Source organism: Mytilus galloprovincialis, chromosome 10 (genome assembly GCF_965363235.1).
Source record: "Mytilus galloprovincialis chromosome 10, xbMytGall1.hap1.1, whole genome shotgun sequence".
Lineage (NCBI taxonomy): Eukaryota > Metazoa > Mollusca > Bivalvia > Mytilida > Mytilidae > Mytilus > Mytilus galloprovincialis.
The window spans coordinates 50,789,702-50,914,515 of record NC_134847.1 but is presented as its reverse complement, the minus strand read 5'-3'; the positions used below and the strand labels follow the sequence as shown (position 1 = coordinate 50,914,515).

The window sequence follows — 124,814 nt, the reverse complement described above, 5'->3', positions numbered from 1 at the left end:
TTCGATTTGACCTTTTTCTAGTCCTTGTAGAATTTTTTTTCTCAATTTAACAGAAGGAATACAGTGTGTCTCTGGAATGCATTTTAATTTTAGGGAGCTACTATTTGATTTTTATGGGGTGGGGTGGGGGACAAATGAGAAAAAAAGGCAATATGAACTATTAAAATAGTAGATTTTAATTAAAAAAATAATGCAAGACAGAATTATTCATCCTACCCCCTCCCCCCATTAAAACCAAAGGGTATCTATCTCCCTTAGGGGATTGAAGATGAGACATATGATATTTGATAATGTATCAATTGACTAGAAGTTTTGAAATAAAGGTGTGTGTGTGATTGTGTGCGTGGAGGGGGCAACAAGACAACGTCTTGGGTATTACTTGAAAAAAGTCTATTAATTAACCTTATGTTTAGCTCAGATCTCCCCCTTTTTATCCGCCTATGACTACTGGTTTTCATCGGACCAAGATTAAGGACATATATCTGTCAACACTAAACAAAGAAAATTGGAGGCTTTTATTAATTTAATCGACTTTCCAACTAAATATGCATTACAAAACGCACCGGCATTTCGATCTTTCTCGCTTTGTATTGATACACTTTTCCCCTGTCATATGTTGTGTCTCAAAAGAAAAGTACTTGCTGTCATAGTCTTGTGCTTGTTAGCAAATGTCAAGTAAAACATGTCCAACATATCCTTATTATTCAGGGCATTCAATTGTTTTCGCCCTTTTTTCCAGTACTCCTATACCTCTGCATTATTGCGAAAGAAGTTGTTAGGTTGAGATTTTTATGCCCCATTTATGGCCATTATGTTTTCTGGTCTGTGCGTCCGTCCGTCCGTCCATTCGTTCATTCGTTCGTTCGTCCGTCCGTTCGTCCCGTTTCAGGTTAAAGTTTTGGTTAAAGTTTTTGGTCGAGGTAGTTTTTGATGAAGTTGAAGTCCCATCAACTTGAAACTTAGTAAACATTTCCCTATAATATGATCTTTCTAATTTTAATGCCAAATTAGAGATTTTATCCCATTTTCACGGTCCACTGAACATAGAAAATGAGTGTGGATGGGGCATCCGTGTACTGGGGACACATTCTTGTTTATAAGAGAAATACATCACTCATTGATTCATTTATAACAATAATATCTTCTTTTAAAGTAGATGAAAATATATGTACCAACGTGTAATGTTGCTTTTAATCAATATCAATAATATATTTTCATGCAAGCTGTTCAACACTCAACACTGATTTAATCATAAAAAGTTTCTGACAAAATTTTAAATCCATAGGTAAACTACAAATGATTTCTTTCGTAATGTATATGTTGGAAGGTTAATCGCAGTAATTTCGAGAGCAGTCGTAGTCAATTTTATTAATAATATGACAATGATCAGCGCAACCAGCCTATTGTATTGAAAACAAAGTAGAATGTTAATCACATCTAGGTCAGATTGGTTGATTAACCATGTTAGCACCCAGTAGAGATTGTTTTATGCATATTCAGAACGAGAACATTTTAACCATTATTATGAAGTGTAGGCCCTGTAAGGTGGGTCTACCTCGATGAAGGGTTGGAAACTTCAAATGACATCGGAAATCAAAGGCGTGTTGAGTAAGGGCCGAAATCTTGTTTTACTATGAGCCACCTATTGATTCAGTAAATACTTGTAGGAGCCCCCTTGAAGCAAGAGATTTTTAGTGTATAGGTAGCGTTATAACCGAGCCTTCTACATGAGGCAAAATATTTTTACTTCTCTATTCATTCGGATCAGTGTTTTCCATTCAAACACTAACAGACTATCAAACAGCCATAAATATGTAAAGAAAAACGAAACCCATATCTGTTCATATATTATACAAAAAATCATATACCTATTATAAGCTCAATTCATATCAAGAGGTGTCTACGTGACTGGAAGCTGGATTATTCAATTGTTTAAGATAAGGGAGAAGGTTTGGTACCATTAAAATGTTTAATCCTGCTGCAATTGTGTGCACCTGTCCTAACTTGACTCCGACTCCAAAGTCAGGAATTTGATGTTCAGTAGTTGTCGTTTGTTTATATGGTTCATAAGTGTTTCTCGTTTTTTATATAGATTAAACCATTGGTTTTCCTGTTTGAATGGTTTTACACTAGTAATTTTTTGGGGCCCTTTATAACTTGCTGTTCGGTGTAAGCCAAGGCTCTGTGTTGAAGACCGTACCTTGACTTTTATAAATTGTGACTTGGATGGAGAGTTGTCTCATTGGCACTCATACCACATCTTCTTATATCTATCTTACCGTAGTCTTATGGTGCTCATTTTGCTAAACTAGTACGATGTCAAATATTTTCACTCTATCTTAATACAAATATAGATCTATACAAAAAATGCCATATTTTAAATACAGCAACTCTTTGAAGTAGCATCATCTTTAAAGATGCATTCCAAGAACATGCTTCTTATATTTGAAATGACAAAGTCAATGTGACAATTGTCAAGATTTATTGGAACAGTGGGCTTCGAGTGTGGCATGTTAAAAGTCAAAGCATTCTTTTATTGGTCATATTTGCTTTTACAGTTTCTGTCTTTCTTTTTTAATTTTCAAAGTATTAGGCAAAATATCTAAAACAAGCTATTTAGGGGCAATAACTTCAACCAGGAGTTTAATTTAGCAAACTCAAATAGATTAATCTTAAATACAATCCATTTAGATTCAAAAGTCATAACAAACCTTTTCTATAGGTGTTTACAGTTGTGCAACTAAAACGGAATTAGGCAGAAAACTTGACAATTGTTGACCCTGCAAATGCCGGGAAAAGCAACATCCATGTCTCACCTTCTAAGACTTGTTGCAGAGGAGACAATAAAACCAAGTTAAATCAGGACTCCCCAAATGTAGACATAAAAGTAAATTTATAATCTACAGTTTCAATCTCTCCTACCAAATTAGTTTTATAGAAAAGCATAAAGATCATTAAAGGGATAATTCGCGATTTTTCACTTTTCATCTTATTATGTTCATAATACCATAAAAAACATATTCACAAAGTTTTATTTTGATATGAAATCTAATAAAGGAGAAAATTGGGAATTATTAATTTTATTTCTTGAAACTTCCTGACTTATGTGACGTAGTTTAAGTCTTTGATGCATGCCGGGAGTGAAAATATCTCATTTAAGTCTTTTTCGTTAACCATCTAATAACGCGATTTAAAGCGCATCGACGACTTTTGGTGTAGCTATTAACCAACGAAAAATAAGTGATAGCCATGCAACTTTTAAAATTAGATCGTGTGGATATTTTAAAACGAATTTTATTAATAAAATTAATTCATACAATAGAACATTTTTATGATTTTTTTCTACAAATACTTTAAACAAACATATGAAATTGACATGATCAGTAGTGTAATAAAAATACACGTTTGTGTTCTGACCTTTTTGCTTCATTCCAGCAAACGTTTTCACTAGCTTGTACCCGAGACATATATACACAGAGATTGTGTATATATGTCTCTGCTTGTACGGTGGAAATAGTATGTGTATTGTTTTGTGACACCTAAAGAATGTTGAGTGCGTCGGTTAACTCAAGGTAATTAAAGGATTATCATTATGTAATTCTAATCCTTTGATCCTCATTCAGTGAAATCTAGGCGTCACGGTTTACTGGCTTGAAGGTGTGAACAACATTTCGTATGAATTGAAAACGGGAGTCAGTCAAAGTTTTAGACACAGAAATCAAGGACTTATATAGACGTCCCTGCAGAAATGTAAAAAAAAAAAAAAATAATTAACGGGAATAATAAGGTCGCACAATAACTGGATAGCTGTTGTATATTTTTATATTTTGCATAAGCATGATAAGATCACTTTTAAATGAATTATTACTTTTGATTAATTCAGTAACGATAAAATACTTAATTATTTTAATTGAAGTATAAATTCATAAATAAAAATAGCCTTCTAATTACGAGTGTATGAACTAAAAATTGTACTATCTTAGATTAGGATCGGCCTTAAATATTTCAAACAGATCATTAACAATTGCAATTATATAATTTAGTCCATCCAAAGTTATCTTTAATTACCTATTTAGGAATTAATGTTTTCATCAAAATATTTCAAATCTCACAACGCACGAATACTTCAAATATTTGATAAATTAAAAAAAAAAAATTGACAGAAAATTTAAGAATCTTTTTGGAATGGAATCGAAATTTACGAACATATATGCTTTTGAAGTGTGAAAAACATCATCAAAATTTATACATAATCGGGAATGTCCTTAACAAAATAGTCTTCGTCTCACACCGTAACTATATCGGGCCCAGCGGCAACTATATATAATACTTTTGCTATTTGACCAACAATGTATAAAAAAAAACCAGAACGAATTTAATGTCATTTTTCCCTATTGTTTAATGTTATAAGTCTGTTTCAACTGACAAGAATACCCATAAAGCAGACAAGCAGTTTGTTCTTTAAATTGCTGTCATTGAATATCAAGAAAGAAAATAAATCCCGAAATTGATTTGAAACTTTGATACTCTAATAGATTTCCTGGAAAATATTCACATCCCTTAGGGATTATTAGTGTACGTCCAGTTGCGTACATATAACATGCATGTCGGAACAATTGCGATGATGACGAATTTCTTCCTTTATTCGAGAACAATCTAATTGATATATAAATGTCCATAACTTCGATGAGCCAAAGAAAGTTATATATCGACCAGTATTTAAATCTCTTCTTCTACTTCTTTTGGTATACAATAGTCTTTCGACATTTGATGATTACATACTGTTGGCTGGGGCGTAGCTGGGTCCCTTTGAAGTGCACGCCAACCAGGGGGGGTTGGAAGCCCCCCCCCCCCCCGAGATTTTTATTTTGGCTAGACGCAAAATGGTGCGTTCTGACGGCCTAAAATTGGTTTGATTAGCAAATTATTAAGACTGTATTTGATCATTTTTTATTGAGAAACATCCTGAATATTTTTCAAAAATCTGCCCTTTGGATTTTTAGCTGCAACAAAAACGTCCATGGCCTTGTCTAAATTGACCTCAAAATCACGGTGGAACCCACAGCCGATAATCTGTCATTCCTCATTGTGGAACGGATGTACGTTTTCAAACTTTTCAGTACGCTAAACGACCTTTCAGCTGTAGCACTAGCAAAGGGCATTTTTAGGAGAACACATAGTTTTGGGTAATTGGTCATTAGTTATTTGTTCGACCACACACGGAAGAAGATATTGTGCATGAAAACGTTTTTTTTTTTAATTTAGAAGTCGAGAATCAAGTTCTGTGAGCATATGATCCAGAAACGGATAGTAGTTCATGTTTTATACGCTGCTTTTTACGTCGAGTACCAGAGGAAAATTCTCGCAAATAAATTAAAAACGATTTCGGTCAGGGTTGATTTTACAGACGGAAATATTATTGTGACGTTATTAAAATAGTTATACTGTATCGTTTTCTACTTTGCTTGGTTAAGTTAGATTTAATATTTTTTACTCGTTTGTATTTTTATTTTATTTTTCGGCGTAAATTATGTTTTTAGACCCCGCGATGTGCACGCCATGGCGTGACAGCGTATATGGAGCTACGCCCCAGGTTGGCATACGTGGACTAGTCTACTAACAAAACTTTTACCCCAATTTACACAAAATGCATGTTTCTTTCTTATGTACAATGTATACATGTATATATTTGAATTTTCGCTATAGTTCCGTTACTTTTAATCCTGGCGTATATACGAATGGTCGACAAGTGCGTACATTTTTTTAAATCAAAATTTCTGGTATGGTCCGATCTGTCCTTCACCATTGACAAAAAATATGTATATAGATTTTTATTTCATCAAATCTGTAGTTTATTTTTAGGTATTATCTATATTTTTATAAATAATTTTCTTTACATCAGAAATGTTATTCACAAACAAGCGTACGAGTTTAGCAATGACTAGTATATAATATCACATTCGGACACGCAAGATAGAGATGCATATTATGCACCTAATAGTTTAAAATGGAAAGTTATAAGTTATCGGCCGTGTACACTGACCAATACCCTAAGAAGTGAAACGATGCATGAATTTGCAAGCTCGACAGGAAATCGCTTGAATACCTGGACGTGTCACACACCCTGCAATACCTTTGGGAGTAATACCTTTAGCCATGCAGGTGATCAGTGGAGCGAAGATACTAATTTATTTGAATAAAGTTTATTACATAAAAGAATTATGAACTAATTAGATTTCCGAAAACAATTCAAGTTTCACGGAACACTTATTTATGATTTGAAATTTTTACTTTTTAACTAATTCCAATATTATCATTATTGTTAAAAATAACAGATCATGGTTATTAAAAAAAAAAGATAAGAAAATTTTCCGTATCAACTTAGTTATAGTTAACTAGTCGGATAAAACAACCGTAAGATTGACAAGATATCGACACGCAATTCCGACTACATCGGGTTACTGTAGTTTTGGTCCTTAGAAATATCTTGGGTGCAAATCGGAGAAGGTAACAAAATGGCTGACCGGAGAGAATTGATACTCTAAATTTAAAATCGATGGTGATCTCTTATCTAGCAGAATAAAACTTTAATATTCATGAATTTGAGCATTTTTATACAGAATGAACATAATATCAATTTTTGATTTTTTTGCGAAGTTTCCCTTTAAAACACTTTTTTGTTTACTTTTGATTTCCTTAATGCATGAAATTGTATAGCACTCATGTAACTGTTTTCAGACTTTCTCAATGCATTATGAAGTTTCTTAGATTTCAATCATAAACATTGGGGTTTAAGACCACTTTAGGCAGATACCTATATCTGGTTACCAGTTGTTATTGGTGAAGGGAGCTGGAGTACTGAGAGAGAACCTAGAAATCCTCATCAATTAACATCAAAGTATTAATCATATTGCCAGGAGGAGGGTTTCAACTGTTGATTGACAGGCTAGTAATCAGTGAAGATAAACAACTGAGATCCCTTTGATTTCAGGAAAAGATGCAATCACAAACAATGATACTGTTAATTACTCAGCCCAAATTAAAGCCTCAAGCAGAACTGGACTTAAAAAATCAAATGGAATTATAATTTGATTAAGTACTAAATTAAAAATAATAAAAATATACATACATTTTTATTTCATTGATATAAATACATTAAAGTGACATTCTATATGATTTTACTAAGATTTATTTGATGACAATGTTATTAACTGAATACGTCTAGATTTCTGGTTTCCTGATGCTGATTTTATCGTAAGTCCTGTAGATGGAGCTGCAGGGGTTGTCTTATTTGCACTATTTTTGTCTGCCTCTGTTGATTTATTTTTGTCACCATTTTCACTTGCTGGTCTATCTGATTGGTCAGTTTTTGTTCCCTTAGTTACAGGACTTGCAGCCAACTGAACATCATCTGTGCTTGTTTCTAAAACCAGTTTCATATCTTCGCTGTCTGTATCCATGACAACTGGCTCCTCATTCTAAAAAGAGATAAAAAGATATCAGTAACTTTATCAAAGACAAAACAAAAAAGTTTTATAAATTTCTTAAAAATAAACATTATGTTATGCGGTTATATACTTTAATTTTCACTCTATAACATTGTAATGAATTTAAAGAACTTAGAAATACTACCTATACTTGAGACTTAAATATGTTTTCATATTCTTCATCCTCATTTGTGTGGACTATAAATCAAGGACTTGACTCTAAACAATTACCTGGACTGACTCAAAATGAGGTGTATGAATAATGCAATATCAACTGTCACATCTAAACTAAAAATATCTGGAAAACCGCTACCAAATGATGCAGAGAATAAGTGAATAAATAAAAAGGTCTATAGATACTAATTTTTTAAGACTCTTTAAATAAGATTGAGGTTGATACCAGGTGCATACATGTATGATATTTTTTATATTCTCCATTAATGTACTGAGAATTTTGTTTGAGTCATACTAGACTTTAATATCATACCAACATAATAATATTTCTACTTCATATAGTCTTCATTTCAGACAAAAGGTATCATCTATGATTTGTATTGTTTGGATCATCAGTTCATGATGAGGATCAGTTTGTATAAAATATCAAAATCATAAGTTACTCTTAATTCTGAATTTTCCTTTTGTCTTAAATAGAATTGTATGTTCAGTTTAATCATTAAATAATATAGACATTTAAACACATATTGAGTTTAGAACATAAAAAATAATTACCTTAGAACTTACAGAGGATGCTGAAGGACTACTTGTTTTCTCAACTTCTTCAAGAGGTTCAATATATGGGACACCAAGTTCTTCTTTGTCAAATGTTACTATGGTACAATATCCATCTGTAGAACTCACAATGAGAAACTGTCCATCTTGGGACCTGAAATGGTAAACAAATCATCTGTAGAACTCACAATTCTGGGGACCTGAAATGGTAAGCAAATCATCTGTAGAACTCACAATGAGAAACTGTCCATCTGGGGACCTGAAATGGTAAACAAATCATCTGTATAACTCACAATGAGAAACTGTCCATCTGGGGACCTGAAATGGTAAACAAATCATCTGTAGAACTCACAATGAGAAACTGTCCATCTGGGGACCTGAAATGGTAAACAAATCATCTGTAGAACTCACAATGAGAAACTGTCCATCTGGGGACCTGAAATCGTAAACAAATCATCTGTAGAACTTACAATGAGAAACTGTCCATCTGGGAACCTGAAATGGTAAACAAATCATCTATAGAACTTACAATGAGAAACTGTCCATCTGGGAACCTGAAATCGTAAACAAATCATCTGTAGAACTCACAATGAGAAACTGTCCATCTTGAAATCGTAAACAAATCATCTTCAGAAATTAGGAGCTGTTCATCGGACTGCCTTTAATTTTGCAAAATTAACCTCTCAGCCTACCCACAAGGCAATATCAGGATTTTCCTCTGAACAATACTGAAGGACTGCAAGCAAAGCTCCCAAAATAAACCATAAGTCCCAAAATATCCATTTGTTTGAGTGGGGGTTGTATCTCTTCCTATATAAAGGTACTGTAAATTCAGAAATTACTGTGTGCATTTTTTTATTGTGATTTTGTCATTCTAAACTAAAATGCGATTTTTATTTTTGCGATATTGAGAAAAATCCTGTTTAATTCATATACCTATAAAAATTTCAAAATGAGACTTTAAATTAATGCAATTATAATCCATACGCCAATTTTACCATTATTTCTGAATACACACAGAGGTGCTGCTGGTATTGGTTTCTCTTTTGGAATGTCAAATATATTAATGAGGTGTTATTTCACGTTAGTAATTTACCAATGGGTAGACGTTTATATGTTAATGGGTCATCTTCTAAAGATATGTCTGTCAAAATTGTGTTCTAATCTATTTATCAAATTATACATTCAATTCTGAAAAGTTACTATAAATCATAAAGAGAAGCTTCAAGGATACGAATATTAAACTATCTTACCATGCTAAATCACTTATTTGATGATAGTGTATATTAGTCACATGAGCAAATGGCATCTGTTGTTGTGTATCATAGAACAATACTGAGTCTTCTGTTCCTACAGCAAACACTGTTCTGTATGGCAAACTGTCAATTAAAAAACATGCATTAATTCCAGAAACTGAAAATGAGGCAACAATAAAGTTGAGAAAAGAAATGGGTAATATGTCAAAGAGACAACAACCTGACCAAAGAGCAGAAAACAGCCGAAGGCCACCAAGGGGCCTTTAACACAGTGAGGAAATCCAGCACCCTGAGGCATGGTTCAGATGGCTCCATAACAACTTAATTGACTTCTCCATAAACATCTGTTGTATATACCAGATATAATTGTAACTTTAGTAGCTTAGTTTAGGTACAAAATTTGGTATGGAACTCTTGTGTTCACATTTTACCACATGTGACCTCATCTATATTCTTTTCTTATCTCAGATCTACCCTGTCCTGTTTCTATATCTAAACTTCCATATGTTAGTTAATACAAATTAATAAAATGTTAACCACTGTAAACCAGAGTAGTTTTTTTTTATGTTAAAATGATTCAAGTTCAAGCAATAGAAGATAGAACTTCACTTGTTTTAAAAGAGTATCTGAGTAGATTTATGATTTTTGTTACAATGAAATGGCTGCTTTTTATACTGCTAGTTCTATGAAAATTTATCTGGACAATAAGATTCACTTTACTGCAAATCATTTCCTGAACATTTCTTAATTCTTATACTCTGCTTTAATTCTGTAAAATAAAATGTTTAAATTTTGTCAATGACATCCATCCATATTTTCTTTTATAAAGACTTGTGATTTTGTTCTGTATATGACACTTATTCAAATTTTGCAAGAACTACATTTACAAAGGCATTTTTTTCACTTAAATTACTGCATTTCTATTGCTTTAAACATCCTAGATTTGAAAAAGAACACCTCATAATTAGTATAAATTACCTAAACATTGTTGAATATTTCTCCCATTCCTTCAAATTATTATTGTTGGTCTGATCTGAAAGGAAAATCATTGAATTACCAAATTACTTCAAGCATTCAGTATGCTTTTAATTCATTTAATAAGCTTTTTAACACAAAACTAGAGGCTCTTAAGAGCCTGTGGCGCTCACCTTGGTCTATGTGCATATTAAACAAAGGACACAGATGGATTCATGACAATATGTGTGTTTTGGTGATGGTGATATGTTTGTAGAATTTACTTTCTGAACATTCTTGCTACTTACAATTTTTTCTTTATATAATAAACTTGGCTCTTTAGTTACAGAGGAAAATATTTTGTAAAAATTTACAAAAATTGAGTATAAAGGGCAATAACTCCTTAAGGGGTCAACTGACAATTTTGGTGATGTTGGCTTAGTTGTAGATCTTACTTTGCTGAACATTATTTCTGTTTACAGTTAACTCTATCTATAATAGTATTCAAGATAATAACCAAAAACGGCAAAAATTCTTTAAAAATTCACCAATTGGGCGGCAGCAACCCAACAACAAATTGTCCAATCTGAAAATTTCAGGGCAGATATAGATCTTGACTTGATTAAAATGATTAACAATTTTACTCCATGTCAGATTTGCTCTAAATGTTTTGGTTTCAGACTTATAATCCAAAATTTACATTTTATGTTCTATTCTTAGCCATGGCGGGCATCTTGGTTGGTGGCTGGGTCACCCCAATGATGATTGTGACCAAGTTTGCTTAAATTTGGCCCAGTAGTTTCAGAGGAGAAGATTTTTGTAAAAGTTAACGATGACAAGTTATATATATATCTAAAATACCTCCTGAATACAATTAAGTAACAGACATACTCACTGATTCACATAAATGAAAACCTTGCAAAATTTCTAAATTTGCAGTATCTATTTCAAACTAGTTATTAAGAGTAGCAAAATTTACATATCAATACCTTCTGATCCAGATTCTTGTCGACTTATCTTTTTCAACTCAAATTTCTGCGGACAACACCGGACACATACAGTTACTTTATTTGGACTAGGTAAATATACAGAAGGTCTGAAAGAAAACAAATAAATTCATTTCAGTATGCTTAACTTCTAATGCCTCAAATCTGTGATACTGCTTTAAATTTGAGGGTCCTATATAAATTTATAACACTAAGAATTTTTATGAACAACTTAAAGAGATTATCTTTCTTAGAAAAATAGCAAGCTCTTCTTACTAACTATCTTCCACACTATCTTATCATTCCAGCTTCATTTCATAATTAAACTATTCATGCTAATGCACTGATATGTATGTTTAATTAAAAATTGTAAAATTATAGTGACTGGAATTTTTGTGAAAATTGAAAAGCATGTATGAACAAGAATGTGTCCACAGTACACGAATGCCCCATCCCCCTATAATTTTCTATGTTCAATGGACCGTGAAAATGGGGTAAAATCTCTAATTTGGCATTAAAATTAGAAAGATCATATCATAGAGAACATGTGTATTAAGTTTCAAGTTGATTGGACTTCATCAAAAACTATCTCGACCTTAAACTTTAACCTGAAGCGTGAACGGACGGACGAACGGACAGACGGATGCACAGACCAGAAAACATAATGCCCATAAATGCCATAAATGGGGCATAAAAATTAAAACACAATTTTTATAATAAAACTTTTGATTATTACCTTATCAAAAAAGAAGTTTTGTGAACATACAACATATAGAATTCCTATTAAATGTCTATAATAGGAATAAGGAATACTTACTTGGTAAGCAATTGTCGTGAAAACATATATGTAGAATTAATCAATTTGTCACCACATTCAATGCATCCAGCTGGAACAATCAGAATTTCTCCATCTTGTGTAAAAGTCAAACGACGAAAGAATGATCTCATTGTATCATCGTGGAACATTTTGAAAGACTTTGGCTTAATTTCTGATGGGCTGTCTGAGGACTGTGTTGCTGGTTGAGGTAACGACATCTTTGAAACCGTATGTAAACACTTATCATTACTAAGATTAAAAATTCTCAAAGACCTGGAAAAAATGGAAAAGATTAACCATGAAGCTGCTTTTAGTGTATATCTTATCTATTTCACAGGAAAAATTACAATTCACAACACTTTTTTGGTTGTAGTTCTCAATTACAGAGTGGTCTCCTGTCCACCTGTTATTGCATGTACTTCTAAATTGAAGAGTTTTTACTGATTAAATGTTTTACCCGCATTTTGTCAACTTCATTTCTAACGGTACAAATCAACTTTGTTAAAATTCTAATGTGTAATCATGTTTACTGTTGAAGTAATCTCATGTTATTATTTTATCATATTATGTTTTTCACTATTTATATAATTTTTTACTGTATATAATCCATTATAAGGAATGACGCCTCCCTTTCAAAAATCCTGGATCAGCCCCTTGGGATAGTGTTGATTGGAGACATTAAACCCAACTTGTATGATAATTTTTTTTTTAAAAATAATCCAATAAAAACTGACAGATCTAAGGTGTTTGAGTGGTGGCCTTTGGCTGTTTTCTGCTTTGGTTGGGTTGTTGTCTCTTTGACACATTCCCTATTTCCATTCTAAATTTAATTCAACATGATTTCTTTACTTTTACCTTACCTATCTGTACTTAGTGTAGCGACAAATTCATTTGAAGGATCAAATGCTACTCCTTGTACAAAACTTTTATGATCATTAAACAATGCCATCTTTTCACCTGAAAGTAAAACATATAAAACATATATATTTAAAGCCTTCAAGGAAAACAATATTTGAATGTAACAAGGTGCTCCACAGGGTGCAGCTTTATACGACTGCAGAACCCTGAACAGTTGGGGCAAGTATGGACACAACATTCAAGCTTGATACAGCTCTGAATTTGGATTGCGATCATTTTTTTTTAACATAATATGAGTTTCTGACACAAAACAAATGTCAAGATCTTACAAAATTATTGTGCAATATAGTGCAATTAAGGATTTCTTCTTTCAACTTTTCAAAAATTTGGAATTTAAGAAATTTGAAAAAAAATATTGAAAACTACCACCATCCTTTTTTTGGCAATTAGTCCAAAGCCTGACATTTCTTTATACATAATATACAAGTAGTTAGTGTAAGGGAGGTAAATCCGAACATATCCAACATTGTATGTTAAATGTTTTAGAATTACCTCCCTTACACTGCTTATAAATTGTCTAAATTGTCCATTGACCAGAAATATCTAGCTTTTCCCCTTTTTTGCCCCTAATTCCCAAACATTTTGAGCCATAATCCCCCGTCAATAATCAATACTAACCATCCCTTCATGGTATGGAAACTTGTGGTGTAATTTCAGAGAGATTCATACACTTAAACATAAGTTATTGTTTGAAAACTACAAAAATGATTATTTTGGGCCCCCTTTTTGGCCCCTAATTCATAAACTATTGGGACCACAACCCCCAAAATCAATCTCATCTTTCCTTTAGTGGTATTGAACCTTCTTGTAAACATTTATAGAGATCCATACACTTAAACACAAGTTATTGTCTTGAAACTAGAAAATGCTTGTTTTGGCCCCTTTTTGGCCCTTAATTCCTAGACTGTTTGCCCAATAACCCCATTAAATAAATCCAAACCTTCTACTTATGGTATTAAACATTATGGTACAATTTCAGAACAATTGAAATACTAATAAACAACTTTTTTTCCTGAAACTAGATAAATGCTGTTTTTGGCCCCTTTGGGCCCCTAATTCCTTAACCTTTGGGACCATAACCCGCAAAATCAATCCAAAGCTTCCTTTTGTGGTTTTAAACATTGTGTTAAAATTTTATTGATTTCCTTTCACTTATTCAAAAGTTATTATCCAGAAACAATCCGTCTTCGGGCCACGCTGATGACGACATGATACCAATATACAACCAAAATTTTTTTAATTTTTCGGTCGTATAAAAAATTGGAGACATGGAAGGATTATAAGAAAAAAGATTTTTTTTGGAAAGAACAAGTGTATTCAGGTCTTTGCAAACACATCATCTTAATAAACAGTGGGTATAAGACAACAGTAGCTTTAGACCATTGCCATTCATCTCTCTGAAATAAGTTTGTTCTTCTCCAATGTGCTTTTAGAAAAATTTGCAGAATTATCTAAAACAAGGTTCTTGGTTGTAAGGATATTTCGAAAGTCATTTCCTACGCTCCCAAATACATTTAAATGGAATAGCCCTTAGTTTTGTATGTCTACTAACCTTTAACTATGTCCCACACTATAGCTGTATTATCAACAGAACCAGAGATCATTCTTTTTCCATCGGCTGACCAGCACAAATCATAAACATCCTCTAAGTGACCTCTGAAATATAAAACATAGACATAGCTTCAATTTTCTGACAGATATGCTAGATAATCTGCTAAGAGTGGAAGTATTTAATTATATGTAAACTATATAAACATTGAGAAATTTTTTCTTTTTATATTTTTGCCTCTAGACTCAAATAAAGGGTTTCGTCAAGGTTTTTTTGGGGTATGACAAAATGAAGAAAAGTCACATAATTTATTTTGATTTTGATTAACACAAAACATTCAGTATTCACATGTGCACCATATAAAATATTTTATTTTTAATATTCTGACAACGTTCACTTGATTTAAGTCCATCTTATTACAAACTTGTCTGAATAATCCAACAGAAATAGGATTTGTTGCCTACTCAATCATTTCTACAACACACCACTATTTCTTAAATAATTTTTGAAAGGTCAACAAATCTTAGAGTGGTGATCAATTTAAGGTTAGTCAGAGGACAGGAGACAGCCCTTATTTGTCTTATAATTTATTAATACCTTAACATTTTAAATGGTGTCCAATTTTCTTTGTTATCTTCTTCATCTTCATTAAAAATATTATTTTGTGGCACAGGGACGTCGCTTAACTTCCAAAACACAATTACACTGTCTGAAAAATAATGAACAAATAATATTTTAATTAGCATTATTGAAGTATCAACATACAGTGTTCTAGCTACAAAGTTTGAACAGGGCCCAGACCTGATGTTTTTTATTGACGCCTGTGCCTTTTTTCTGTCATTCCTCAGGCTCTCTGCCGTTTTTAATACCGAAAAATCAGCATTTTTCTGCCTTAAAATACCGGTAAAATCGTAATTGTTCCATGAACAAGAAATTCAGCTACCTGTGCAAGCTGTCAAATTATGTGTATGGCTTTACCTGATGGCTTTGGTGTCAAACACATTGTTAATTAACACCAATTACCTTAGCTTTAAGTCATAAATAGTTTGTGATTTTCAAAAAAGTTTGACAAACAATTTGATTACTTCCCCTTATTTATCACCTGTTCACAATATATATATTACCTAACTTTATGTTTCTTTTCGTAAAAAGATTGAATATAGAAAAATTGAATGCAAATCCATATTAGAATATTAATTTAAATTATTTTCACTTGAATACACTTCCAAAATAATTATTTTGAAAATTGTATTTTGCATCTTTACTTCCAAAATAATTATTTTGAAAATTGTATTTTGCATCTTTACTTCCATTAATTTAATTTATCTATCAAGTGCAATGAAGAATTCACAATATTGAAACCTGTTAATGGTCATACTGGTATGGTGACAGCATGGTAAAGACAGCCATGGCTATAAGGCCAAAAAAAAAAAAAATAGGTGTGTTTCCGGTCGCCCGACCGACCCTAATTTTTTGGCGCCGACCCTAACTTTTTTTCCCCGGAAAAAAAAAAAAAAAAAAAAAAAATCCGGATTTTTTTCGTTTTTTTCCGGAAACGGTTTTTGTTTAGTATAGCCTTTGAATGGCATCTTTTAAACGTTTGATTTCAAATAAAATTTTAATACAGTAAGCATTTGTGTGATACAGATTGAAGTCAAACAACGGCATGGCTTCTGCTATGGCCATCAGTCAAAGTGTGTTATCAATAACAATCGATGAGTGTCCACACAGGAACGAGAAAAAAAGTATAATAGCCCCATTTTCTAATTCTACCACCTTTATTGATATATTCAATCAGTATCATGACTTTGGATTAAAGAACAATGAATTTACTGTGTAATATTAATATTTGGTATTTGTAGAAAAGCTGGCATCAGTTCTGTGAACTAAATTGTCTGAAAGAAACTGATTATAAAACAGGTCTTTGCTGAGACAGACTTTGATGGGCTTTCTGTGTAAGACTATAGCCTGACCCATACAGATGGCATATCAGTTCTGAAAAGTTTGAAAATTTTATAAGCTGGAAGTCCTGGCCAAGTCTTCTGCAACTTTTGAACATGGACTATTCATATCTTGTATACTTTATACAATGAACTGATGAAAATAACCTGAAAGAATAACAAACTGATTATAAAAATACACAAAAAACAACCGAAGCAGGCCAGTAAAAAAAAAAAAAAATAAAAATAAAAAAAAAAAAAAAAAAAAAAATACCTACCTACCGACCCTAATTTTTTGGGGCATGCAACAGGAAACACACCTATTTTTTTTTTTGGCCCAAGTTGCATTTCTGTAAATATTGACAATGCAATTTCCCATAGGAACTCCTTTTATGGCTAAAACTGTCCCACTTTTACTATGAAGTTTAGAAAAAAATCTTATCCTAAAATTGAAAGTTCATATGCACCACAATTTTTTTCAAAGGTCAAAATATAGGGCTGTGCGGCATATTTTCAATGTTTATATGCCCTGAACTTCTCAGAGTTTAAACTTACACTAATTTTCTTAACTACTCCTACCTCGAATGAAAGGTTACCACAGATTTCAATGTAAACAATATGCACTTGTTTATTTACTGGAAACATTCCCAAGTTCTGTCTCTGCGATATGGAACACAGAGAGCATAACTGGGAACCAGTATGTAAACAAAATTAATTTTCTATGAATATTCAATTACTCCCCAAAAGAGGCGTGTTTTCAGAAACAGCTGTATTTACAAAGTGCAACCTATACAGACATTTATTCAAATAGAAAACTCTCTAAAATCAGTTTTTCTCACATTAATACTCATTTATCAGAATTAAAGTCTTAAAGAAATCACTGTGTATACTCTAAGTTTTTCTTTACTATACATTTTATACCCCCTCCCCTGTTTCAATTTTTTAAAGAATTTGAAAACAAGACTTTAATTATTGCCAGCTTACCCTATTTGCATATTTTCTGATAAAAAAATGCCTAGAACCTGGTAAAACTGTTTTGATAACATATTGAAAGCATATCAGAATATCATAAATGTAATGTTTAGCAGTCAATCATTACAACATTCAAGATTATATAAAGTATCCAATCCAGCCTCTATCTCCAGTCCACATCTTACTGTATGCCTATTTGTCAATTAAAGAACACATTTTCTGCCTCAAATGGTCAATTTAGAATTCTTGTCACAACAGTATCATCTGTAACCATATATCTGACACAATTTAGCTACTATATATACTAGAAGTGTTCAAACAAAGCCATATTTGCAATAGTTGTATGTATGCAGATACCAGTCTGAGATATAAATTCACTTAAAATGTTGTAGAGATGACTGCTAACATCTGATTTTTGCATAACTGCCAAGCATAGTTATTGTTTTCTATATCAAGAACTTTAAAATCATAAAATCATAGCATTTACAAGTTAAATTATTTGTTTTATGACTCAAGGGGTAGGCAATTTCCTATGTTTTTTGCCCCTGGGGCCTCAAATTTCCTAAATCATTTTGCTGTTTCTAGCAATCTGGAATATTTAGTACATATTCAGGATAGAACACACTATTGTAAGTTTTCTTGAGATATTTTTGTTTTTCTAGCTTGTATTTATTATGCCGTGGTGACAAAAAAGCAGATTTAGGTGTTGCGGCTTACTTTTGGGTTATCGAAAGGACACAAATACCCCATAAATAATATTCAGGAAGGATCTATGAGTTTCAATGACTGTGAAGAGTAAATATAAGCACGTCTTAACAATTTAACTTACAAATATAAAAATATTATGATTTAATTTTGTATCCAGGCCTTTAAGTAAACTATGCAAACTTTGAATTTATGCTGAGTCATCATATTTAAGGCCCAGGATTCTATTAATCTTCATTAAATATTTATAAAACTTCTTATTTGAGTTAATGTCTTTAAAATCTGTGAAATAAACCAAATTTTGTTAAATTCTGAATGTTCCCCTTTTTCACCCTATATAGGTTGCATTTCTGTAAATATTGACAATGCAATTTCCCATAGGAACTCCTTTTACGGCTAAAACTGTACCACTTTTACTATGAAGTTTTGAAAAAAATCTTATCCTAGAATTGAAAGTTCATATGCACCACAATTTTTTTCAAAGGTCAAAATATAGGGCTGCATATTTTCAACGTTTATATGCCCTGAACTTCTCAGAGTTTAAACTTACACTAATTTTCTTAACTACTCCTACCTCGAATGAAAGGTTACCACAGATTTCAATGTAAACAATATGCACTTGTTTATTTACTGGTAACATTCCCAAGTTCTGTCTCTGCGATATGGAACACAGAGAGCATAACTGGGAACCAGTATGTAAACAAAATTAATTTTCTATGAATATTCAATTACTCCCCAAAAGAGGCGTGTTTTGAGAAACAGCTGTATTTACAAAGTGCAACCTATAATATATATGGTGACATCAACTACAAGAAAGCTTAAGGATGTACTTAGGTGAGGATTTGGAATTCGTGTCAAATGTTCAAACTCCTTGGTGTTTTACCATACAATACAAGGTAGAATATTTTGCCCCATAACACCCATTTATTTTTTCATATAAGACTTTTATCCTTAACGAATGCTCTACCGGCTTATAGTATCAATTTTAATTTCTTGATTTATCAATTTTCACCTAACCTCACCTAAGTACATCCTTAATGTAAATTATAAGACAAATGTTTCCCAAAGAGGGTATCGGCATCATGACCATAGACTTATGAAGTCAACTACTGTGGATTCATTTATTTTCGTGGGTATCAATTTTCGTGGATAGAGAAAAAAAGACGTTTCGTGGTATACATAAATTCGTGGATCGCAGATTACAACAACAAAAAATAGATACGTAATTCGTGGATTTCTTTTTGATTTAGGAGATCATTTAACCTCCTTGGTTTGATCAATAATAAAACAAAACAAAAAAGAAGAAATTCATTGAAAAAGCTCGCTTGGTCATTCTAGGCTAAAGTGTTCATTGATAACTTCGATTACAATAATGGACAGAGACAACTAATTATTTGTTTGTTTTACAATTTATACATTCTTGTCTGAATTCTATAAGGCATTCAAAACTTTATGATTGAAAGCTCATTTCCCTAATCCCGATATAATAAACAGTGATATAAGTATAAGGTGTGAAAATAAATGTTCATGTCATAATCAATATTGCCTACGGGCAATATCCCCGTACTTAATCCTATTGATGTTTAATCACTGGTAAACCAAACTATGACACGGTAATTAACAACTTGCAGTTATTTTCCATGAACAGTTTTAATCAATTTTAAAAAGTAAATTATCACTGATATTAGATATATTTATTATAGATTTAATTAAAATACTTGTATTTTCTTTCAATAAAAAAAACACGTGTTATGTTACAATGTTTATCGCTAGTCAACAATTTACTTGAACTGCATAACATAACCGGAAATAAACATCCGACTCAATACACATTCCTCGGGATTATTCTTCGTTGAATTCTTAAATTCGTGGTTCGCTGTTACCCACGAAATCCACGAAAATTGGTATACCACGAATAAAAATGAATCCACAGTATAAAAAAAAGTGTGCCAAAAGACATAAATTTCATAACTCCATTTTAACTGAAACTTGATGTTTCAATAATGCGAGATAAAAATTATGTGCTAATTAATTATGACGCTAAAATAAATTTACATGTAAAATTGCCCTTTTTTCAATGACATTCATGCACAAAATTGCCCTTTTTCTGACTAGCAACCTGCCCTTTTCAAATCCTGGCTAGTACACTGACATAAATACATGAGAAAATGTCCCAGGATTCATATTTATTCAAATTTTCTGCCAAATCTGCTTTGATGTTGACTCGAACTTCCAAAATGAGAAGTCAACTCTACGTTAAATTGAAATTTAAAATACAGGCTGCTCAGTGATGACAATATTTCAGTTTTTCTACGACAACGTAAAATCTAGTTTCAAAATCAATAAAAAATCCTAATTTTTCAAATAACTTTTTGTGGTTTATTTCAAAGGAACAATTATGAAACAATACATATACATGTATGAGGATTAGCATATTTTGTTTACTTTTTTCTCAATCAAATGTACAACCTTTACTACTAATAACAGTAGAATATACATGTAAGTACTATTAAAATCTACCTACCATCTCCTGCTGTGGCCAGCACTTCTCCTGTAACAGAACAAGTTAATAGTATCTAATTAGCATATTTATTAAGTATATAGTATAGGAATATTTAAATATTCATGACATTGGTGAAAGACTTGAAAGCAATTGAAGATATACAAGTTAGATGCTGGAATATAATATAACTCCTTTCGTACAAATTTCAGGATGGAGACTCTAAAAGAAATTGGAGAATAGTGCCTTCAGATAGGTAAACATCTATGAACTGAACATGTTTGAAAAACTGCAAACCTTAACAGTCTACATCATTTGTATAACAGTATTCGAATAATACCACATTCTTTGGCATTCAAGATATAACTCTGCTTTGTTTCATATAACTTATAAATATAAATGCTAGGTACAATTTGTTGTAATATGATACATAATTCTGACTTAATATTTCTCATAAAAGGATGAAAAATAACTAGAAAAGATGTATTTATATAAGTCTTACCATCCGGGGAAAATCTGCAGACATTGACAGATTTTGTGTGTCTTTTCAAGTTAGATATAAATTCAACTGTTCCTTTACCATCACCACCAACTTTGATTTCCCATATCTGTTTAAAAAAATCAAATGAAGATGCAGTTACATATGTAACCAAAATGCATGTGTTGCCTCACTAAGCATAATCACAATTTAAAGTTGTCGAAAACTGGGAGTAGGTGTCTGACCAAGCACAAACACACACAAGCACTATAACTTATCACAGACAAAATTGCATGTCTACAAAGTTTCCAGTTCTGAATTAAAGTCAGTATGTATTTAACACATGTTTGGTAGAAATGAAAACAACATCATAACGTTTTCAAAATTCTAAGTTATCTAGATCTGCATTTAAAAACTGTTTCAGCAGAATCCATTGAGTGTGTAGGTAAAGGTATAATCTTTGGTTAACTTGCTTGTTAGCTGAACCATGAAGTCATTATTAGGTAAGATATACTACCCTCCTTTCAGAGAAGTCTAGTCCTACCAACAGATAGATTATCTGTCGAACTAGTCTATTCTTAAAGGAGGGTAGTTTACCTAACCTAATGATGTCTTCACGGTTCAGCTAGCAAACAAGCTAACCAAAGTGAAATTTATCATCTTTACCTACACACTCAATGCATTCTACTGTAATAGCCATAGATACAATATTTGAGGTGAAATCAGAATGATGGCAAAGAGAAAAACAATATCTTATCATTTTCTTGTACTTACACGAATAAATTTGTCGACACCAGTTGTAGCAATTCTTTTGACTTTTCTATTACCAGGTTGGAAATCTACACTATATATTGGATCTCTTTCATGCCAAGATATTTCTGGAGTTGTTACTTTCATCTGAAATACAACATTTCAACTTGTTTTATTTAATTCATTTTTCTACAAAGAATACTAATTCTATACATGTTATATAAAATATGTTTTCATTGCTCCTTTTATTGATATTATCAGAAATTATTAGGATAATAGCGATTACGTTTTTAACACATGTAAGTTTCCTTAACGTATCTTTATTTAGGCCAAAATAAATAAATAGTGTGTTTCCGGTTTCCCGACCCTACCTCCGTTTCTGCCGCCGACCCTAAACATTTTATTGACAAAAATAAAAAAATATCAAAAATCCGGATTTTTCGTTCTTTCCAGATCCGACTCTTCGTTTAGAAAACTATCTTCAAAACGTTTGATAGCAATGACCAATACGGATAAGTCAAGCGTTTCAAGAACCTAGATTTTAAATAAACAAGCATCGCTTTGAACAACCGTGCAGCATATTGGCTGTCAAATATGCAAAATGTAATCACATGGTTGCAAAATATTTAAGAGTAAAATGAGTTCAATTTACTGTTAAAATCCACAGTGACTCGGTAAAAATCCTAGGATTTTTCAAAATAAACTGCACACTGCTAGAAAACAAAGAAATAGTCGTGTCAACATCAAATACGTTAGTAAAGTAATACAAATAGACAGGAAATACTAAAAATTGACGACAAGGGGCAGACAATGTGTAAAAAGAAATAGAAAGCTTTCTCCAGTAGGCAGACATGGTGTATGATTCATGTTCATTTATAAATGAATCTGCCCCTGCACCATGTCTATTTTTTATTCTTTTTAATTTTCTCAGGCTGGTCCCACAACAGTTTATAAGGAAAAGAAGAAGAAAGAGAAGGAAAAAAATCATGTCCTATTAAAATATCTACATTTTTTTTCCATAAATTTAATAAGAAAGATTCTCACTTTTCTCAAAACCTGAAATTTTAACAATATTGTCAGAACCCCACTCATCAAGATTAAATTCTGTCAACAAGTCAAACATCAAAACACATATGTTTATTAAATAAAGTGGGTGCAAGAGTACTACCCCTCGAACAATCATAAGAAGTTGCTGCTTAGCATCAATTTTCAGTGTTTTTACTACTAAAAAAAGGGGTAGGAATCTGTTTCCACATGTATACCCTGTGTGACAGAAAATAGAAAATTAAAAAAGCTGTAGATTTAGTACTATTATCAAAGAAGCATGCAGGCTCATCAAATGATTTCATTTGGAACCTTTTTCTGCTGTCATCGATAGAAAAAAATAAAAAGTTTTCATAAAATAAAATGTTTTACCTACCTACCCTACCTAATTTTTTTTAGGGGTGAAATAGGAAACACACTATTTATTTATTTTGGCCTTACTATGACCCACAGGTGAAACTCAGCTACAACAAGAAGTAATTGTAACAGGATGCTGTTACGAAGTCTCCCAAACAAAGCTCTGATAACTCCCCATTCATATGGTCCCATGTTCATTTGATTTGATTTTTTGTCCCATACAAGAATATATATGGCTTATGAGTAGGGATCTCCACCATTTACAAGTTTTCAAACAGGAGGGGGTGGTGGTGACCCCCAGGGACTTTACCTACATTTCATTTGATTTGTTTTATTGTCCCCTACAAGAAAATATATGGTTTAGGGGTGGGGATCTGGACCGTTTACAAGATAATAGTACATTCTCAAATTGAACAGGTTGGGGGTGACCCCCAGGAACTTCCATCTAATTTTATGTGATTCGTTTTATTGTCCCATACAAGAATATATATGGTTTAGGGGTGGGGATCTGGACCGTTTTCAAGTTTTCAAACAAGAGGGGTTGGGGTGACCCCCTAGGGACTTCCCTTTTATTTCATTTGATTTGTTTTATTGTCCCCTACAAGAATATATATGGTTTAGGGGTGGGGATCTGGACCGTTTACAAGTTTTCAAACAAGAGGGGGTGGGGTGACCCCCTCGGGACTTCCCATTTATTTCATTTCATTTGTTTTATTGTCCCCTACAAGAATATATATGGTTTAGGGGTGGGGATCTGGACTGTTTACAAGATAAAAGTACATTCTCAAATTGAACGGGGTGGGGTGACCCCCAGGAACTTCCATCTAATTACATGTGATTTGTTTCATTGTCCCATACAAGAATATATATGGTTAAGGGGTGGGGATCTGGACCGTTTACAAGTTTTCAAACAAGAGGGGGTGGGGTGACCCCCTAGGGACTCCCCTTTTTTTTCATTTGATTTGTTTTATTGTCCCCTACAAGAATATATATGGTTTAGGGGTGGGGATCTGGACCGTTTACAAGTTTTCCAACAAGAGGGGGTGGGGTGACCCCTAGGGACTTCCCTTTTATTTCATTTGATTTGTTTTATTGTCCCCTACAAGAATATATATGGTTTAGGGGTGGGGATCTGGACCGTTTACAAGATAATAGCACATTCTCAAATTGAAGGGGGTGGGGATGACCCCCCAGGGCATCCCCCTATATTTCATGTGATTTATTTTATTGTCCTATAATCATTTCTGAAGACTGCATGTATCTGTCACTTATAGTTTTCAAGTTATATTCATTTAAAAAATTTTGAAAATAAAATCCCATAGGGTTCTATAGTAAAACCCTCCCTGCTTTCTACCCCCCAAAACACCCCTTAATAGACCCCAATGCACAAACGAAAGATTGATGGCTCACCTAGACATATTAGTCTACCATTTTATGAAATCCTAAGTCAATCTGACAAGCGGTTTTGGAGAAACGCTGCGGACAAGTTCATTTTTTAAAGCGGCGGAAGAAGAAGAAGAATAATAAAAATAACTAGATTTGCCATTGCAAGCAATAGCGGATGTCACCCTTCCCCCCATTGCCACTAAGCGGCATACATTTCAGATTTTTTAAACAGTGAATGCACATATATGCATGGTTATGCATCTTTCTACAAATTTACAGATCATTTGAAGCATTTTGAAAATTTTGAATTTTTTTATGTTCCCATGGCAACGGCAGCCATTTTGGAAATTCCAACTTCAAATTCTGCTTCAACACATGACAGTCAACATTATTGTGAAGTTTCATTAAGATTAAAGCATTTTGAATTTTTTGAAATTTTTGCTGCTGTATCCATGGTAACATTGAAGTTCCAATGATTGTCAAAATCATTCAAAACCTGTATATAGTTGAAATTTATATTGTATGAAAATTAGATGATTCTAAATTAAGGCATACCAAAATTATTCACCAAATCCTGAAGTTTTTGGAGCATTTTGACCTGTTTTGCATTGTTTCCATGGTAACGGCAGACATTTTCGAAATTCCAACGCCAAATTCCACATAAACCAATGTTGCTCATCGTTACTGTGAAGTTTTATAAAATTTGGAGCATTTCCATATTTTGGAAATTTTTGGTGTAGTATCCATGGCAACATAGCAGTTCCAATGATTGCCAAAATCATCCCAAAGCAGTATATAGTGGGCACCTACATTGTATTAAAATCTAAAGATTTTTAGGTTAAGCATTCTCAAACAATTCACCTAACTCCAAAGTTATATTTTTTCACCATTTTTCCGTTTCCATGGTGATGGCAGCCATTTTTTTAGTGCCATTATTAAAAAGCAACAGGAAAGTCAGGGTTCCTTGTTATAGTGCACCATCATTCAGATTGGTTCCTTTGGCTCTGAGAAAGCGAGCGGACAAAATTAGGTGGAAGAAAAATAATAATAATAATAGGGAAAAAGAAACAGAGGAAAAGCAATATGTCACCCGACATTGTCGATCGGGTGACATAATAAGAACTGAGCAAAAACAATAAGTCTCCAAACTTTGTTTGGGAGACTTAATTAGGTAGGGACAGTTCAATATATATGTTCCAGCCATGCCTGAGGTCAATGACAATGAAGGTTTCATTGCAAAATTGGGAAGGAAATTTCTGTCAAAGTCCAACGGAAATAAAGGCTTCATCATTGGCCTAGTTCACCTAAAACTCTACAATCTACTTCAGAGTTAATAGATTATTACGTGAATGCACCCAAGATGATATTCGGAACATCTCTAAGTAACTTTAGGGTAAGGCCCTGACCAAGCAGAAAAAAATAAAATATCTCATTGGTTTGACGTCATTCAAGAGTTTCTCAAGTTTAACCCTGGCTCGATGAGGGTTGGAACCAGAGTACAAGGAGTTAACTCGAATGGTTCAAGTAAAATCGTATTGATGAAACCCGAGTAAGTAATGTTAACTCAAGAGTTTTAAGTGAACTCGGCCAAGGTGACCTTGCAGGAAATTGTCACAGTAAACAATAAAGATAGCCTCTACAGATATTACATTTATTTTATCTAAATATTAAGACGTCAAGAAGCTTTAGGAAACATCCTGATAGAAATAAAGATGCAGATGAAGCAAATGTGTACCATTTCAATTAATGGTATAGACCCAAACTGGAACTTCTACCATGAATGAGGGTCATAATTGAGGTATGTTATGTACCTTCATGAATAATAACCGTACAAATTCTTGCCAAATGACATTATTAATGTCAATAACAGTAATATTTGGTGCATGACATGGTGCATGACAATAAAATGTACTTTCTTTTAGATGATAAAAAAAATCCACTGACTTTGACTAATCAAGCTAAATTCATTCCAGAAACAACAGTAACGATACTTTTTTATCAGATGTCACTTACTAATCACGACATGCACTGTAAGGATATTTTGACACATAACACGGTAAAATATCAACCATTTTGTCATTTTTTACGCTAACAGTAGGCGAAGTTGACAGTTTGACACCTCAGGTAAAGGGCATTCCTCCCCTTATGAATGGTTCTTTTGGCAGCATATCAAATTTTAAACAATACTTTTTGAAGAAACCACAATTTGGCACAATTTTTTTTTGACTTGGGGTTACTTACTGTATAATATTAGATCTTTCAATATTTTATAGCTCTTTCAGAGTTTTAACATTTTGTTCTCAATAATTAAGTTAATTATTGGTGTTCTTTGTATTGAAATATTGCTTTGGTCTCTGTAAAGGCACCTTCTTGTGTTTTTATTTACTTCTTTGTGGTACACAGCTTTATAAATTTGGCGGTAGTTTAGTCTTAATCAGTTTAGCGCTTAATATCCGATTCCAATAAAAATTAACAGCATTAATATCGGTATTAGATTAAAATGGCTAAATCTAAATTAAATTTAGTAATCTAGTACAGGTTGGAAATTGCGTTGGTCAGTGGTAATAGATTGCCAAAAACATGAAAATAGTAACGCTATCTTGCTATATGAAATTCCGGAATTGCTTGTCCGTACTTGAGCCGGAGTTTAGAAACCAAGCACAAATTTGACGTTGATGAAAGCGGAAATTTCGAAAGACTTTTCAAGTCAACAAAGTTTTTCAGGCTACAAAACTACTGTTAGTGAAAAATTGAAAATATCTAATGTTCCTTAATTCTACATGAATTTAATACTTTTAAAGAAAAATCACACTTATATTTGTTTTTTTTATATAATGTATGGTAAATGACCAGGCTAATTTTTATAAAAGTGCAGAATTATATTAAAGAGACCAATCGCTTTTCATAGTTTATAGACATTATGGTTAAATATATACCAATAACAATGTTATTACTTTTTGTTGACTTCGAATGAAATTGTTCATTTTTTCCCAAGACATGGATCATCAATTTGATTTTAGTACATAATTCATCAGTTGACAACAACAATTTAACTTATTTGTTTAAAATACAGTAAAAACTTACCTTTTGAGGGAATATTTATTCCAAGATAATACAACCTACCAGGTAGGTCTATCATAAAATTTACGGTCAACTCGACTTTTAGAAATAGATGAGCCATGTCGTTTAAATTCTCGTTAATTTCATGTCTTCATATTAATATTGTTTATGATGTTATTATAATGTATTTCATTTTTGTTCGGTTATTTATTATTTGTATGTAATGGAGAAGACGTTCTAAGTTGCAAAACTTGTGTCTAATCCTATTGTCAATGTTTTTTGGACAATAAAATATGTTTAAACTAAACTAAATGACCAAATTATGACTGTGTTTACATCACCAAAATGTGGAAATTATTCTAGTTTCATCGGCACCAGGTCAAATCGGCATCGGATATTGCAATTCGGCACCGTTTCAGATCTGGACCTGGTTGATACTGCATCCTGGTAGTTATTTTGGCACCCATTGGCATGGTTTACATCATTCTTTTCTATGTTCAATGCAAAGGCACTTATCTCAGAAGAAAAAAAACTCCTATATACCTTTATATAACACAAGGTACTTAACTTGCGATTTAGAAAAATGTGAGGATATTCCGTAATATGCCGATTTCATAGCTGTCAACCCCACTTAAACTTGTTATGTCGTAAATCTAAATTGATTTATTTTCACAATGGTGTATAACATGCCTACTTTTGTTGTCGGAATGATCCGTACCAATCTTACCCAAGTATTTAATCGTTGTTATTTCGCCTACCGACAATGGATTGGCAATAAATGTGTCACGTCTCTTTATATTTCTTGGTTCCGATTGGTCAAATTTATGAGTAAGTCTAAATGATTCTCGGAGTAATCTAATCTTGTTTCATTCCATACGTAAAGTCAAGAGAGAGTCTGAATGACATTGAATTCATGGGAAAATTTGTAACTTATTAGACATACCACAAATAACACTAGTCAGATTTTTTTTCACAGTATCTTATACAGTTTTGCCAACTGGATGATAAGTTCTATTCATACTAAAAACTAACAGTTATTTCTGAAACAATTTTTATATTTTTAATCATTTACTGCGAAACGTTTATTGCCAATTTTGTGTTGGTTGACGAAATAGTTACGATTGACATACTTGGGTAGGATTGCTACGGTTAATTCCGACAGCAAAAGTAAGCGTGTTATACACCATTGTGAAGATAAATCAATTTACATTTACGACTTAAAAATTTTTATTGAGGTTGACAGCGAAGATTTAGCATATAACGGAATTTCGTCACCGCCTGACATTTTTCTAAATCGCGAGTTAAGTACCTTGTGTTATATAAAGATATATATAGGATTTTTTTCTTCTGAGATGAGTGCCTGTGGTTCAGTGCGTTTTATTGCTTATTTTGTTTTTCAATATTTTCACTTGAATATGCTGTCAGTTTGGCCTTTTTATTTGCACATACATGTAAATATGCCATGGGGGACTTAGAAAGCGTTTTGAAGTACCTTGTGACCTTGTGTTATATAAAGGTATATAAAGGATTTTTTTTCTTCTGAGACGAGTGCCTGTGGATCAGTGCAATTTATTGCATATTTTGTTTTTCAATATTTTCACTTGAATATGCTGTCAGTTTGGCCTTTTTATTTGCACATAAATATACCATGGGGGACTTAGAAAGCGTTTCCGTTAAAGACAGTGATTCCCCTGGGTCAATTATTTTTTTCACCACCTCTTTCACTAAAACAATAATAAATTTTTCTTACTTTTGAAAGTATTTCTAACTAAACCATGTAAAGCCGGACCATCGTAAAATTTTGAGATGTAAAACTATGCTTAAAACATGTAAGTTGCCAAAATGATTTTAAAGTACCCTCTACTATGTCTACTAATCAATTATCTATATCAACATGATCAAAGTTAAAAGATTATGTTTTTTTAAGTATGTACATTTGTAGGAGGTTTTTCTTCATAACAGTTTTCCTTTAAAAGACGTCTTTAAAGATGAAGAGGAGACACAAAACTAAGCTTCAAACATGTGCATCACAAAGTTGTCAATAAATCCTTTATGTGACATGTGACAGACACCAATTAACCACCTCAATTCATCAAACAATTCAATCAACACTTTCATGACTTTATTAAATTAAGTCTATTGTTGTCCATCTAGCTATGTACAGCTGAAAAATCCAATCGGCTGATTATTGATTTTCAAAAAAGTAACAATTTCAAGGTGAAACACAGTATTGTTTGTTTAAGTTACGTCAGAGAAACTAGAAAATAAATAAGATGAAATCTAATCATTCTATTTGTGGCCTTCGGCTGTTGTCTGCTCTATGGTCGGGTTGTTGTCGCTTTGACACATTCCCCATTTCCTTTCTCAATTTTATATATTGCTTTTTATGTTGGAGCTTAAGGAACATGGCCGTCTTAAAAAGAAAATTAGCAATTTTTCTATTAACCCATTACCCTAACCCTACTGTATAGATACATGTATACATACAATGACATATGTAAAAAAAAATACATATACATGTATGAACAATCACTGCTAACAATATATCTATAACATAAAATACAAAAAATGTATTTCAATTTTCAATAGAAGCACAAAAAACTCTGTATTAAGTTTTTATGAATTCATTATTTATTTACCAGTATTTAGATCTAAGAACAAAATTAGATTGAGCATATATACAGATAAAGGTTACTTTTTCAAAAATGACAAAAATATTACTTCAACCATGATCAAATTATTTTATACATCTTGAAATAATTACAATTAAAAATGTATATGATAACATGATAAGGAACATTGTCATGATTGTAATTGGTTTGGTTTACAAGTAAATTCCAGGGATCTCCATGGATGAAAATTTAACAATGGAGGAACTTTCACCATGATAAAACCCTGCTTTTGAAATTTATGTTGCACCCAAATCATAAAATGGTGGAAATGTTGCAACTTATAGAAGAAAAAAAACCAATTTTTTGTCATATTTTGAAAGAGGATATGATTAAATCAGCATTACTATCACTACTTTACTAGTAGAAATATACTGGTACTTTCAATTTAATTAGACATCAACCTTATACCATCTATATACTGACCATAACGATAACATTATTGTCTATTATACATGTAGGTTTCATCAAAATGAAAAGAAATGGATTCAGTTGACAGTGTTCTGGAGTGCTACCATGGCAACAGGGCATATTCAGACATCAAGAAGAAGACTGGGCAGAATTCCTGTTACTACAACAGCACAAAGGAAAAACAAGTAAACATTTCATAACAACACATTTTTAATGCACTGTCTAACTCTTGCCTACAAATCCATAATATTAGTAGACATACATTTGTACACTGCTGTCTAAAATTGATTAGAATCTGTTGTAATGGATAGTTATTTATTTTTTCTCACACATTTTTAACAACACAGCAAGTGTACATACATGTATGAAAAGGTATGTAAAATTCATGATCCAGTACATTTATGTAATCTGACACATTAAGCAGGATGTTGGAATACTCAGGTTTTTTCTGCAAGGATAGGCATGTTTTGGGACCATGTAAAGGTGTCGGATTAGGCAGGTTACACTGAAGAACCTTATCTATTTACACTATCATTACTTTATCACTTATTTAAACTACTATTAACATGATTAAACAATAGGGCCACAAACCATATTTCTGACATTGTGCCAAAATAAAACATTTCATTTGCGTCAATGCAATAATAATACAGGTAAATAGTTTAAAAAATAGTTTTATTTAAAAGATACATAATCATGATAATCAAATTATATTATTATAACACTGTACATTTGTCTTTTGCTGATCACAAGGTAAAATTTTGCACAATTTTATTATTTTATTTCTACAAATTTCATTGACCAAATCTATCAGAAATACTTTTCAAAAATGGTTTTGTAAATGGCAAAAAATAATGAGCAGCAGAAAAATCAGTGCAATTCCTAAGAAAAGAAAGAAATGTCATAAAGTTTTTAAGGTTGACATGTATTATTTTATTTCTTCCGTACCGGTATTTTTATATTTTCCAATTTTAACAATCATAAAATGTGGAAAATAGTATTATTGAATTGTATATTTTCAGGTGTTTGAACCCAAATTCCACAGTAGAAAACACAGATGGAAATCAAAATAAGGTAATGTAAAACTATCTGATACATGTACAAGCATACAAAATAAAAAAATCATGGTTTGTAAAATTCGTCTTTACGTTCTATGAAGCACATTCATGACATTTAGCTTAAATCATAATTCAGGATCCTAATTATTTGACCATTTATATAATGTTTTATAAATTCTTTTTACAGGAACTGGCTACCAACATGAAGTCAAATCAAAACAAAGACATGATGGCATCTTTCTCTTCGTCATTTTGTACTGATTTAGATGTTGAAATGTTGGACGTAATGGATAAGATGGAAGAAAACTTCATTGTGAAAAAGACTGATACTCCAAAATCAAGAAAATGTCAACTTCAGATTCAGACAACCAAGTCTCCAGCAAATCCAACAAATAAGACATCTGCATTCGTAACCAAAAAATCTGCTGTTCACTCAACAACAAAGTCCATCACAAGTAGCTCAGGAACTAATTTGATCAATAATGCTTCAGAAAAGTCAACTGTTAATTCTGCCAAAACTTCAGCAGACATTTTGAAACCTCAGTCAGCTATGGCTGATTCAACTAGATTTCTTAGAAGCAAACATTTAACTGGTTCCAAAATTATTACAGTAATGAAGAGCTACCCTACAACACCAATTGGAACCAATACATCAATTACAAATAATGAGGTCTTTAAGTCACCAGGAGATTTTATTTCAACAGATAGAAAAATTTGTAATCAAAGTACTAAAAAATCTGTTCATCATCTTAAAAATGATGATAACATTTCATGGCAGACGCCAAAGATTGCTTCTACTCCTCAAACTACCCCTAATTCTCGTAAAGGATTAAAACTGACAGCATCTGATGCTAAGAGGCAAAATCATTTGTTAAAGTCATTATTTACACTTGAAACTTCTATGAATATATCTGATATAATTTTATCTCCTTGTCTAGAAAGTACTAAAAAGTCAGAAGTACAACAAAAAAAATTGTTGAAACAAACTTCTTCTGTGAAAGAAAATGATAAGGAAAATGCTGTCAGTAAATGTAAGACATCTCTATTGGAAATGGTGACAAATTCACATCAAGCAGATATAAACATTGATGGAGGTGTTGCCAGGCAACAACCAACAAAAGATCAGAATCATCAAAATAATCAAAAAGATAGGATTGAAAAAAACTTGAAAAGAAAATCGGATTTACATGGTAAGAATACAATGGTTTTATTCAATTTCAAGATAAACGTGACAGTACCCAAATTGCACCTATTTTGACAGTTTTTTTACCTACGTTGTTTTATGATCAAGAAAAAAATGTCCATACTGGGTTTATTTTGTAGCCCTATCCTTCTATATTGTATAGGTACACCAATTTGATCTTTAATCCATATTGAGTCATAAAAAAATGGGTTTGAATCAACATCCAAACTATCCATGATTCTGTAATGAGGAGTACCCAAATTGCATCCATGCTTAAATTCACATCGTCAAAAGTCTAATAACTGAGCTTTTGTTTAATTTCTGCAAATATTTTGAACAATTGGATATTAGTCCATGCTTACTCTTCATATTTTACGAAATGGATACTTATAATATATTGTTTTTGCTAATTTTAAAAAGATGACGTTTTGATGACGTCGCATGGTGACGTTTTCGTACATTTTGCTTTTTCAGTAAACAGTCCATCTGTTGATAAAGACTGTGAACGTTTTGTGTATATCTAAATATGTTTACCTATGTTGAAAGACGTGCATAGTATCAAATCATAAAAATAAAAATTGTTTAGTCTCTAGGAAATCTTGTAAGATTTCCATTGCTATTTTTTTCTAAATAGGTGCAATTTGGGTACTCAGTGCAATTTGGGTACCCTAATGTTAGCTTGTACAAATATTTTGATAGATTATTAAAAAAGTCATTCTTTTTCGTTGGATGGCCTTACTTCAAGTATCATGTATAATTTTAAAAGCATTCCTGGTAAATATGGTCTTGTTAAAAGACTCAACAACAATGGGAAAAACACAGAATATCTGAAATTTTAAATTTACCCTATTACATGAGCCCACACTTAAAAAAAATATTTTGGTTTGCCCAAACCCTACTCAACATTGAGACAGTGGGTAGGTAGGTAGGCATTTTCTTTTTTTTTTTGGCAAGAGAAATTTAAGTAACAGATGTTTATTTGTCTTCATGCCTATCTGAATAAAAAAAATAAAAGATTTTGAGTAGGCAGCTATTTTCTGGGTAGGTAGGGTTAGGGCAAACAAACCTATTCTTTTTTATGGCCTGATTAGGTTTGGTTTTGATATGCTTTTTTAATTAGATTTTTCTTGTATGTTCTAGGAGAGCATTCCAAACTGCTTAAGTAAATCCTTATCATGTTTTATGAAGCAATAATTCAAAGTTCTCCCCATAAATTTTATACATCATTCCAGTAGCAGAGGCGGATTTAGGGGGGGGGGCCCAGGGGGCCCGGGCCCCCCTTTTTGGGAAAAAATTTGGTTGCTTATATAGGGAATCACTGAAGCGTGACAGGAGCGTGCCCCCTCTTAGGTCAGTCAGTGGGCCCCCACTTATGAAAATTTCTGGATCTGCCACTGAGTAGATTTGTACTGAGGACATTTTAAATACGCGTTGTTTCAAGCAATTATAGCATCACATCTATATAACAAATTCCATGAAGCTGAATGGCTTTGGGAGAACACTAAATATTCTAACATGGGATATATATGTATGTGCGTATTCATTTAATCTATTTTGTTTTTACTTAGAAAAATCTTCTATTCTAAACATTAGTGGAGATAAACTTAGCCTTAGCAACTGGGGACTTTCTGAACCAGTGTTAAACCAGTATCACAGTAAAGGAATTACAGCAATGTTTGAATGGCAAGCAGAATGCCTTTGTAAAGGAAATACCCTGGGTAACATGTTTTGATTTTGATTCATTTCTTTTAATTGTCAAACAGCATAATGATGATTCTTATGTCAGATATTAATTGTTAAAACTAATCTTGTACTTTAAAGGCATGCTTCATAAATGTACATGTAATGGAAAATTAAATTAAATTGGATACACATTTTAAGTTTTATACAAAACCATGAAACATAGTTACTATTACATTATTACTTATGGTATCATGAAAAGAGAGTCCTGTTTTGGGGTTTTCCTTAGCATATAATGGACACTTCAAGGGGTGGGAAATCTGGGGATACAATTTTGTGAGCTTTGCTCACATTTTCTATTGTCCTAAAATCGTAATGATTTTCATTAAAGCTGGTGGAAATCTAGTATACTCGGCTCCAACAAGTGCAGGCAAGACCATGGTTGCAGAACTATTGGTGCTGAAGAGAGTTATGGAAACTAAAAAGAAAGCTATATTTATATTACCCTTTGTATCTGTTGCCAGAGAAAAAATGTTTTATTTACAGGTAAGTCTTCTGAAAAATATCTTAATCGTGAAACTGTAAGGGGTATTTTGCACGAAATGAGAGAGTATAAAATAGCAAGCAGATATAAAAAGCTTTTATGTTTTATTATTTTTCTAATGGTATATAACATGTATGAAAGATATAACAACCATAGTAGTAAAAATCATACAGTTTACCTAGTAACGGTCTAGGTAATGGTGATTTTATATACAAAGAACATGACATTGAACAATAAAAAATTTAAGAATTGAAATCACTGGCATCTTAAATTTTCAACCACCTTAACACATATTTCCAAAACTTAAAGCATTGTTAGTACATCATAAATCATGTGACATGAAAACTGCATCTTTTTTTACTAACAACATACAAAACTCTCAACATTTTCTATTGGAATGCCAATGTTTTAAAGCAAAATATCTCTCCAGTTAGGTCTTTGCTCATGTCAGAATATTAATCACATGTTCTCGAATTGAAACTATGTTGACAATATAAAAAAGATGTGGTATGATTGCCAATGAGACAACTTTCCACAAGATACCAAAACAATACAGAAATTAACAACTATAGGTCACCGTACGGCCTTCAACAATGAGCAAAGTAAGCTATAAAAGGCCCCGAATGACAATGTAAAACAATTCAAACCAGAAAACTAACGGCCTAATTAATGTATAAAAAATGAACGAAAAACAAATATGTAACACATTAACAAACGACGACCACTGGATTACAGACTCCTAACTTTGGAAAGGCACATACATACAGAATGTGGTGGGGTTAAACATGTTAGCGATCCCAACCAAATTAAATGCAATATGGACAGGTCTTTATTGAGTTTGGTCATAAACTGTGACTCAGGCCTAAATTAATATATTGTTTGTTTCCCCAATCCCGTCCCTGCCAAGCCAGGTGTGGGTCGGAAGGTAGGGAAATAATTTTATTTTTTCCAAAAAGCTTGAACAACATTGGACAATCCTGCAAGCCTGAAAATCGGAAATGAATAAAATAATATTTGACTTAAATTTGACAATAAAATTTTATGAGTAGCACTGTTTTTGCAGGGTCGGTCAGGATTGGGGAAACAAACAATATTTTATTTTAGGCCTCATAACAGTATAAAAACAAGTCTGCTATTAAAAGTTGTGCAATTAGTGCCCATAGGGATACCTACAACCTATCGATTAACTTTGTTGCCAAGACATACATAAATATTATCAAGGAGAAGATTAACAGCTTCAATCGTCTCATCACATCTCCAGTAAGTATATCTAGCATATTTACCTTTCTTGTAAGTATATCTAGCATATTTACCTGACAGTTTGTTTTTATTGACAACAGCAACTTTACCAAGATGCTGGAATTCGAGTGAGTGGATTTATGGGGAGTTATTCCCCTCCAGGAGGACTAAAATCTGTAGATGTAGCAGTTTGTACAATAGAGAAAGGAAATGGTCTTATTAATAGGTTACTGGAACATAAAGAATTAGATAAACTGGGTAGGTAAACTTTAACCCCGCCACATTATTTATGTAGTGCGTGTCCGAAGTTAGGAGCCGGTAATTCAGTGGTTGTGGTTTGTTTATGTGTTACATATTTGTTTTTTGTACATTTTTTTATATAAATAAGGTCGTTAGTTTTCTCGTTTGAATTGTTTTACATTGTCTTATCAGGGCCTTTTATAGCTGACTATGTGGTATGGGCTTTGCTCATTGTTGAAGGCCGTACAGTGACCTATAGTTGTTAATGTCTGTGTCATTTTGGTCTCTTGTGGACAGTTGTCTCATTGGCAATCATACCACATCTTCTTTTTTATATAGTATGTAAATGTTATATCCAGTGTTTCATTAATTTTATTTATCACATACTACCAACAACCAATATAAATCATGAACACCGGGTAATCTAAGCAACTAAATATCAGAGAAGAATTATATTTTGTAAACTGACATGTTTTTCATATAGTAAAAGAAGTTCTGTACCAAAATAACTTTAGCTTTGTATTTCAGTTCCTGATTTAAGTGACTTAAGTCATAAAGAAATAATGATAAATTTTAACTCCTGTGTCAGATATAGAATAGTAATATTCACTAATAATATTTGTTTTGGTATATAATAAACTATATTACACACAATATCATTTTGCTTTAAAATTGCAATAATTTAAATCCTACTTGACCAATAACAGTGCAGCTAGTGCTATTGACTTTTAATTATATTAATTTTCTTCCAGGAATTATAGTTGTAGATGAGTTACATTTGGTAGGAGATTCCCACAGAGGATATCTGCTAGAACTTATGCTGACTAAGATATGCTATGTAATGAGAAAAGAAATGGAGCAGCTGAATAAAGGCAACCAGTAAGATTTCAAGACACCAGATGTTGATATTCTAAGCTGTGGTATTTTGTGAATTGTGCAGTTAATGAGTTATCTCTGAAAGAAACCCCCTAAATATCTCTGTGTTTTTGTGTTTAAAGGGAAATTCCGCGATTTTTTACTTATCATCTAATTATGTTCATCTTAACATAAAAAACACATTTGCAAAGTTTTAAATTTATATTTCTTCTAATAACGGAGAAAATCAAGTATTTGTAACTTTTTTGGTTGAATTCTCGAGTGGGTCGTGACGTTTTAGCCCGATTTGTTGAATTCTGGGAAAAAATAAAATCTGTTTAACTCTTATAGCTTATCGACAATATACGTAATTAAAAGCGCACAGCTGACGAATGGTCATAGTTATTAACCACAATATAAGAATGAACGAAAATGAATATGCATATACCGTTTTGTATTGATTGAATTAAACTCCTATAAAATTATCTCTAGTAAATGTTTTGAATAAATTTCATTAATTATTGTTGAGATTTTTTTCATAAAATATTTATTGAACATTTTTACTGATATTGAACTGAAAATATTTCAGTTCTATTTACTGTTATTGTTTTGATAATCATTTCAATGCAACTAATGTGTGAGCAGAGTGTGTATATTATTTTGTAAAGGTCACTGTATATTTCTCAGCTTGAGGTCAATTCGTTTACCTTGTAGCTATTTAGCCGCAGGTGTGAGTTCAAGCGTACACAGGTATGAATGTTGTTATTTGGAAAGGATAAACAGAAAGGATTAGAAAGAGTATGCTGTATTTAAAACACTAAGATTTAATACACGATGAGAATAAAGATACAATAATTAAATTGTGTAAATTAATTGAAAATAAAATTCAGATTCATAATTCCGAAAGTGTATAAAAATAAAAGGAAACAATTTTGGATTACTTTCTTAGCAGCAATTGGCGTAAAGATTTAAATATGAAGTAAAAAATAGTAGTTTTAATCTTTAATAAAAACTAAATGCAATATTTCCCAATTTGATATACCATTGCACATCTGTTTGATATCATTGACTTTACCGGAATTTCTTAACTTGTATTCAAATCTGGCTGTGTTTAATGCTCATTAATCCAAATAAGTAATACAGTAGTTGTAATAAAACTTATATTTTAGTCATGCATAACTGATATTGACGAATTTAGAATAGTTCGCCCATACATCGTTGTTCTTGAAACAATCATTATTAGTATACATGTAAGTTTCCTGACGTATAAGTACATGTAAGTTTCCTGACGTATAAGCGCCATTGAGGATGAGCTCTAGAGAAAGCAGACTAGTAGTGTTTCGTTAGTTTGTTGTTGGGAAAGGAGAGGAAATGCAACCACTTGAACAGATAAACGACAGAATTACCATACAAGCATTTATAGTCAACACAACCAGAAAGAGTTCCCATCGTTGGACGGGGAATATGAAGGCTTCCAAGAATGAACAAGTGACATGTCTGACTCTGAACAGTTAGAAAACGGACTATCGACATCGACCGCTTGTTCTTGATATTTGAAACTGCATGCATATATACGTATACGTTTATGATAGTGATGAGTTCTTGCGTCTGACAAAAACTAAATTCCTTCATGGTTATATCTTGCCATACGTTTATATTGGTTTGTAAGGTGATTACTCAAAATCGTTATTTGAAGATGTAGATTCATTTCAATACAGAAATTTCGTCTATATATTAATTTTCACAAGTGTATACTACGGAGAAGCTCTGAAGGTACATTACTCCCATTTTGTTTGGGTGTGAACCATCGATGTTTACAGCAATATCAAAGAATAAGATGATGATGGTAGAAAGAACTATGGGCGTCATGTGGCAAATATTACATGCATATCGGACCATGAGTTGTCAATCTGTATGAAAAGATTTCCAATACAACCATATTATTGAGAAGGAATGTTTACATGCTATACTCTCGTACTAGTATTACAGGGTTCTTGTGGCGTCCACCTTTGACACATATCTTTTTAACGATGTTTAAAAAAAAAAGACAGAACCAATTTAATGTCATATTTCCCTTGAATACCAAGAAAGAAAATAAATAAATCCCGAAATTAATTTGAAACTTTGATACTCAATAGTTTCCCAGCAAAATATTCACATCCCTTGGGGATAATTAGTGTTCGTCCAGTGGCATATATAACAATTGTGATGACGAATTCCTTCCTTTGTTCGAGAACAATCTTATTGAAATATAAATCTGTGATTTTACTATGTCCACAACTTCGATGAACCAAAGCAAATTATACATCGACCTGTATTTAAATCAAATTGGTTCTCTTCTTCTTCTATTCTTCTGGTATACAATAGTCTATCGACATTCGATGATTACATACTGTTGGCATAAGTGGACTAGTCTATTTACAAAACTTTTACCCCAATTTATTCAAAATATATGTTTTTTTCTTATGTTCAATGTATACATGTATATATTTTAAATTGCGCTATAGTTCCGTAACTTTCTACCCAGTCGTATAAACGAATCGTCGACAAGTGCGTACATTTTTTTAAATCAATATTTCTGGTATGTTCCAATCTATCCTTCACTATTGACAATGAGTATATATTACATTTTCCCAAATTAACCCTTGGAAAAAATATTTAAACAGATTTTAATTTCATCAAATCTTATTTTTTGGGTATTATTTATATTTTTATGAATAATATTCTTTACACCAGAAATGTTATTTATAAACAAGCGTATGAGTTTAGCAATGACAAGTAAGACAGAGTTGTATATTATACATCTGATAGTTCAAAATGGAAAGTTATAAGTTATCCGCTGTGTACACTGATCAATACCTGCAGAGGTGAAACGATGCATGAACTTGCAAGCCCGACAGGAAATCGCTTGAATATCTGGACGTGTCACCTCACACCCCTCACAATACCTTTGGAAGTAATACCTTTAGCCATGCTGGTGATCAGATGAGGGAAGATCAGAATTTATTTGAAAAAAGTTTATTACTTTAAAGAATTATGAACAAATTAGATTTTCGAAAACGAGCAGTCATTTGAAACAGTATTTATTGTGGAGAATTAGTTTTTCTGGCTAATTGTCTAGTTTTGTCAGTGGGTCAGAGTTTCACTTCAGGGTAACGAAAACGCTATAGCAACACCGAGCGAAAACGTTACATTTGGTGGCCAATGTGGGGAGTCCCAAATTCTAAGGGGCTCTCCGAACTAAGCTGAAGTGAAATTCATATAAATATTTAAATAAATATATTTAATTCCGTTTTATATATATATAAATAAATATGTCAAAAACAAATGTCAGACAACCCAGTTTTGTTGTTATAGAAGAAGATGAAAATAGTGCAAGTCCGTTTGGGGTTCGATCACGGCTCCCCGCAATGTCCGTGAACCTGGACTCAGATATGAACAGGAGTCTTATTGATTTGACACCATCAGGGGAGGTTCAAATGCGGGTCAATAGGGAAAAGCATGATGAATTCACTAGTCCACGAGCTCAAGCGGGAGCTACTGAAAATTCAATTCAGACTTCAACAGAAAGTATAGATGTACCTAAACTTAAACAAGAGCTAAATGAAATAAGGGAGAGGGAAAGCATGTTAATGGGTTTATTGGAGAGTCATTCCGGCGACGAGTGTCGCAAATCACGGGAATCCTATGGAGGGGGAGATAGTTTTTGTAATAAGGTTTTCCCTGGTATCCTAAATGACAGGAGGCGGCAACAGGCAGATCTCCGCAGTCTAAGTAGTGACCAGTGCTATGGGCCCAGCACTAACTCTCTATGGCAGGCACCTCACAACATAAATGATGAGGGGTGCAGTACTGTCCGAGTGGACAGAAACGGGTGTGTAGACACCATGACTCCTCCTGTAAGAAGGGCTACTAATGCAGTAGCAGGGAATGGAAATTATAGTGAGAACTCCTATCCAACTTTTAATATAAATTATAACACAGTCAATAATTGTGTACCTCAAATAAATGAACCTTCAGTTCATTTCAAAAATAAGAAAACAATTACGTTTGACGGAACAGGTAGTTGGCAAGACTTTTTAGTTCAATTTGAACTAATATCTACTGTGAATAAGTGGGATAACGGCATGAAAGCTTATGAACTTGCAACTAGTTTACGTGGAGTTGCACAAGGAATAGTGACTGATATTGAGCCTGCTAAAAGGTTAAATTATGACTATCTTGTATCTGCTTTGACATCTCGTTTTGAGCCTGCAAATCAAGTAAATATGTACAAAGTACAAATGAATTCTATTTATAGAAAGCCTAGTCAAACTTTGCCAGAAATGGCACAAGAAATTCGTAGGGTAACTAGACAAGCTTATCCGACTGCACCTATTGAAATAAGGGATCAACTAGCCAAAGACTGTTTTGTTCGTGCAATTAATGATCCAAAAATACAATTATCAATATTTCAAAGAGAACCAAAAACAATTGATGATTGTGTAAGGTTTGGTCTTGAATATGAAGCTTTCACTGTTGATCAAAAGAGATTAAATAATGCCAAACCGGCAACACGCATGTTGTCCGAAAATGATGATTCTGCCGAATATGATGTAGTTACTCGCTTGGCAAAGATAAGTGAACAAATGGAGAAATTGACAAATAAAGAGGGTCAAAATTTTAGTAGGATGACGTGTTTTTATTGTGGGAATAAGGGTCACATTAAGAAAGAATGCAGAAAATTTGAATGGGACAAAAGACACAATTGTGTCAAAAGTAACAAATTTGTTCCAAATTTTAATAATCAAAATTCACAATCTAACAATACAAATAACAGTTTTCAAAGACAGGGAAACTGGTAAATGCTGGGGATAAGGACCGTTCACCAGCAGTTGAAGAAAGGGACTCGAGGTCCATTAGTTTAATTAAGTCAAATAAACAAGACAGTTTGTTTGTTAAATGTTTTATTGTTGATGTTGTCGTTAATTGTTTAATTGATACAGGGTCCACAATTTGTGTAATACACCCTAGAAAGTTTGAAAAACTTCCAATTGAGTTTAAACCGGAAATTCAAAGAAATAACCAGCGGCTTTGTTTGGCCGATGGTAGTTTCGTAAATACAATGGGTCATGTAGATTTACCTATCAAAATAGGAAATTATACCATTATTCAAAAATTTACTGTTGCAGAGATTGACGTGCCAGCAGTAATTGGTTACGATTTTTTACATAAAAATAACTGTACCATAGACATGGGCAAGAGTGTACTATTATTGTAGTATACTAATATCAAAAAACTCAGGCGGTTGAGTTCATCATCATGTGACGAAGTAAATGAATTACCGAGTCTTTTGCAAGATTTGAAATTAAGGAGTAGTGAACTTTTGAGTGAGGGTCAAATTGATCAGTTAGAGTCTCTTTTAAAAAGACACAATCAAACATTTTCTAAAAATAAAGATGATTTAGGAAGGGCTACTGCCATTAAACATAAAATTGACACTGGTAATGCCAAACCAGTAAAGCAACCCCCTAGGCGTTTACCTCTAACAAAAAGGGATGAAGTCGATAAAGAAATTCAACGTCTTTTGGACGGTAAAATAATTGAGCCTTCAAAAAGTCCCTGGGCATCTTGTATAGTGCCTGTGACTAAGAAAGATGGCTCCACGAGAATTTGTATAGATTTTAGACCCATAAATAGCCTTACAATTAAGGACTCATATCCATTATGCCGCATTGACGACTCTCTGGATGCTCTGAGAGGCTCTAAATGGCTGAGTGTACTTGATCTTTCAAGTGGATATTGGCAAGTTGAGATGGACGAAAATGATAAGGAGAAAACAGCTTTTACCAGCACAAAAGGGCTATTTCATTTTAACGTAATGCCTATGGGTCTGTGTAATGGGGTTGCCACTTTTCAACGCCTAATGGAGTATACTTTAGCTGGCCTTAATTGGCAGACATGTCTCATTTATATTGATGACATAATAGTGTTTTCAGATTCATTTGAATCTCATTTATCCAGACTAAGTGATGTATTAGATAGAATAGCACTACAAGGACTAAAAGTCTCACCTAAAAAATGTAGTTTGTTTCAGAAACAGGTTTCTTTCCTTGGACATATTGTCTCAAGTGAGGGTATAGCAACAGACCCTGATAAAATTGCTAGTGTAAAAACATGGCCATTGCCAAAATCAATGACAGATGTTCGAAGTTTTCTAGGAACATGTTCATATTACCGCAAATTTATTAAAAATTTTGCTGAAATTGCAAGACCACTTCATAAATTAACAGAGAAAAATTGTACTTTTAATTGGACCAATGAATGTAATGAAGCTTTTGAGAAACTTCAAATGACTTTAATGTCTGCACCAATTTTAGGCTACCCTGATATGACAAAACAATTCATACTAGATACGGATGCTAGTGGTTTTGGAATTGGTGCAGTCCTTTCTCAAATTCATGAAGGCAAAGAGGTTGTAGTAGCATATTACAGTAAATCCCTCAGTAAAGCGCAAAGACAATACTGTGTAACAAGACGAGAACTTTTGGCTGTAATATTAAGCATTAAACATTTTCATCACTATCTCTATGGTACACATTTTAAAGTACGAACAGATCATGGAGCTTTAACTTGGCTTCTCAGGTTCAAAAATCCTGAAGGTCAAATGGCCAGATGGCTTGAGACTTTAAACACATATAATTTTGAAATTCGTCACCGCCCTGGTAAACAACATGGTAATGCAGACGGTTTGTCTCGCAGACAATGTTTTCCATGTAGTCATTGTTCAAAACAGGATCAAAAAGAAATTGATAATTCCGATGAAACTTTTGAAACGGTTGACTTTTTAAGAATGGCTAAAGTGCAGGACTCTCAAGAGGCCTCTTGTTCAAATAAATCAGACTCAGCTATGTGGTATGAGCATAAAACAAATGAGGAAATGTTTGAAGCTCAAAAGAGCGACAATGTGTTGTTCAATTTATTCTGTCTCAAGTCTGATAATGATAACAGACCTGAATGGGCCGATGTGGCTTTACACGATGTAAAACTTAAGAAATACTGGTCTCAGTGGGATCGCATTGTACTAATAAACAATGTGTTGTACCGAAAGTGGATAAACAGTACCACTGAAGAAAGTAATTTACAATTCGTAGTCCCTGAAATCTGGAAAGAAAATATTATGAAAATGTTACATGATGACATACAAGTTGGCCATTTTGGCATACACAAAACTGTGGCACGAGCACAGAATAGATTTTATTGGGTTAATCATAAAGATGAAATAACCAAATGGGTGCAAAACTGTATTGTTTGCAATTCACGCAAACAGCCCCCCAGAAAAGCTAAAAGCAAAATGAAACAATACAATGTGGGTGCTCCCATGGAAAGAGTTGCCTTGGATATAATAGGACCCTTACCGATTTCATATAAAAATAACAAATATGCTTTGATTGTAACAGATTATTTTACTAAATGGGTAGAAGGTTTTCCCATGCCAGATATGGAAACTACTACCATAGTTGATAATTTAGTTAACCATTTCTTCTGTAGATTTGGAATACCTTGTCAAATGCACTCAGATCAAGGGAGACAATTTGAGTCTGGTTTATTTAAGGAACTGTGTGCTAAGTTAAAAATTGACAAAACAAGGACTACATCATTTAGGCCACAAAGCAATGGTCTTGTGGAGCGTTACAATAGAACTCTTGAAAATACCATTAGTAAATACATCAGCAAAAATCAAAGGGATTGGGATGAGCAACTTCCCTGGGCTTTAATGGCTTACAACTCATCAGAACATGAAACGACTAAGTTTAGTCCTAGTATGCTTATGCTAGGCAGAGAACTACAATTGCCAGTTGATTTAATATATGGTCCCCACCCCCAAGAAATTGAATATCCCGACGAAACAGTATCACACAATGATTATGTTAAAGGTATGCAGGAAAGCATATGGAAAGTGTCTGCTAAAGCACGACAAAATATTTCTAAAAATAGTGATAAACAAAAACGTCAGTATGATGTTAAGGCACATGAGAACACATACAAGACAGGCGATGTAGTATGGCTTTATACTTTTAATCGAAAGCCAAAACTGAGTCCAAAGTTACAAAGGAATTGGGATGGCCCGTACTTTGTTATAGAAGTTATATCGGATTTAATATATAAGATTAAAAAGACAGCAACGTCTAAAATGCAAATTGTGCATCATGATAGGCTAAAACCATTCTTTGGTGATGTTCAAAACTGGGTCAACGAACAAGAAAATCAAAGAACTGACAATGCTGTTAACATTGTGATTGCCGCTGGTATCTGAAAAATAAATAAAATGTGTTTCAAATTCGTATTTGAAATTTGAAAGCTAGTAAATGTGTTTGAATAAATGAAGAACGCATTTTGTGTGTTCATATATATATATTAATCATAGCGAGGTTTATTGCTGTGTGTTAATAAAAAGTAATGTGTTTCATTTTTTTAAAATAAAATGAAAAACAGAAATTTAAGTATAAATACTTACCAAAGTATGCAAGCAAAATTATGGGTACTGGTCAACTGTGCTGTATGTTGAAATTGAATATATTCTCAAAACAGTATTTTTATACTTCAGATGGTTTTCTTTTGCTTTCACTGTGGTGCTCAGTACAACCTAAGAAGCCAATTAACAAGACATGTAAGGGACAAACATCCTAAGAAGATGCTTCAGTGCAGATTTTGCACTTACATGGTACCAACAAGTAAGAGGTTCCGCCTGAATGAGCATGAAAAGAATGTCCATAGACATATTCTGAATCCAAGAACCAACAACAGAGAACTTATTATCCCAGAAACTCCAACAAGAAAACCAGTGACAACCTCTAATTTTAATACAAGACAAAGTTGCACAGTCACTAGACCAAGAGAAGTAACACCACCAACAACACCTATATTAACAAGGTCTATTAAACCCATTTCTCCATTGTCAGAAATATCTCCTTGTAGCATTTCCTTGGGAATTGAGGATTACAGCTCCGTGTCACCTGTCAAGAAGAACTTAGTAGATCTTTTTGACTCTCCTACAAGACAGGCTGTGGAAGAGCCCAGAGAAGAAACTAGTATTGTACCTGAGAAACCAACACCAGAACCCTCCATAGTTACTACTTTGAGGGATAGTAGGCATTTGGCTTTGCCAGCTATTGGAGATGAAGTCTGTCCTGAAGACAGATTTCAGGCTCCACCCTCCCGCTTCCAGTGTTCATATGAAGCTTCAAAGTGCATGCTAGTGGCCGAGAAGGCAAAGAAGACAGGGAAATATACAGGCAGTGTATTGCCAGTAGGTTATGGATGTGTGAAGAAGGAAGAAATATGTATTCTGCTAGATGGGACAGTTTACAAACTGTTTGCAACATGGGTACCAGATCCATCTTTCCAAATATTAAGGTCGAAGGACATACAGACAGACGAGCGTCAAGTGCAACAAACCAGTACACAAACAGAGGATAAGCGGGTTGTGCTTACAACAACAGCCACCCAGACGAGGAGAGTTATTAAGAAAGAGAGAGAAGTCCAAACAGAAGATTGTAGAGTGGTAATGAAAAAAGGCACAGAAGAAGAACTAGAGCTGGACATAGAGGAAGAATACATGGATTTTGACTTTTATCATTAGAACAGTTTTATATTCGGACAATTATAGGCTTTTAAGAAATTAGTTATTATGTAAAAATTTATATTTAAGGTAGAGTAATTAGGAAAATTTTTGGGTTGGGTAAAGTTTTTGATAGTTTGGGAAGGGATTGGTTATTACGAACATATATATTTATGAAACTTAGATGTTTCATTCCAGTTTAGAGTGTTGTGTGTTGAGAATATGCATAGTTGTATATAAAATGCATTTATTTATTGTATTTATTGAATCAATTTTGAAGAAATGTGTATTATAAAGGTATTAAATTCATTAATGCTAAAAATAATTTTAGTAAATCAACTTGTCCGAGGTCGGACAATTTTTTAAAGAAGGGGGCAATGTAACGGATTTCGGCCTCGTTGTTCAACAGTTTTAGTCCCCTCCCCCTTTTCACTTTTATCAGATTAAATCTCTGTTTAACCGTATTGGATACTTATAAATTTTTGAATATGTTTCTTTTTATCAGAATAAGTTATATTAGATATATATTATGAACAGTAACTTGAGCAAAGATAAAAATAACGTCAAGTCCTCCCTGAAACTGAGTCGCCTTTCTATTTATTTTTGTACAGTGTAAATACAGAATTTCCTTATACTGGACCTACCTTTATATATTTGTTGATGATTGTATTATGTTGTTTTAATCTCTATATATATTTATATTGAGTGAATTAGTTAACCTGGTCAAGTTTCTAGAGACTCAGAGTCTCTCTTTTTCCTTGTAATGTCCGCCATGTTTACTTGAGTCGCTTTACCGTAAACCGTCAAAGTGCACTGTCGTGAACGGCAATATTACGTTGAAATAGAGTCTTTCGAGTCGCTTTTGACGTCAATATGAAGTCTTTTAAGTCTTTTTGTTGTATATATATTGCACTACCAGTGAGCGCGTTAGTCGTGATCGGACTACCGTGGCAAAAGGTTGCTTACAATCACAAGCCTAATAATAAATCCTTTCTGCACTGTAACTTACAATTTGAGTCTTGCACTTTAAAAGGTTAGGAAATATTTTGTCAGAGTTTTACTTTATGTAAAACATAGCTTTATAAATTTATATTATAAGGGACTCTAGAGATTAGAGATCATTAGACGTACAAAAAGTTATATACTGAAAAGTACAGAAAAGTCAGAAAATATAAAATATTCCATATTTTATACAGAGACTCACCGACGCAGTCTCGAGGTCGCTTTTAATAAGACGTCAATAGAGTTTTTCTTCAGAGAAAGTAACAGTTAAAGTTATTCTTGTATTATTTACTCGATATACCAACAGTATAGAAACTGCAATTATTAACGATTCTTTACATATATATTACGAATTCGAATATTCACAAAAAGTACAGTAAAACCCGGAGTCGCAACTTATACATTCGAGAAGTCGGCATCACTTATATAATTATAGAGATTTCTATAATTACTTGTTAATAAGATTGTTTATTTAATACATGTGTATATAGAACTTGACCAGAGTACTCACTAGCTTGCATACTATTTAAGTGTTATTTATTGTGTTGATCTAATGTAAAAAGATATACAATATTGAAATTGTTTGAATGACATATATATATAACTGATCATAGTAACACTTCATTAAATCATTAACTTGAAACGAATTATTTATTTCTGTCTTCTGAAACAACGCATCTTTAAATATACCTATTGGATTACAGGGTTGAGTTAACCCAAGGGAGCAGTCATTTGAAACAGTATTTATTGTGGAGAATTAGTTTGTCTGGCTAATTGTCTAGTTTTGTCAGTGGGTCAGAGTTTCACTTCAGGGTAACGAAAACGCTATAGCAACACCGAGCGAAAACGTTACAATAATATCAATTTTTGATTTTTTTGCTAAGTTTCCCTTTAAAGTTAAATCATGAAATCACATTGATATTTAATTCATGATCAAGAGTTAGAGAAAAAGATAAGAAAATTGAGTAGAAATTCCAACTAAGTGAGACAATTCATGATACTACATCTATCATTTCAATAGTTTAGAGACCACTTTGAGAAAATAAATATCATTTATTATAATATTTGCTTGGAATGGCATTAAACAGAACGTCTGTGCAATATCTCAGATTTGATAAATATGACATTGAAGAGGAGAAAAAATGCTTTATAACATTTTACAACCAAGAAATGGCAAGTCTTCTGGTAAAACTACTGAAAAAATCACTAATTTATTCTCCTATTTTTTATTCATGAATTTTGAAATTATTAAAGATAATGTACCTTTGTTTCAGATCTACAGATGTTGTCAATGGTGTGCAGATTGTAGGGATGAGTGCCACACTACCTAATCTAGATCTCTTGGCAAGATGGCTGAAGGCTGAACTGTATCATACAGATTATAGACCTGTACCTCTAACAGAATGTGTCAAGATTGGTACAACTCTGTATGATAGTTCCCTAGTGAAAATTAGGGATATTGATTTGACCTTGACCTTTAAAGATGACTCTGATCATGTGATACCTCTGTGCTTAGAAACATTAAAGGGAGGTCATTCAGTTTTAATATTTTGTCCAACCAAGAACTGGTGTGAAAAGCTGTCAGAGTCCGTAGCAAAAGAGTTTTACATGATTTTAAGGAATTCAAAACCTCAAAATGGTGTGTTATTTTTATCACTTTAATATGCTGTTGTTTACAAACAAACGATACAAAGGTAACTGATACAAAAATATAATAAAAGATATCATTTAATTTGTTTTGAATATATACAGTAATCATTTTACAACTTTTTGAAGCATTAGGCAGAAAGTTTCCAGTTAAAAAGGCCTATTAGGCTACAAGATTTGACAGTAGGCTAAAAACTGAACAACTAGATTATTGTGTAGTAAAGCTTATATCAAATCAACAATTGGCTAGACTTTTCATCTTAATAAATGAAGCTTTACCAGAGCGCTCAAACAACACATAAGTTGACTATTTATTTTACATGTCTAAAGCAAGTGCAATTACTATTGAATACATAAATTTAATTGTTCTCTTTTACTAGGTGAGAAGGAAGAACTACCTCTACCCCTGAATGGTAACAGTTTAATGGATGTTGTAGAACAGTTGAAGAGAACACCTGTGGGTCTAGACAGTACACTTGGGAGAACAGTTCCATTTGGTGTGGCATACCATCATGCAGGTTTACAATATAAATTGATATACTTCATTATTATTCGTTGGATACCAATTTTTGTGGATTTCGTGGGAACCGCTGAACCACGAAAATGAATGTTCAACGAATACCAAATGTTCTAAAGGCTTGTATGCAGATTTCGGCAAAATCACAAAATTAAATATCCACGAACTTGCAAGTTTTCTTTAATCCACGAAAATTGGTACCCACGAAAATAAATGAATCCACAGTAGTGCATACTGTTATTCTGAAATAAATGCTAAGCTTTGAAAATGGGAATAATGCAAATAAAGGACTATTGCAATAATAAGAACTCATATTCTGATATCTAATACATATATATGTATGTAGATTTTCATGAAATCGCAAAAAATAATCTTGCGTTTATGTCCATTCTTCAACCATCTCAGTGATAAATGCAAGCAAAATTTCTGAATTTACAGTATTCATTATTCTTTTTCTTGTTTTGTTTTATTATACCCCCGCTTTAAAAAAGGGGGGGTATACTGTTTTACCTCTGTCTGTCCGTCAGTCCGTCCGTCCGTCCGTCAGTCAGTCCGTCCCATGAAACTTTCGTCACATTTTTCTCAGGAACTACACATCCACCCTTTCTGTAATTTGGTATCAACATTTATATATGTCAGCCATACCGTGTGATGCGTTTTCAGATTCATCACTTGACAACTTCCTGTTTACCGAACACTTGTCTGATTTTACACATGATAGCCAAGTTGAAAATTTTCGTCACATTTTTCTCAGGAACTACAATACAAGGATTTCTGAAATTTGGTTTCAGGATTTATATAAGTCAGCTATACCGTGTGATGCGTTTTCAGATTCATCACTCGACAACTTCCTGTTTACCGAACACTTGCATATTTTTACACTATTAATATTATCCACTTGCGGCGGGGGTATCATCAGTGAGCAGTAGCTCGCAGTTTCACTTGTTATTTTTTATTTCTAAAGCTGTAACAAAATTTAGATTGTTCTTTTACAATGTTTTATGAATTTATGTTATTCCAATGATCAAGTTTAAATGTTGGATGATTGAGTACTAAAAACCTAACAGTCAAGACTTTATTGTCTGGCTATCTGAGGATACACCTGTCTAAAGTTCTTTTTATATGTTAACTTTAGTTCTAACTTATTAACTCAAGAGTTTGGTAACAAAAAAAATATATATGCGAATACCTGTTTAATTTTAGGACTGACATTTGATGAGAGAGACATTATCGAGGGAAGTTTTAGACAGGGGATCATCAAAGTTTTGATAGCCACATCCACTCTATCCTCTGGAGTAAACTTACCTGCACGTAGAGTGATTGTGAGGTCACCTACATTCCATGCTGGCAAGATCATTGATATTTTGACATATAAACAAATGATTGGAAGAGCTGGAAGAAAAGGAGTTGATACTGAAGGTAAATTTTGCATTAGAATGTACTCATTTATAAGTTTTTCAACAATACAGTTTATTGTTTAGGAGTTACACAGCTGGTATTCTTTGAATATGGACTTTGAGACATTTGATAAGATAGATTTTATTATTGTTAACAGCAGAAAGTGCAATTTGTTGTTGAATAAAAATAAAAAAGATAGATTTTATATGCTTTTGATAAAATTTTTGAAAAGTATTTACAGAAAATGAAATTGTACAATTGATTGATTTTTTCCCTTTTGTATAATTATATGTTAAACAGTCTTCACGCCTAACCACAAGTTCTATGGCATTAGCCTGTCAAATTACATTCTTCTCTATATGCCAACAGAATCCAAATTTTTTTATTTGAATCTGAGCTTTGGGCTTGTGGACTCAAAATATTGTAAAGGCTGTATGTATGATGTTTTATTTTTATAATTTTCAGGAGAGAGTATTTTAATCTGCCGACCAAATGAGAGGGATAAAGCTGTAACATTGATTTCCTCTTCACTACCTCCTGTACAAAGTTGTCTGGTCAGTAGGGAGGGACAGGAACTCAGCTCTAGTTTAAAAAGAGCAATTTTAGAGGTCAGTAGATTCATTTAATTGTACTGCCATAAATTTCCATTGAGTTGTGAGCCTTGCTCTTGTCCTGAAAGTCTTGCAGTGTCATGAAGAATAACAATGAATAAACACTGTTTTTGCAGCAGGTCAAGTGTGTGTAGGAATTTATCATCATGGATTGCAACATTGTACTACTTCTTTTCCATTTTCTCATTAAGTGAGTTTAGTCATCATGTTCTTAAGATGTTTAATCACATTTGATGGCTATATTGACAGCCAAAAAAAGCGATCAATTTTTGTGAGTAGAATAATATCAAGTTATTAAATACAAATGATGATTAAGTTCTACGTTTTGGCTCAGATTTTATTATTTGACTGTCAAAATAAGATTAAGAAAATAAATCATCTTGCCTCACTTTTGTTGTTTTTTTCTAAAACCCTTATAAACGTTGTTATGTATGTGACGTCATAGAAAACACTTTTAAAATAGAATTAAACTGTAAAAGACATTAATGATAGGACATTCAGTATTATAGATTAAAAAACACATAGCTGAAAGGGTGATAGAGCATTGTCAACCTTGGCTTTGCCGCAGTTGACAATGTTTTCTTGGAGTAACAATCTGCTCTATCACCCTCTCAGCTATGTGTGATTTATATATAGGGACAACTCTCCATAAGAGACCAAATGACATAGAAATTGACAGTTATAGGTCATTGTACGGCATTTAACAAGGAGAAAAGCCCATACCACATACTGGTTCACAGTAATGCATACTTAGACTAATATCTCTTTTAACCATATAGTGATTTTGCACATCTGATAACATTGATCGACTTGTAATTATCATTGTTAATCAAAAATTATAAAATTTATTTCAAACCATTTAAGTAACTTTTTAACAATGCAATATTTTCTTCCAGATTGTTGTAAGTGGTGTCGCCACTGTCCCAGCAGATGTTGCCTTGTATACTTCCTGTACCATGTTGTCTGCTGCTATCTCAGCAGACGACAATGGAAATGAGGACATGATTGCAGCTTGTATCAAATTCCTACAGGAAAATGAGTTTGTTTGCCTGCAAAAAGTTGCAGTGGCTGATGGGAAGGAAGAAGAAAGATTTTGTCCAACACAACTGGGGTCAGCTGTTTTAGCTTCGTCACTTTCTCCCCGTGAGGGATTGGTGGTGTTTGCTGAATTACAGAAAGCTAGACAATGCTTTGTCCTAGAAAATGAACTTCATATTATTTACTTGGTAGGACACATGACAAAACTGATAATTTCATATATTGAAATTGACCCTTTTATTTAAAATACAGTTTTGGAGTATAAAAACAATTTAACCCAACCTCTAGATGAAAAAAGATCATATAAAAGTAAAGGAAATGTTTGCATTTTTGTCGAGCCTGCAACTTTTGTTGCAGAAAGCTCGACGTAGGGATAGTGATCCGGCGGCGGCGGCGGCTACGGCGGCGGTGTTAGCTCACTTCTTAAAAGCTTTATATTTTAGAAGGTGGAAGACCTGGATGCTTCATACTTTGTATATAGATGCTTCATGTTACGAAGTTTCCGTCAGTCACATGTCCAATGTCCTTGACCTCATTTTCATGGTTCAGTGACCACTTGAAAAAAAAGTTCAAATTTTTTGTAATGTTGAATTCTCTCTTATTATAAGTAATAGGATAACTATATTTGATATGTGCGTACCTTGCAAGGTCCTCGTGTCTGTCAGACAGTTTTCACTTGACCTCGACCTCATTTCATGGATCAGTGAACAAGGTTAAGTTTTGGTGGTCAAGTCCATATCTCAGATACTATAAGCAATAGGGCTAGTATATTCGGTGTATGGAAGGACTGTAAGGTGTACATGTCCAACTGGCAGGTGTCATTTGACCTTGACCTCATTTTCATGGTTCAGTGGTTATAGTTAAATTTTTGTGTTTTGGTCTGTTTTTCTCATACCATATGCAATAGGTCTACTATATTTGTTGTATGGAATGATTGTTAAGTGTACATGTCTAGCGGGCAGATGTCATGTGACCTTGACCTCATTGTCATGGTTTAGTGGTCAAAGTTAAGTTTTTGAGTTTTGGTCTTTTTATCTAATGCTATATGCCATAGGTCAACTATATTTGGTGTATGGAAATATTTTATGATCTTTATGTCATTCGAGCAGGTTTTATTTAACCGTGACCTCATTTTCACGGTTCATTGCACAGTGTTAAGTTTTTGTGTTTTGGTCTATTTTTCTTAAACTATAAGTGATGTGTCAACTATATATGTTGTATAGAAGCATTGTTAGCTGTACTTGTCTGCCTGGCATGGTTCATCTGACCTGGACCTTTTTTTCAAGGTTCATTGGTCTTTGTTTAGTTATCTTGGTTAATGTTAAGTTTATGTGACAGTTGTAATAAAGCTTAGCTTTATACTTAGGACTATCAACATAATATCAATGATTAGTATAGAAGGCGAGACATTTCAGCGTGTGCACTCTTGTTCCTAATTTTGTAAATTTATGAGATTTTTATGGTCAGAATAAGTTAAGAATTCAAAATAATAAGTTTTAAAGGTTTTTTTTTGGTACAAAAGAGATACTTGGTTGTCAAATATTCAGGCTAATTTTTTCCATATTTTTCAGGTAACTCCTATTTATAGTATGGACTTTGGTAGCAGTTTAGACTGGTACCAATACTATTGTCTCTGGGAAAGCTTATCTGTTGGCATGAAAAGAGTAGCAGAGCTTGTTGGGGTACAAGAGAGCTTCATAGCGCGGGCCATCAGGGGAAGGATTCTGACCAAAACTGAGGCCCAGATGAGAAGTCTTGCAATCCATAGAAGATTTTACACATCTCTTATATTACATGATTTGGTACATGAGGTTCCTCTTCCTGAGGTGGCCAGGAAATATAATTGTAACAAAGGACAGCTACAGTCATTACAACAGTCGGCTGCTACTTTTGCTGGTTTGTATTGAAACATTAAGCATTTCTAATAGTATGGTTGTATTTTATGATATAGAGTAAGGAGGTGTGATTCGATTGAAAGACAACTTTCCACCAATCTTTAATGACAGGCAACTTTGTGTGGCAGTACATATGTTAACTCTAAATAATATGATGTTTGTTTAGCTTGACAGATTGGTTGTATTTTGTTGACTCCAAGCAACAATATAAGAATACATTGGTAGATTTACTGGTACTATAGCAAAATCTGGGGAGAACGTCATCAAAAGGGGCATGCTAAATGCTACACAATAGTAAAATGACTAGTTAAAAGTAAAAAAAAGTATGAAACATTTATTGCATGCAGAATTGAAGCAAGCAAATAGTAAGTAAACATTTTTGCAGAAAAGACATAGGTGAATCCCATTTTGTGTGATAAATTTGGTTGATGATATAGGAAATCACTGTAGCATAACTAGAGCGTGCTCCCTCTAAAGGCAGTCAGTGCCTCCATAGAAAATTTCTGAATCCGCCACTGAAAGAGGTATGGAAAAAGACATTTGATTAAAACAGATTGTTGATGGTAGAAAGCGCTTCCAAAACCCCTAAAAATGAACATGCTTTCTATGAATAATAATGCTTTCAACAAACAAAATACTACAAATGTACCATAGTAAATAAGACCCCATATATTCAAAAATAACCTTCTTTTCCGATGTACATTCAAATGGAATACCCTTCACAAGTTTGTACTATTTTTAGTTTACAATTATTGAACCAGTTTATATATTGTAGGTATGGTTACTGTATTCTGTGCACGTCTTGGATGGCATAACTTAGAGTTGATCCTTTCTCAGTTCCAGAATCGTTTAACATTTGGTATACAGCGAGAGCTGTGTGATTTGGTCAGATTGACATTATTAAATGGACAGAGAGCCAGGGTATTGTATAATGCTGGTTACCATACTGTGACAGCACTGGCTAATGCTACTGAAGTTGATGTTGAATTGGTTCTGAAGAATGCTGCCCCATTCCAAAGGTATTTTTTACTATTATAGAGAGCTATTAAGAATCAATTTACATGAGGTAGGATGAATGTTTTAATTTATTTGATGGTTGATAGCTTAAGATCAGCACCTTAATACAGTAGAACAGCTAATTTTCATTAGTGATTCATTTAAATTTGGCATATAGAAAATATTTTTAAGAATAAACATTATATGTCAATGTGTCGAAACCTTGTATGAATACTTCAACAAAATGAGAAAAACACTACTGGAAGTAGAAATCACTGAAAGTCAGCTAAAAATTTGTGGGGAAAAGTATTGATAAAATAATTTGGTTAACAGTATAAATGGATTAATCAAGAATCCAAGTTTAATCTGTATTTTTCAGCAAGAAACAGCATGAGAATGAAACAGAATATGAAGCAGCACAAAGACAGAGTAGTAGATGTATATGGCTGACTGGTCGTAAAGGTGTGACAGAACTTGAAGCAGCCGAGGCAATCATTAGTGAAGCAAAGTCAATCATACAAGAGGAACTTGGTGGTCTTGGAATTCAGTGGAAAAATGATCAGGATTCTGTCAATAAAACTCAAGGTCAAAACTCAAGGTCAAGCGTATTGGTGACTCCAAACAATTCGCACAATAGTTTAACACAGAAAAAGACATCAAGTAACAGTTTTCATAGAAGAAAAACAAGTAAAGGAAGACGGCGTTCATCTACAGGTTTGAAAAGACAGAGTTTAAAATCAGCAAATTCTAGTATAGCAAACAATGAGCTTAATGGTCAGACTGTTGTAAAACCACCTGTCTTAGAAAAGCAGGATACTGGAAGTAAGCTAAAGTTAACATGTTTAAATTTGAATGAAACAGATGAAATGTTAACAATGAAAAAACCTGACACAGTTGTAAGCAATACAAATAATGATGAAGCAAGTAAGACTGAAAGCTGTCGTCCATGTCAAATTGTACCAAAAAATGTTGACGTGGAAATTGAAAATGTGAGCAAAAATGTTGTAACGATACAAGCTGATGTACATCATGAAGTTGGTAAGGGTGAAGAAAAAATGCAAGTTGACCTTGACTGTAATTTGACTAATGACTTTGAAGATTTTTCACAAATAAGTTTTACAATTGGTAAACATTGTACAGATGTTGAAAACATTGACAATAATATAAATGATCAAAACTTTCTTCAGACTGAGAGATTTGAAAACCCTTCAAATGATATAACTGAAAAGAGAAATGGTCAACCAGTAGTAGAAAATATCAAATTAAACATTGAAAGTGAATTGCATGGTGAGTTCTCTGATGCACCTGTAGACAGTGTGAGTGATAAAAGAAAAATTGATGAGGTACAAGAAAGTGAAGATTTGTTCATTGGTTTAACCCAGGAATTTGAAGTGTCATGTCAGCCATTTGACCAACAGCAGCAGACCAATGAAAATACACTAGATAAACATTCAAGTAACTTAGACTTAAAACATTTATGTAATCTAGACAGAAAAAGTACCAGTAATCAGAAAATACATGTAAATAATGAAAATGGAAACTTTATAGAGTTGAAAAGAGATGAAAATACTGACAATAGTCATGATGAATTTGAAGATAGTTTCTGTGTAGACACACAAGTTGCTATGGAACTTTCCCATCATGAAAACAATTCTAAAAGCATTTTAGGGTACACTGAGGACAAAAAGGAAGGTAACATCATCAGAAATGGGAACAATACTAAAGCTAAGAGTTTAGATGAAAAGGGATTGCAAAGAAATTGTAATAATGAACTAAACTTAAGCGATGATCAAATAGTTGTGAAAACAAAGGACAAAGTGACACCAACAGTTGATTGTGATATTATTGAAATAAGTCCTGTTTCAGAACCACCATGTAAGACTGCTATGTCAGTCCTACGAGCAGCTACCCAAGATGCATCACCAATGATTGCTGACATTGAGAAAGATGATTTGCTTGATAGATCTGAAGTTTTAATTGCTGCTAGTAACTTTGAACGATGTATGTATGTTAATTCAGAGGACATATTTGAGGAATCGGGTCAGATCCCACAAAACGAATCCTACCAAGATTTACACATACCTTTTCAGAGTGGACAGGAAAGAATTTTTGAAGAGAATGAGAAGCAGCTCCCCAATGTTGTCTCTCAGTATCATAATTTGCAAGAGGACTTAGCTGTTGCCATGGAAATGGGAGATACATTTTCATCAACTTTTCTTGGTAATGACAACAATAAAAATCAGCAACTATTGGCAACTCAGAATAATGAACTGAGTGACTCTTTAACATTGTCAATGGTTGAGAAAGTTTTAAATGATGAATCACCTGTACATAAGGTTGGTAGTAAGAACAAGGATGAAAACCGAATTATTAGAAATTCAGAAAAGATGGCAGACGACAGTAAAACTGTCAAAGAAAAGAAAACAAACAGAAAACCAATGAAAAGTAAATTAAGCCCTGGAACTTTAGCATTTCTTGATAGCATGAATTCATTTTCTGTAGCTACGGAAATTTCATCGGAAGGAGATAAAAATGAAAATCAAAATGACAAAAAATTAAAATCTAAAAATATTAAAACAAGTAAACCTGTAGCAAGCCTTTCAAATTCTAAGAATGGTAGAAAATTTTGTAGTAATGGAAATACAAGTGTAGAAAATGACCTGTTGCCCCCAACACCACCAGAGAAAAATGCATCGTTCATGTCACCTCATTTGACCCCAAATAAGTTAAAATTGACAGCTAGGAAAGGAAAAATAGGAAATATGTCTGCAAGATCAGTTCTGCAGGAGGAAAATACAACAGCATCAAAGAAAGCAAAAACAGCTGATGTGGCATCAGATTTTGAAAGAATAAAACATCAGATTTCTCAAGTGGATGATGAAGATGATATTTCAGATTCTGAAAAAGACATTGATTACACGGAAAGAACATTTGACTTTGAACCAGATCTGTCAGGAATTACATCTACACAAAGTGCACTTACTGTAATAGATGTATGTGCAGATACAAGACTGTTTGATACTTTTAGGAAGGAATGGTCAACAAAGATGAAGTATTCTGTGTCTCTTGCCTGCGAGAGAAAGAAACCTGATCTTCCAAAAGGTGGAGGTATAGGTGGGAAGTTCATCAGAGGAAAAGAGAAAGGTGATTATTATTTCATTACTAATTCTATCATTTTGAAACTCTTCATGATTTTTTTATCATATATTTGTGACATTATAATCAAATATTTGACTTTGTTGTGATCACTTTAATCTAGACTTACCAACAATGATGTCAAAATGTTAGACCGAACATTAATCATGCACATATTTGTTTACCTGAACTTCTTTAGTATAATTCTCTTTAGGTTTTTAAAAAAAATATTTCTTAGGCTTTTAAAAAAGAACAAAAATTATGGGCATATCAAAATGACACTAAGTTTTAACATTTGTTATAAATAATGTTGATTAGCAGCAGATAGAACCCAATTGCATCTTCTAAAAATATTTTGCATTCATCAATTCAGAAAAGGGTAAGTGCAGGCTCATTTTCAAAGTGCATGATATGTAAACCATACATTATGGATACTAGCCACCATTAAAGACATATTTGTGTGTTTACTTGTTATATGTTTAAGTGCTCTACTAGTATTTGACATTTACTAAAATTTCTTTTATTAATCATTAATGTTGATTAGAATATAGGATTTCCATATGGAATATTGATAATAAAAAATAAACAGATAGTATATTTAAGGCTAAATAGCCATATTAAATGTTTCTTCCTACTTACCCAATTTGACTTCTGCATTTATGGCGGGAAACTATTACTTTGAGTTTTTCTGTATTTTAAAAGTGGTCTTTGTTTCTGTAGTTGTAACGATCAGATTGTACATTTAGTATATTTAGTCTGATTGAAATGATTTTAACGTATACTATTTTTAATCGTTTTTTACATATTATATTCCAGTCCAGTCAGTTGAAAAGATTGATAAGAATGAAGGATTTGCAGTTGATGGAACAGATCTGATCATTGTCGGTCTGGCCGTCTGTTGGGGGAACAGAGACTCTTACTACATCTCATTTAAAGATGAAGATACAGAAAGTAAAACATTATGGTGTTATTAAAATGATTCATATATTTTGCATTTTACCTTGTCTGTCAATGTTTAAGAAATATCTTGCAATAATTACATTAGATGTAGGTTTCATTATAATACGTTATTCTGATTGGCAACACTGCAATCTCGCGTTATTCCTATAACAACTTCATTACACAATAAAATTTATCATTCATGATGACACGAGGTCCCACAATAAAGTCCACAGGTAAGTTAAATAAAAATGGATAAAATGGATAAAAATCGTGTTTTCATGATCCTAGCAAAAAATGTAATTATAAGTATTGAATGCTTCCTTTTGTAACTTCATAGGGTTGTAAAAGCGTTGACCGTGCACACAAATAGAATGAAGCGCTTCCGCTTCATACAAAATGTTCTTTGGTCAACGCTTTTACACCCCAATGAAGTTACAAAAAGAACCATTCAATTCTTACTTAAATTGATACTTCTAGTAACCATTAAAATCAACCAATTTTCTTTTAGAAAGAAGCAATCAACACTATCTATATATCAACAATAGATGTTTTTCTCATCTTAAAGTGGAACACTTTGGACTGATTGTAATTACCAACTTTTCCTTTAAGAAGGCTCGAGGGTACAAAATTTCAGAAAAGTTAAAAAAAAAAATTTCATTACAAATTTTATTTATTACTTCATTAGTTGTTACTTATGGTACAAAAATCATCCCAAAAAATCAATTCATTTTGGTGCCAGATAACTTTTAAAATGTATATATCATTGAAAAAGATCCAAATTATCTCCCTTTGGTGCAAAAATGCCATTTTTCAAGGGCATTGAAATTGAAATATATTTTTTAACTCATCGGTGACCTATATTTTTTATTATTTTTTTCAAATAAGCTGTACTTGAACTAAATTTGAGCGATTTCTGTAATTTATATCTTTTTTTAATTTCGATATTACCTCTATTTCTTCTATTAGTTCAACAGAAAAAAGTACCTTTACAAAAATGTATGCTTCTTTCGAAGGCAGATTGTGAGCTTAAATGAAAGGTGACCCCATTTTTATGCCCCGTTTATGGGCATTATGTTTTCTGGTCTGTGCCTCCGTTTGTTAGTGCGTCCGTTCGTCCATCCCTCTTCAGGTTAAAGTTTTTGATTGAGGTATTTTTTGATGAAGTTGAAGTCCAATCAACTTAAAACTTAGTACACATGTTCCTTATATTACGATATGATCTTTCTAATTTTAATAACAAATAAGAGATTTTCTCCCATTTTCACGGTCCATTGAACATAGAAAATGATAGAGCGGATGGGGCATCCGTGTACTAGGGACACATTCTTGTTTTATTCTATATTTCTATCAAGTATATGATAAAAGTTCATTTATAGAAAAATATAGCGAAATCCTATATTAAATAACAAAATGATTTATACCCCCCAGTGTTGTTAATAAACAGCTGTGTAAAAAATAACCATCATGTAAACTGAAGACAAAAAGTTTGAGATATCAATTAATAAATCATTTTAATAACAACAAAACCAAGTGGGCCTCAACAAAAAGGATAAAAGTGTCTTACAGTCATCTCTATTGCATAATGAACTCACTGTTAATTTTAGATAGTTTAGAAATCCTTGTAAAAAGAATCTTTTCGCCTATGCTTATTAATATATATTTTAGAAGTTTTTCAAAATGTCTATCTTAATTTTAATGACGAACATACAGTGCAATACCATTATTCACTATTTGGTTTTTTTCTAATCCATTTTCAGAATGTCAAGATGATTCTTTAGCTCCTGCTCCTTCAGATGAATCAATTACAACAGAGGTAAAATTAAAGGTCATTCAGTCTGTTATGGAGAAAGCCATGTATAGAGGCAAGGTCAAATCCTTAATGATGTTTGACAGTAAATCTCAGTACACAACACTAGTTAGAGGGTGTGGCTTAATTCCAGCTGGGAAAATCCAGGATCCAAAAATAGCCTATTGGTTGTTAGACCCAGGAGCCAAGGAGAAGAACTTACATGGAATGGTACACAACTATCTACCAACAGAAGGAGGGTTGTTAGAAGGTATTTTTATTCTTCGATAATATACATTGACATTCCAGCATTTCAGTGAGATACATACACAGGAACTTCAATTAGTTGATTTAGAACTTTTAAATTGTTAAAATGTTGCTCAATCACCACGTGGCAATTGTTTATTTACAATTTCTTCATTTACATGTGGTCAACTTAAAGGCATGTTTTGATTTGATGCCGCCAGTTACACATGCAACCAATTAAAATCATTCCTTCTTAATTCAGCAATTCTAGCTTAATCTGCCAAGGGTGGGGAGGAGGGGCAGGATCATAAACCTCAGCTAGTAAAGATGTAAATACCAACAACTGTACATTTAGACTTTTCTCTATTTTCAGGGATTGGTGGTGGGATAGGCTATGGTAGTATTGGACTGACTCCTGAGAATCCAGGATCTGGGAGGTTTAGAGCCACAACAGAATCGGTCCTTACGCTACACGTAATGGATTATTTTCTCAATGTTCTACAGAAGGAGGAATTACTGACTACATTTTTGGATGTAGAGATGCCGTCCATTGTTACACTGGCTAGAATGGAATTGAATGGTTTTGGTAAGTGTCATTAGTGGAAGGATATACAAGAGTGAATTATTGATTTTAAGGTAAAGTGCAGGGATTGCTTTCTCATTTTTTACTACTATGGCCTGCTTACCTACCAGTTTACCTATACATGTACTGTAACTCCCTCCTTTGTCAGGAGAACCAACAATCTTATGACTTTGACTGGATGTTAGTATTAAAGAAATCACTGATAAAAAAGCTAGATATATTTGAAAAGTGTTGGTCCATATTTAAGACTACTATTGCAGAAATACTGAAGGAATTAAATAAATACTGTTTCTCCTTATATTGGAAAAAGTTTGGTGTTTTTCAGGGTACAGTGAAAATGAGTGTGAAAGTCAGATGAACATTATGTTAGCTAGATTATCATCATTAGAAGACCAGGCATATCAACTTGCTGGACATCCATTCTCATTAACTGCTACTGATGATATAGCTCAGGTAACATATACAATTATACAATTTAAAATTGACATGAAAAAATGTAGGTTATAAGGGTAAGAAGATCAAATAATAATGAATCTGATGGAGTTATCTCCCATGCTTGATTTTATGTTAAATTCTGTTTTTTGCCAGTTTCTATACATTTGTACACTATCATGGCAGTCATTTTTATTATTTGCTGAAACAGGCAGTAATTATAAACCAGTGATATTCTGTCATTTAATGACAAACTTAGTCTCTTACTATTACTTAGAGTGTCAGGACATCCATGACACAAAGTCAATACATGCACAAAAAGTGCTTTTATTGCTGTTTTTGTTCAGGAATTCTCAAAGTTCCAGTGAGGCCTTCAACAAGGACAAACAAACTCTCACTTCAGTGCAAGTTTAAGATGGCCCATAGCACCAATTGAGTAAATTCTTTGCAAAATAATTCAGGTAGACTTTGTAAAATGTTACACCACCAAATTTAGCCAGGTAAAAAATATTTATGCATTGGACAATATTATCATTGATATGTTTTATTGGAATACTGTATTATTCTAGTTAAAAAAATATGTTTATAAATCCAGTCTTTATTATAGGTTTTGTTTATAGAATTGCAACTGCCACCTGATGGTGACCCATCAAATGTAGGTCAATTACGTGGAAACAAAAGAGCAGTAGGTCAAAGGAAAGGTCGTGGTAGAGGTACACTTAGTACTTCAAAGGAAGTTCTAGAAAAATTAAAGCCCCTTCATCCACTGCCCAGTGTCATTCTGGAATGGAGAAGAATAAGCAGTGCTTTGACAAAGGTTGTTTATCAGTTACAGAAGGTTAAAGTTCACAACACACGAGCAGATATGTATCGTATATTTTGTGAGACTCAATTTCACACAGCTACAGGCCGAGTCAGTATGACAGAACCTAATTTACAGAACATTCCCAAAGATTTTAAGATTAATTTACCAGGTAAGATTAAATAACATTAACATCCTTTTAAATTTTTATTGTCTTGCTCTTCTAGACTCAGAAGGGGGATTAAGAGTTTAACTTATAGTATCCATACTTCTAAAGAAAGAAACCGATTTCATAAAGCCGTATCTCCTCTGAAATAATACAAAGTAAGAAATCTTCTGTAATATGACGTATAAATGTACTTCCAGTAATACCTTGAAAATGATCAGAAAAATCACCAAAAAAGTCCACACCAAACTCCTCTGAAAAAAAAAAATCCAACACATAATCCAGAAAAGAATAGCTTTAAATATACACATAAAATTGAGAAAGGAAATGGTGAATATGTCAAAGCGACAACCACCCGACCATAGAGCAAACAACAGCCGAAGGCAACCAATGGGTCTTCAATGTAGCGAGAATTCCCGCACCCGTAGGTGTCCTTCAGCTGGCCCCTAAAATATGCATAATAGTACAGTGATAATGGACGTCATACTAAACTCCGAATTATACACAAGAAACTAAAATTTAAAATCATACAAGACTAACAAAGGCCAGAGGCTCCTGACTTGGGACAGGCGCAAAATTGCGGCGGGGTTAAACATGTTTATGAGATCTCAACCCTCCCCCTATACCTCTAGCCAATGTAGAAAAGTAAAAGAATAACAATACGCACATTAAAATTCAGTTCAAGAGAAGTCCGAGTCTGATGTCAAAAGATGTAACAAAAGAAAATAAATAAAATGACAATAATACATAAATAACAACAGACTACTAGCAGTTAACTGACATGCCAGCTCCAGACCTCAATTAAACTGATTGAAAGATTATGTCTTCATCATATGAATATCAGGTACAATCCCTCCCGTTAGGGGTTTAGTATCATACTATCATAAAATATATGAGAAGAACATAACCCGTGTCATGCCAACAACTGTTTTTTTAGAAATAAATGTGTTTAGTTCCGATGCAAAGACCCTATCAGTGAATCAATGTTAAAGCCAAAATATGCAATCTTTAATGACCTGACAACAGTATCGTAACTATATCCCCTTTTAATAAGTCTATTTAAAGGTTTTGTTAGTTTCTGAGGAGAATACTGACATTTTTGTGCTTTATAAAGAATATTTCCATAAAATTTTGGATGTGAAATACCTGAACGTATAAGATGTCTGCATGTTGAGTTATATTTACGAATTATTTCCTTATACCGGTGATAAAATTTAGTAAATGTTTTGACCAGTTTGTGATATCGAAAACCCTGGTGTAATAATTTTTCAGTAATACATAAATTTCTCTCGCTAAAATCTAATACATTGTTACATACACGAGCGAATCGTACAAGTTGAGATATATAAACACCATAAGATGGTGACAAGGGAACGTCACCATCTAAAAATGGATAATTAACAATAGGAAATGAAAAATCATCTCTTTTATCATAAATTTTTGTATTAAGCTTCCCGTTTATGATATAGATATCAAGATCGAGGAAAGGGCAGTGGTCATTGTTATCATTAGCTTTATTTAAAGTAAGTTCTACAGGATAAATTTCTTTAGTATACATACTGAAGTCAATATGCAATTGGTTCCTTTTGTTAGAAATAAATTATGTTATGATGTGTAAAAAGAACCGATTAGATTTAATGAATTTTTTCCTGACCTTTTTAAGTTTTTTAAATAAATCATTTTTAGTTGAAGTGATTATTCATGGTATCACATACTTTACCGAACTAATTATTCAGTGATAATCATAATTTATCTTGTAGATGTTATAGGAGAGAGTCCTACACCAGAAAAGGGACCCCCTACAGGTAGAAAAATAAAAGGAAAACTAAATCAGATGAAGAGTGCTTCAAAATCAACAGCAAGAGTTGAAAATGTAAACAGAAATAGTTCATATTCTGTCAGCATGAGACATGCTTTTGTCCCATTTAAAGGTACTTAAAATTATTATAATAAATTGAATAAACAGACAGAGAAAACAAGAAATATGAAAGATGTATCTTTTATGTTTTGCAGTAAAAAACAAGAATGTGTCCATAGTACACAGATGCCCCATCCGCAATATCATATTCTATGTTCAATGGACTGTAAAAAAGGGGGAAAATCTCTATTTGGCATTAAAATTAGAAAGATCATATCATATGGAACATGTGTACTAAGTTTCAAGTTGATTGGACTTCAACTTCATCAAAAACTACCTTGACCAAAAACTTTAACCTGTAGCGGGACAAACGAACGAACGAACAAACAGACGTACGACCCCACAGACCAGAAAACATAATGCTGATAAATGGGGCATAAAAATGCAGGTCATTAATCATGTTAATAGCAGTTATTAAACGAACTGAGAATCCTTGGCTTCTAATGAATTTGCACATCATATAACATTATTCTATTAGCCCTTTCAACGCTATACACAGCATATGCCGCGATGACATACGCCGTCCGCCACTGCTATTCGCGGCATATGCCGCGATGACAACGGATTTTTCATCAGGACTCTTAAACCATTCGGTTTTCATTCCGGTCCTCTCTAATTTTTCCTTGTATGAATCGAGGATATGCAAGGTCTCATTTGCGCTTGAAATCCCGGCAATTTTTATTGCAAAATCATGCAGTAGAAGGAAAATTGAAGGAAAATAAAAACAAATATTTTGACAAATGCAAATGGCGGAAATCGGAAACGAAGCTGTAAATATGGAAATATTTCAGCATTTCTATGGCGAAACTGACAACGAGGATTAGTTAAAAGGTTTCTTGTTATCTCAATGTGTTTATTACATTAAATTCGTGTGGAAAATATGATTTGATCGATCATTACGAGAAATAGAAAAAGGGGGGAAAACGGAGGTTGACTGAAAATTTTGAGGACGGAGCTACTGATTTGTGCCACGATTACATAATACGTTGAGTATGGTGCAATACGCTACGGAATCGAGCAATTGGTGTCTTCTTTATAATGTGGCAGATGAAACAGCAAAATAGATGAAGACTAAAAGTAGTTTTTATTCAAAATTCAACACAAATGTAATAAATTACACCTTTTACCTGTTAATTACCTGAAAATGCAGGTACCTGATAAAAATTTTACTGAAAATAACTGCCTAACATTACAGTTCATACTCTCCTGAGCATTTTTCATGCAATAACTTTCTCTGTATCTCTTATAATAAAAAAGATACAGCAGTTTGAAAAGGAATATACTGTTCTAATGAATGAACACAAAAAAATGCAGCAGCAGCAGCCATTTTTCTATTTTTTTGTGTAGCGTTGAAAGGGTTAGAAGTACAAATTCTGAAAAGAACCTAATAAGAAAGATTATTATTAGTCATTGACAATGACCACACTGGAGTCTTGCATAGGTGTATTCAACCTATGCCAACATTTGATAGATATATATTCAACATATGCCTACAATCAAAATACAATAGGTGTTGTCATAATTTTTTTTAATATATAGTAAAATTTACTCTTTAAAAATTAAAAACAAAAATGAAATATTAGCAAAATTGTGTTGTTGTAAAAATGAATGAAATAAAAAAAGACAAAATTTATAGAATAGAACACTTGATATATGCAAAATGTGTTGAAGTAAATACTAAATTATAAATAAACTAAAATACACAAACTTGAACACATAATACTTACATAAGTGTTATATAACCCCAAAATAATACACCTGCTCTACATTTTGATAAGGTGAGCTGGGAATAGTTTACTATGGACATGTATTTTGTTTATTCTAGAAATAACCTATTATTGAAGTTTTTAAGTTTTTTTTATATTAGTGAATCCTGGCAAAATTTTTACACCTCCCAATATATTAAGTGTAAAAAAAAACACATAAAAAATATATTTCTACCTACATACTATCCTATCATATTATTCTTAAGAAGAAACAATTACTGTGGATTCACTATTATTCATGGGATAACAATTTTTCATGGATTTCAGGGATACCAGTGAACCACGAATTTAAATATTCAACAAATTTCAAATTTTCTATAAGATTGTATATAAAAAAGAAGATGTGGTATGATTGCCAATGAGACAACTATCCACAAAAGACCAAAATTACACAGACATTAACAACTATAGGTCACCGTACGGCCTTCAACAATGAGCAAAGCCCATACCGCATAGTCAGCTATAATAGGCCCCGATAAGACAATGTAAAACAATTCAAACGAGAAAACTAACGGCCTTATTTATGTAAAAAAATGAACGAAAAACAAATATGTAACATATAAACAAACGACAACCACTGAATTACAGGCTCCTGACTTGGGACAGGCACATACATAAATAATGTGGCGGGGTTAAACATGTTAGCGGGATCCCAACCCTCCTTCTAACCTGGGACAGTGGTATAACAGTACAACATAAGAATGAACTATAAAACTCAGTTGAAAAAGGCTTAACTCATCAGATGGACAAAAATACAAGTGATACAAGTGGACGTGGCCGGGTATGCAGACTTTGGCAAAACCACGAAATCAAATATCCTTGAAAATGCAAGTTTTCCCCCAATCAATGAAAATTGCTACCCACGAAAATAAATGAATATACAGTAACACACAAACCTTTGTGTTAAGCCTAAATTATTTTTGTTCTTTGTTAACAGGTGGCATTTTGGTAGCAGCTGATTATTCTCAGTTAGAATTGAGGATGATAGCACACTTGTCTAACGACCAGAAGTTGATCAGAATTTTAAATGAAGATGGGGATGTGTTCAAACTTATAACAGCTCAATGGAAAGGGATTTCTCCGGAGGAGGTTACCGCTGTAGAAAGACAACAGGCTAAACAGGTAACTTTTGAAATATAGGTGCATGGAAATTAGAACTGATTATGATAAAAATTGATTTTGGAAATCTTTCTGATAGATATCTGCATTTCTTTCAAGTTTGTCTTGACTTTTTCTTGCTTCCATTTTCAGTAGGTAAATATATCAAGGAGCAAAACTGTAATAATTGTAAAATTGTATTGGTCAAGTCTTTTATATAGTCAAAAGAATTTAAATAATGAAAGAATTTTTATAAATGCCATACTATTTTTAACCTTAAAAACATCAAATACTTTTCCAGAAAATTAAAAATTATAAGACAAAAGTGACAGGCTATTTACTGGTTTCAACTTTAAATGCCACCGTGTCACTATATGTGTGTCCGAAAATTATTTTCTGTTCTCTTATTTTATTTGCCTTAACCAAATGTTATGAAACACAAAGCTTATTACCTCAAAATACAGATCAAGATCCAATTTGGAAGGGGTCACTTTTACCTTTCTCAAGTTACTATTATACCCTTTATTAAGTTTTATGCTATCAAGGTGCACCATCTGCATCTGTGTCCAATTGACACATTCTCCATTTATTTTAAAATTCAAATTCAGCCTCTTCAATGTCACTGTTAGCTTACACTAATAAACTAGTGTGTTTTAATTTGTATAAATTGTTTTCATTCTGAAAAATACATGAAATTAACCTACAGATGTGAACAAACAACAATTAATCAATCAAATGATTAGGCAATCAATCAATCAAATACACAAGTACAAAACAAACACATGATTCCACACACAAAACTGTTGCATGTGTACACAAAGGATGAATATAGTGTAACCTGCCTAATCTGATACCTGAGTAGTCTAATATCCTGCTTGGAAAACACCTTTTTCTAGTCTATAAATATGCCTATCCTTGCAGAAAAAACCTGAGTATTCCTACACCTACTAAATTGGACAATTTTTCTGGTCCCCCAGTGTGTCGGATAACACAGGTTACACTGTATCAGTAACACAGGTTACACTGTATCATTAACCCAGTGTGTCGGATAACAAAGGTTACACTGTATCAGTAACCCAGTGTGTCGGATAACACAGGTTACACTGTATCAGTAATTTAAGGCTGGTTCTGAGTATCTGCATATTTCAATTGTTTTGTGTTTTTTATGAAGTTTATTGTGCTACATGTATTACAGGTGTGTTATGGTATGATTTATGGGATAGGTGCAAAAGCTCTGGGTCAACAGTTAGAAGTGGATGAAAATGATGCTGCTGTATTTATAGAGACATTTAAAGCAAAATACCCAAGTCAGTATTGCCATTTAACTTAAAAATAAAAAAAATGAAAATTTACACATGGACATATATCTATTTTAAGGAAGTTTGCTACTTTTATTTTTTTGTCGCAGAAAGCTTGACATAGGGAAAGTGATCCGGCAACGGCTACGGTGGCGGTGACGGTGTTAGCTAACTTCTTAAAAGCTTTATATTTTAGAAGGTGGAAGACCTGGATGCTTCATGTTACGAAGTTTCCGTCAGTCACATGTCCAATGTCCTTGACCTTATTTTCATGGTTCAGTGACTACTTGAAAAAAAAGTTAAGATTTTTTGTAATATTAAATTCTCTCTTGTTATAAGTAATAGGATAACTATATTTGGTATGTGCGTACCTTGCAAGGTCCTCATGCGGGTCAGACAGTTTTCACTTGACCTCAACCTCATTTCATGGATCAGTGAACAAGGTAAAGTTTTGGTGGTCAAGTCCATATCTTAGATACTATAAGCAATAGGTCTACTATAATTGGTGTATGGAAGGACTGTAAGGTGTACATGTCAAACTGGTAGGTGTCATCTGACAAATTGACCTCATTTTCATGGTTCAGTGGTTATAGTTAAGTTTTGGTGTTTTTGTCTGCTTTTCTTATACTGTATGCAATAGGTCTACTATATTTGGTGTATATAATCATTGTAAGGTGTACATGTCTAGCTGGCAGTTGTCATGTGACCTTGACCTCTTTTTCATGGTTCAGTGGTCAAAGTTTAGTTTTTGAGTTGTGGTCTTCTTTTCTAATACTATATGCAATAGGTCAACTTTATTTGGTGTATAGACATATTTTATGATCTATATGTCAGTCGTGCAAGTTTTATTTGACCTTCACCTCATTTTCATGGTTCAGTGGTTATAAATAAGTTTTCGTGTTTTGGTCTGTTTGTCTTAAACTATAAGCAATAGCTATAGGTTCACTTTATTTGTTGTATGGAAGAATTGTTAGCTGTACATGTCTGCCTGGCATGGTTCATCTGACCTTGACCTCATTTTCATGGTTCAAAGGTCAATGTATAGTTTTCTTGGTTTATGTGAAGTTTATGTGACAGTTGTAATAAAGCTTTGTATTTAGGACTATCAACATAATATCAATGATTAGTAATAAAGAAGGCGAGACATTTTAGAGTTTGCACTCTTGTTGACTTTTTGATATATATTCAGAATCCTCTAGTTTTATTCATGAAGTATCAATAAAATTTGCCAGCTGAAGTCATTTTTTGTTTTCATAATTTTTATTAGATATAGTTTAAAAAGACATTTTTGAATTTTTATGAAATCTCATCAACCTTTAATAAATTTGAAAAGAAAAGTTGCCAATGTTAAATGTATTACAAAAAATAGAAACAAATGATTTATGCCATATTTTCAACTGATTATATCTCAAAAACATAGACACAGACCTTTCATTTTTTTCTGACTTTTAATTTTCCATATCTTATATATGTTACAGTAAGGCTTAAATTAAAATATTGTTTGTTTGCAGTTTACCGACCGACCCTTGAAAATCCTCCCGACTGTGAAAATTTTATTGCTTTAAATTTGAAGAAATTTTTTTTAATACTTCTATTGACGCGATCCGGAACTTTGGGTCCTTTCCGGAAATGATTTAAAGTCTGGGTCAATTACGCATTTCAAGTTCGGTTTTTCTTAGCTTCCCGTCAAGCGTTCATGTGACCATTTAATGATAAAGCACATGGAAATTGTTTACAGGTATCCATGAAGTCACGGAGGAGTACTTTCGCTGTCGTCTCGTGTCAATTTTAAGACAAATAGCAAACAAAAAAGTTTATTAGTAAACTGTTTATACAGATTCAGGCACATGTAATGATGTGTGATGATATCATTGACGATGATGCAGCGGATATTCATAACTGACACGATAACCATTCTGTCTCAAACAAATCGGGTACAGAATCTGTGGAGCCTGACTTTATGGAACCAATTTCAGTGGTTAAAAAATTCGACAGCAGCTTGAAGTATGGCATATTTTCTACAAATCGTTGTGAAGACGACAAAGATGAAACCACTCCTCCGTGACTTAAATCTTCATGGATATCTGTAAACACGCCTGTACGCAGGTACGGAGGAAGGGCTCATTTGAAATGTTAATGGATATAGATCATGCCAAATCAATAAGAAGCAACCGTAACTACACAAAGATGTAGAGAAAATAAATGGTTAGCTTGAAAAATAAATATACTCTCTCTATATTAAATCTATCTTCGATTGCAATGAGTATGCTCCTTTAGGATAAGGGGGGCTGCCCCACTCATTTCAATTATTCTTTCTTACAATATTAAATATACCCAAACTGTGTGGCCTGTGTGAATTCAATTAAAACATGTCCTTAGGAGCTATGCTGCCAATTTTTTTTATGCATTAAAAACATTTCAGTACAGGCCATTTACTTTTAATGGGGTGCTATGGATTTCACCCCAAACTAGATTTCTTTGGTTTTTATTAAAGCCTGGCAAAAATATAACCTTATCACATATAATTAAATATTGTTAGAAGTATGAAAACAGTCGAATGTCTTAATACTTTTTTTTCAAGTTGGCTTTTTTTCAATTGAGGAAGATTCAATGGTTATTTTTTTTTATTAAAAATACACTCTTTAATACATTGTCTTATAAGTCTTTAATATATACATTTTTCTGATGAAAATACTCTACTCATGAAAACATTCTAGTCAAGAAGCATACATGTCTGAATATATTTCTTTAAAACAGTTCTAGTCATAATGACATTCCTTGTTTATAAGTGTTTAATAATTATACCATATTTTATGTCATAAATTGGATAATGACACTATGTTAAAGTTTCAGTTTTGGTTAAAAAGTTTTTTATCTGAAAATGCCTGTTCATTTGATGTTGGTTTTCAGCATGTCCAGTGTTTGTTGTTTTAAAATGTTTTTTTTTCTTCACAAGAAACTTGGTTTAGTGTAACTGCTTGTTTAAACTGTATTTTGGCTGATAAAATAAAATATTTTTCCTACCTACCGACCATTCAGTCTGAAGGTACAGTCGGAAAACTGCAAACAAACATATTTTTAAGGTTGGCCTAAATAGGTGAAATTAGGAATTACATGTAATTACTAAAATTTAGGAATTACATGTAATCCCCGATGTACTTAGTAAATACAAGTAATTCCTGAAACGGCCCAGTTATTACCAGTAATTACTAATTTTAAAATGAATTTTTACACCTATTTACTAACTGTTAAAACAATGTTGTAATATGGTAAGCTGATCAAAAGTTATGGTAATTCTAGCTATATATTCTAAAATATGCAGAGCAATATGGTTGATGATTTTTGCACTTGCAAGTAAATAATTAGACCTCATTGAATACGTATTCATGTGACCTCCAATTCAACACCTAGCTGGAGATAGGTTACCAATGTATTCAGATTTAAAATTGTAAGGGTTTCGCAGAACCCAGTATCTCGCCTACTTTAGCTGTTAGTCACAGGCTCAACAAAAAAGTGCTGTAAGAAGCTTCTGTCCAAATTTGGTTAAAATCCAGGATGGTTTATGAAATCTAATAAATGTTTTAAAAAAACTTTAACCGGAGAGTGTATGTAATGTTAACTGGGGGAAAAAACCAAGTCCATTTATAAGGAATATACGAAAAGGTTTTTTTTTACAAACTTTACTTCTGGATATTATCTTATGATCATAAACAAGCTTATGTCCAGCATTTGTCCAGGTTTGGTAGAAATCCAGGATATTCTGAGAAAGTTATCAAAATTTTAAAAACTTTAACCACAATGTGAATGTAATGTTAACTGGCATATAAGTCCATTTATAAGTAAAATACGGAAAAACTTGATTTTATTTTCACAAAATTTACTTCTTGAAAATTATCTCATAATTATAGTTAAGCTTCTGTTCACGTTTGGCAGAAATCCTGGATAATTTAAGAAAGTTAACAAATTTAAAGACCTTTAACCACATAGTGAATATTTGTGGATGATGATGACGACAGAATTGTTTGCTCTGTCTTCCAATTCACAACCACTAAAAGTGTGCCTTATATTCATTAATCCTTAATTAAGTCAGCCCTAAAATACTTACCCTTTACTTTCTTATTTTGTATCTTGGATTATATCTTTAATTTTAAAACAAAAATATCAAGTTAGCAAATAGCTGTAAAAATGACAAAGAAAATCAGTGAATACCAGTAATCACTGAAACAACTAGTAAATACATGTAATTACTAAATTGACCAGTGATTACAGGTATTTACTGAAATGATTAGTAATTACGTGTAATTCCTAATTTCACCTATTTACTGTAACATATATACTACCAGTTTATAACAATCTTTTAAAAAGCTTGTGATTTTGAACCAGGAGAAACCACCCTAAAGGCAATTTCACACATAGAGAAGACTTCAGTAAGGATATTTCCTTATTACCCTTAACCTTTATTCATTTCAAGTTTTATATACATAGATTTTGCCAGATCTCTTTGATATTTGGCATTAACATAAATTCACTTTCCAAAACCTTTTAACAATACTCCCTTTTGTTAGAAGAGGAAAGTTAAATGTAAAGTATTTCATGAAAGATCTGAAAATTTGTAGTTGATTTTGGTTGAAAATGGATGCATTTCACACCTTATATATATGGTAGATAATATAAGAATATTTGTTTTCACTGTACTAATTTTTGTCGTGGTTGCAGACAAAGTGCAAATCCTAATGATAGTTTGGTAATTGATAAGCAGTTGATGTATGGGTAGGTGTAGTAAAAGAAAGGTTCCTGTTTCTATTTAAATTTTCTTTCTAATAATTCAACATTTAGCCATCATGAAACTTTCTAGAATACAAATAAAAAAGATGTGCATTTAGGTAAATAAGATTCAAGATTCAAAAGTTTATTAAAGTCTCACCACATACATACAAGTATAAATGCAATATAATATCAAGTACCTAATATAAAAATTTAGAATGCATGTGCCATTCTTAAAAGAACTATGAGAGACTGTTATATACAATTATAGACAACAGAATTAAAACATAATTTTGTTATTTACAGAAAACATAAAAGTGCAATATCACCATGCACATTCAAGGATAAAACCTGATACATGTACATAATAAAAATAACAATGATTTTTAAGATAAGATACTATTTCGTTACAATAAAATATTATGGCAGGTTTTGGCAACAGAACTACAAACATTTTCATTTCTGAACAAAAATATAATTTTTTTTATCATCTGACAAAGTTAAAAACATATTATTATGTTGAATTATGTCAATAAATAAAGACTGTCTTAAATCTTCATATAATGGACATGTTAACAGTACATGTTTTTCATCTTCTATATCATCACAACTGAAACATAGACTTTTATCTATATCTTATATTTCGTAACGACCAGTTTCAATTTTTAAAGGACAAAATCTGATCTTATCACAGAGGGATTTCTAAAATGCATGACTTTTGATTTATTTAAATTAACTTTTAAAATTTTCAGATCTTTCATGAAATACTTTACATTGAACTTTCTCCTTCTAACAAAAGGGAATTTTGTTAAAAGGTTTCGGTGAATTTATGTTAATGCCAAATATCAAACAATACTCAAAATATTTCAATGACAACATACTGATATAATTCTTTTTTACAGGCATGAGGACATATTTGAGAACAACAGTAGAATACTGTAGAGATAAAGGCTATGTACAAACCATGACTGGCAGAAGACGATATTTACCATCCATTACTTCTACTCAACCATATTCCAGAGCTCATGTAATTATCTCTTATATAAACAGATTCATTTATTTTCATGGATACCATTTTTTGTGGTTTGAGGTAAAAATTATATTTTTATTGATATTAGATGCTGAAGCCTGCATACACACCTATGGAAAATGTACTTTGTTGAATATATAAATTAGTAGTTCCCTAGCTTACACCCCGAAATTGATGCAAATTAGTGTCTCATGAATAATCATGAATCCACAGTATATCTAATTGTTTCCTTGTGCAGTAACAAGTAAAATAATTAAACCCAATATGTCAGTGTATGTCAGAAGAGTATTGATATTTACATTTTATAGTCATATCACATCAAAATGTTCTTGCCCTGGATGTGATGAAAGATAACCTTTAACCCCCTAGACAAATATAGGTCAGCAAACATTAAAGTTAAATTAGCATATAATGTATTTGAAATATAGTTTTTACCATTGTTTATGGACATGTATTTTGCACCTATGAGATAAACTTTAAAAGTAGTTTTCTCCCTTTAAAGTTATCTTTTGACAGAGGAAAACTGGTCTTGTTAAAAAAATTACCATGTTAAAAAAAAATCATGTTATAATGAATATGCACCTGTAATATAATGTAGACCAACTTCTTTTTTGCAGATACTTTTTTTCAGGTAACCCATTCTAGCAGACGATTTTTTTTTCACTGTTTCCTATGATTATTCTAATGTATTATATATATAAAGGAAGATCTGAGTTCGACATATTCTCCACAATTCATATTCGCTTATTTGTTTTACCTGCTAAAGTTATGAAATTGGTTGCTATATAGAGATTACAGAGGAAACTTTTGAAATATCAAGTCTTTTATAGACAAATATTTGCTTGTATTTTTCAGGCAGAGCGTCAGGCAGTTAATACTACAGTACAAGGATCAGCAGCTGACTTGGTCAAAACAGCCATGAATTGTATAGATGTGAAATTAAAGGAGGTCTTCCCACAATCAGCATATACTCATTCACATAAGTTTATTGGTAAGAAATTGTCATTCACTGTTTGATAGTGACTTTGAGATGAAGCCCTAACCCTTTGCTTTTTGGTGTGTTTTTTTGCTATGCACATACTGATTTTATGTGTTTTCTTTTATTGTGAGCATGCAAGATTTTTTTCTTGCAAAATTGACATCCTTAGATATAAGAAGATGTAGAATGAGACAACTCTCTATCCAAGTCTCAATTTGTAAAAGTAAATCATTATAGGTCAGAGCATGGTCTTCAGCACGGAGCCTTGGATCACACTGAACACCAAGCTTTAAAGGACCCAAAAAATGACTAGTGTAAAACATATTCATTCAAACAGGAAAACTTACAGTCTAATCTATATAAAAAAAAACAACATTTATTTACCACATCAACATACAACAACTACTGATCATTAGGTTACTGACTTGGTATATTTTTATAAAAAAAAAATTGTTTATAAACTGATAATGAACAGTATTATTAGTAAGCCCCAGTTTAGGTACAAATAAACAACTGTTGTTGTTTTGTTCACATTCATGGAGGAAGCAGAGAGATTTACTTATATTGAAATGTTGTCCGTTTGATAAAGTTTTAATCAATTATAATGATAGACGAAAAAACAAATGGAAAAACAACAAATATTGGTCACCACAACTTAATGCATTTTACCAAAAACTCAAATTTTGATTAATTCCAACCTATTGGAAATAAAAAATCAATAGAATTCTTTTGAAACATCTTTATTGCACTGTTCTCTGCTGTTGTAATTTTACTTGACCTACAGCAGTTATTGAGCATCCCTATGAATAAGTCACTGGATAACCAAGAAAATTACAAGTAAATCCATATCACTTGTGGTTTGATTTACAAATTATTATGCAATAGTTTTTGATAAAGTAACAGGATGACAGGAATTTTACAGTATTTTCAACTTTTGTTTGTTTGTTTTTGTTTGTGTTTTTTTACATTAAACTTAAAAAGAGTTTTCAAGTTCATGTCAAATTGAAAGATTTTTTGTCTCGCCTTGACGGAGTCAAAAAGCAAGACATAGGTATGCTGTTTCCGGCGTCGGTGGCGACCGCATCAACAATGTATTAGTTTGTGATTTAGTCTAGTTTATGGTACACCACAAGTGGCCAGTCAGTCATATTTGGTATGCAGTTGTATTATTAGTTACACAGTGTGCAATCGTCCTAATACAAGAATTTATCGGGTCAATAAAATTCATATCGGATGAGGCGAAGCCAAACCCGATATGAATTTTATTACCCGATAAATTCCGTATTAGGACAATTGAACACTGTGTAACGAATTTATCCTGATTTTGTTATATTACATATTGTTATATTCAAATTCAATATTTGTACAATAATCAACCAAATATATTTAAGATATTTAATCTAAACCTGTTAAAAATTTAAAATATTAGAACTATAAAGCAGATCTTTTTTTATGCCCCACCTACGATAGTAGAGGGGCATTATGTTTTCTGGTCTGTGCGTCCGTTCGTTCGTCCGTTCGTTCGTCCGTTCGTTCGTCCGTTCGTCCGTCTGTCCCGCTTCAGGTTAAAGTTTTTGGTCGAGGTAGTTTTTGATGAAGTTGAAGTCCAATCAACTTGAAACTTAGTATACATGTGCCCTATGATATGATCTTTCTAATTTAAATGCCAAATTAGAGTTTTGACCCCAATTTTACGGTTCACTGAACATAGAAAATGATAGTGCAAATTTCAGGTTAAAGTTTTTGGTCAAGGTAGTTTTTGATGAAGTTGAAGTCCAATCAACTTGAAACTTAGTATACATGTGCCCTATGATATGATCTTTCTAATTTAAATGCCAAATTAGAGTTTTGACCCCAATTTTACGGTTCACTGAACATAGAAAATGATAGTGCAAATTTCAGGTTAAAGTTTTTGGCTTCAGGTTAAAGTTTTTGGTCGAGGTAGTTTTTGATGAAGTTGAAGTCCAATCAACTTGAAACTTAGTATACATGTGCCCTATGATATGATCTTTCTAATTTAAATGCCAAATTAGAGTTTTGACCCCAATTTTACGGTTCACTGAACATAGAAAATGATAGTGCAAATTTCAGGTTAAAGTTTTTGGCTTCAGGTTAAAGTTTTTGGTCAAGGTAGTTTTTGATGAAGTTGAAGTCCAATCAACTTGAAACTTAGTATACATGTGCCCTATGATATGATCTTTCTAATTTAAATGCCAAATTAGAGTTTTGACCCCAATTTTACGGTTCACTGAACATAGAAAATGATAGTGCAAATTTCAGGTTAAAGTTTTTGGCTTCAGGTTAAAGTTTTTGGTCAAGGTAGTTTTTGATGAAGTTGAAGTCCAATCAACTATAAACTTAGTATACATGTGCCCTATGATATGATCTTTCTAATTTAAATGCCAAATTAGAGTTTTGACCCCAATTTTACGGTTCACTGAACATAGAAAATGATAGTGCAAATTTCAGGTTAAAGTTTTTGGTCAAGGTAGTTTTTGATGAAGTTGAAGTCCAATCAACTTGAAACTTAGTATACATGTGCCCTATGATATGATCTTTCTAATTTAAATGCCAAATTAGAGTTTTGACCCCAATTTTACGGTTCACTGAACATAGAAAATGATAGTGCAAATTTCAGGTTAAAGTTTTTGGTCAAGGTAGTTTTTGATGAAGTTGAAGTCCAATCAACTTGAAACTTAGTATACATGTGCCCTATGATATGATCTTTCTAATTTAAATGCCAAATTAGAGTTTTGACCCCAATTTTACGGTTCACTGAACATAGAAAATGATAGTGCAAATTTCAGGTTAAAGTTTTTGGCTTCAGGTTAAAGTTTTTGGTCAAGGAACCTTTTGATGAAGTTGAAGTCCAATCAACTTGAAACTTAGTATACATGTGCCCTATGATATGATCTTTCTAATTTTAATGCCAAATTAGATTTTTACCCTATTTAACGGTCCATGGAGCATGGAAAATGATTGAGTGGGGCATCCGTGTACTTTGGACACATTCTTGTTTTAATTTTTTATTAGGTCAATGGTTTAGGAGATAATTCCAATTTACGTAATAAATAAGGGAGATAATTCGTATTGACGTAATAAAAAAAATGTACTGAAATTTATTAGGACAATATAAGCCAATCAAATTGCGAGAAATTACTCTAAATCAGGATAAAAGCATTGGCACATCTCATTTCCATGGAGATTATTTGAACCTGCCCTCTCAGTCATGGTCCATTGACTTTGAAACTTTTGCTTATATACATGCATTAGTTTGTGATTAGGTCAGTTTATGGGGAACCACGAGTGGTAGGTCAATGATATTTGGTATGCAGTTGTATAAGCATTGGCATATCTCATTTCCATGGAGATAATTTGGCACTGCCCCCTTAGTCATGGTCTATTGACTTTGAAATTTTTCTAAGTTGTCATGTATTAGTTTTTGATTAGGTCAGTACAAGGGGAACCATTAGTGGTAGGCCAATGTCAATTGGTATTCAGTTGTATAAGCATCGGCACATCTCATTTTCATGGAGAATATTTGGCCTTGCCCCTCAGTCACAGTCTAATGACTTTGAAACTTATCTTAGTTTACACATATTAGTTTGTGATTAGATCTGTTTAAGATGAACTGCTAATGTTAAGTCAATGTTATTTGGTATGCAAATTTATTGTCATTTGCAAGTATTGTTTCCATGGAGATTATATAGCCCCACCCCCTCTTCATGGTTCATTGACTTTGAAACTTTTATATAGTTTACAAGTTAATGTTTGTATTTAGGTTTGGGAACGGCTTATAATAACGTCAGTGGTATTTGGTATGCAGTTGTATTAGTATTGGCACATCTCATTTACATGGAGATTGTTTAGCCATGTAACTCAGTCATTGTTCATTGACTTTGAATGTTTGCATAACTTAATTGTGTAAGATTGTGTAAGTATTGCTATTTTGATTTCAACCTTTGCATAATCAAAATTACAAAAAGGCGAGACATAATTCTGTGATAACAGTTTATGTTTTAAATGTTCTAGCAAACAGACAAATTTTTATGCCCCACCTACAATAGTAGAGGGACATTATGTTTTCTGGTCTGTGGATCAGTTCGTCCGTCTGTTCATCCATCCCTTCGTCCGTCCGTTCATTCATCCTGTTTCAGGTTAAAGTTTTTGGTCAAGGTAGTTTTTGATGAAGTTGAAGTCCAATCAACTTGAAACTTAGTACACATGTTCCCTGTGATATGATCTTTCTTATTTATATGCCAAATTACAGTTTTTACCCCAATTTCACTGTCCACTGAACATAGAAAATGATAGTGCGAGTGGGCATCCATGTACTTCGGACACATTCTTGTTAAATGCACTTTTGAAGTGGTCAGTCTGGGAATCTTCATACTTTAGACAATATAGCTTTGAAATGTAGAAAAATTAGCACTGAAAATATTAAAACTATTGTTTTCTCCTAGTACTGTAAAGTTAGAAATTTTTGTAATGTTTTCATTACTGCAAAAAATTTTGATGGAATTGGTATCTCAAAATAAAAAACTCTTATCATTTTTGTATGTAGCCTTTACAGAAATCATAATGATCAATCTTGCATTTTTGTCGGTTTTTCAACAATTTCAACTATACATACATGCAAACATTTCTGAATTTACAGCTACTCATTATTATTTTTTGTCGAGCCTGCAACTTTTGTTGCAGAAAGCTCGACATAGGGATAGTGATCCGGCGGCGGCTACGGCGGCGGCGTTAGCTAACTTCTTAAAAGCTTTATATTTTAGAAGGTGGAAGACCTGGATGCTTCATACTTTGTATATAGATGCCTCATGTTACGAAGTTTCCGTCAGTCACATGTCCAATGTCCTTGACCTCATGTTCATGGTTCAGTGAACACTTGAAAAAAAAGTTCAAATTTTTTGTAATGTTGAATTCTCTCTTATTATAAGTAATAGGATAACTATATTTGATATGTGCGTACCTTGCAAGGTCCTAATGTCTGTCAGACAGTTTTCACTTGACCTCGACCTTATTTCATGGATCAGTGAACAAGGTTAAGTTTTGGTGGTCAAGTCCATATCTCAGATACTATAAGCAATAGGGCTAGTATATTCGGTGTATGGAAGGACTGTAAGGTGTACATGTCCAACTGGCAGGTGTCATCTGACCTTGACCTCATTTTCATGGTTCAGTGGTTATAGTTAAGTTTTTGTGTTTTGGTCTGTTGTTCTCATACTATATGCAATAGGTCTACTATATTTGTTGTATGGAATGATTGTAAGGTGTACATGTCTAGCGGGCAGATGTCATGTGACCTTGACCTCATTTTCATGGTTCAGTGGTCAAAGTTAAGTTTTTGAGTTTTGGTCTTTTTATCTAATACTATATGCCATAGGTCAACTATATTTGGTGTATGGAAATATTTAATGATCTTTATGTCAGTCGCGCAGGTTTTATTTGACCGATACCTCATTTTCACGGTTCATTGCACAGTGTTAAGTTTTTGTGTTTTGGTCTATTTTTCTTAAACTATAAGTAATAGGTCAACTATATATGTTGTATAGAAGCATTGTTAGCTGTACATGTCTGCCTGGCATGGTTCATCTGACCTTGACCTCATTTTCAAGGTTCATTGGTCTTTGTTTAGTTATCTTGGTTAATGTTAAGTTTATGGTACAGTTGTTATAAAGCTTAGCTTTTTACTTAGGACTATCAACATAATATCAATGATTAGTATAGAAGGCGAGACATTTCAGCGTGTGCACTCTTGTTGTAGAAAGACGCAATGTTAGAAGCAGAAGTAAATCCACAACAATGAAATTATCTGGTGGCTACCTTGTCCTACAGCTACATGATGAACTGATTTACGAGGTTTGTCAAGATGATATGATACCTGTGGCACAGATTATACAAAGTGAGATGGAAAATGCCATGAAGCTGTCTGTCCGTCTGCCAGTTAAAGTTAAGGCAGGACCTAGTTGGGGAAAGCTTGAGGAAATAAATTTGTAAACAAGTAGTGGAACAGAAAGTACTGCCATTGTCTCTGTCAAAAATTATAAGAAAAGATCTTTATCAGACTTGTCAGGGTTATTCAACTTCCAGTGAGGTCATAGTATTTTTGATGACCATTCACTAACAGGCATGTCAGGGTTATTCAATTTTCCGTAAGGTCATAGTATTTTTGAGGACCAATTACTATCAGGAATGTCAGGGTTAATCAATTTCCCATGAGTTCATAGTATTTATGAGGACCAATTACTATAAGGCATGTCAGGGTTATTCAATTTCCTATGAGGTCATAGTAATGAGGTCATAGTATTTTGGAGGACCAATATCTATCAGACATGTAAGGGTTATTCAATTTCCCATGACGTCATAGTATATTTGAGGGCAAATCACTATCCAACAAATGTCAAAATTACTCAATTTTATTTATAATTCTTAAAGACCTATCACATGCAAAACTCGTTTTTAGTTAGTTAAATGAAGTGAAGTTGTAAATCAAGAATAAAAAAAAATGTTGAATTTTAGTGATTTCTTTTTTGTAACTGTAAATTCAGACATAATTGAGTGTATTGATTTTGGGGATTTTTGAAGAAAGTACAATAAAGCAAGTTGAATTCTTTCTTTTAAATTGAGAAAAGCTTCTTATAGATACATGTATTTGATATCAAAATGCCAGTTCTTATTATTTCAAAAACTCAAATAAGTGTATTATTAAAAAACCTTCTGGAAGTATCTAAATTTATGATATATAGTTTTTTTACATTTCAATATATACTTGCTAGAGTTTGGAGATTAGGAGACAAAAAGTAAAGTATACATTTAATTATTATTTAATACTTACTCAATGTTAGTTTGTAGTATTCATGTTCACTATAATCTTTGTGAGGTTTTACATTGTAAATTAATAATCATGACCTGTTCTACACCAATGTGCCAAAGGATATGAATGTTAGTGTGATATTTAACATGTTTTGCCTGTTATAAGTCTGCACAAGTATGCAATCAACATGTTTGTGTCAGTTGATTCACATTGATTTCGGAATGTGTGCAGACCCCCAGTTTTTGACTGTTATACATCTAGTCCTTAAATTTGTATAAACTTGTATACAATATCGATATTAACTTGTTATTATATTTTCTTTTAACAGAACACATTAAACTAATTAATTGCACTTTTGCCTTTCTGTTTCATGGTTAACTCAATCTACACATCTATTTCGTATATCTGTATGTTTGTTATTGAATACCAATAGAAACTATTCAATAATAGTAAAACATGTACATTCATACATTTACACATTGAATACATTTTCACCTTGACAATTTTTACTGGAATATGATACATGTCATTAATTACCCAGTTAACCCATATTTATTAGAAATTCACCGAATAGGGATTATCAACCTGATGATAAGTTTTAAGCCAGTATTTTTGTCTTTATGTCATCTCTCAGCATTTGAAGATTTGTAATTTGGTCGAATTCTATATTAATGGCCTATAAGAAAACCATAGATATGAAAAAAAAAAGTATAAAACTTTATTTTCATATCTTCTATTAACAAAGGACTAGGTCCGGTAAGGGCCTATTTTGGCCTCAAATTTCAGGTTCATTTAACGAAAGATTTTGGACACTTTTTAAACACTCAAGTGTCTATTTCAATTGATTCAATTAGTTTATGTGAAAGATTTTAACTGAATTATTCATTAAAAACGCTCTGATTGAAGCTTAAATATTAAAAATCTATCAAATATGCCAAAAAACTTCACTTTTCAGATGGTTTTTGTCCAAAATGAAAGTAGCCGCATCCATGTTCATCCTCAACCTTTATATATGATATGCATTATCATCAAATACAACTTACATTTCAATATTATGAATGAACACGAATGCGGCCACTTTCATTTAAGACAGAAACTGTCTAAATTTTACTAAAATGCTTAAATTGTGAAGATTTCAGTAATTTAGCATGACTTAATGATGCTAGTACACGATATATGTGCATTGTATTGTAAAAAAAAGATCATATTTATGTAGCAGAAGCATTCTACTTTCCAATAAATAGCTAAAAGATTACATTTTCACAATTTTGTAAAACTGCCATATTTTGGGGCCAAAAAGGGGTCTTGCTGAACCTACTTCTTTTCATATATCATTTGACTTTTAAAAAATGAAAAAAAGTGAAGTCGAACAGCAAAGGCTTACTTGCTAGTGTGTCCTTTTTCAGTCAGGTACTCTGCCATTTCAAAATTCTTAATAGAACACTTTAACATACTGTTACCTTAAAAGTCAAATGTATATACCTTGTAATATATAAAAAGGATCTACCTTGATCTATAATGGTTTACTTTTACAAATTGTGACCTGGACAGAGAGTTGTCTCATTGACACTCATAACAAATCTTCTTATATCTATTTATCAACAACAAATTGAAATTAAATATTTGTAAGGAAATTATTTAATGTATTTAAAGATTTTCACATAGCTGTTTGTAGTTATTGTTACCTATTTCATGCACAGCAGGTACGAAAAAAATGAAATGGAAACAATTGTTTTTGTACAGGGTAATTGTAAAGGCAAATATTGTACTGATATTTTTGTAGATGTATACAGCTATAGTTTAAATATTTTTTTGAATTAAATTAAGTTAGTGAATTCAGATACCATCTTTGTTAATTGTTAATACAAAAAGAAATATTTATTAGAACCAGTTGTATTTGAAATTTATGTATATTTGTAAACAATAAAAAACATGATGCATAGATTTCTCAATAATTATTGTTTGATTCAGATGCAAAATAGGTTATGTTGGTTCATGTCTGTCACATTTATTTTTCCTAAACAGTTATAAATTAGGCCATTTGTTTTCTCAATATAATTGTTTTAAAATTTTTCATTTTGGGGTCTTCTGTAGCATACCACACAGTATTGATTTTTCACATTGTTGAAGGCTGTAAGGTTGCCTAAAACTGCTTACATCCACTTCATTTAGTTGTGTCAGTGGCAATCATACCACATCTTCTTTTTATATAAGCTGGTTGTTGTCAAAACAAGAAATAACAAGATAGAATTTGTTGTAGACTGCAAACTTTACCCATACTCCAAGTCATTTACTTCCATGTCAGAGGTCAGTTGATAGAAAGGAAGGAAAATGGTGTATAAATAAAGGACACAAAATCCCTACATACACTTTGACCCCAGTAGTAAGTACTTCTGTGTTGACATGAATTATTATTGATATGATCATAATTATTAGTTAACTGCTTACAAAACTAAGGATTTTTTACCCAATGAAAACATTACATTAGCTGTATGTGGCAAATTCTTGTGGAAATTTGGTCCTCAACGATAATCAACTTCATACTTTATTTTACCTTTTAACTTTTCTGATGACCGAGTCTTTTGAACGTGTGTTTTGTGTATAAAGTTGTAATCCTGGTATCTATGATGAGTTTATTGTCAACATCTAAAGCTATTAATCTTCAGCTTGTTTATTTTAGAGAATAATAATAGTAATAAAACTGTGTGAGTGAATTGTAATATCAACAATCAAACAAACCAATGATAATATTAATTTTACAGCTCTTATCATAAAGCTAGCAAGTTAATTGTTTAGTTGGCTTGCTTGCTTTGTAAGAAATAATGTTTGCTGAAAGACATCTGAAAACAATATATAAAGGCAGGGTTAAACTTGTGGCAATAAGTGAAATTAGGCATTAAGCTTAAATCCTAGGCAACGAGCTAACGCATAGGCAGTAAGTATATTGCCTAAATGATTTTAGGCATTAGTCTTAAATCCTAGGATTTAAGCTTAAATCCTGAAAAATATGAGCAGGCATTAAGCTTAATGCCTAAAGTATAAATGCGAGTAAATAAAAGACATTTATTCATTTAAATAAAAATATATTTGTTACATAATAACATGAGAACTAGGTTTATCGAAATTAAACTGTCCTGTGATTGGTCCTGTAAAACTATATGCTTAGGACAGAAATTATGATAAAGTAAGGACCGACTTACGACATGTCTCAGCATGCACATTGAAGCTATCTGAGCTTTACCTTTGAGGATTATCTTAGTTAGATTGTTCTAACCGTTGTCCTTTGTTTTGGCGTAAAAGAAAATAGCAAATGAAAAAATTGAAATATTGTAAATTTAACCAAGAACTTAAATGAAAAAAAGCGATTTATTATAAGAAAATACTTATTTAAAATTTTAAATTTAAGGGTAATAAATAATTTTGATATTAGAAACTCTATGAAACCAAAAAAATAAGTAAAAAAACTACGTTTTATATTAGAATTGAATTGTAAATATAATCGTACATCTTTCATATAGATACTGAGTACTTCAAATATTTTAATTACTGTAAAAGAAAAAAAAAATATTGTACTGATGCCAAACTACAGGGCCCAATTTCATCCTAAATATATAAAAAAAGAAGATGTGGTATGAATGCCAATGAGACAACTGTCCACAAGAGACCGCAAATAGAAACACTAATAAAATATGTTATTTGTATTTAAACGCTTCAAATAATAATCTAAAAATATGAAAACATAATAGAAATTTGTGTCGAATTCATTTTGATATCACATGTTCTGGAACTGTGAAGAAAGAAAACTTACTAATTCAATAAAAAAAAAAATGGAAATGGTCGATCAAACATTAATACAAACAAAGCAAGCAAGCCAACCAAACTCATTCATTAGGAAATCGACTGGAAATGAAAATAAAGGTATTAATTGCACTAAATATCTGTATGATAAACCAGACTCAAAGGACCAGGAAGTGAAATAAAAAAGTTGCAATCTCATTGTTTAATTAAGAAACAATACAAAGAGTATGAGTGAAGTGATGAAGACTAGAAGTTATCTCAAAATCAGAACATTCACTTGAAACAACCTAAAGCTAAGTTTAGTTGCTTTTCTTTACAAGTTATGGTAACTGGGCTATGTCACAGATCTTATAGGATCACAGACTTCGTTTTAACTATATGCACCATTCAAATTGGTGTACAAGTGTAATCTCTTGTAGACTGTAAATCATCGATTTTTGAAGTTTTCAACACGGTGACAGATTAGTTGATACACAAAAATTGAAGTTGGTGACCCTATAATTAAAACGGAAATTTATGTATCAATATAGGTGTTGAACAACCAATCCACTCCCTTCAATTTAGAACATGTGTCAATATATATGTTCCTGATGTATAGACCTTGCATCTTCTTTTATTCATATAAATTTTGCAAAACTTAATAAAATAGATACAAGGACTAAATTCTATATATACGCCAGACGCACTGTTCGTCTACAAAAGACTCATCAGTGACGCTCAAGTCCAAAAAAGTAAAAAAAAAACCCAAATAAAGAACGAAGTTGAAGAGCATTGAGATCCCAAATTCCTAAAGGTGTTGCCAAATACAGCTAAGGTAATCTATGCCTGAGGTAGAAAAGCCTTAGTATTTCAAACAATTCAAAATTTTGTAAACAGTTAATTTATAAATATAACTATACCAATTATAATTCATGTCAGCACAAAATGTGCTGACTACTGGTCTTGTGATACCCTCGGGGATATAAATCTCCACCAGCAGTGGCATCCACCCAGTGGTTGTAAATAAACTCATCATAGATACCAGGACTAAATTCTATATATACGCCAGACGCGCGTTTCGTCTTCAAAAGACTCATCAGTGACGCTCGAGTCCAAAAAAAAGTTTTAAAAAAACCCAAATAAAGAACGAAGTTGAAGAGCATTGAGATCCAAAATTCCTAAAAGTGTTGCCAAATACATCTAAGGTAATCTATGCCTGAGGTAGAAAAACCTTATTATTTCAAAAAAAATCTGAATTTTCTAAACAGTTAATTTATAATTTTAACAATACCAATGATAATTCATGTCAGCCCAAAAAGTGCTTGTTAACATTTAAGTTTGCAAAGAAGGATTTGTAATCTAAACACCGACCATGCAAGGGCTGTATAGTCAGTCAAGGTCGTTGAAAATATCCATCGTCGTAATCTAACTCACATATTTAGTTAATACAATCTACTTTAGACCTCCTAGGGACTGAGTAAAACTCGTATGTCATTGAGTCGACAGGATTAAATCTTTTATGCCTCATTTCCGTTCTCTCTTGAAACGTTTTATGATAATAGGGTTGGTTGAGATATAAACATTTGATCGTTTATTCAAAGATATAAATATTTCAAGAATAAAATCGGCCGCATGAGTTCTGGATTTTAGTTCATTTTTGATGGTGGTAAGGTACGGTCACCTATTGTTGATTACTTAAGTTGTATTTAACAAAGTTTTTAGGGATTTTTGGTCCGCAAAGCTCTTGAACTTCGTACATTATTTGGTCTTTTTAACGTTTTTTTTTATTCCACCGTAACTCGTGAGTCTTTTGTAGACGAAACGCGCGTCTGGCGCAAATATAAAATTTCAATCCTGGTATCTATGATAATTTATTTACAACCACTGGGTCGATGCCACTGCTGGTGTAATCGTTTTTACTCAAAGGTATTACCAAAATTATAAATTAACTGTTTACAAAACTTTTAATTTTTGAAATACTAAGGCTTTCTACCTCAGGAAAAGATTACCTTAGCTGTACTTGGCAAAGCTTTTAGGAATTTGTGGTTTTCAATGCTCCTCATCTTCGTACTTTATTTGTCCTTTTTAACATGTTTTTATTCGAGTGCACTGATGACTCTTTTGTAGACGAAACGCGCGTTTGGCGCACATATTAAATTTCAATCCTGGTATCTATGATGAGTTTATTTACAACCACTTTGTCGTTGCCACTGCTGGTGGAGTTTTAATTCCCCGAGAGTATCACCAGCCCGGTAGTCAGCACTTCTGTGTTGTCTTGAGTTATCATTGATATGTTCATGATTATAAATTAACTGTTGTCAAAACTTTGAATTTTTGAAATACTAAGGCTTTCTACATCAGGAAAAGATTACCTTAGCTGTACTTGGCAAAACTTTAAGGGATTTATTTTTTATCATCAAATGCTCATCATCTTCTTTCTTTACTTGGCCTTTTTAACATATTTTTATTCCAGCGTCACTGATGAGTTCTTTGTAGACGAAACACGCGTCTGGCGCATATATTAAATTTCAATCTTGGTATTTATGATGAGTTTATTCACACCACGTTGTTTGTATAGTTGAGTTGTCTCATAGGCAATCAATCCACATCTCCTATTTTCTGATTAAAGGTTAAACAATACAAGAAATACTTAGTGTAATAAGATCGGCCGCAGGGACAAAAACAGTAAACGAGGTATGGCAAGACGATACAAACCACCGACATTTGTAATATTGGCAAGTAGATGGTCTTCTGTTAACAGAAGTAACAAAAGTTCCTCTAATGGAATAAGAGGGAACGAGTAGTCCGTCTCCACACTGACGCTAGGCCATAACCTAAATAATGCTTTCCCAAGAATTCGGCATATTGTAGCATATTGTCTAACGTAGAATTATAGGGCCATCTTGCCAGATCCCACATTTACACTGCACTAACACTGTGACAACTGTATAATATAATACGAAAACAATTATAGATATCAAAATACATAAGAAGTGTCTTTTTTTGTAAAAACGCGTATGAAAAATAAAATTCTTAATATTAAAGTTTCACTTTTCTAAATCTTTAAACTTCCACTGACTATAGGCTAGGATACGATAAAATTGAACAATGTCTGTTTATAATCAGTATATTAAGTACTTTATGTATAGTCAATAAGGACACATAAACAAAATAATAACAGAATGAAAACTGGATCATAACTAAACGTAAATGAAACAACTTTCATAATAGGTGCATTTTGGTATCACGTTATCTAGCGGAAGGGGAAAATTATAATGAATAACAGACTTCGGAACAAGTTTGCAATTCCGCTGAGTGCAAAAGTTGTCACCTTAATCTTTGGAGGTAGGTCAAAATAAAGTTGGTAACTTGGTTGGTATTGGTTTCCCTAATATTTTTCCTAAAAATTCTTAGCTCTAGCACCACTGTCGAAAACGTTATTGCATTTTTTTTTAAATTTCCTTAGAGGATTTTTTTTTCTTCCTCGAGTGAAAAAAGATTTTCTGTAGGACAATTGTTGCATATATTTTTCCTTTGAGGAAATTCTATTTCTTTTGAGGAAATTCTATTTCCTTTAAAGAAATTTACTGCATCAAATTTTCCATAAAGGAAATTCTTTTTCCTGTCAGGAAATCTTGTCAACTACTATTTCTTTTGAGGATTTTTTTCCTCTATGGAAATTTCTGTACATCAAATTTCCGCTAAATGTTTTACCCAATTTTTCCATGATGGAAATTTCTTAACAATACAAACAATATGAACATATAAATATAATTTTTGCCAGACTGAATAAATGAAACAAATGATATTTTTAACTTTAATTAAGGAATGACTGTAATATTTTTTCTGTCTATGAAGAAATAACATAAATAGTTTGGTGCACACTGAATAACGCGCGTAGCGGGTTATGTAACAGTGTGCACCACATTTTTTATGTTATTTCGAATAGTCAGAAAAAATACTACAGTCATTTCTTATAATTTAATTCTAAATTCCATTTTAAACCGTAGAAAACCATGAAAAAACGTTGATGACGTTACGGTCACATGACTAAATCATGTCTATGGGCTCATAACAAAATAACGTCAGCCATCAGAAGACGCGTTACATCCAAAAGTAAATTATTAGATTTTAACTGATATGTATCATGACATACAAAACAATACAGACTGACTTTTAAGGTCTAGGTATTGTACATACTTTATATAATATCACTTTAATTTTGATTTATAAAATATTTTTTGTAGAAAACTTTTTTGTGTTTTTTTTCTTGCAACACATTGATAGGCAACCAATGAGAAACCTCTCTGTGCAACGAAAAATATTGAAAAGAAACGGTTTTGGTCTGTGAATGATATAAATTCTTCAAGCATATGTTTAGTTTTATAATACTGTAAAGTGGCATAAAGTATTACACAACTCCACTTAAATAGAATCAATATTTATTCATGAAAAATATCAAACATTTAGCAACACATTTGAATAACGAACGTCTAATATTGAAAATGAAAACGACAACAACAACGTGTGCACCTATCTAGACAAAGTAAATGACAATAAATAAAGTTGAACTCGTCTGTTAAATCGTTCAAAGTGCTCAACATAGATCAAATATCTGCATATATACCATACACTTTTATAACATACAAAACATTGAAAAAAGACTAAGTGTGATAGAAAGTATTATAATGCAGAATTGTACGTGTATGACACACTTCATTAAAAGCTACGTACAAATGATTATGTTTGACAAAAAGTTACAAACCTGATCGAATGAAAGGAAAACATTTCAAAAGTTTTATGTAATTTTGGCTATCTCATTCGACAGGATTTTTGTATGCATTTTATTAAAGTTGTATTACACCTGGTTTAAAGACTTTTACAAATAATACAGAATCTTATTATATTTCAATATCTAAAATCAGATTTACCCCGTAAAGTTGCAACCTAGAAATCAAAATTAGCATGGTTCTTAAATCGACTTGAAGTTCAAAAAATAAAAAAGCCCACCTGAGTTAAGGCTCCATATAAAAATAATACAGAATCTTATCATATTTTCATATTCAAAATCAGATATACCTTTGTAGGTTGCAACCTAAAAATTAAAATTAACGGATCTGAAATCCACTTGTTGTTGAAAAAATACAAGTCTACCCCATATGCAATGTTCTCGATCTATGACACATTTTTGTAGTGCACAACGTTGTTAAAAGATACCGAGGTCACTCTTTTTGTTTCTGAAGAGTTCGACATGTAATTCACTCGTTACAATTTATCCGACAAACAATATTAAAACATTTCGATGATACTGCGAAATTGAAGCTTTGATATTTGATTGGCATACCAGGAAGCAGTCTATTTATTCTGGATCATGTTCAAGTAAAAAGTGATCATGCATTGGTTTAAAAAACGCTAACAGACCTGATTACATGAATGATGGGAAAACAACCTGATTGTTCGATTAGTCATGTAACAAGAGGCTGCATGTTATATTTTCATTTGACTAACATGAAAGCAAACGCCTACAAAATATACGGTAATTATTCATATTACTTGCAGAGTCCAATTTGATAATAAAAACTGCTTATCTGTGTGGGAAATTATATCGTATTTTAGAGCATGAAAACCAAAACAAAAGTACATATACGAATCGGAATAAGACGATACAACATAAATATAAACATTAATGTTTGCCCAATATTTGGAAATCTCAGCTAGACCCTACTTTTCTTTTCCAATGTTTTCATGGTTTTTTTTCTCATACTTTTTTTAAGGTAAAGTATGACAATGTTAAATGGAAGAAAGTCTAGAGAAAATTTTCCCTGCCACCTTTTCAGTGGCTTACATCTCGAGAACAAGCACACGAAGCCTTCATATTTGTCTGCCTTTATCTATATACTATCAATTTATAATAAATATACATTTCTGTAAAATTCAAGACATTCAATGTAAAACACTTTTAAAACACTGACACTAAATAAGACAATGGTAATAATGCAATATTTCTGTATTCAATGTTTTCTAATGTACACGATAACTGTATTTTACCAATCGGCGCAAACAACAAGTAAGTTCAACATTTAGGAGATCTTTGATGATTTTGTAATAGGGTAGCGTTTAATACACTTTTCATGGCCATTTACTTCATACAGTGAATACAATCTGATACTTTCTCGAACACTTTCGCTATGATTATATTTGCACATACCCAAAAACAAATTGTATACTCGTTTGTTACAAACGAAACTAAGGAAAATGAATAACCCTTGTAAACCTGTAAGTATGGTGACAACAAACGAAAACACTGATAATGGAATAAATGAGTCTACTATTTGCCCAATCCACGTGATTCCGGTTAGCGAGAAAAGCTTAAAGTACACATAAAAATCTTGTTTATCGTTTGCGGTGCTCCGAATGATTGGTCTTGTGTATATTGTGTAAGCTGTGAACCCAAATAACCAAATATTTATCACACAGATGACCCCTACTGGACAAATAAACGCAGCGATTTGGGGAATAGCTGATATAAAACAATTAGACCCACCATAACCAATGTTTGCTCCACCTGACAGCTTAATTTGAGTGGCTATATTAATGATAACTATAATGAAAGGCGTTCCGTATGAATAACAAACATATCTTAAGAAGAGTCCATTATTCTCTGACATACTACTGGTTGGTCTGAAAGTGGTAAACACAGAATACATATGATATGAACACACGTTCATGCAGGCGAATGTTGACAACCAAAACACATGAAGGATGATACCAATGGCTTTACAGATGAGTATACGATCAGTCCAAATGGTTCCAAATTGCAAACATGTCTGTGCAATTAAAAGGGACAATATGAGACACATATTATTTTTGCCAGGTAAGGTTCTCAGTATCGGGAAAATGCAGTAGGTAATAAAAGTTACTAGCAAGCAAAATAAAGAAACGCATGTACATACAATTGTCGTTATTTCCAGAGCATATTCTGTGGATGATTTGATATATCTATTTAATAGGAATGAAAGGAAATCATCGACACAAATTCTAATTTTGTTATTTGAATCTATTAAGAATATGTCGTAATGAATTATTATTTTGTATTTTATGAGTAGAACAGAAGAACCATCTATTGTATATTGGTCGGCGTCAAAAACAAACTGTGGGCAGACAATTTGTCTATTGATTTTTGTTGATTTATAATTTCCGTATTTATTTAAAAGTTCGGTGTTTTCTTCCAATTTCCAGCATTTCGACTCGTATCTAAATTCCCTAGCCATGTGAACAAAAGTGAGTAGATCAGAGAATGCGGAAGCTAGAGATATTTCCATGCTAAATGTATCATTGTCCTTCTCAAAATCCGAGTTTTCAGGAACCATTTTCAGAAGTGATTGTTCAAGGTCATTCCGATAAATGTTTGATTCTATGAACACATCAAATGCAATATACGTAAATACGTTTGGATTTGACTGACCTAACGAACATGGAAAATTTGAAAATGTTTCAGTTTTAAGAATAACCAGACTAGTTGTACCAATTGAATGATTTCTAACAATATTTTCAAACCATCGTAATATGATTTTCTCTGTTCCATTAAACTGTTTTGGTGAATCAGCATTTCTAACGAAGACCTCTAAGTTGTATCTTATATTCCTGGTGACTGTGAACAAAGGGTCGCAACTTCCACCAATCAAATGCCTTCCTGGAAAGCACGTGATGTTGCGACAGTTTTTCTGAAGAAAATGAAAAAAAAACAAACAGTTGAATTAAAAAGTAATCAATTCAGAATACGATATATCTATGGAAACCATTAAACGAGTGGTTTAGTATGTTCAGATGATATATCCCAATGTTTAAAGATTACAAAAGTGGACCGGATACAAATATTGAAATTGTAATTCACTTTTAAAAGCATAACACACAATCGTATGACGGATAGAACTACACAAGACATTGCAAAGATAACTAAATATTTAGCAGCACTTATCCAATAAAACAGATGGTACAATTTGGTGTTGGAATACCAAAATTCAGAATCAAGAAAAGATTGGCCCGATATGCCTTCCTGGAAAGCACGTGATGTTGCGACAGTTTTTCTGAAGAAAATGAAAAAAACAAACAGTTGAATTAAAAAGTAATCAATTCAGAATACGATATATCTATGGAAACCATTAAACGAGTGGAAACCATTAAAAGATTTGCCCGAAATGCCTTCCTGGAAAGCACGTGATGTTGCGACAGTTTTTCTGAAGAAAATGAAAAAAACAAACAGTTGAATTAAAAAGTAATCAATTCAGAATACGATATATCTATGGAAACCATTAAACGAGTGGTTTAGTATGTTCAGATGATATATCCCAATGTTTAAAGATTACAAAAGTGGACCGGATACAAATATTGAAATTGTAATTCACTTTTAAAAGCATAACACACAATCGTATGACGGATAGAACTACATAACCCTTGTCACCATCTTACGGTGTTTATATTTCTCAACTTGTACGATTCGCTCGTGTATGTTACAATGTTTTAGATTTTAACGAGAGAAATTTATGTATTACTGAAAAATTATTACACCAGGGTTTTCGATATCACAAACTAGTCAAAACATTTACTAAATTTTATCATCGGTATAAAGACATCATTCGTAAATATAGCTCAACATGCAGACTTCTAATACGTTCAGGTATTTCACATCCATTTTTTTATGGTAATATTCTTTATAAAGCACAAAGGTGTCAGTATTCACCTCAGAAACTTACAAAACCTTTGAATAGGCTTATTTAGAAGGGATATAATTACGATACTGTTGTCAAGTCATTAAAGATTGCATATTTTGGCGTTAATATTGAGTCACTGATAAGGTCTTTGCATCGGAACTAAACACATTATTTTTTTTAAAACAGTTGTTGGCATGACACGGGTTATGTTCTTCTCATATATGTTATGATGGTATGATACTTAACCCCTAACGGGAAGGATTGTGCCTGATGTTCATATGATGAAATCATAATCTTTCAGTCAGTTTAATTGAAGTCTGGAGCTGGCATGTCAGTTAACTGCTAGTAGTCTGTTGTTAATTATGTATTATTGTCATTTTGTTTATTTTCTTTGGTTACATCTTCTGACATCAGACTCGGATTTCTCTTGAACTGAATTTTAATGTGCGTATTGTTATGCGTTTACTTTACTACATTGGTTAGAGGTATAGGGGGAGGGTTGAGATCTCACAAACATGTTTAACCCCGCCGCATTTTTGCGCCTGTCCCAAGTCAGGAGCCTCTGGCCTTTGTTAGTCTTGTATTATTTTAATTTTAGTTTCTTGTGTACAATTTGGAAATTAGTATGGTGTTCATTATCACTGGACTAGTATATATTTGTTTAGGGGCCAGCTGAAGGACGCCTCCGGGTGCGGGAATTTCTCGCTACATTGAAGACCTGTTGGTGACCCTCTGCTGTTGTTTTTTATTTGGTCGGGTTGTTGTCTCTTTGACACATTCCCCATTTCCATTCTCAATTTTATTTTGAACGAAGTAGACAATAATCAATAATCTTGAATGACTTTTAAAGTAATTGTAGACCTGCTACAGAAACAACATGTTTGGACAAATACATGATCTAAATTATGAATACCCTTCTGAGATCCCGCAATAAGTTTGTGTTGCACAGTGTTAAGTTTTGTATGTAGCGTTTTGTAGATTTTGTCTTTTGGTCAATTTTTTTGTTTTTCTTTATGTTAAAGAAATGACAGTTTGTTTTTCGAGTTTGACTATCCTTTTGGTATCTTCCGCCTGTCTTTATACCTTCTCCTTTGGTGAATTTGAGTCATCATCGGTAGTTTATAAAGCTTATAAAAAGGTAAACTTAAATTGACAAAAATAAAAGATTTGCTAAAAACGAATAAAACTAGACAAAATGTTATAGCGTTTAAATTATAGCGCTTTAAAAAGTAAAATATTATTAAGATGATGACCATTTACGTCAGGAGTTTAAAGACAACAGCACAATTTTAACTTCGACCAAGGTAGAAAAAACAAGCAACGCATAGTAATCATGACACGAGCAACTCTTTTGTCCATAAAATATATCATAAAACAACAAGGAGAAATAAGATCCATGATAATATCTATCCCATAATTGGGCTTTGGATGTGTTTGTTTGACCATTATCTCGAGTGTACGTGATGATAGTTTAAAAATACGTGTAATTGCGTCTGACATACTTTATCAAGGTTAAACTGTTTCTTGTTACTTCGTCTCCCGAATTAAATTTAGGCACATTTGTTTTTATATTTTCATATAATTATCAAAAAATAAAGTCACAAAAATACTGAACTCCGATGAAAATTAAAAACGGAAAGTCTCTAATCAAATGCCAAAAACAAATGATAAAACAAATTAAACGAATGAATAACAACTGTCATATTCCGGACTTGGTACAGACATTTTCAAATATAGAAAATGGTGGATTGAACCTGGTTTTACAGAGCTAAACCTCTCACTTGTATGACAGTAGCATCAAATTCTGTTATTTTTACAACGATTCGTGAACAAAACAGACATAATCGTTAAACAGTCAAAATATGGTTACAGCTGTCATCACTGTGTTACAATCTTCAAACAAACAAACATTTACTAAAAAGCATAAAATGTACTTACTTCATTTTTGTCGTACAGCTGTCCATCAGAACAGTAATGAACATCCCATGGTTCATCACTTGTTTTTGTCTGATCAATTTGGAACAAGTTTCGAATTTTCACTCCCGGAATATCACATGGAACAACACATCCTGGGCCTTGAAAATTACACAAATAAGGTTCAAAAGGGGGAAAACATGGAATGGTATATGTGTCAATTTCAGTTTCATTGACTTGAAATACCATCATGCATGGTTGTTCGTTACAAGCGTGACAAAATTCGTTTTTATATGGAATTTCCCTGATTACCGTTGGAAACACAAAACATCCAGTTGTTAAATTATCAGCCAAATACTGACACGTACCTGTTTCGTTACATTTCGATTTGATATTTTCATTAAAATTTGGAGGGTTACAAATCGAGCAAAATACGTTTTTAAATATCGTCTGTTTATGCTTTGTCTGAGGTAATACTGCATACGTTAGATTTTCACATGCCCACTGAATGTCGAAATCAAACTCCGTCAATATTCCGGAAACGTCGCACTGATGAACGATGTCGTTATATCCGTCCCTGTGACATTCTACAGGTAATTCGTTTTGCTTTTTGAGGCTTATTCTACAATTATTCAACATAGCCGTTAGAATAATATCAGATATAGACAAATAACGATCATATACAATGTCGACATCATTTTCGCAGATAATATTTATGTAAAACAGAAAAAGGTAATGATCATTGTAAAAAACATCATCAATAAACGTAACTTGATTACAGATGTAGCAATGAAAATTTTTGTATTGAATATTCGTAACTGTATCTACGACCGGGAGTAATGAATAAATGTCTTGACCATTTCCGGTACATTTTTCCCTTAATAATGTAGAATTAAGATTTTGAGAGCAGCTTTCTACCACGGCATACATAAATTCTTCGAGTTTATAGTCATCAAAAAAATTTATAACATTGCCCATACACATGAATGGATTGGTCAATAACACATCTAAACAAAGTGGTAAATTTCCTTCGTAAATCGCTGACAAATTACAACTACATGGGGTCATAATCGGTTTGATGACATCAAGAGCATCCAGGGGCAACAACTCTTCATTGCACAATCCAGGAAGAAATGGATTATATGCATATGCCTTTAGCAAAGTATTTGTAAGGTTTAACGTAAAACTCTGATTTTCTTTATCATTGACAGTTACTGGAGTAATTTTCATCTGATCATTCAAATATTGCTTATAAAACGACAGACTAAAGTCACTTATATTTTGCAAAGTATAAAAGGTAACGCTACCTTTACGTCCATAAGTGATACTAGCATTTACATCTACAAAGGAATTACTAAAAGTGTTATCTCTATTACACAAGTAGCAAAATACATTTAAAAATGACGAACTGTTGTCTGGGTTGTTATAGTATTGACAAGCATCATGGAGCCCTTGGTCAAAAGGTTTCCAGGAACCAGTTGAGTTACAAGTTCGAACATCTGTCGTGTATATGCGACGAATAGGATTACAAATAAAACAAAATATGTTTTTGTACACTTTGTAAACTAGTTTATATGTGGATTCACATGCGTACTGAATATCGGGATCGAATATGTCCCACATACCTGTCATGTTACACTTGTTAAAATGTATTTCTTCATTTTGAGAACAGTTTCGAACAGGAAGAGTATCTATCTGATACATAATAAAGCACTCCTTTTCCATCGCCTCGTCTATTACCTGTTGATAGGTTGATAAGAAATTGTAGTCAGAAAACAGGTAACAAGAAATATTTAAATCCCATTGGTGATACGTGGTATGTCCATGGCATGATGCGCAGTGTTTATTCAGGTATGTTAGTGGTATGTTGGTTGACGTCACGTGAGGAGTTTTCATACGTTCTACAGTTGTGGGGTTCCTCGCGCATAATTCAATTTCAGTATCATTTGACCCATATGGACAACTCGTCACCATTGGAAATATGGCAGTTACTCGATAATAGGTTGAATCGAGAATTATGGAATCTATGCAAGTTTGTTCTGGCATTTTAAAAAAAAAATCCGGGCAACAATTTTCATTTATTATGCATGTTGAATTACAAAAACATTCAGGACATAGTTCTATGTTTTTGTATGAATTGTTAGGTAAGTATGAGTAATTCATATAGACATGGTCACACATATAGTCTGGGCCACACATTAGAAAATGATTATGTATGATATTGCTATAATTATACATCAACGTTGGCGTGAACAGTGTAATGAAAATTAAAATGAAGCCCATCATGAAACCTGTTTTACTAATCATGCTTAAAGTGACCGATATTCGACTCCCATCAAATGATGAAAATTGTCCGATACAGAATATTGAAACATCTGAAAAGAGAAAAATTATAGTCTCAATCATTCAATAATGAAAATTTTCATTTCAAAGAAATCTTGATGTCCCAATAATAAAAGTATCAAATTACCCTAGCAGATTAAATATATCACTAGAAAAAGGCACGATGTGCGTTCGTTACATCAAAAATGTAACTGTCGGAAGTCAAAATACTAATATCTACACAGAAAGTTACAACTTACATTGAAAACAATTGATGTTTATTCACATGTTTCCATAGAGGGGCAGCAGAAAGTCCCTTTTTGGGCCTTTTTTGCATGAAATCGTGATTGGGCTTTTATTTCCGCGGGTATTTGGGTTTGACCGTTATCAGGAATTTGGAATTAATAATATTTTTTTAGGATCTGGGAAAAATGCCTTATTTCTTCTGGAGTTCGGGGTGACACCTCCAACCGCACCTCTCCGTATTCTAAGCTCGATGCCTCCAAGAGTTTACTTCGTCACACAGTTTGTAGCTTGTATGTTTTGAATATCAATATTTTCTTCTAAAATCTGGTCTCTTTAGGAAAGTGTCTTAAAAAACCCCAAATAAACTTGGTTAACGATTTGAACGCATTTAATCAAAACATAGTAATTTTATTAACTTCAATACCTTACCTTGTTTACACACACACACACATATAGTTTAAGCATGAACAGCTATTTTATACATAATTCAATTTGAACAGATTTTTGAAAGACAATTACGACTAATATGTATACATTAAAGATAACACATCAATTATACTTAAATAATATCCAATCGTCATATTATTTAATATCTAAAACTTCTCAATATGGTCCAAATCTAAAACTTTCCGACGTCTTTTAATAATACAACTGTCAGTTTTGACACATAACTAACATATAAGAACATCTTTATGTGCGAATATAAGATACATTTTCTAGAAAATTATTTTTAACTGCAGTCATAATCTGTGAGGCAAATTAAGTTGATTACCAGAAGGTTTGACAGGTACGTTTGAGTATTCAACTGCAAAGTATTCTAGGATTGTTATATTTTACCGGATCCAGATCCAAAATCAAGTAAAGCTTAAAAAGCAGACATTATTTTAGGACTGTTTATACGACTGCGGAAAAAAGATAACGTTAGACATTACTGCTACTGATGTTAATTTTGACCCCAGTCCTGTATAAAATTAAAATAAGAAAGATTTAATTGAATATTTCACATTTCCAGAAGCTGATTAGTAGATTCTTGTTGAACAAAGCTTCCGACAAACATTTTTGTGAACAAATGCATTTCAAAATCAAATTTTTGTTTGTTTCCAAAGATATAGAATATGTCATAATCTTTGAAATTATGTTATAATTCGTAATTTATATTTTTAAGGAAATTACTTAAAATATGTCAGATAACATAGTTAAGAACAAATAACCTGAATTGTACATTTAAACAAAGATCAAGATCTTCATGTCATATTGTATATAAATTCTCATCCATGTTGAAATATAGCAGTTCTTGAACATCTGAAAGATACAAAACTGGTTCACAAAAGCATCGATTATTAATAATTACCACATGGGTAATTTTCAAATGAGATATATGTATATTTATGATGACATTTTATGTTTGGTAAAGAAGGGTAGATTGTATAAAATAAACATCTGGAAAAAAAATAACAGAACGATTTTGCAAATCAGATCACTTAAACTTCAACAACACATTTTGTTTGCATCAAATTCATTGGCTGGACCGTACAATTTTGTAGTTGATCTTCTGTTTCGTTTTAAAAACCAACACAAATATAAAAACCATTCTTCAAGAGTTAAGGTTTACTAAACCCTTTATAATCAATGTACTGAACATTCTTGCACTGACCTTGCAGTTTTGTTAAAAAAAAATGGAAACAACAAAACATTATTATTTTCATTTTTCTGATTTTTTTTTGTTTTTCATGCATAATCGACTGTGAATTTGTTTACGGTCGTTAGTTTATCTGGGACACACAAAATTATTTCGTGGATGACTTGTTTTCTAAAAGTCTGCTTACAAGCATATACAAAATTTGTACCTAGTTGAACATTAAATTTCGGGATTCACTAGACCTACACAATAAGTATCCAAAAGATAATAATGTCCTCTGTTTTTTGTTACATTTTTAAAATTGTTTGTCATATTTCAATCATATATTAATAAAAAAAAAAGCAAAATGAAAAAATAAAATAAGAAAATTACCGATCTCTATGGAAAATTCAAAACGGAAAATTCCGTAAAAAATTGCAAATCAAACGCTCAAACACATCAAACGAATGAAAACAACTATCATATTCCAGACTTAGTACAGCATTTCTTTATGTAGAAAATTGTGGATTAAACCAGGTTTTATGACTAGCTAAACCTCTATATGGTATGACAGTCGCGCAAAAGTTCATTACATTGACAACTATGGGTGAGCAAAACCTGTCTATTATTACAATGGAAAGTAAACCCAACCTATTAAATGTTATAATGTATCATTAAATGTTGCAATACCACATAATCAAATGAAAATGTTTGAACGGAATGAAATGCGTTAAATATTCAAGTGTAACTGAGTAATTGATACACTTACGTCGGATTATGTATAAAAACCTTGAGAGTATCTTAAATAATTATTTCTTTTTGAGACTATTACAAATTTTAAACTACATTTACCAGTATTAAAATGTCATTAATCATAGAATGTTATTTTCAATGCACCCCATTATATTCAGTTTAATAAAAATTTATCCTCCCGAAAGCATACTATCTCCACAAAATATTTTCTAGTTCTTCTATGTCCACTTTCCTGACCTCAAATTTAATAAAACTACTAATGTGGTCATTAAATTAAAATCTATCTGCCTGAGTTAAAATCAATTTTTCCAAACTCAAACAAATGTTTGTCGACCGGTTTCTTTCCAATATTTACTATATGTTGCGTAAACCGCAGTCAACGTATATACACTATGAAAAGACTGGCTCCAACTATTAGAATAATAACCGTTGGATTAAATAAAAATTAAATGAATACATTACCAAAAGATTCTTATTCAGGTAGTTGCCGATTTGTCATTTCTTAATTGATTAGAAGATATCGTAATGTTTAACTCTCTTAGCTATGTATCTACGATTTTGCAGGCGTTTTTGAAAATATTAAAGCGATTATTTAGTTTGACTGAGTGAAGATATTGGTTTATGTATGTATATTTAAAGATTAAATGTCAACATAATGTGAAGTTTAAAGTTTTTGTTTTATCTCATGGGCATTGTCTACAGCATGAGGATACATAAATCAATATGTTCTAAATAATCATGATGACATTAGCGAAAAAAAAATTGGCATGATTGGTAAATAAAGGCAACAGTTGTATAACACTGTTCAAGTCATAAATCGATTTCCGAGGGAAACAAACCAACTATAAGAGGAAAACAACGGAACAACAGAAACACTGAACTGTAACAAAAACATCGTCACCATACATAGAAAAGGACTATTTATGCTATATTTCTGACATTTTAAGAAAAAAAGTGTGGATAAAATCTGATTTTATAGCTAGTGTTACCTCTAACTTGTATGACAGTCGCATATAGTTACATTATATTGACAACAATATGAGAAAAAAACAACCAATATAAATGTTTCCATTCTGACTAAAATTATACATAACGAAACAATACGTCATCAATGCTCTTTAACTTCGTACTTCATTTGCCATTATTTTGATTCGAAAGTCACTGATGAGTCTTTTTTGTAGACGAAACCCACGTCTGGAGCAATTACAAAATTTCCATCCTGGTATCTATCATGTCTATGGTTAGTTTATTTATCGATGCAACTACTGGTGTAGTATTAATTTCTCAGTCCAGTAGTGAGCACTTCTGTGTTGACATGAATTATCATTGATATGGTCATAATTATAAATTAACTGTATACAAAACTTTGAATTCTTGAAATACTAAGGCTTTTCTAGCTCAGGAATAGATCACCTTAGCTGTAATTGGCAAAACTTTTAGAAATTTTCGGTCCTCAATGGTCTTCAACTTCGTTCTATATTTGGACTTATTTCTTTTTATTCGAGCGTCACTGATGAGTATTTTGTAAACGAAACGCACGTCGCGCAAATACAAAATTTCAATTCTGGTTAATATGATGAGTTTATTCATAATACTTCATGGTCAAACTTGCTTTTCAATAAATGGCATATTTTTAAGCTCTGAGATTGGAAATATGAATAATTGAAGAGGGCCTTCTTTCATCGATTAATGCACCATATCCCATTTTCTCTATTATAAAAGAGGACATTTTGTTAAATATCAAGGTATGTGTGTTTCTTCACAACACAGTTAACTAGGTACTCAATAAATTTCCAAACTTCGGATTTCTTTTTATTTTGAAACTGTACTTTGTTCTTCATTATAAAATATTAAAGGCGCCATTGAAATTATAAGCCAGGTGTTTCAGTTTATTTTAACATTCTTTAATATATAATGTTGTTAAAGAATCAAATTTCAGCTGAACTGGAAGGAAAAATTATAATTATTAATAACCACAAATGTCATACTAATGTTATCTTGGTCGTATTGCGTCGGATTCATGGTTATTTGTAATTATACATTTTATCAATAAATTTGTAGGACTTCAACTGACAAGGACAATATCGCATGCTTTTGTCAGTACCAGAAGTAGTGTAAATATTTAAGTTCTCTCCTTAAAAAAAAACCAAAAACTAATAAAGACAGCAGTAGTTAAACAGTTTTCAAATCTTGCGAAACAAAAAAACTGTGAAGGAAAAAAAAGTTGACGGAAGAAAAAAAATAATAATAATAATCAAAAGAAATCCAATAGGTCTTTCCACGGAAAAGTGGAAAGACCTAATAATAATCAGAACAAAACCAATAGGTCTTTCAACCGAAAAGGTTGAAAGACCTAATAATAATAATAAGAAGAAGAAATACAGTAAGGTCTTTCCTTATAGAAAAAGGAAAGACCTTAATAACCACAAATGTCATACTAATGTTATCTTGGTCGTATTGCGTCGGATTCATGGTTATTTGTAATTATACATTTTATCAATAAATGTGTAGGACTTCAACTGACAAGGACAATATCGCATGCTTTTGTCAGTAACAGAAGTAGTGTAAATATTAAAGTTCTCTCCTTAAAAAAAACTAATAAAGACAGCAGTAGTTAAACAGTTTTCAAATCTCGTTAATTGATTGAAGAGACAAATCAGAGTAACTTAGGATCTTCTAATATGCGTGCATCACACGCCATTCAAATTCTTTCCAGACCAGATGTCAAAATCGAGAATAGAAAAAAAAATTGGTCGAATCAAGTACCAGTGAACCTATTCTGGTATCTTTAGATCTGGAAACACGAAAATATGTCGCTAGTGAATTTGACATCGAAATATAGTTATGGTCAAACAATTATCTATTCATGACTTGAAATAATTTTCATTTCAGGTTTGGTTTGGTACAGTTCAATTTTCGGTTGCCTTAATCTTATTTTCTTTAAATTTGGAGAAAAGAAAAAAAAAACTCAGCTGTAAAATGTAAGAATTCATAAATTTTATGCAAGGTAGATGCTATATAAAATAAAAATACACAGAGGTTATAAATTAATTATAAAAAACCATCTCTTCTTCAAAAAGGATCTGCAAGATAATGTTTTCATGTATAAAGCATTGCATTTTTAAAAATTATGTATGCATTTAAGTACCAGCATTATGTCATTGGAAGTGCATGTTTTTTTTAAAACAAATTTACATGCACAGAGCAGAATTCGGACTGCGTTTGTAGCAAATAACACACACCAACTGTATATTTTGGTTTATCGACGACAATTGTAGCTAAAAAATGATTTCAAAGTGTGTGCTATAGAAAAAAATATAAGTAAGGGGAATGATATAGAATATAAATACACTATCCAATGTAAGAGATTTTGCAAAATGTTGTGAACTTATTTCTTACCAATTGAAACAAGTATCCATATTTTTTATTTTAATCTTAAATATTGCAAATTAAATCATTATATAAACAATAATTTGAAATAATAATTATTAAATAGAACCATACCTTTATTAAGCAAACCTTGCAAGACAACCTAAATGTTCTGTCGAAAGTATGCGACCATACGATCTTATAAGAGAAGTAACACCCAATAACGATCAACTTTGACTCCTCTTTTTTTTAATTTTTTTTTATATCAAATCATATTTTAGTGAAAATTATCTATTATTTATCGTATAACATTTTTTCTCCAAACATTAGATGACCGTTTGAATATGTCAGGTTTTATGGACTTTCCCTTATTGAATTTACCTTGGGCTTCGGTATTTTTTAATATTTTTTTATGAAATTAATTTTTGGGCGCCCGGAAACAAAATAAAATTATTTTTTTCTTTCAGACGTATTAAACAACAATGTGATATATTCGTGCTCTTGTAAACAATACCTTTTTAATATGTTTAATAAGACTAAAACTAATCATTTTATGATTTTGTTTTTATTTCTTCAACCACGTATATTAATATTTTTACATTTTTTGAGTGGAATTCCTGGAACATTGCACGACTTAATTTTTCTAACTGCATTTCGTAGAATATCTTGGTAACTTCAACGCGCGCCTGGCGTAAATATAAAATTTTAATCCTGGCATCTATCTATGATGAGTTTCTTTGCAACCACTGGGTCAATGCCACTGCTGGTGGAGATTTATTTCCCCGAGGGTATCACCAGCCGAGTAGTCAGCACTTCTGTGTTGACTTGAGTTATCATTGATATGTTCATAACTATAAACTAACTGTTATCTAAACTTTAGATTTTTCAAAACCTAAGGCTTTTCTACCTCAGGAATAGATTACTTTAGCTGTTTTTGGCAAAACGTTTTGGAACTTTTGGTGTTCAATGCTCTTCAACTTCGTACTTTATTTTGGCCTTTTAAACTTTTTTTGATTCGAGCGACTCTGATGAATCTTTTTTAGACGAAACGCGCGCCTGGCGTAAATATAAAATTTTAATCCTGGCATCTATCTTTGATCAGTTTATTTTCATCTTCTATGATCCTGAAAATTTCAGTCATCAGTAAATAAATGTTCACAGTCTATCATGGCATTAATGTAACTGGGGCCTTATACTGAGCCTTGTGTTATTCCTGATGTTTCTTCTTTCCAGTCAAAGGTTTCACCTTTTACTGAAACTTTTTGGTATCTATATGTACGAACACTATAATAAAAAAGTCTTAATATTAGATTAGTTATCCAAAATTTATTCAATATCTGTTCGTGTCTCCTCTGTGGTTCTTTGTCAAAGGCTTTCATGAAGTCTGTAGATGCAATCTACCTGGTAGTCATTATGTAAGGCTCAATACCATTTATAGATTACTTCTAAAAGTTGTATCTCTCCGAAATAAAGTGTGACTAAATATATGCTCTCTTTAATTATCTAATTAATTTAACAAAAACCTGACTAATATGCCTGTAGTGCTTATCTCGTTGTTTATTCCTTTTATTTGCAAAAGCACTCGCTGGAGCATTTTTTCATTGATTGGCAACTGCTTTGATTATTAATGATTGGCTGAAAATAAAAGCGGACAGGTTTAACTATACATTCATCTTTCCCAAACAGCAGTCTTACGTGTAGGCTATTTAAGCCTGTGTATTTATCCGTCTAAAGATACTTCAATATAATTTCTTACTAAATATTTGATTCCTCAATTTACACTTTAAATGAAAACAGGTTTAGGTTTAGGGATCTCGCCTTGTGCTTCATTTGTGAAAAACTAATCAAGTATTCTTATAACATTACTGCTTTTTGTTCATTATATTATGTTTTATTCGATTTTACATCTACCTGATCTTAATGTAGGTCACCTATACCTCATCTTGTCTTTGATTTGGATTTGATATAACTGCATATGGCTTTGGGTTATTCGTAACGTTTTCGAATAATCTTTTTTTAAATAATTTCTTCTGTTATTTAACATTTGTTTTAGTCTGGTTTCTTAAAGCTTACTGTTATATATTCTTCTCTTGCTTCAGAGTCTTTGTTAGTTGCAACGTTTTACAATGTAAACAGAACGTTTTTCTGCTAATCCAAACTTTTTTTTTATATATTGGGAATGCGTTTTATTTTTTCCAATCGGGTTATATAGTTTAAGGTGGTAGAAGACAGTTAGATTTTGCGTTTCCGAGTTATGGGGTTTTATTCACTGAAAAAGGGGGATTTTCCAGTTTTCGGTCAATAACTCTTTAAAAACACTTTCATCAATTTGCAAAAAACTTTGGTAAATTGATTATATCGTTTACCATGAGCTTCCTTTCGATTTTTATAAATATTAGAGTTTACATTTCCGAATTATAGGGCTATATTAATTAAAAGGGGGATTTTACAGTTGTCGAACAATTTATTTAGCTTAAAAACGCTTTAAAAAATTGCATTAAAACATGTGAAACTTTGGCGTTAACTTTATTTCGTTTATTTTTTTATTCTTTTTTTTTTTTATAGATTTTAGATCTTACGTTCCCGAGTTATGGATTTTATCAATACAAAAAGGGTGATTTTTATTTTTTGAACATATCATAAAAATTATTTGAGCATTTTCCATCAAACATGAGACTGTTTTATATCTATTAAGATAACCTTCCTTTAGTTTTCATTTTCTGATATGACACTGAGAAGTTTTAGAACTTTATTCTTAAAAAAACGCAACGAGCGAAACATGCACTCATGGCGCAGATGTTTATTAACGATATCGTCCGCCTCACTTTTAATTCCAGTAGGAGAGGAGTGTTCCATGTTGTATTGTGGCCTAATTCAATCAATTGTCGTTATCTATTTTGAAAGAAATCTACTTTCTTTATCATTGTAAATGGTTTATATTCTTGTAAGTTTGCCCTTGATTTGTTGACAGTATCTTTAAAATTTACCTGTGTACAAGAAAAGATCATCCGGTGTTAGTTTTAGATTTCAACTATTACCGAAGACGGACTTCACGTAATAATACGATGAACCATTTATACAAGTAGTGTGTTTTCTTGTTGTTTACTTTTAAAATGTCCACTAAAGGAGTCACTAAGCGAGCAGTTATCGTTACAGCTATTGTGGTGATTGCAGGATTATTTATTGCTGTTATTGTACTAGCGATACGGAAACGTGAATGCGGTAAATATTTTTACATTTTTAAGCGTGTCAACATAACTAAATTATGTATGTAGTCAAGTGTAAACTGTATCACTTTCGTTGTTATATCGTAATATAATTCACTTGTCAAGTTTAAGCTAGCTATACAACCAGGTTCAATACACCATTTGCTGCAGAAGAAAATTCCAGTATCAAGTCAGTAAAAATGACAGTTGTTATGCAATCGTTTGATGTGTTTCAGCTTTTGATTTTGCCATTTGATTAGAGACTTTCCTTTTATACTTCTCCTCGGAGTTCACGTTTTTGGTGATTTCACTTTTTACTTAATACTAGTTAATGCGATGTTGACTTTCTGGTTGTATAGATTTCTTTTAACAGAAAATATGCATAACTTACTTATAATATCATCGATTTAGTCCCTTGCAATAAGTATTATAGTTCGATAGTCATTGTTTGTTTTGTTTTGTTTTTAATCTTACATCCATCCATTCCATTTTGCCTTGTAACCAAATTACAAACACTTTGCGTGCACTATCATATTTTGTTTGTAATTCCTATACAACTGCAAACTTGTACTGTTGTTGAATGACTGAATCGACAAAACACGTGTTTATGTGTTCGTCACACGATGGTTGACCAATGAGGTGTCTGTTTCTCAATGCATGCCCTATGACTGCTATGTAACACAAATCTCTTGATAAAGTGTGAATTAAATGCTCCAAAATCAGCAAATTTTGTATATTGTCGTACCATGACAACATTTTACACTTAAGAGCTTATAAGAACTTAAAACAATTGTGTGCGCCATCTTTGATCCAAAAAATTCTGTTACTAAAAGGTGCCCATATTTATACAGAATCCCTAATCAAACCATATTGGGCAAACATTGATGTTACAACAAAAACTATGTATAATTCAGAGGTAGTATATTGCAGTTTGTAGAGTTAATTTATTTTCTATCAGTAATTGCCAAAACAATGTTTCCACGTAATGTATGGAAGTGCTCACGTCATACAACAAACTTTTGGAGCTAATTATAACCCTAAGACTGAGTAGACCTTCTCCTTTGCCAAAAGAACCTTATATATATTAAAACTTGATTTTTACTTATTTATCTATTGAACAGATATCAAAGACAACGATGTACATTTACCAATAGTTTCTCTCCAAAACAGACAATATATTCTTGACGATTTTAAGAAAGGCGATGGGATAAACATCCGATGGCTGCCGAATGTAAACAGTCGGACTCAAATTGATACAGCTTTATCGATAGGTCAGGAAATAAAGAACATGTGTAGTTACAGTGTATGCTATACATTTATTTATGAGTTAATTTCAATCGACAATTACGTTATTTATGAGTTAATTTCATTCCACAATTACTTAGAACTTATTTCACGAGAAATCACATATTAAAGATTAATAATCATCCAATTTTTTTGGCTTGATCAACGTTATATTACGTATACAACATTTTTTAAATATCACTGCAAAAAATGTACATACAAGTCATGCAGCCAGTAATATTAAAGAAAAACAAATTTACTTTGCATCCAGCGGTTAAAATATACAAAACAAATTGAATATGTTTCAAAGTGGACAGGTTTTTTTTTTTTAGCAAAAATTTCAATGATGTATTTGACATTTCAGTATCATGAAAACGAATAGTATAATATTTTAGGCAAATACAACATGATAGAAGTAAATATACAAACCTCAAGCGGAAATGATCCTGTTATTGGAGCGAGCGATGGTCTCAACCTCCTAAACACGATAACACCGTTGAGTGATGCTAATACTGGCATTAAGATAAATGTGAAGGATAATATTGAAGCTCAAACGGTTTTAAGTACTCTAAGAAATGTAGTCTTAGATAAACCAGTCCTGATATCCATTCCAATTTTGTCTCCAGGTTCCAGTTTCGACATAGACAGGTGATTGAATATTGGAAAGTTTAAATATTATTTTTATCATTTACAAACATAAGTAGATATGGTTTAGTTTTATATAATACCTATATATAAACAAGAGATATCAAGTTGGGGAAAATGGATATCAAGGGGTACTGCTTTTTCGGCTTTGCAGAAAAAAACCCTAATAATATATAAATGCAGATATCGTCAGCATTTAAATGTTTTCAGAAAATACTGGTACTCGGTTTTTTTTGTTCTGTTTCAACGTGCCCTAATTATGGTTCAATATTTATCTATTTTCTGCAAAGTGGCTTATATTTAATTAATTTATGTGCAGATTTACTAGTATTTTACTTTTTCATGTATTTGCATGTTTTTCCATGGATTAATGCTAACATATGTTCCTTGGTGTATAAATGGTGGAACGCGACAAAAGATATAGATACCAGCATATTTCACCATACGGCTTTCAACAATGAGCAAAACCATACCGTATAGTATAGCCAGCCGTTGTGAAATTTATTCCTTATTTATTAATATTAAAAAATTATAGTAAGGTAAAAAATGCCCCGATATGCCAAGATGTAAAACAATTTAAACTAGAACTCCAATGGCTTGATTTATAAACAAAATAATATCGAATATCATCCACTAGTTTGATAGACTGCAACCAAATTTAATTATTTAATTCAAAATTTTGTGTCGAGAAATATTTTGGATTTCAAATGCGATTGTTTTACAAGTGAAAAGTATAGCTATCTATAAAAGCATGTTCAATCCACCATTTTCTACACAAAAATGCAAGTCAGGAATATGTCAGTTGTTATCCATTCGTTTGATGTGTATGAGCTTTTAATTTTGCCATTTGAAGAGGGACATTCCGTTTTGAATTTTGCTCGGAGTTCAGTATTTCTATGATTTTACTTTTTATAAATACTAAATAAATTTGACAAATAACTTGTCATTTCAGGTTTAAGAAAGATTTGTCTCCTTTGTCAGTAAAGGATAATTACATTGGAGTAAATCTTGCTATTTCTAAAACTTTTTGTGAACGGTATGGGATAGAATATGGTACTTCCGAATACGTAAGTGACATGATAAAAAACCTTAATTTTCCTGTAACTAAGGTTACGATAGAAATGAAAGCTGTCATTATACAATCATCATGGAAGGGTATAAAATGGATTTTAGACACCAACCCAAGTGTGAAACTCGTAATCTCCTCAAATTCATTGAGAGTCAATTGTACAGCGTTTGATTTACTTCTGTTGAGGAATGATGCAGATAAGGGCAAATTGTTATATAACATTGATGAAGCCTTGTATCAAGATTTTGTAGATGTTTTATCCACTGCCGGCAGTCCTCTGCTATATTTTAATATTACGCCACGTGACGCGAGTGGTATTATTTGGAGCCATAACACAGACACATGGAATTTACTAAATACTGCCACACAAGGTAAATTTGAAGCTGATTGGACATTAAGTGGATTATAGGTAAATTTGAAATATCAACAGAAGTCATGGAGGGGTTGAGGGAGGGAAGTCTCTCCGCCTATGATTAAATTGAAATGAATGCAATAACGATTCGAATATCATCGAAAAGTCAACGAATCAAGACTACGGGGACAGATCTTTATTTGCATATTGGAAATGAAATGCAGGAGATCACACAATAGTTAAATATGAGCATGTTTTATTATAGGAAAACTAATGACCTGAATAAGTTAACTTTCAGAAGTCGGTGAACACCTGATCATACCTTGTATATCATGTAATTATAGACCTTGAGAATGACAAAAATCCAACTCCAATTAGTATTGATAAGGCCTTGAAAACAAAATAATTGCCTACAAGGGGACAAACAGATTGTCATTTTGTGGAATGTTCGTCGTCAAAGAGGTGTATCTAGATATAAATTTGGCAGTCTACAATGAAATTCTTACATATAAATTGCTTAATATGCCTAATGTAACAATTGTCGATCGTCCATAACAAACAATTTCCGCTCGTGAACACCTTGGAGTTTATTAATAACACCTGAAATAATAACTCTACACGACAATAAGGTGTCTTAAATACACAAAAATAAGGTGCGTCATAAAAAGAAAACCGAGCAGTGTATCGCCGGAATTATGAGCCTGTAAAATTATTTAAAAGAGGGACGAAAGATACCAAAGGGACAGTCAAACTCATAAATCTAAAACAAACTGACAACGACATGGCTAAAAATGAAAAAGACAAACAGAAAAACAATAGTACACATGACACAACATAGAAACCTAAAGAATAAACAACACGAATCCCACCAAAAACTAGGGGTGATCTCAGGTGCTCCGGAAGGGTAAGCAGATCCTGCTCCACATGTGGCACCCGTCGTGTTGCTTATGTGATTACAAATCCGGTAAATAGTCTTATTCGGTAGGTCACATTCATGAAAGGGAAGGGGATTGTAGTTACGACGTAAGAAACATATCCGATATCATTTGTGAAACGGTTATTCCATAATGGTCAACCAACTTGTGATGGCGTCCGTAAAATTTACGAAGGGATGATTTCAACTTCACCATCATGGAAGGGTATAAAATGGATTTTAGACACCAACCCAAGTGTGAAACTCGTAATCTCCTCAAATTCATTGAGAGTCAATTGTACAGCGTTTGATTTACTTCTGTTGAGGAAGACACAACATAGAAAACTAAAGAATAAACAACACGAACCCCACCAAAAACTAGGGGTGATCTCAGGTGCTCCGGAAGGGTAAGCAGATCCTGCTCCACATGTGGCACCCGTCGTGTCGAACTTTAACCTGTTACAATTAACCATCATTGACAACTTTAAGGGAGTAAACCTTGGTTCAGGGAGATAACTCTTTAAATCAGTTATATACGTTTGTAAAAGTCAAGTTTCATCAATTTATATTGAGCATTTACCTGAAACAGATTGAAATTTAGGTATGTAACCTAGGAGTTTAGGACATATCTATGAAAATGGTTGACACAAAACATACTGATGATTTTAAGAGTTGTTTCCTTTAACCTAGGTCTACCTACTTAATTCGTACATTTATATTGTTTCGCTTTACTAAACTTACTAGTTATTTTGATTGTTGTTTTTTTGTTGGTTTATTTTCAGAAAAGCCACATGGCGGATGTTTGTTCGCAAATGATAGTATGTTTCCGTCATAGCTAAAATTCTATTTTGATATCTTTATACTTTTTATTAATAACTCAAAATTTGTATAAACTGTTGTAGGTGATGTGATGATGATAGAAGGTGACATCATGTTACTAGGACAAGATACAGCTAACCAAACAAACATTCCCATAATGGCACATACTGTCGGAGATAACAACAACATTACGTTCGAACAATGGATCGACGAAATTATTAAGGTATTCTGGCCATTAAGTTTAAACAAATAATCTTTTTCAAAGACTCATTCATTTATAGTATATAATAGATAATGAAAGTAAAATCGAAGAAATAATTGAGCTTGTTTTCGAGATATAAAAAGTAAAATCACAAAAATACTATGAACAAATAAGAAGGATTTTATCATATTTATTATTAATTCTACATTTGGATTCCGAAAACCTGACAAAACATAAAAAAAATCTGGACCTAGCAAACATCCTTAAGGCGCATAATTAGAAAAACTTATGTACCACAAATTGTGTCTTCGTGTCACAATGCAGCAAAATTGATATTGACGCAATTATCGGACATCAGAATTTCAAAAACTTTGATGGACCAAGGACATTAAATCATAATACCGCAGTTTCTTAAACTAACGGTTCATGTCGTAGAGTTACATTTGTGTATAACTTATGTCAAATACAAAAAGTGCATTTGATTAAAATTGAACAGAAGATCATGTTGATATAGAGAGCAATTCGTAAAAATTAATTTGTCGATTGCCTTAACGGTTACGAAAATAGCAATAACAAGAATCCCCGTGTTCGAAGATAACTTTACCGATATAAAAAGTTCGGTCAAATACGGTTTAATTTTAAAGTGCAATAACTGAAAAGATCGATGTCCTTTACCAAATATATAATCAGTTTTCTGAAAATTATAAAAAAGTAGATGAAATAAAGTGCCGGATGAGGAAAAAATCAAATTAAGGCAAGCCCTATAGGTCTCTCCAGGGATAAAATGAAATAACAGAATGTTGCAACACGAATTAATAAAACAGAGTACGTTTGTGTCTGGTTGGATGCCATTTACTTCTATGTTGCAGAATATAAAACTCTAATAACCTATAATAGTGAAATAAATGAAAACGATAATTACTCATACGTGTTTTGCATTTCATAAAAAGAATATTTAAAGTAATACTTTCAGAAAAAAATATAATTATTCATGCAATATGTTCTTAAGGCTAGCAATATCGTGTAATGAATATTTAAGATGTTTTATAGGTCGATAAAGGCATGAAACTTGATCTTAAAAGTATAGACGCAGTTAAACCAGCATTACAGATTGTGTCAAGGAAGAGTTCCAGAATCAAAGGTCCGGTATGGGCAAATGCTGATATACTTAAAGGTCCGGATGGCATAGATCCTCGAATTCCCGCAAACGCGTTTTTGGAGGCAATTGAGGAATTTCCAAATGTTGTTCTATCTCTAGGTTGGACAACTAAAAGTAAGGGAGATAATAACAGCCTAAACTATACAATGGAAATGGTACAGGAAATGCACAATATTGTAAAAGATTTACAACAGCCAATCACTTTCCCTGTTAGGGCGGAGCAGCTGATTGACTCTTTAGATTCATTTGAATGGTTACTTGAGAAGTCCAGAGGTTACACTTTAACGGTTTGGACAGCACACAATGATAATGTAACGAAAGCCGATATGGACTTTGCACGTAGAAAACTTGAAGCGTCGCGTGTATACTTTGATCTTCCAAGAGAATTAAGACCCTCTTTTATTTGATATGTCTGCTTTCAAGCGTGTTGCCCACAAAAAGAGTGGTAGCCTTCCTAATGTACAATTATAGTTGAAAAATTGAAATTAATGTTTAAAGTAACATGATATCAGCAGATTATTTCGAAGTAAACATAATATTACTTTTTATTAAATAGCTTTATCCGAAGTTAAAGGATACTGCTAACTTCTTTTCTGTCTTCCTAAGAAGTTCCAGTATAAAGTCAATCAGGAAAGCAAGCATCTTAATAATGTCAGTTACAGAGAATTTCATAAATCATGCCATTTTTTTCATCTAAATTGTTTTCGATTTTGTCATGTGAGGGCCTTTTCCAGATGACTATGAGCTTTGTTCATTTTTGAAGGCCGTTCGGTTACCTAGTATATTACATAAATCCGCTTCAGTTTAAAATCTGTTGGATAGTGTTCTCATCGGCAATCAATATTTTATATCTTGTTGTTTTGTTTTCACAGGATATAAAAATACGCTAGTTACCTAGAATGTACCAAATGTGAAAATTCAGTGTGTTCTAAAGAAAAAATGTAATTCTTTACGCGCTAAATTGTTTTCCTATCATGATTGCCTGGATAGAGAGTTGCAACTCACGCCATCACTAATTAATTGACCGTTATGGAATGTCTGTTTCACAGATGACAACGGGTATGTTCCAATCGTCGTAACTACAATCCCGTACCCTATCCCCGAATGTGACCTACCGAATTAGACTTTTCAGCAATTTAACGGGTGCTACATGTGATATCTTATTACCCTTTCGGAGCACCTGTGATCACCCCAGTTTTTGGTGTGGTTCGTGTTGCTCAGTCTTTACTTGTATTGTTGTTTATGTCCTTTTTATTAGCCATGGTTTTGTCAGTTTATTTTTGACTGATATGTTTGAATGTCCCTTTGGTATCTTTGGCCTCTCTTTATTGAAAACAATGGACGAAAAATAAATAACATCGTCAGCAACTAATGACAACCACTGAACAGAAGTTTCTTTGGGAAGGAATATTTAGAATGTGGCAGTGCTGAACATTTTTGCTCTATTCTACTCTAACATGCGAAAATGATGAAATAGCACAACTTTAACATAAAACCCAACTGGTCCGAGTACACAGTTATCGTCCTTTGATTTTCGTTGTCCACGAATATAGTCCTTAGTGTGGACAGTGTGTTACTTGCCAATTTTTGTAATACCCCTTCCAAATTTATTTCTCCATGTTTTATGCCTCATATAGCAAGTTGGGGGTGAAATGACACTGTAAAAAAAAATTGGGTCATAAATATTAATGTAAAGTAGTGATTAGGTCCAGCTGAAAAGGGTAAAAAATTAGCACTTCGGAAGCTGTCAAAAGATTTCAAGACCCCCTTAACACAAAATTGTCCATATTTTGAGTTAGAGCTGATGAAGTTTTCTATAATTTTGATATAATTTGTCCCAAAAGTAGTACAACACACTGTAAAAATATTATTGAGAAAGCGCAGGTGGGATTTTTTTAATTTTCATTATTGTCTAAAAGAAATGCACTACGAAATAACTGTGTACTCGGACCAACTGTAAACATCAGATGGACACGAAGCACAAATAATTACCATAAAAAACAAAAACTACAAAGTTCCGAGGTTATGGTGTACTTGCAGTTATTGAAGTCTAGTTCAAAGTCAACTAATAAATAAACCAATTGACAAGATAGAAAATATCCTTGGTCCAATGATCAAATTCTTGTATAAGTAATGTAGAAAAATAAGATCAAACATGATATATAATTCAATGTTATATTACATGCAACGTTACTTGACCGATGGACATTTAAATCTAAAAAATCAATATAGAACATATTATCGTGACAAAAACCCCAGAGGAAATTGCATGAACTGCAAATGGAGCGATACCTTTTGCAACTATTTGGTTAACGTGCATATAGCACCGACATGCGAATCGACAATATGGCATTCGCTATTGGGAAAGACACTTTTTTTCTTCTTTTACAGATCAATACTGAAAAATATCCAAAAATATATTCACTTTATCATCTACATCTTTAAATGTCATGATGGATATTCAACCATAATCATACTGCAATATAAACAATACTATGATGACGAATATATGTTAAATTAATTTTTAAACATACAATGTGGATCAGTTCGAGATATTTGACAAATGAAGAAAGAAAAGTTTTCCGTTTGGCAAAATTTAATTAATCTGTTGATTGAAAGATGATCAAGGAAGAACAATCGATAAGGAAAGGATTCCAATTTTCCGATGTTTTAACTTTAATGTTTCCTAAGAAACTCAATCATGTACATGGATAAACGTTTTTAAGAAAGAAAAGCAGTTGTACGTTAAGTAACAATTGACTAAATATATAAAGATTCTACCACGGCATCAAGTGTGATTCGATATTTATCAACTCGAGGCAGTTAAATTTTCTTATTGAAAGCGCAAGGCTCGCCGAACGTTTTAAATATTTTTAATTTAACTGTCGAGAGTTGATAAATATCGTATTGCCCGAGATTTGGTAGTGGAATCTGTTTCTCTAATGATTTTTAGCCGATATACAGACAATGTTTATCATCTTTTCGGATGATCTGCAGAGATGTGTTCTTTCAATGCGACGTCATTAGGCATGGTCGCCTTTTTTCGTGACGTCACAAAATGAAATATAGAGGAAAACAAGACGTCATAATCAAATTTTAACCAATGACAAACTGAGATCAAACGAACCACACGTTGATTTAATAAAAATATTCAACAGGTCAAAAAAGGGTAATCGGGTATGAATAAGAGAAATATATTATATATGGTTTGATTTTTCTTGTTTCTCATTGGTTAATTTCGTCACATGTTTCCCAACATATACTTTGTGTTTTTGTGGAGCCTGTGACATTTATATCGCGAAAGCGAGACATAGTGCTCCTAGATTCCGTCGTCGGCGTATGAGGCGTCAACAATTAGGTTCAGTCTGTGGTTAAAACTTTTTAAGACATCGACAACTTTGTCAAACCTTCATGGAATTTTAGGGGAGGAAATTTGGACAGAAGCTTGTTTATGACTTAAATACATTATCCTGAGCAAAATTTCGAAAATATTTATTTTCATTTTTCAGTTTTTTATTGATAAATGGACTTAGTTTTTTTACAGTTAACATTCAGATTAAGTCTGAGGTTAAAGTTTTTCTGTCATCAATGACTTTGTCAAACCTACCTGGCATTTTAGAAAATCTGGACAGAAGTTTATTATGACAGAGGCTAAGTTTTTTTTTGTCGTATTTACCTGATAAATTTTGACTTCTTTTTTTTTACATTTTTAACAAGTAAATGCAGTCTGGAGTTAAAGTTTGTTATACATCAATTAATATATTAAATCTTCTTTGAAATTTATAAAATCTTTCGTTTGACAAATTCCGGATCCCTTCTGATACGTCTCTAAAGTTATGAGAATTGTATGTATTTTTAGTTTAAGCTTAGATTGACCGGAAGAGATATCTATCAAAATAAATTTAAGAAACGTCAAATGTTGTTCTTCTTCTATTTAATCTGTCTATCCACTGTTGGATAATCCATATCAAGATGATGTTAAACGATTATTTTCCAACGTTTAACATAGTCTATTATAAATTAAAAAACATATCATCCACGCATTATCAAACAAAGACTGTCATAAAATAATCGACATAATCTCTGCAAAATAGAACAATGCAAATAGTTATCAAAGGTACTCGGATTATAATTTAGTACGCCAGACGCGCGTTTCGTCTACATAAGACTCATCAGTGACGCTCATATCAAAATATTTATAAAGCCAAATACGTTACGCACGTTATTGCGTGAATACTATGTATTCAACAAGTCCACACTAATAAACAGCTTTTCTATAAAATCATAACAGTTAAGATATATAAAACTTATATCCATAGACTAGACAGGTAAATACTATTTCGAAAAAAAGTGCAAAATGCTTTATCATACTTTACTATAGTCTAAAACAAGGACAACATATTGACAAAGCGTAAAAAATATGCATGTCAGACATAAAAGACTATACGCATAATAACTTTAGCAGGGGTGTTTGTGTTCTTCAAAACAGTGTTATATCCACGAAAATTCGAATGAATGATATGCTTTATATATAAAGTATTACAATATTACTGAATATGCGTTCCTGTGACGATCAACGCTATTTTTTTGGTAAAAAAAAAATAGTGGTTATTATGGTTAGATTTTGGAAAATGTTAAGTTATCAAAATTTATAGGTTTTAAAATATAAGATTATATGATATTTCGTTTGTGAAAATTATGCTCACAAAAGTTCATACATAGACCATATCACACTTTATATAAAAATGCAACGGCTTCCGGCAAATGTCTTGCAAGATGTATATATATATCTTCCTTCTTTTCGGATCTAAATGGGGAAACATTGCATTTTATGACGTTTTATGTCGATTTGTCTCTGGTAGAGAGTTGTCTCATTGCCAACTATCATACGTTTTATATCTTCTCATTTCATATAGATTTATGCATTACCCAAATACGATACATTTTGTTGTTTGTTGCTTACATTACTTTCAGTGGGAAATATTTCATGCATATTCAGTACAACTAATCATTAAGAAGTATCCATATTGATATGCAAAACAAAAATTACAAGCGAAATAAAAAACGTATCCCAAATAATCATTAATCGACGTAAAACGTAAGAAATTGACGTTACCATTTAAGACGCAATATCGTGCTTAACGTCAAACACTTTTTAATCAGTGAGATAAGCTTTAGATAACTTGAAAACACATATTGTATAAATATGGCAGGTAATTCGAATAATTTGCTTAACAAACTGTCTAAAAAAAAACCCCACAAAACAATGTAGTGTTCATATAGGCATCTCAAATCCAAATATACCACACATGTAACTCAAAACTATACAAGAATACACTATTATGCCCATACTTGTTCGGATAACTATCTTTTATCTATGTTCAAGAGTGTTTTTCATTTAGACTGAAATCAATAGACATCAATTGGTAACCACAAAGCAAGACACATGGCTTCTAGGGGGCACATTATTGTACTGTTCTTTGAATAAATCGTCCTCAGATATAACGAAAAAACCTTCTGCTTCGTCAATAAGTATGTCCTTTAGTTCTTTTGCTGTCACACTCTTCTAAAATAATTTAAAAAAAAACTATTTTTAGCAACACGTTTTCTTGTTTTAGGACAAGTCTTACAAAAATCTTGGATGAATGTTCCTTGAAAATATTCATGCAGAAAAATAAATCAATTTTACTGTTTCATTAATTATTCATATGTACATTTAAGCCTATTAAAAGAAAAAAAATATCTGAAGAAAATGTAAATGTTACTGTTTATTCGTCAATAAAAAATCGTATTGAATTTCCTTGATATCGTGCAAATCTGTTTTTTGTCACTGAAATGTTTGTATATTTAGGTCTTTCCACCTTTCGTGTGGAAAGACCTATTGATTTTGTTCTGATTATTTTTTTTTTCTTCCGCCTAATTTTATTCTTGGGGTGTAAAAATGTTTCAAAAAATGTCGCTTAGTTTTTTTGTATATGAGATCATACAGTCTATACGCTTTTGAAACTCACCCTGTTTAACCGAACACTTTTCTTTGTAAGAGTTATCTCCCCAAACACTGTTTTTCTTGTTATCAGATCTCCTCCGCAACCGTAAAAGAAAGCGACAAATTTATTTTTCCAAATTGCTCGTTATATCCTCAGGATGTTACGTTTTATTTTGACCGAAGCTTTACGAAGACCCCATATGAGAGTAATTTCCCCTTTTGTATTGAAATAAGTGAAATAAATTTGTAACTGGAAAACCATAAGTGATAGAGGCCTAGGGTCTTTTGATTTGAGGCCCTTGCTCAAAAAGTATGAAAATGAGGTCAAGGTCAAAGGTCAAGGTCATGGTCAAATTTTTGATTTTGGCTTGTTATCTCTTATTTTCAGAAATCATACAAGATATCGACAAAATATTTTCACACAATTGTTAGTTGCGAGATGTCGTTACATGTAAATTTTACTTAAAAGGTTACGTAACATTTAATGTGAGTTTTGCCCCCTTTTATATCTAATATTAGTTGTATGGTAATATAACTCATTAACAATATAAAGTAGAGGCCTAGAGTCTTTTGATTTGAGGTCCTTGGTTGATGACCTTGAAATTGAGCTCAAGGTCATAGGTAAATTTAACGTTCTAGATTTTGACCTTTGCTTTTTCCTCTTATATATACATGATAAAGCTATGGGACTTTTGGCAAAAGGTTGCAAGCAATGTGACCTTGAAAAAGCCAACCGGAAGTGACCTTTTGTAAACCGGAAGTAGCAATTTTTTGTACTAATTTAATGTAAAAGTATATAGAACCATCTATTTTTGGAATCAGTGTCAAGTAAACTATCAAAACATACCGGAAATAACATCTTTTAAACCGGAAGTAAAAAATGATCTCCCTTATGTATATCTTTTTGTATAGAAACCATATATTTTTGGAATCAGCGTCCAATAAGCTGTCATTTGACGCTAAAATTGACGTTTAAAACCGAATTTTAATATTTTCATATAAAAAAGATCCTTACTGGTGGAAAGACCATCAATGGTTCTCTGAACAATTGGTTTTTAATTGTAAGAATTTTACTTTCGAATTCTACTGGCGTTCAAAATCATAAGCCGGGTATCTTTGATGAGTTTTTTTAACATCGTAGTTCATCCTCTATTATTTGCTTAGTAATATAGCAATGCATGCCTTATAGTTTTATTATTGAATGTATTCTTCCCTATTTATTTTATGACCACATCTATGTGCTATATGAGTCATTTGATTCGATTGAAAACACGTTAAATAATAAAACACTAATAAATGTTATTTATAATTGTATATATAAAATACGTACATGTCTTGTGGTCATTAAGAAATCTACTTGTCTCTTCACCATTGCTGACAGTAAGAATAAAGTCACCACGCCCACACAGCTGACGATAACAATGCTTGCGGTGTTAAATGATGTTCCTGTTCAAACAAACAATAGAGAACATTAAAAAAAATACCTAACAAAATGATTAACAGATAAACTAATTAATATTGTTGATAGGCATTTTTTTTAAAGTCTCTCAGAGAACGTTTACGTTAATGGCTTTTCATAACTAAAAAAAATAAAAAAGTAAAATCACAAAAGTACTGAACTCCGAGGAAAATTCAAAACGGAAAGTCCCTAATCAAATGGCAAAATCAAAAGCTCAAACACATCAAACGAATGGATAAATGATAGGCCAAGATTATAGGCAAATATTTAATTCGCATAAAACGAGGCTAATATGATTTATTTTTTAAAACACCATTGATGTGTTATCATTTCTGAGACAAAAATCATCTTTACGTATGAACTTGCAATAATTGTATCATCGTTAAAGCATTTTGGAACACATTACACCTATAAACAGACTAGTTGTTTTATGTGTTTTAAAACATTAATGAATCGAGAGGTTTTGTGTTGCACATTTGTTTTTCTAGTTTCTTTGCTCTTTTGTATGTTTTACCTGCTTCAGTATTTGAAGAAGTGTCTATAGGATTAACTGTCCGAACATGAACCTCCGAAGCTTGTATGTTTTGTGTTGTATTTATTTCAATATCTGTTGAATTTGATGTTGATCCTCCAATTAAATAAAGGTCTGAGCATTCACAGAATATCGACGATTCAACAGCTACTACTGATTCTGCAAAAATAAAAAAAAAAGGTAGGAAAACACAATGTCAAAAATAACAAGCTTTTTAAAAGACGGTTATATATTGATA

At 32.4% G+C, this 124,814-nt stretch overlaps 4 protein-coding genes across 8 annotated transcripts; 2 read left to right on the top strand and 2 right to left on the bottom strand.

Moving 5' to 3' along the window:
• Window positions 1-7,120: 7,120 nt before the first annotated feature.
• LOC143047760 (chromatin assembly factor 1 subunit B-like) lies at window positions 7,121-27,289 on the bottom strand. 4 transcript variants are annotated; one of them, XM_076221002.1, is made up of 13 exons: window positions 27,195-27,289; window positions 22,066-22,188; window positions 21,316-21,421; window positions 20,838-20,864; window positions 15,294-15,405; window positions 14,700-14,803; window positions 13,090-13,186; window positions 12,230-12,502; window positions 11,416-11,522; window positions 10,451-10,505; window positions 9,470-9,595; window positions 8,217-8,370; window positions 7,121-7,478 (listed from the first exon to the last, which is right to left on the bottom strand). In XM_076221002.1, the coding sequence occupies exons 2-13, from the start codon at window positions 22,186-22,188 to the stop codon at window positions 7,182-7,184; spliced, it is 1,581 nt and encodes a 526-aa protein (XP_076077117.1). In that variant the 5' UTR covers window positions 27,195-27,289; the 3' UTR covers window positions 7,121-7,181. The 4 variants fall into 4 exon arrangements, with proteins under 4 accessions (XP_076077117.1, XP_076077119.1, XP_076077116.1 ...); XM_076221004.1 differs by having other exon boundaries at window positions 8,229-8,370; window positions 27,070-27,259; XM_076221001.1 differs by having other exon boundaries at window positions 27,070-27,258.
• Window positions 27,290-27,468: 179 nt separating this feature from the next.
• On the top strand, window positions 27,469-86,184 carry LOC143047759 (DNA polymerase theta-like). Of its 2 annotated transcripts, XM_076220999.1 has the most exons (27): window positions 27,469-27,566; window positions 31,019-31,153; window positions 31,991-32,042; window positions 32,214-33,216; window positions 34,778-34,927; window positions 35,281-35,435; window positions 36,774-36,930; window positions 37,665-37,791; window positions 49,645-50,009; window positions 50,398-50,535; window positions 51,738-51,953; window positions 52,398-52,540; window positions 53,440-53,769; window positions 55,153-55,477; window positions 56,252-56,495; window positions 56,852-59,616; window positions 60,424-60,558; window positions 62,307-62,606; window positions 62,955-63,167; window positions 63,490-63,617; window positions 64,204-64,570; window positions 66,325-66,495; window positions 69,186-69,370; window positions 70,542-70,653; window positions 76,311-76,435; window positions 77,294-77,429; window positions 83,191-86,184. In XM_076220999.1, the coding sequence occupies exons 2-27, from the start codon at window positions 31,074-31,076 to the stop codon at window positions 83,421-83,423; spliced, it is 8,355 nt and encodes a 2,784-aa protein (XP_076077114.1). In that variant the 5' UTR covers window positions 27,469-27,566; window positions 31,019-31,073; the 3' UTR covers window positions 83,424-86,184. The 2 variants fall into 2 exon arrangements, with proteins under 2 accessions (XP_076077114.1, XP_076077115.1); XM_076221000.1 differs by lacking the exon at window positions 60,424-60,558.
• Window positions 86,185-94,097: 7,913 nt separating this feature from the next.
• Window positions 94,098-95,446, bottom strand: LOC143049516 (latrophilin receptor-like protein A). The gene has a single exon (XM_076223123.1). The coding sequence runs from the start codon at window positions 95,385-95,387 to the stop codon at window positions 94,098-94,100; it is 1,290 nt and encodes a 429-aa protein (XP_076079238.1). The 5' UTR covers window positions 95,388-95,446.
• Window positions 95,447-109,952: 14,506 nt separating this feature from the next.
• LOC143047758 (uncharacterized) lies at window positions 109,953-117,189 on the top strand. The gene is made up of 6 exons (XM_076220998.1): window positions 109,953-110,172; window positions 111,278-111,427; window positions 111,836-112,088; window positions 113,038-113,525; window positions 115,322-115,461; window positions 116,491-117,189. Exons 1-6 carry the CDS (start codon window positions 110,064-110,066, stop codon window positions 117,004-117,006), a joined length of 1,656 nt encoding a protein of 551 aa, XP_076077113.1. The 5' UTR covers window positions 109,953-110,063; the 3' UTR covers window positions 117,007-117,189.
• Window positions 117,190-124,814: the final 7,625 nt, after the last annotated feature.

What these genes read in the sequence shown, in the direction of transcription:
- LOC143047760 (XM_076221002.1), bottom strand. Translation starts at nt 22,188, where the DNA reads ATGAAAGTAACAACTCCAGAAATATCTTGGCATGAAAGAGATCCAATA. An exon ending in AAATATTCAACAATGTTTAG is followed by an intron (nt 9,596 to 10,450) that starts GTAATTTATACT and finishes TTTAATTGACAG; the next exon opens with TTTGCCATACAGAACAGTGT. An exon ending in CATCCTCTGTAAGTTCTAAG is followed by an intron (nt 7,479 to 8,216) that starts GTAATTATTTTT and finishes ATCTCTTTTTAG; the next exon opens with AATGAGGAGCCAGTTGTCAT.
- LOC143047759 (XM_076220999.1), top strand. Translation starts at nt 31,074, where the DNA reads ATGGCAACAGGGCATATTCAGACATCAAGAAGAAGACTGGGCAGAATT. An exon ending in AAAAGGAGTTGATACTGAAG is followed by an intron (nt 51,954 to 52,397) that starts GTAAATTTTGCA and finishes TATAATTTTCAG; the next exon opens with GAGAGAGTATTTTAATCTGC. An exon ending in TGCTTTTGTCCCATTTAAAG is followed by an intron (nt 66,496 to 69,185) that starts GTACTTAAAATT and finishes CTTTGTTAACAG; the next exon opens with GTGGCATTTTGGTAGCAGCT.
- LOC143049516 (XM_076223123.1), bottom strand. Translation starts at nt 95,387, where the DNA reads ATGGTTCCTGAAAACTCGGATTTTGAGAAGGACAATGATACATTTAGC.
- LOC143047758 (XM_076220998.1), top strand. Translation starts at nt 110,064, where the DNA reads ATGTCCACTAAAGGAGTCACTAAGCGAGCAGTTATCGTTACAGCTATT. An exon ending in GATACGGAAACGTGAATGCG is followed by an intron (nt 110,173 to 111,277) that starts GTAAATATTTTT and finishes TCTATTGAACAG; the next exon opens with ATATCAAAGACAACGATGTA. An exon ending in GGATCGACGAAATTATTAAG is followed by an intron (nt 115,462 to 116,490) that starts GTATTCTGGCCA and finishes GATGTTTTATAG; the next exon opens with GTCGATAAAGGCATGAAACT.